This window comes from Strongylocentrotus purpuratus, unplaced genomic scaffold, assembly GCF_000002235.5.
Source record: "Strongylocentrotus purpuratus isolate Spur 01 unplaced genomic scaffold, Spur_5.0 spur5_scaffold_2, whole genome shotgun sequence".
Lineage (NCBI taxonomy): Eukaryota > Metazoa > Echinodermata > Echinoidea > Camarodonta > Strongylocentrotidae > Strongylocentrotus > Strongylocentrotus purpuratus.
The window spans coordinates 1745139-1859968 of NW_022145605.1; the positions used below are offsets into that span (position 1 = coordinate 1745139).

Genomic DNA, 114830 nt, shown 5'->3' on the forward strand with positions numbered 1-114830 from the left:
GGAAACAATAATCTGCCAATATTTACCCCCGTCTGGAGGTCGTTTGTAAGACACAACAGGATTGAACATGAGACAAATACTGTGATGAGAATTCTTTAGATTAAGGTGTGGGTCTTTCACCGAGACATGTGTGAATGCTTGATATACCTGCGCTTACTTGCTCGCTCGCTCACGCACAGTAGAACCGTTGTAGAACCGTTGTAGACGTCACATCTACTTGACCTTTGTAGGAGAGCGAACAAAAGAAAGGTGTGAAAAACATTGAACTTCATACATGTACATGTTTTCTGAGCTAATACAAATAACATCTCAAGCATATTGGAATTCCAAATGCATAATATTTGTATGAAACCGCACATATCGCATATATTGTAGATTTGGGTTTACTAGTTTCCATCATATGTCTGTTGTAGTAGTGATTATGTATTCTTAAATTTCCAGGCATTTGAGAAGTTGAGATTTGCTATTTCATTGAATATTTTTAGGAATTTTGAATCAGTTTCTGCGACAAAAATGACTGTCAATCATTTTCTAATATGATTACCATGAATACACACTCGTTCATGCCTCTACCCTCTTGTTGAATACATTTTTCAAAGCATGTAGTTGTAGTTACAACGTTATACAATCCTCACTTCTGTCAAAATATTGCAATTGTTTGAATTTTAATCTTGCATTTCATACTTGGTGACAGAACATTTCTTTGTGATTGAGATTAGGTCTAGATACATGTATATAGACATGATTCAACATTGCATCTAAAATAGATAATCCCTTTCACTAAGATTGAAAGGAAATGAAATTTAAAAAAAATTTGCTGAACACAACTCTAAACTGGTGAATCCCTAGACCCCTAATCCATCTCTCTTACCATGATTCCTGAATGTCGCGAGAGATATTGATCCCAAATGTCAACAAAGATGATTTGTTTTGATAAAAAACATTTCATTTTTTGAGATGTGTCATTCATTATTTTTAAAAACTGAGCAGTAAACATGTGTAAGTAATCTGTGTTAGGTTCACCGCATATCATTGTTGTATAATATTATGGTGAGGTTTTTATTTACACCAAAGCTAATCCAATTTGAAAGATGATATGCAAGCTGCCAGGTTCATCATGGATCAAATTTTAGTGGTATAGGGTATCCAGAGAAAAGGGGAACAAAACAATAGTGCTGCTAGGCAATTTTGATTTCGGGTTATGTGTATTGTAAATAGAGATTCCCTTTTCAAGTAACCTGCTAATGCCAAATTGATAATCAAGATGTTGGATTCTGATGACAAATTCGTATTCCCTTTGATATTTCTATTATTCTCATAATTGTTGTAACTGAAAAACAAATAAACAATTGTATTCATACTGTTGAATTAATGAAAGAAATTCAAGGGATACTACATGTAGATTCTATGTCGTTATGCCTTCTGACCCCCCCCCCCCCCTCCACAAATAACAATTCATTTTCTTAAACACCCTGTCCTTATGCAAACAAAGCATGTCTAGTTCTATCTTAAAATCCAAAGAAGTGTCAAAATACACAGACACCGATGATCAAGAGATAATGAGAAGTGATTATATTTAATGGAATCAAGATAATAAATGGACATGAGTCAATGGCGTCTCGTTTTACAGACGGAAGTTAATTCCAGAAGTTCTGTTTTCATTTAAAAGTTGCCAAACAAAACCCACATATTGTTTGGCATGGAGTGAAGCTTGTTATGATTTCCAGTTATGAAGGGAAAGAGATACACTTAAAAAGAATACTGATGGAAACTTTAAAAAAAGCATTAATGTTAGAAAAATCCTGTCTCACAAAACAGAAAGACATGATTATGGTTTAAATTATCTCCTATCTTCTTTGAGCTTCTTTCCTTGAGTAAAGCATGTTAAAACATATTTTTGTGAGAGATGAAAACTCATTATACTGACAAGGAATGTTTTTTTAAAATGGAAACATGCCAGTGGAATAGACTTAAGACAAAGAGAATGATTTCAAATCAAGAAACCTTACCACTTACCAATATTCCAGTCTTTTATTTTTGCAGAGTGGACCCAGATATTCTATCCTGAACAAGGACCCATTTAAAAAACCTGCTTCTCTTAATGATACCATATAAGGCAATACATCTCGCTAGGTCCATCAAAATCTTTGAAGCAATCACGGTCTGAAGTGACATAAGTTCGTTAAAACCCCCTACGACAAGACGTGTGAAGAGCGTAGGGGTTGTCATGGTGACAGATTAAGTCTCAAAGCTCATATCCTGATGTGATTGGCTGAATCTCAGGTGTAAATTGACGCTGATTTTCTGATTTTCCTGTTTTTGATGTAATCTGATCTTCATAGTTTTCTTTTACTCCTGCAGGCGTGAGTCCTGTGCCAGTAGCTTTCTTTTGGAGTATAGAAAGGGAAAAAGAGAAGGGTACTAGGCAACCAAATAGGAGATTAGTAGAAAGTGAGGGCTAAATGGTTAAGCATTAACAGAGGATGAATGAGGTAATGTAAATGACAATGACAAACAACTTTTAAAAGTTACAGTTAATTAATGCTCTAGTTTTGAAAAATGGATGGTACAAATTTCCATGCACGGCCTTCTAATCTCTTATACATGTAAATCCTTATTTATTGCAGGCCCCCCTTTAAAAAAAAATAGTTTCTGTTTCTTTTGTCCTGTACATTGTTTTTTAAAACCATTAACCCAAACTGACTGTGCAAAACCATTAACCCAAACTGACTGTGCAAAACCATTAACCCAAACTGACTGTGCAAAACAAGGGTGATATTAAACAAATGTAAAATTTTAGATAATGGAAGTTGGACTAACTTATACTAGTGTAGCAAAGTGAAATAAATTGTTTGCAACAAGATAATAATTTAATCAAATTGAAACATACTGAATGTACATGTACATACGCAAATAAAACACTGTCTATAAACATAAGGATCAGACACGTCTACAAGCTGTAGCCATATATTCTGTGTTGATGCACTGTTGAATGTACATTGAAACAATTTATTGATAGGCAATCTATTTAGACCAGTGGCTGTTATTACAAACCATATGTTGCTTCCTGTATACCTCCATACGTCATAGGTGCAACACGATGTAACACCTTATGCACCTGGCTTTCTAAACGGCTCTAAAAATATGCTTTTCAATAAATATCCTTGCGTACACAGGGCGATGCTATATTGATTAGAAGGGGGCTTGGACCAAATTTTTATATTCAAACAAGTGGAAAAAATGGTATATCAGATTCTTTTTGACAGGAATTATGAAATTATCTGTTTGAAGCAAGAAAGGGGTTACCTCATGTACTTAAGACAGAGTTAATTTCTTTCTTGCTCTGAATAGATTAAACATGTTTGAGCTTGGATCAACAAAAGAGCTGAATTTGCTGATTGAGTTGAACAATTTGATAATAAGAAATTTAGATGGGGGATGTCAGAACCTCATACCTCTTTCTCATAACTCCCTGTTGGGCACAGTTCATTAAATCGGATTGTGTAAGCACAATAGGGTGAACATGATAATAATAAGTCTTACAAGATTAGAGGTGGAACATTTCCTGCCCCTATTTAATCTTACAAAACCAACAAACCACAGTTTTACCTGCCTCTTCCTCTAGTTTTATTGTCAACATGTTTGTTTCTTTGTCTGGTAGCCCCTGTCATTCATTCAATACTCTACATTCAGATTATAAATAAGAGACAGAATCTACATGCTTCACAGTTACATTGTGTGTGCAGGATTATAATAAAGATCTTGTATAGTAACTCAAAATGAAGTTATTACCAAAGCCATCAAAATGCTCTCTGAACATGCAAGATGAAGAATCAATGACAACTTGTAATGAAAGATGAGGAATTGTGGATAGTTTGGACCCTTGTAAAGACCATATACTAGTCCCCTTTCTACAGTGTATGCATTGTCCAATGAAAGTTAGTGCTTTTCTGTGTAGTTATATCATTTTCTGCAAGCTTTCGTTTTTTAATTCAATAGTTGTACATGTTTCTAATCTAAATGAGATATACTGATACTATGCATGGTCAACACTGCAGGTAATATCAATCCTATCAAAGTTTGTTCCTGTACCGGAACTCAAGATTACATTCAAGCATGACACGAACAAACTGAAAACATGATGTGAATGACCAGTCGGGCATTGACCCCATGATAGAGCATGGACATAGACCAAAGTCAGAGAGGCCCTGTAACCTGTATAGGGGATGGTTAATCTACTCTATTTCATTGTGGTTATCCATACTATCACCTTGATTATCCTATGATAGACAGACATGTAGGTGAAGTTGATTCTTGGCAAGGTGATGAATAGCTAGTCTTGTGTCAACCCTGAAAGAGCCGCTGGTTTATAGATGCTGCTATCATAGTCTTCAGCCAAGACCATTCACACCCTTACATCGTATGCCAATGCATGCACAGACTCTAATTATACATTGTATTATACATTGTGTCTTGAGTGAAGCCTAACCCGGTGTTCCTACGACTCTGTAGAATCAGTTTCTTGACATTGATTCAGTAGCAACAGTCTATTATGGGTTGTAGTCTACATCTTGGGCTGTCCAGACCTTGGTACTTGTGTCATGTTTGAATAGGGTTTGTGCCTCTAAACTATTCAACGCTCCATTGAGTCAGTTTTATTTTCCATAGGATGGAGTGGGTGAATGTGGGTTGGGGTGGAGGAATAAAAGATAGGTTCAGTCGGGTCGGGTAGTAGGTGAGAGAAAAGTAGCATTCGTCATCGGGGTCGGTCAGCTTCAAGTTCAGTTTCTTTGTATGTGTGGGATTAATTGTGGTTTATCAATTTAGCACGTGCTTGTTTTGGAAATTTGCAAACATTGCATTTTACAGCCAGGTGAGGTGTTTGGTACCCTACAAGACACCAGTCAGTATGGGGGTAATTATTCTACCATACCTCTGTGGTGTGGCAGTAGACAACCGCATATGATGGAGGGTATGACTGAGAGTCTGTGAAATAATAATGAATACCTACATGTACACCCTGTTGTGATGTGTCATATGTGCAAGCCTTTTATTAACCGGGCGCCAAGCGATTTTTACCCAACGAAAATGGCAGTATAACTTACTTTCCTCTTGCTTTGTATATAAACTTCCACCGCTCTTCCCCATTGGAGATTATGTTGCCTCTCCAAGTGCTTGGACATGTCTTTTGTTGAGGACGTACAAATCTTGCTTTTCTGCTCAATTCTGTTTGACTGGCCTGAATTACTGGGCCATGAGTGTGAGTACAGTAAATGACACAACAGATATTGGTAAAAGTTGAGATATTTTCTTGAAAACAAAATTGGAAATAAAAGCATATATTTCAAAGTTGAAATAAATAAAGAAGGTCATCCCTATAGCTAAAAGGTCTGATAGTGAGAAGGTTTGATAGACCAACACTCAATAGATAGGTCTGATAGACTGAATATACAAGAGTTTCCAATACTAGACAGAAAATTTGATTATTTTGATAGACTAAATCAGCATAAGGATCTGATAGTCCAATGGTTCTTTAGATTGCATTATCATCCGATAGTGACCTGTTACTGCTATAGCTAGAAGGTTTTGCAGACTTACGTAACATAAAATAACCAGATTGTTTTATTGATTATATAAGCTCTTTCTCTCTCTTTCTCTCTCCCTCTCTATCTCTCTCTCTCTCTCTCTCTCTTTCTCTCCCTCCTCTCTCTCTCTCTCTCTCTCTCTCTCTCTCTATATATATATATCTCTTTCTCTCCCTCCTCTCTCTCTCTTTCTCTCCCCCCTCCCCTCTCTCTCTCTCTCTTTCTCTCCCCCCTCCCCTCTCTCTCTCTCTCTCTCTCTCCCTCTCCCTCTCATGTTAAAGATATCAGGAAATGACCGTGCAGTAAACCTTTCCTAATATGGGATCCACTCGGCAAGCTAACACAATCCCATATCTCAACTCGTTTCCTCCCATTTTGTGAGGCTTTTCCCAAAGTTTGGGCCTCGCTACGTTAGTCTCTGCAATCCATGTGTGCCGTTCGGCCAACACCCCTGTAAAACTGTCCTGGCTTTGAGAGAGGAAATCATGAAAACCCAGATATCAACTAGATTCTTAGCTCTCATTAGTCAGATGCTTCAATTCCATGAAATGTTATTGTCTATAGTAATTGGTTATAGCAGTAGTAATTGGTTAATTGAAAGTAATTAATTATCCTTAGAGGAAATCTTCAAAATGCACTAAATCATTAGATTGCTGGTGATTGATTCATATCAGTGGGGTAATCTTGATCGTCCTCTTTGCAATCCAATGATGGATTCTGGAATCACCTAAAATTCAAGATATTTATGAAAGCATCAATTTGCTAGCAAGCGTAATGCCTTTGCCATGGTATTAATTTATTCCAAAGTAATCACTCTGCTATTGCATGCATGCTCAGGAGTTTGATTCTCCTGCCTGCAAGGCCTTTAAAAAATATTAATTTCACATATCATCAACAGAACAACATGTAAGAACCAGAAGCGTGTTTACTAATACAGTCAAACCTGTCTATAGCGACCGCCCAAGGGACACACAAAAAGTGGTCTTTGTAGACAGGTTCCTTTGGTACATGTTTCAATGAGAAAGCATTTTCAAGGGAAACAAAAAATCTGGTCTTTGTAGACAGGTGGTCACTATAAAGCAGGTTTGACTGCCCAAAGATCCTTAAAGTGAACACCTCTTTGGCTCCCATCAGATTATACACATTTCATTTGCAATTTAATTGCACATTACATGTTGTCTGTTTGGAGTAAGAAGGCAGTACACTTGTATACCAGCGCACAGAATTAATGCCCTTATGGCTCTAAACTGAAGACGTACATGTACATGTATGCGCCATACAATATATGTGTCGGGACACTATAAAAACAAATTTGAAAGTACAGAATGCTAAAGCTACATATAAATATATATATACACATGCATACATTCATGAATTTTACATCATTTATTCTATCAGTTGGTTTCATACGCTAGGTACTTATAAAACATTCATACTGCCTCCTCTTAATTACATGAAGTAATGTTAAAAACAAGGGATTATGGGAGATGAACACAATTCCCTTTGCTGTGGTGCATGCATGGCCCCTTTGTGCACATTAAACTAGTAGACACCAAATAAATTTCTACATCTGTGCAGTGGGTTGTGCACCACAGAAATGTGTCGGAAAGTATTTGATTTCAATTTGATAGGAATTTTCAATTCAAGTTTCAATTGAGTATTTGTATTATGTGTGCAGGCGTTATAAATTTTATTTACATATTTCAAAATGTTGTAGAGAATATGTTAAAACATATCATCTTCAATGTATCTTTAGTATTATAAACTTATAAAGTGACATGTATGAACCCTTTGTAGACTAATAAGTAACTTGAAGAATTTATTCTATGCTCATTAAATTTGCTGTAGTCAATTTGGGAGGGGATTTTTTTTTACATGAAGTTGTCAAGTGAAGAAGATATGTATCATATTTTTGATTTTTATTTTGGTTAGAATAAGAAGCAAATATACTTAATCAAAATAAATGACATAATTTTTGTCCCCCAAATTCACAGTTAAGCTTGAAAGAAAAATTATAACTGTACATCAGAGAAATTGTAAATTCAATAGATATTGCTTTTGAAGCATGATATGTTACAGAGTGAGTATTTTAATTATGATATATTTAGGTCATAAAAACATGAAAGCCCTTGATAAAGAATATGTGTGGATTCTCCTCACTTTACCTACCGTCAACCATACATTGGCAATGCCCAAATTATTTCTTATATTTCCTCTGTCAGAAATGATGTCTGCTGCCCTCTGTTGTGGCATACATAACAGCTTCAATGCAGCAGGGTTAGATATCCCCTCTCAATTTGAAATATTTGTTAAGGAGAAAAGAAAACTTATTATAAAGCAACTGCATAATTGTAGTTGTATGTAATGAAGCATAATTTGATACATGTTTTTTGTTGTGTTTACAAACTGAAATTGTCTGTATCATCAATATTATTACTGTATTTTCTTTCATAGCAAGTATGAATCATTGAGGTACACAAACTACATGTAGCTTCTTCGGAAGGGGTTATAAATGATTGATGTTGGTAAATATCCATGTCAACTACATGAATATATTTGGTGTATGTGCACAAATATAGTATTTACAGTAGCTGAAAATGATTGTGACAACTGATAGCTAGCACACATTGTTCAAGCACAAATATTTGACTCTCATTAATGTTTCCCATCCTCGTTTCATTCCATCATTGTAATCTTTGAACATGATGGTGAATTACAGTCCAATGTTTTCACATTCAGAACCTACACAGTATTAATCTCATACTGTAGATTTTTTTTAAAAACAATATTTGTTTCTTTCCCGTGTGTACTCTATTGATGGGTGTTAGTACGAGTATTCCTAAGTAGTTGGGTGCATTAGGACTATCCTTTCAAACCTTCTGGGACCCGTTTCACAAAGCCTTTTTTCAATGACAAATTACAAAAATCAGTGACAAATCTGCTGATAACCAATCAGAAGCAAGGATTTCAGTAGCTTATAACACAAACTATCATTTGTCACTGATGACAAGTTTTGTGAAACGCCCCCCTGGTGAGCACACAATCTCCATCCATCCAATCAGTGTGACTTTTTGATATTCTTCTTTTCCAACATAATTTTCAGTTTATTTTCTAATCGATGAAGATGAAAGCTTTAAAAAAACATGTATTTTACATGAATAATTGCCTTATTTACATGTTAAGTGTATCAATGTTTGACTGGTAGACTGTTTGCATTAATGTTCATGCATCCCCTGTTAATAATATGTTTTAAACAAATCTCTTCCCCGCCTGTGTCTGGATTTTGTTGCACCATTTCTAAAGTGAGTGCAGTGTGTCCTATCTTGAATGAGACCATTTAGCTGAACTTGGGAACTTGTATTGTGATCCGAAAATAATTGTATTATTCTACCCCCTTTCATTCAATATATAGTGTTTAGGACGTTTATGCCTATTTCTATACTGAAAGATTTTAAACAAAGAGACAAATTGGAATTTCTTCTTTAAAACAAAAGTTTTGTGAAATTATAATGTTCCAGTGGACCAAATGGAAATGTAATAATGTATTTCCACAGATTATTTTAGAGTTTCTAATAAGATAATGAAAAAACGGGCATATCGCTTAAATCCCTTGCCTGCTTTTCTCCTTCTGGTCTTGTACTTAAAATAAACACAAAGATGACAAAAGTTTACTGACATTTATATCCTTATTTGTCTTTTTGAAGTAATAGTTTATGTACAACATATTTGATTCAGTTGTGTATGATAATTATAAATGTCACAAGGAAATATATTTTAAGTGGAATTATATTAATGTGATCTTCGAGATTAAAATCTAGAGTTGAGGAACTCAACATACATGTATTAGAGCTAATTGTTTGTACACGTACCAGTGTAATATGTTGTTGGTTCAACATATATGTGAATGGATAAATAACCATATGTTGTAGTACATGTAATACTTTTATTGTAGGGGGAGATGTTTTGTAGTTGTGTATAAATTGAATGTGGAACGATGGAAAGAGCTAGATGATATACATGTAAGAAATGCTTGAAGGCTTATGTGATTGACTTAAGAAACAGGAAAGCAGAAATATATATGAATGGTAAATATCGATGAGCTTATTCTATCAAGCGAGAATGGATTGTGGCTTTTGTTGAGAAAAGTTTAGAGTTTGTGTTTACATGATAACTGTACATGTATTATTTCCATGTACATTGGTGAAAGTGTGTTCTTGTAATTATTACTACACTGGATTGATAATATGAGTGTACATGTGTAATTGAAATCAACATATTTTTTATGTAATCTACTGTTATTTTTGTATATTGTACGCTTGCTTCGTTAGTATATATATATGTGAAGATATATATATCAAAGATTATATTTGCAATATCAGAGTATACTGTAGAAGATTATTATGTTAATGAATATGTTCCCTATTTTTGTCATAGAAATGCACATGTATGTATATTTGTGTTGTAAATAACTTTTACCAGAGAAAAGATTACAAGAGTAGCATGTGAAAGTTATTGCTCTAGCAGAGAGATCATTCTCATTTGAAATAGTTTTACAAAGTCTTTTGGCACTTTCATGTAAAACAGCCACTTTTTGCACTCAGAGGTATTTCAAGGTAATCTATGTTTTGTTTCCTTGTATGTTTTTGTATGTTTTTGTTTGTTTTTGTTTGTTTCGGTTGTGGGAAATAGAAAGATAGATGAAAAGAGTGAGAAGTTCAGAAAGTGATCTGTGAAATAAATGATATAGAAAATATCTGAAATAGTTGGTCTTGTTATAATTGTGTGTATTTAACTTATTCTATATTGTGATGAGCGTAACACGTTAGAAGAGAGAGAGAGAGAGAGAGAGGGTGAAATAAAGAGGAAGGGAGGGATGTTAGTAGAGAGAAAGAAAAATAGAGAGGGGGAGACAGAGGGTGAGAGAGAGGGAGAGAGAGGTAGAGAAATAGTAAACTATGACAAAATATATGGTAAATCTTCATTTGCCCATTCTTCCCTAGTTTTACGGGAAGACGTCCAAGACTCTTTAGGAAACACTGATACAACAATATTATAGGTATATAAAAGACATATCGACTGCCATTAGAGGTCTGACTGTTTCATAGGCTCAAGGGGACGTGCACATCCTGCCATGACCCGAGACGCGCCACCCACATCTCTGGGTCATGGCAGGATGTGCACGTCCCCGAGAGCCAACAGCCAGGCCTCGAATATTAAAGCAGTCGAGATGTCTTTTATATACCGAATTGACACAAACATTTACCAAGAATTCTTACCTTATTCTTTTCTTGAGTAAAGATTGGTTAAAACATCACAGAAAATCTGAGACACAGTCTATTAATCTTTCATGGAAAGATGACTGAATGTTATAAATATATTTGGGAATTGCAGACAAAAAAGCATTGTATGGTATCCGCGCTCGCACAAAGAAAATTTTAAAACGTAAACCAATGGGGATCGCAGCAAAATTTAACTATTTTCCTGGTACGCAATCTTGCGGGAATCCCACTCATGAACTATTGACCATTACTAGCATTGTCCTTTTCTTAAGGGGGATAGCTAAAATCACGACTCCAATTTCAACCAATCAGATGGCTAGATTTCTAAAGAGAGGTATATATAATTGCCTTTTAAACACACTTATTCTAAATGTTAAACAGATATTAAACAGGACTCCATGACCTATTTTCTTTTTGCTTCCTTGCTTTTCTTCCCAAACACATAGGGACATACTTATGTAATGTGTTATGCACTATACAGTGCGTCCCAGAAAAAACGAAACCGAAAAGTATTAATGTTTTATCATAACTTAATCACAACCATAATTAATGAATGATACATATTTGGAAAGCTTAGAGTCTCCTCTTTCAGTTGATGCTACTCACGTGATGCATATTTCACGCATGGGTGATGAAAAGCAATTTGAAGGAAGGAAACCAAAAAGTAATTTGGCGGGCGGTATCTGAATTTCAAAGGAAAATTAATATTTCTAGAAAGTTCATTTTCTGCTCTTTCATATGATACCTCAATCAAGAAAAATGAGCCAGAAATAACAAAGTTCTGTTTGTTTAAAGTAGCCCTTACATTTTCATAATTTTAACAAACGAATTCGTTTTCACTGGGTGCCTGCCGTAGCAAAAAGCAGATTTGACAAAAGACTTAACTCCGTTTCGTTGACAATCAGCCATGCATGAAGACTCTCGTCTACGAATTCGTTTAATAAAATTATGGAAATGCAAGCACTACTTTAAACAAACAGAACTTTGTCATTCCTTGCTCATTTTTCCTGATTGAGGTGTCATATAAAAGGGCAGAAACTCAACTTTCTAGAAATGTGAATTTTTGGTTTCCTTCCTTCAAATTGCTTTTAATCACTCATGCGTGAAATATGCATTATCTGAGTATCATCACATGAAAGAGGAGACTCTAAGCTTTCCAAATATGTATCATTCATTAATTATAGTTGTGATTAAGTTAGGATAGAACATCGATACTTCTCGGTTTCGTTTTTTCTGGGACGCACTGTATAAGAATGGTATTTATTACCGTATTATTATTAAGTAGAGATACCGAAAAAGACATGACATAAAAGATGAAGAATAGGAATACAGAAAGGGGAACAATGAAACTCCGAGGGAGAGTTTCAGAAAAAGAGATTTAAGGAGTAGGATTGAGAGATGAAGAAGAAGAAAGAAGAAGGACGAGAACAAGAAGAAGAAGAAGAATTTTATGATTTGTTACATGTAGGACCATTGCTTTTTTGTTCCATCTGCATTTGGTTAGCTTTTCTTCAATCACCATCATCACCAGCATCTTTAAAATCACATTCACTTTCATCATAACCACCACCATTATCCACATCATCATCACAATCATCACCGTTACAACCACCACCACCACCACCATAATCATCATCATTATCATCACTGCCACCACAAGACAAGTTACCACGACATTGTAGATCTTACACAGGTTTCCATGATTGTGGCATTTTATCACCATTATTATCATCAACATCACCAACACCATCACAATGGCAGTTACCATTATCATCATCGGTATCACAATCACCATCACCATCACCATCACAATCATCATCAGTCTCACGATCATCATCAGTATAACAATCACCACCACCACCACAACACGACAAGTTACCACGACATTGTAGATCTTACACATGTTTCCATGATTGTGGCATTTTATCACCATCCACATCACCATCACCACCATAATCATCGTCATCACCACGACCACCACCATCACCATCACAATTATCATCATCATCATCATCAGTATAACAATCATCACCACCACCACCATAATCATCATCACCACCACCACAAGACAAGTTACCATGACGGTGTAGATCTTACAAAACTTTCCATGACTGTAGCATTTACACATCTACAGAAGCGCTATGATTGCATCACCAGATACCATAAGGTTGACGTCAAAAAGACAATAGATGGGGCCAGAGTATAACCATTATCCACTTTCATTTAATTTCATCTATGTGCTTTTCAGTAATTTCTATACATGGAAATGATATCAGATTTGATGAAGACAGGGTTAGGATGGCAGTAAAACAATCATTGAAAAAAAAAAAGGATTACATAGATTCATGAAGTAAAGTAGCCAGAAAGACGACAAGGCAAAATTACTGGACTAATTCTTACTTGTGAAATAGTTTTGCAAAAGGCTTTCTGATATGGGCAAGAAAACAAAGAAGTACCGGTAACTGTAATTCAACCAAGAATAAACCTATCACACACATCAACCATAGTACCTACACTAATGATGCGGCACATTGTACAAAATAAAACCGTGTGTCATTCAAACGAATAAAATTACATTTCTATAGCGCACAGCAATGCATTAATGAATGAGATAGAACAATGCTGTTCAGAGGAAATTTTAAACTTGATACCGGTAGTTATCGAGGAAATTCCTCTTCTGGAAGGGAAGCTTTGCTCCAACCTGAATAGAAAATATTATTTTAATGGAAGAAGAATGATATAATTCCCTTTCAAACTTTTGAAGAAAAAAAATCAGCAATTAATTTGTAATGAATTCAAACTTAATTCAGTATGATTTGTGATCACAAGGAGAATGTGTGGAACGTCGATAGGATTACAAATAAGAGTTTTAGAATGAAAAATCAAACGGAGAACATACTTCATAATTTTCACAAATACTTTCTCTGTACAAATACTTTGTTTAATAATAGGCACTTAATATTAATACGCCATGTGAGGACTCTCAATTCAAATTATTATTGCAAACAATGTATCTGCAAAATAATTCATATCACAGCACTACAAAAACAATATTTACCCTGGTCGTGCGATTCATGTCACCATATGAAAATCTCTTTACAGTAACGATACCTCTTTTAAAATTCATTTCTCAGTGATTAATTTAATAAAATTCTATAAAATTACCTATTATATTCATAAACTCTTCTGCCGTAAATCATAATACTAATTTTTTTTTTTAAATCTTGAATGAGGAAAATGAATTGTAATGAAGAGAAACGACAGCAAGAAGGTCTACAAATAATGTGGTATTCATAATTTCACAAAAGTTAAATTAAAGCATTTATTGAACAAAATAAAAATTCCTTTAGAAATATTGCTATATTAATAATAAACCTGATGTTTCTGAACTTTGTAATCGAAATCAAAACAAAAAATAATGTTTCCTTAAATAACTGATCATTTGAACACGGGAAACAATAGAATTCTTAAAATTTCATTAGAATACTTTTAGGACTGGATCCGAGGACAATGATTTTTATTCCTTTTCGAGGTGTAAATATTCTAACTTTTGGTCATTTTCTCACCACCTCTCATCTTTACATAGATCTTCATTGGTATCCCCTAAGTCTTTTTCTTTCATTTAATACCATGGTTACAAAATATTAGCATTTTAAAACATATTCTTCTATACATCTGTCGGCTTCTTCAAACCATTATCAATAAAAAATGGGACTTCCCCATATTATAGTTTTTATTTTTTAAATCTTGGAAACAAAAACAAAAAGATTGAAAATCAACTACCTTAGTAATAGTCCTAGCTTATGAATCTTTTGAGAACAACGGAAGCTGTGATAGAAAATAAATATCATATGCAGCATATCTTCGCAAATTAAGTTTTAGAAGTACTTCTTTTTTCTGCTTACACATACTGCGAATTCAATTAATTTTCTACATTTCTCAACATTATTACACCAATAATACTGGCAAGTGGAAAATATGGGTTTCCGTTATACAATGACGCCATCAGCAGTTGACTAAATTATATTCTTATTATGTGCTTTGTAACTAATAACCAGGGGAAGATACAGAAAGGAATACAATTCATGAAAGCAATGTAGTGTGATGATACAAATCATGTTAGCCTTATGACCCCTCTAACCCGATTTTACAGAACCTTGCCTATACTATCTATTATTTCTATTACATAATTTCCTCATTGTTTCAGCTTGTGTTGTCTTCTGTATCACTTACATTATTGTTACTATCAGTTTTTTAAAAACATTTAAATAATTTCTTCTTGGCTTTTCACCTTACTGTCCAATTCCATATAACTTACGAGGCAATTTTGCTAGAGTTTCCCTAGAAAAACATGGCATGATTGTAATATCATGGTGCGATTATATCACGCAGTAGAAATGATTAGTACTCTGCTACGACAATGATGATGATGGTCTAGTCACAAGCTTGCTTCAGCTGAGGTCAGAGATGGCTACACACTGGTTCAGATATTCTGTGTACAGCTTTTCCTGTAGATCAAAGATAAAAATGAAAAGGGTTAGTAAATTGAGATTGAAGCAATTCAAAGGAATAATTTTTTTCAAAAGTTTCTTGCACTAAAACAATTTTATATTCATTTATACCTTATAGTGAAGCGGAAAGTGCCCAAAAGGTTCCAAATTCCAATAAATAATAGTCACCACATAGTAAAACAGGGTCTTAATTCTTTCTCACCAGTAAGATGAAAAGACTGTACTCAGTTGACTGCTTTACTTCATCAGTCAAGGCAGACAGGTTTTAACCAGTCATCATGCATTAAATTAGAATAAAGGTAAAATGAGTTACCTATGGACATCAAATGGATGAGGAATGGAGGAGGAATGGAGGAGGAATGGAGGAGGAATGGAGGAGGAATGGAAGAGGAATGGAGGAGGAATGGAGGAGGAATGGAGGAGGAATGGAGGAGGAATGGAGGAGGAATGGAGGAGGAATGGAGGAGGAATGGACGGACAGAAGGAAGGAATGAATGAATGAATGAATGAAAGAATGAAATAGAACAGTATTTCTAAAACTGAATATTGAAAGTATGTATTTAAATATGTATAGAGTGTTTATCGAACCTATATCATCTAGAACCCTCGACATTGTGCTTAGTTACCTTTGCTGTCTTGACATGATTCTGTACATAATCCCTCTGTTCACTGAAATACCTCTTCTCCTTCCTAGTCAACGTAGGCTTTAATCTGTATTACAAAGAAAAAACAAACATCTTATGTTTAAAGATCAGGCATGGCAAAAAAACTTAGTTTGCTGGCACAAAACCATGCGGCTGATAATAAAACATAACACAGGGGCTAAACCTCGATGGCTTTCATTTTCTCAACTTGGTAACACCAAGCGATCTACCTTTTAATGGAAAGTAAAGTACTAAAAGTCTCTGATATGTTCCTGGTAAGAACAAATGAGCTAATTGACTAGATAGTACAATTCATACAAAGACCTCCCACACCTTGCATAAGAGGAAATGAGAGAAATAAATCCAACTGCTGTTGATCTCTTATGCAAACTTGTCAGGGCTAGACTATTTATAGATGTTATGACTACCACTTGATTCCACCCAAAAACAAATAACATTAGTAGAACACCTGCCACAAGTGTCTGGTATGGAAGACTTAAAGAATGTTCAGATTGGGTAAATGTGAAAAACTATTAAAGCTTTCTTATCCTTTTTTATTTGTTACTGCAAAATATCAATTTACATTCTTTATAATTCAGCTTAAATTTTATCTATTCAAATGGCTTTTTTGTGTAAATTTAGTTGAATATAATATAATCTCTTAAAAGGATGATAGATATATTGCAACTCTTGCAATTTACTCCAATGAGTGCAAGAAGAAAAGTTGTGGTATGTTTGTATAAGTAGCTATTCTTTGAAGTGAAAGAAATGAAACATAATACCTCTCCAGCTCACATTAATGTGAATCTAGTTCTTTCATACATATTTATTAAAAAGTATTGAATTTGTCTCCGCTACATTTCCATTCATCATCTGACTCATCCATTCAAACTCTGAATTCTATTCATCATAATCTTTTTTTTTTTAACCCATTCACCCCCTACCCCCTATTATTCTTGCCTTGAATAAGAATGAGTGTGTAGTGGTATTATTGTACTATCCATGCACCCTCTTATTAAAAGCAGACATGAATGTTACCGCAAACCTCGCTTAAATCTATCCTCATCATAGAAGCCTTCACAGATTAAAAAAATTCTTTGATGTTTTAAGGATTTTTCTTCCCGTAGTGGAATACAACAAAAAGGATTTTCAGGCGTTTTGTTATATGCAGGAACTAATACAATTGCTAACCCAGACAACATGATATTATAGGATAAATCAATTGCATGTGTTCAAGATCCCAGCGGGTTGCATCGCATGAAAGGAACCAAACCACCACCAGTCAAACAGCAGCAGGCCTCTTACAGTGAGGAGGAAGTAATTAACAGGTGAATGGCTGTCTGCAAAACATTGGCTTCTATTCAATCCACAAAGGATTTTCTCTCTCTCTCCCACAAACCCCCATAGTTACTCATCTTGCGTCAGACTTAATCCCAAGATTTATAAATAGATTCACATTCGTGGATTTCAGTTTCCGTTTACAACAGGTTGAACAGACGATGAAAGAAGGACTTCAAAATCACCAGAACATTACAATGCAAAAATTGCTCTTTGTCAAAACAGCAAGAGCAATGTCTCCCCCACCATCAATTTAGATATTTTACATTGATTTTGTGGTCTACGAGCATGTGATCACGTCCCTATCTTTGGATACACCCAACTTCTTAAAGGCTACCAACTTGAAATCCACTGTGAAAATATTTTAAAAGAGTTATAAGATGGAAAAGAAGAAGAAAAGCTGATTTCTTATGAAGCTAGGGGTTGTAAATCCATTTTGCTAGATTTGCTTTGCATCAGGTGGATGGACGTAGGAATGAACCTACAAACATCATAGGTCCAAGCTAAGGCACCACCTTTGAGCAAGGGGCATACACAACACTGCACCTGTTCAGAGCTGTATCTTACCAACTGATACCAAAGCAATCTAATGATCTGATATTCGGGGCTTATCAATACTCCATCAGCTTGTAAAAGTCATGGGATTCCTAACTGACCTAAAGGTTTATATTTATGATGGCAGCATGAGCTAAATCCAGAATTTCGATCAGAATCTAAGGCAAAGATAGCCAATCCATTTGAGGGTTTTACAAGCATGGATCTCTAAATCAACCTTGGGGGTGTTTCACAAAGATCCTAAGTTGAACTTGTCTCTAATTTTGGACTTATGGAAAGCTGCTAGTAGCTTTGAAAACATTTTGTGAAATTTATTTTAAAAAGCATTAAATATTGAATCAAATGATTCATATTTTCTATTATCAAGGAGATTTCATGTCCTTGATGAGGAATTTATGAAAAGTCTAAAATACTTCAATTTTTTATTTTTAAAATATTTTATTTTAAGGCTACAAATGGCTCTCCATAATATTTAAGTCCAACTTAACTTAGAGTTTAGTTAGACTTAGGATCTTCGTGAAACACCCCCTGGTTGTACATAGTTGAATGACTCACCTTGTAGAGAGCTTAGCAAAGAGAAGGAGCAGGAAGCATATAACAGCAATGCCTATCATCGCATGGAGATGGTTTTCAACCGGTATGGTCTGCCAGATACCTCCTATAGGACTCTGGAAAATAGAAGAAGAATTGAGAAGGATAGAGAAATTAATATGATGGTTGGAAAGCTATGTAGAAGTAGTTACTTGTTTACAGCATCAGCATCATCTTACCTTTACCATCACTATTACCATCATTGATGTGATTGGCCAATATTACCACCATCTTCATCATAATCCTCATCACCGCAACCATCATCTTCTTCATCATCATCATCTTTATCACCATTATCCCCATCACCATCACTAATTAGAATCACCACAATCACCATCATCATCACCAATACCAATGTCATCATCATCATCATCGCCACCACAACCATCGCCACCACAACCATCGCCACCACCATCATCTTCTCAATATCATCATCTTCTTCATCATCTTCGTCTTCATAATTACCACCAACACCATTATCCCCGTCACCACCACCATCATCATCACTTATACCAATGTCATCATCATCATCGCCACCACCCTCCTAACCACAATCACCACCCTTATTATCACCAACATCAAAGTCTCATTACCAAGTATGATTTGAGCATGTCAGCTCCCTCCTTTCCTAGCACTCCTGCTGTGAACTCATCAGATACTGTACTGGCCAAGAAGTTGATGAAGAGAAGGAAAGGAAGCAACAATCCCAAAGCGTAGAAGATGAGTGATTTACCCCTGGCCCAAAGGTTGTAGGAATTCGCTTGCCTATCAACAAAAACAAAAGTGAAGAGATTTGGTTTAAAAATGTAGGAGAAATGATTTGAGAAGATGAACGCAATCTGACTTCTATTTTCAATATTGTAAATAATGTATTGACAAGTGTTATACTTCACTCTGTGGTCAGTCACACATAAATTTCTTATGGACAGTTTAAAAAATAAAATTTGGGGTCTATAATCATACCAACAAACAGTTTATGGGATGATAGCTAATGAAGTTTGATTTATTTGTTGTACACAGGAGAGGAAGAGAGAGGAAGAGAGATGAAGAGAGAGGAAGAGAGAGGAAGAGAAAGAGGAACAGAGAGGAAGAGAGGGAAAGAGTGAAACAGAGAAATTGTGCTGGGGCAGTGTAAAGGAGATGGGAGAGAATTCTTCTCCAGGATAACGAAACATCAACATGAGAAAGAATCTTTGTCTCTGAAAACTTTCAAAGAGCAAGAGAGGAAAGAAATGACAAAACGAATGAATGGAGGCATACAGACGGGTTAAAAGACGAGGAGATGGGAAGAACTTTACCTGTCGTCTTCCAACTTGTCATCAATGAGTTTAGCGATGTGTTCACAGTCCTTCTCCAGTGTGTTGAGCGTGTTCTGAACGGTATGTTTGATCGTCTTCTCTACATCCTTACACACCTCCTCTATCTGGTTCACACAACGATTCTGTACAGAGGAAACAAGTCCATGCAAAAAAAGGTCAATAAATAATAAACATGATCAATCAAATCTTCATTTCAACATTCTTCTCAATATCCCTACAAACCTCTCAAATGAGAGAAGGTCAGATGATATGAAACAGATATTTATAACAACTCATTTATAACAACTCATTTATAACAACAAATGTTTAAATACAACATTTATAGAAATTTAAAATGGTCAAATAATGACATTGATGTCTACAGATCATTTTTGCAGAAGCTGCTCAATGAACAGTAGTGTGTACAACCTCAAAATTAAATGGAAAACCTATCGAGGGGTTCAGTGACACAAAGACGTAGCTCCATATTTTGCCAAAATGAGTATTTGATATCAAAATGTTCAGAAAATCTGGGCTTTCCAGGAAACACAAAAACTGAACTCCACCCAACACCCAATTGAATTCAATGGCTAGTGAAACATAGACTTAACTCCATAAGGCCCAAATTCTCAGTGACACAACCACTTTTTCTCAAAATTGCCAAAATGGAGTTACGTCTTTGTGTCACGACCCCTCGATATCAACTCCACCTATCATTAGTTTGATTTGAATCAGTTTTACTTATATTCAATGCATGACAAAGCCCATCAAAGGAATGCATTTCCATTTCTCATAAGATTCTCTTTGTCTTACCTTTCCTGATGACATAGTTGGGATGAAGATGGTGGGCATGTTGAAGCCAGCACGGTTCAAACCTGGTCTCTTACACAGCTCCTGGACAATCTGCATCAGAACACGCTGCGGAAAGCAAACAGTTACAAAACAAGATTTTAACAAATGTTCTTAAAGCCCCACTGCACTGCTTATAGCTACTTGCGCCCTCTATATAGCAAACAATACCTAATCACTGACCATTGGTCCCCCATGATCCTCTAATTGAGAGCTGATTTGATGAGATAACCACCTGTCAGTGAATATGCAGGGAGGTCTAATCCCTCCTGGCCAAACTAGTGCTGTGGGGTTTTAACAAAAGTTTTTACAAATTGGTCCTTAGCGCATTTGCACAATACCTTACTTTTCTAGCTGGTCCAAAGAACCTCTTATTACATACTAAAACAGACTTGGTTATTCAATCTTTTTTTAAATGGTCTATTAAAAAGTCAATTAACCCTTTGCCTCTTGGAACCTGGTGGTCCACTATGGGAACGAGAGAATCCAGTAGTCAACATGTTAAAAGAGCTTGCCTACTTCTCATATATTAGCAGCGAAAGTGCTCTTGTATTGTTCTCTAATTCTCTACATATCTAATCTCTCAAATCCTTCAAAGTATTTCACAATCATATTATACAGGATTCCTTGCTTTGAGCTATGCATACAGTTTAGATTTCCTTATATATCGTCTGTTTGGAGACGGAAGGGTGTTAACTCAAACACAGATAACGTCCTTCAGTCTCTGACCAGATGTCTTGTAGTTGACCATTCTCCTCACTGTGAAAAAGGGGGATGGCAATGTCCACCTTACCTGTCGGTCACTCTCATGTCCAGCCTCATCAGCCTTAGTGAGGTAGAACTTGACCCGGTCAGCATGCTTCTCATTGAGCTTCTCCACCAGGTTCATGGTGCGCTTGCACAAGGCCTGACCGATAGGGTCAAAGAAGACAAAGATCAGGTCAGCGAGGTCACCTAAAGAAGGATACAGAAGATAAAAGAGAAAGATGGTTTAAAGAGAAATTAAATATATTCTGTTTCAGTGAAGCACATACACTGTAATTGTCTGTTTGGAGCCAGAAGGGCATTAACTCTAATCATTTAACATCTTACTGGCTCTGAACAGACATTTTGACATATCATATTATCAGGCCTTCGGTACACACAAACCGTCAGCACATGTTTAATTTGATTGGTTTGAAGCCACCATGTGTTCACTTGGTGTTAATGTAAATGTGTTAAAGCCATTGTGGATCTAATAAATGATACAGTGCCTTGGGAATGATTATCACTGCTTTATCCAAGCTGCCATTATTATATAAATATTGAGAGTTAGATGGGTGTTAACTCCGGGTTAAAGTACATGCACACCTGCCCTGGTATATGCATTAATGATCATCTGACTCTTAACACATTAAATCACATTATGAATGCGGATTGACATTTGACAACTCAAATTGAATAAAGGGTGTATTAAACTAACCCTTATCCCAGCCCTGTTATTATAGGAGAAAGACCAAAGAACAGAAATGGTTTCAATACCCCAATCCTAGATCAACCCTACTCAAGCCCCACCATCTGCTCACTCACGCTAGCAATTACATCCTGGTTTCTCCATCGTCGCCGCGTTACAACACAGCACAGATGTAAATAAATGCATGCATCCCAGACCAAACTCGGCTCCTCTCAGGCTCTCACCTACCAATCCATACACACACGCCCCCTCAAAAATGCTAATAATTGTCAACCGGCATAAACCTCACCCACATAACAGAACTGATGTCGGAACCATGGCTAGGATATATGCAATCGGGTAAACACATTGCTGTCCTATTGGAGTTTGAGGCAATTTGGAATGGATGACAGGCATCGCCTACGTATTAACGGTAATCAAGACGCTAACTTGGTGAGAAAATTGCACAGTAAGAAAAGCTATGAAATTAGTTGTGTCATGATCAGTGCTTGTATGATTGATGACAATCTTAATAACTAAAAAAAATATATTTACATAGCAATTCCTAATTTTGGACCGGTAAGGAAATTAATTTTTTTTAAATTAGATTTTAATGTCCAGCAAACTAATTCATCTCATTGTTTATATTCTGGTATTATTTCATAATTAGACAGGATTATAATTACTACACTACATAGAAAGTGAATACAGTGAAAAAAAAATCTTTCTCTTCACAACTCAAAAAAAAAAAAAAAAAAATTCCTTGGCATATTTCAATAAGAGTAGCTCTCTCTTATAAATAAATCTTTCCTATCTTATTTTATCTACAGTTGTAGCAATTATGACTATACTTCTATCCATTTTGTAATGCTGGTAAGTAATAGATGTGTAGCCGCCCGACAGCTATATGTGGCACTGTCTGGAGGCACCTAATTATGAGAATTATCATCTCATTATATTGCGAAATGTATTTTAAAAACCACAATTATAGCCGCATCCCGATACTCATTTCTATTTTCATTATCGCAGTTACAGAAGCTATCTACTCTATCATGTTGACGATCCATTGTCTTTAAAGAAGATCTTCTTCTAAACAAAAGCTCTCTTTGGTTCTTTCTCTTTTCAATTAGACAGGACGTTTTATTGATAACTCATGTTGAGTCATGTTTGGGATACTAATGGTTAATTAAAGAATGTTTTATTTCAATTAACTTGTTTCTTCAAAATAATAGAGACCGAGTTCTGGGGTGTTGTTAGATAAAGGTATCTCGTGACACCTGCCAGGCCACTCTTTCCTTTTCATTATTCTGTTCTTCTCCTAAGCTTCCCTTATTTCTTATCTTCCTTGCTTTCTGTCAAAAAATGAATGCCTATGAAACTTTCTCTTTATCTCTCCCCCCCCCCCCCCTCTCTCTCTCCCCCTCTCTCTCTCTCTCTCTCTTTCCCTGTCTATCAATAATTAATATCTCCCTTTTTAATACCTATTGTCTTTTTCTCCTTATATCTCAATGTCTTGCTGAATCATTCCCATTCCACCTCCTGTCTTCTATTAGTCTTGCTCTTCCTGAATCTGTCTCTAATTTATCTCTTACATCTTCTCTGTTGCATGCATTTCTCTCTCTCCATCTCTCTCTACCTCTATCTCTTTTTCCACTCTATTCAGACTCAATGTCTCTTTCTCCCCTTTTCTGTCTGTCTACCGTCTGTCTACCAACTCTCTCCCTCCCTCCCTCCCTCTCTCTCTCTCTCTCTCTCTCTCTCTCCAGTATACATCATGTAAAGTCTTCTATCTTTGGCGTCTGCTCTTTGTCTGTGGGTGGTGATCCAAATAATCTGAATTGCGTCACAGTCTGAAGGCTGAAGAAAGCAGACATGACGTTGGTAGGCTCAACAATTAAACAAATCTACCCTACAATTGCGTAAATGTATCTTTATATAGAGAGTGGCAGAAAAGGTGTGAATAGGAGGAAAAGAAATGGAAAGGGAGTGATATCCCATTTTTCTTTGTAAATCAAGGGTTTCCTACACAGAATTCAAAATGATGAAGCCATAAACCCAACATTACTATGCCTAGCCCAAGGTACCCATACACTAGAATAAAGAGAATTTGACATTTTTATTGATATGGGGATCAAATGTGACGCTCATGTGTATTATTTCAGAAAATATCTCTTTCAAGAATAAACAAAGACCCAGGCTAAATCTACAATGGAGGGTTTGCCAAGTCATAATCTACCCAAACAGATGGATGGTAACATCACTGCTCCACCATCACGAATTTGAAAAGCGGAGTGAACTTTATCTATCTAAAATTGTCAGCAATGATTCCAGGCCTTTGTGTAATAAATACCTATGAATGAAATACAGGGACTGTTTCCATTTCCTTCACTTTTTAGGACCATTCTGGGTATTCAACCACAGAAGTGAAATAAAGCAAAAACTTTACAATGTGAACACAGCAATACCCAATATTGACATAATGATAATGCATATGAAAGGCCAACAGGTTCATCCATTGAAACACAATCAATGTCATTATGTGACATAAAGATGATGACTCATAGTTGAAATATAAAAACATGTGTACATGTCACTCATCGATTACCCTACTTTTAGTTGATAAATAGCAATGTAGTCTTTTCCTAACAAAATAATACAGTAAGCTGAAGCAAGGTAAACTATAATTTAGATCCCAAGTAATGATTGAACATTACCGTAATATATTATCCTTCATTCTTTGTACCTCCTAGTCTTTTCATGGAGTATATTATGATAAAAAGGTTTTAAGGAATAATGTCTTTGTTAACTTTGATGTTAATGTATCTATTTTGATTATTACAATGATTAATGGCTCCTCTTCTATCTATTCAACAAAGATTATGCATGATTCATAATAAAGGTCGTAGGGTCAGATATCGATTGTGACAAGAAGTGACTCAAGACAGAAACGTATCCAGGGCTCGACACTAAATGGTGCCCGGTCTACATGGGCTACCCAAATGCCCAGATGCCCCAAATGTTGACATTAAATAGGAGTCCCACGGCCAGAGACCTAATGAATGTCCACCCAAACCCCTGCCCCCCTCCCCCGCCCCGCCCTAACTTCAGGGTGAAAATATGTTAACATTGAGCCCTAAAGCCTGATATATCATTTATTGAGTGCCAGAAGGGTGTTCAACATAGTTTACATCCTCCTGGCTCTCAACAGATGATATTATACATTAAACTCTGCCTTGATTTACCTAGCCACAGGATAGCCTGCTCCACATCGAAGGGGTACTTCATGTCACCGTCCACCAGACCAGGGGTGTCCACAAAGGTCACCAGACTGAACTTCTTCTGCTTGGACGTGATCACCTCGGTGTTCAGGTATTCAACCACTCCTGCAGGATGGAAAAACAGCATGTTAAATACAGAGGAGGCAAATATCTAAAACACACTAGAATACAGTCAAACCTGTCTATAGCGACCACCCAAGGGAACATAAAAAGTGGCCTTTGTAGACACTAGACAGGTGGTCTTTGTAGACAGGTACCTTTAGTACATGATTCAATGAGAAACCACTTTCAAGGGAAACAACATATCTGGTTTTTGTAGACAGGTGGTCACTAAAGCAGGTTTGACTGTACTGTTAAAAGATGAATTGAAGGGTATCGATGCCGGCTGGTTGGAATGGTCTTACTGAGCTACACCACTACATCATGCTGCATTTCCCTGAAACAGACGTCACAATGCAACTAGATGTAGCGGCGTAGAACAGTAGACATCAATGACAGCTTCGTCAATTGCTGTCATCTTCACGTTGAGTGGAAGACACTTCCTCAGAACTCTTATACTTTGTTATTATCATGAAAACAATACGGATGTATTTCTAGCACCACACCATCAACCCTGAAATGCATGAATCAAACTTTAATACAAATGGTCCAAATCTCAGAAATAACTGAACATTACTGTGAAACTGTTATTCACAAATGTTTCTTGCTATATAATTGGCCATTGTTGACATTTGATAATGATTTGTGTTTTTTCAGTAGTTTTCCCCTCCATACTTTTTCAGGTACGAATACTTGTAAATTATATCCCTAAAAGCTTGTTCAGAACTTCAGATATGATGCGGTAAACCACTGCAAAAAAGTCGTCAAGTTTTTTTAAACGTGTAAATGAATGGCAACTGTGTGCAACAAAGCTCCTGCGCGTATGTATATACATGAACTCAGTGAGCTCTGTGTTATATGTTAGAGAAATGTGAGGCGTCTACGTCATTAAAAAACGCAGTGGTTTGGACTTGTCATATATGAACAAGGCTTTAAGGATGGCATATCTCAAATTGTTATGTCTCATCTCAATCAAAATAATGCTCTCTATCTGGTCACGATAATGGAAAGACAAAGACAAGACAGTCGATGATCTGGTGCATCATAGGCTTTCTCATATGACACATTGGACAAATTTAAACCCAGATGGATTGTTGTTTTGGCTTCTTTATTATTCTTACTTTTTAATAAAAATCAATCCTCCTTTCAATATCATCATTTTGTTGAAGATAGTGAAGTTTGTGGGTATTAGTCATATTTGTAATATCCATAATGGCAAACTAGTCATGTGGCCAGCCCAAGAAACTGAGTCTGCACATTCTGTCATGGTGGCTCCAGGTCCAAGCGGCATCATAACTAACGCAACAACACAGGCCGACAATCGTAGCAGACTAGAAGTCTGCCTCCAGTCTGAAGCATTTTACAATCCAACAACCCCTCAACTCCGCAGACCCTATGTAAACAAAGCCACAATGTGAGGGGAAAGTATACCCTAATAGTTGGTGGTTTTCGGCAAAGAGCAGAATAATTTGATTCAGTCAAGTTCAAAAGTGCAACTCGCATGCTTAAATTGTAATTCACCCAACCTTTTCATTGTCTGCAGAAACTTGATTCTGAGTTTTTAATCAAATTGTAGATTCCAGCTGCAATGCATTTGTGATGTCAAGTTTCTATAAGGGGGATATTAATGATCTGAATTATGTTTGATTGTGTGATAATAATTGATTAATACATGTGCCTCACTATTGAAGGCGAGTGACTATAAGAAACAGGAAGCACACACATTAAAGTAATGGATTATTGGACATACAAAGGAAGGGGAAGGGAGAGGGGAGGGAAGAAAAGAGGGAAGAAAATATGAAAGAAAGAAAGGAGGAAAAGAGGAGAGAGGAAGAAAAGGAGAGGCAGAGATGAAGAGGGGGAAGGACAATGAGAGAAAAGAGAGAAAAGAGGAAAGAAAGGAGGAAAAGAGGAGAGATGAAGAGGGGAATGAGAGACAGGGTGAGATGGAGAGCAAAAGAGGAAAAGAGAAAATGATTGATAATGAGAGGAGCAGCAATGTCCGTTTCTTATTTAGAATGGACCAAGGTCAAGGATGTGAAGTACATTGGTGGAGAATACCATTTTAAAACCCAACATGTACCTCCTTCACAGCAACAAAAACTCTACATACACAACTGGCAATTGCAGTAGAATTCCATGAAAACCATATCATAAACATATTTTCAGAGTGATTTGAACACGCCTTCCTACAGATCCAGAGAAGTCTTGATGCATGTTACCAGTTTCTATACACTTCACCGGGCAGCTGATAGTCATTGAATCTCAACATTTACATATCAGCATGCAGATGAAGCGTATATAGACTGGATATTACAGGTCTATCCCACCGCTGACATCGGTTTGTTGACATCCTCCTTTTCATGTTAATTCTGCCATATTTCCTCCAAGCCTTTCATACAACAAACATTATGAATACTATTAAAGGTACTATTTAACTTTTGAAATTCCATGTTTTAAAAAAAATCGCACCTAAAAGTGATAACTTTCAATGTGTCTTTTGTGGTAAGACAAGTTGATAAACAATTTGACTACTTTTATGACAATTTCAAATATGTAATTTAGTACCTTTAATGTATTTTTCAAAAACTACAGTGATTTTTGAAAAAGCCATTTTGTGACAACTTACCTTCGAGTTTGGCCAGCTCTTTGAAGTGGGGGTACAGGTGAAGCGTGGCATTTCCCTGCAGAAAGACAAAACGAGTTCAAGATGTTCAGATTTAAAATGCAGAAATTGTCCCTTGATGTGCATCTGTATCTAAATATATGTTTCTAATAGATGCCATATATCACTATATGAAATATGACAAATGCATCTTTTTTGTAAATGTCGAAAAACAATTCCTGAGCTTAAAATAGAGTACCTGTACGATCAGTGCAAAAAACACATACCAGCCTCTGATGAAGATGGGGTTCCCCCTCTCTACTCCCCCTCCCTCCTTGAGCATTCTTTCCCTACACCATCCTTATCTCCTTTCATCTACAAAACAATAACCCAAGTTATGAAGAACACATCAATCCCTTTTACTCTACCCTACTTCCTTCCACAACTTTTATCACCATAGTGTAAAGTAACATAAAATATATGAACTATGAAGTCAAGTTTTCTGCTTGAGCTCCAGTCATTGTCAAGCTCCTATTGGGAGGCAGCAGAATGGAAAACATGTTTGTCTAGGTGTATTACATTTGCCCTCTGGCAACACAAACCCCTACATGTGCATCACATGAGTGGGCTACGGCTAGGTGTGAGTTACATGGAGGAGGAGGTACATCTTCACAAGCTTCATGCACTTGCTAGAATGTAAATGTTATTAGCGGCACATGTTGTAGCTTGGACATTGGCTCACACAGGCATACACAAGAAGGAGTTTGCCCGCTCTCTAACAAACAGAAAGCAGTACGAAGTTAAAGCATGAATGTGGCTTATCAAAATAAATTATAAGACAAATTATGTCATTCTAATCCTAGTTAAATTTGAGTTAAATCATCACTGTGAGTCCACTGGGAGGACATACAGTAAATCTATAATACATGTTTTGAACACCATTCCAATAAAAACATCTCTTTCCTAAATAAAAATGTTACTGCACAGAAATAGATCCAAGACTGTAGTTGGATTAAAGCAGAAAACAAAATGGATATTACTATTAGACCATCTCCTCTCTAATAAGGTTGTATACTGCATGTCTTTCACACATTGGTGCTTCACACTGTCCAGTCATAACCTCATTCAGTCACAAGGCATTGCACAAATGGCTCTTCAATCGGGGTAGAAGTTATTCTGGGTGATGGATTTTGCTGGCATGTTGAGAGGGGCTCCAAAAACAATTTGCATGATAAACATGAAATAGCTTCATACATGCGTATGATACTCTATTGCAAAATGAAAAGATTGAATATCTAAGTCCATGTCATCATACATGTATGGTTTAAAACATTCTTATCACTGGTTTGTGGGTGTTTCTTTAATGAGATAAATATACTCCCTTAAGAGGAGATCCGATCATCCCCATTTGTACAACAATTTGTTTAAATTAAATTATTTTGCTTTTGATACTTTGGGATACTACATAACTGCAAATAATTTGGATTAAGGTGGTAAAACTGTATCACAAACTACATATAGCCTTTTCTTCTTCATTTGGAATTTTGTTTTTCAAATTTTGCATTCCATTTATTTCCTGCTCAGGATAATGAAAAAATAGCCCCTCCCCCACTCCTTCTAAAGTAAGATAAGGAAATAGGGGCTTGTAATTGGTGCATGAAGGTCTAACCCTGCCTCCTGATTGGCTGTTTGTTGGAATGATTGGCAGGTATGGTTAATCTACTATTCAGTAGAGGGGTGTGGGAGAGATAATTGATCAGAGGGGCATACATAATCACAATTGTCTGGCCTTGAGTGTGATACAATACCTGTCTGGAGGTAACAAATGATTGGTCTGCTGATAGGGAGAAAACATGTCTCTACAGAAGAACATTATCTCCACACTCTTGTATCATGAATGCATACAGAATGAATGGCTCATAAAAATTAGCTCCTTATGTAACATATCTGGAAAAGAATATCATCTCTAGACTCTTGTATTGTGAATGTACATGAGGCAAGACATTTCTCATATCTTAGCTAGCTGGGCAAGTCATGTCTGTAGAACATGATCTATATCCGCTTGAATTGTTAATGAGTAAAATGTAATGAATAATTGTAATTTCATTTCGGCTTGCAATATAGCTCTGTAGACAAAAGTGATTATTTTAATTGTGTAGTGAAAACTTGATTCATTGCCTACAAATATTGTAAAATTTGCTTCCCACCAACATAACAGATAAATTTCAAGAAAATGAAATACATAATGTGTACATACAGAGCACCTCTAGAGAAAAATAGAATATCTGTTTGGTACGCTGAATATTCATGATGTAAAGACTGGGATAAAATATTGCTAATAAACATGTTATGAAAAGAAACTATTACACATCCAAAAGTAGATGGTCTTGCTACCTTCTGTAAAATTACTTTTCTTTTCATATCGGTAAACAAAATTGATGACTCATTGACATCTCTCATTTCCTTGTGTAATGAAATTATAAAACATTATCAAACAAGGGCTTGAATATTGACTCCAAATATTTGTCCTCTTAGCCCTAAGCCCTGTTTACATATGAATCTAAATATATTATATTTTTATAGGCCTACAAGGTGACATTGACAATCTTCTCGTAAGCCTTAAGGCCACTTTATGAAAGACATATGAAATGTATTTTCTATGGAATAAAGATCCATTAATAAATAACTTTATCACTAGTAAAGTTGAGTTTTGGTCATGAAAATTTTGCATTGTGAAAGAAACAGTGTGGAATCGATCAGAAAATGTCGATCATCTTGCTTTTTAAGTATTGGTGTGTACTGCAAGGTTTGGGAATCATCAAAATGATAAAAAATTGGGCCCAGTCTTGGTAAAGTTACAAGCACTGTACACAGAAAGATGTATACGGGGCTACACGGAAATTTGGCATAAAAATCTGTTCCGATTTTTATGTTGTTACATGCCATATTTAGATTTTAGAATATGAAAGCATTTGAAGATCGAGCCATGCTTTTCAGGAGACATTTTTTCTCTAATGTTCTTCCACACTTGCATAATAACAATGATAATGCTCACAAATTATTTTCACCTCTTCCCAGAACTCAACCTTCTTTTTAAACAGATTAAATGCAATAATATACCCTGATCCACTGTAATAAAATTCCTGATAACTGCTTGAAAATTGCCTCCAAATGATGTTAATAATATCAAAAGGCTTATAAAATCATGAAGGATTAAATTTGTTGTTGAAATGATCAATAACAATCAAAAAGTTAAATTAAGGGTTTAAATGGGAAATTAAAGACATATAATAAATAATGTGTTGTTAATTATCCCTACGCTCTCAGAATAACTCTGCCAACCTCCCCTAGCCTTGGATAGTCTTGCTCAAATGGACTCGCCCACTGTAGCTGGACATAACATGCCAGTCATTATGTAATGACCAGCTATATAGAGCAATGTCCAGCCAGTGTCCAGCCAACGTCCAGGCCATGCCAGGGCAGTTCTCTCCCTCGCCAGCCCAGCCAGACAACCTTGGCGCTCAGTTTGCTTTACAATGGGGGGCCGATTGGCCTGCAAACATGGAAAACATGGAAGGTGAATGGTTTCCCTGCTAACCCGCCCGCCACTCAGCCAACTGATACATATATGAAGCGAGGCCATTCGTCTGAGCCAGCCTGATATGAAACCCAAAAGGTTTTAATACTAGATAATCCGAATTCACCTTTATGCAAGTAAAGTGTTTTTTGTGATCGATATTTATCTATTCATATGCCATATATCTACAGACCGTCTAGACAGCGATATATTTGATCCCTTGATTATGATTATAAAAACTTACTATTACCTGAATGGTTTCCTTCTCAAAATATGGTCATTACTTCTTTAACTCTCGAGTACCGGTAAAGAAATGTGTATAGGTGCAGTGATTCTAAGAAATATGATACCCCAAAATATGGGAGGGGGGGGGGGAATAATATAACTACCCTTTTGAGTAATTAATTCTAACTTGATTATTACCATTTTTTTAAATAAAATAAATTTACATTCATTTCCTCTGTGGCTAATTTAAATGTAGAAAAGTATCCAGGATTTTGAAATGGAGGGGGGGGGGGGCACTCTTTATAACTTGGCCTATGAAGTAACCTGAAATCAAGGGGTGCACCAAAACTCCTATAGGTACAGACTGAGGGGGGGGGGGGGTCCCTTTTCTCAACCTGACAATGCAAAAGACTTAATAGACATTGCACCTTTGATACAAACAAACGATGTCAGCAGAAAGCTGATTAAGCTCACATTAATGCTTCTCGTAATCCTCCTCGTAATCCTCATACTGAGTTGCTGTAGAACTGCTTCCCTCTCCCACCCCCCCCCCCCCCCCCATCAAGTCACTTGCATAAAATCTATATCGAGTTGATCTACATATGCCTAATGTAGGAGCTACATGTAAGCAAAATGAGGTGCTTCATTTTTTCTTACTAAAAGAGGAAAACAAAAATACTAATGCCATTTGGAAAATGAGCTAAAAATATCCTATTGGTATCCTAAAAAATATTATGAAACAACTTTCAATCAATGAAAAATATTGAAAGTCCGTTCATACCTTCCAAATCTTGACTTTTGCAATGTTTCTAGGATGGAAAATTAGAAGGTTAGGGTTTTGAAATCATGAAACCCAGCGCAGTTAATGATTGCAAGGCGGTGAGTCCTGGACTTCTGACAAAGTGAAAACAATGAATTTGAAAGTATGAACTGACTTTCAACACTGTTAATGATCAAATCCACCTATTTCAGATCGGAAGTTGTTTCTAAATTTGATTTTTATCTCACTAATCAAAGACTTCAAAGATGCAAAATGTGAAATTCAAAAACGTTTCCTTCACAGGTTTGATTTTCGCAGTCCCATTATCGTTAAGTTAACAATTTCAGTGCAGCACGAGTACAGACAGGTGTTAATGAATTTTTGTTTGGGGGGGGGGGGAGGGTGAAAATGTAGGCCCTACAAAAAATAAACCAAAGGGATGATGACATGAGATGAAGGTAGGAAAGATTATATTCTGATCTTTTACAGATTCTGAAAACTAGTGCCAATAAAGAAACTATCCTTTCGCAAGAAAACTTCACGACATTGAGGCTTTTGATACACCCTAATTTATTTTATACCATATATTTCTAGACTGAGCTTGTGTAAAACCTTCCATATTTAACACTTCCCCTCCATTTAGGGTTTGGGGTAAAGCACCTGTTGTACATCTTTGACAAAGATTAATTCTAAGCATTATTCCTATCAGTATGTGAAAAGCCAATATGGAATGCTGATGATTCAGTAGCAAGAATTCATGAAGATGGAAAAAAAGTGGGAAAAAAGTGAAGAAAAGATTTTAGAATAAGGTTTACAGGGGATAAAAATGATAAATTCAAATAATTACACATCTTTAAAACGATCAACAAAAAGTCTTTTGAAAAATGGATTTAGACAGCTCATTAGGACAATGTTCAACTCCATGAATGCCCTTTGTGTAAGATTTGGAAAAGGGGCTTATATGAGAGCAAAAATGGGGGTACAAATGTGGTCAAAGTTACTGCACTTATTTTTCATCACCTATTGAGAACCTGACCTTCCTGCCTGTTAATTCCTCATTCAACAGAGCGAAGGGGGAGGGGCTTGCTGACCATCAGCGGGCCAAGCCAACGGGCAGCCAACGGGCAGCCAACGTTTGCTTGCTCACTCATTCCTATCGGGCCGGAGGAGGACTCTGGACAATCGCTAATGGAATGGACACAAGTCAGTCTGAGCTCGACTGACCCCACGCCAGAAAGTGACCAATAGGATGACCGCTAGAATGGTCAGAGCGCTGGTTGGTGGCCAACGACAGACATTGTCCATTTCACCATTTCCATATGGTCAGCCACAATTTCCCTGGGCCTGCCAAATTATCATAAGATACCTTGCAAAAGCATGATACAAACTAAACAGAATAATCTGCTCATTTTTGTTTGATTTCTAACCCATTAGTATTACATGGTTTTCACAAATTATTATAAAATTGATAATAGAAAGTAGAGATTGTAATACAAAATTACTTTTCTTGCTGGGCAGCTAAATGTCTGTGAAAGCTTCTACAAAAATTGTTCATGATAAATGTCCATGTTTCCTGACTCTGCTGGTATATACATCTAATAATTACTAATTTCAATACAATTAACAAAATCAATTAGGTGTTGGCTCATTTCCCCCAAACTAGCACACTATGTAATGACATACAGTAATGTTAGAGTAGAGTACGGCATCATTCCATGTGATCATTTAGTGCACTCCAGCTACGCAATTGACTATCCACACCTTTAAACAAACTTCTAGCACAGAAAGTAAGAAGATCTTTAAAGACTGAACCTAAGTTGACTGATTAAAGGACCTCTAGACACCTAGTGTATGAAGAATATGTTGCCTTTGTGAGAGGGTGAGAGGGAGAGAGGGAGAGAGGGGCGTGGATGGTAATTCTTACCGTGAGTGACTCCCGTTTCCGTCCACTGGTAATGAAGGAGAAACCCTGGGTCTCAATAGCCACTCCCGTCCTCTGAACATGTTCTTCAACATACCTACAGAAAGAAAAAGAGAAAATGTTCAAAAACAAAAATCTTGAGAGGGAAAAAGACAAATAAAAGGTAGTAAAGAGAAAAAATGGGAGAAGCGGAATGGATAGGATGCATAAAATACAGGCATAACTGAAAGAACTAGCATAAAACGTACAATTTCATATATCTTTTTAAGCAGTTATATCAAAATAGGATATAACATGGTCATGTAAAATAAAGAACACCCCTAACAAAATTCAAGTAGGAAACAAATCATTGAAAGAAAGGAACCATAAGGGGAGAAATGAGATAGAAAGAGGCATACAATCAAAACAGATTTCACAGACAGTCATTCAGATTACTAATACAATGAAAATATGTCTTGAAAAAAGAAGAAGAAGATTCAGGTTTAACAAAGAAAATGCAGAGCAACATAAACAGATATACGACTAGGGCATATAAATACATTCAATGAAGAAACACGACGTCAGGCAAGGAACGTAAAAACCAACACCAACACTTTCATACCGTTGCAGAATTGGCCTGTAATCTTATATGATTGAAGGTGATTAACAAGTAAGATAATCAAATTTCAAGCATGGTAGTGAACTTGAGAATCTGATGGCCGCAGATCAGTATCTCATTTCCGCAACATCAAATAACAACCCAGCCAGCAAAATATTCCTCTAACAATCGTCAAGCTGCCTCCGATAAATGGGCGTTGTCTCCTCCTTAATTACCCATCCAAGAATCCTATGCAGGCAGAAGACAAAGGCACTTGGAATGAGAAAATGAGATATAATAATTATCACAGCACCTGGGTTAATTTACTTCAGGTCACGTTAATCCAAGCTCTTGCGCTAATGAAGCACCAAGGTTGTGGTAACAGATCTAACTCAGAAGGCACAAAAAATGTTGAAAAAGAAAGAATATGTTGTTCCTCGATCACCGCCACAATGACCAACTGATACGGAGGGACCTTCCCATGCAATACACGCTGCAGCATGAGCATGGAGTGACCAAACTCTTAGCTCTACACAATAAGAAAGACTAAAATAAGCAGAGGTTCCCGCCTATATCTCCACGTAACAAAACGAGAGTCTGTGAGGGGTCCTCCAATCACGTTCATGGCCCTGGTCACATGGTCAGTTTGCATTTTTTGATTAATAATCCTCATCACCTACAAGGCTTTGACCTGAGAAAGCCTTGAGCCAGCTAGCCTCGCTCTACTATGGACACAAGCCTCACATAGCCTTGCTACTCAACTCAAGTCTTGTCCAGGGGACACACAAACTGACCAACTGGACGCATGCAGAGCTCAATGCAGTTGGACAGCGCCCCTCAGCCAAAGGGAGAACTGACCAATGTCTAGTGCTCCTTTGGAATATGCTGCCAGACAAAGTACAACAAAAGAATATTAAATGAGATAGAGGATATGCCATGAAGCGTGTGTACCAGGCAATGTAATACTGACCATCGCAGTCCGGCCAATGGCTGGCTATGAACTAGCCATTGCTAAATATTAGTCTCTTCGCTCAGACCAAAAGTTGTTGAAGCAATCATTCAAAATGTTATCAATCTCTGGAACTGTATCACATAAGTCTTGTGGCTAATCACATGTCAATATGTTTAATGATAGTGCAATCTGCTATTCAAATACCTAGATGTTTCCAGGGATGTCCACATCAAAGACATAGGCTTACCCTCCCGCCATATCTTCCTCCTTCCATCTGTAAATGAAAATAAAGCCTGTCCAATCAAGACTACATCGAAATGGTCAAAGGCAGACCTCGTACAGCCTTGACCATTCAATTCAGGTCAATTCAAGGCTTGTCTGAGTTACCTCAAGCAAACTGTCTGTTTTCTATTACTTGACCTCAGCATTGTCATTGGTCATCTGTCTTCAGCCTTAAAAAGAAAACCAAATAAATATATTTTCAGATAGAAGGAACAGGTCTAGGGCATGCTTGTGTAATGATCTACTTTCATCTTGATGACTGAGGCCATTACAAACATTTGAAGAAAAAAATGCACCACAGACTTGTTGTTTTGGCTGTTAAGCTGTCTTGGAGCTAATCTTAGACAACCTTGGGCCATCACTTGCTTGTACACTAAGAGTGAAAGCAGGTCATTGCCATTCTTGACAAAAGCTCAGGACTGTTCAAAGACAAGGCCTGTAGTCGTCCATTCACCACCATTCATTCACCTAATGGACAGGCTGTAAAGCTGGGATAGATTGAAAGAAGCTATGAAACAAAAGAAAACCCTATAATTTACTTGAAAGAGAATAACTGTATCTGGAACAATGTTCAATCCCTTACAATCTGTCTGCACCCCATCTCTTATATGAGCCATCCTGAAGAAACAAATACCACAACCATCTTTTATGAACAAGTATGCCCTACAATATAGGTCATTGCCATCTTGACCACTGTCCTCAAGATCTTGACCAGACCTGCAATGGCCTTAACCTACGAACGATGTTGACCTGATATACTTTACAATGTTTGTGCTTTACTTTCTGAGAGGTAAATGTCTCTATAGTACTCCATCTCTAAGCTCATGTCAACGAATAATGGCAGAGACAACATGTTTATCATGATGTCCTGTAATATATCTATCTATCTTCTCCCGGTTCAGAGGTTAATTGCAACATCTCTCCATTTCACTCTATCTTCTGCCATTCTGTCGCACTCTTGCAGTTTTAGTCCACTCCAGTTCTTGACATTCTCTTCCCCAGTTGATAAAGTTTTACTTCTGATTTTTTCCTTCATTCTTCCATAATACCTACCACCATGATGGATAAGAAAATTGAATAAGTGACAAAATATTTTTGCTGAAAAATGTCAAAGACCAGTACCAAACAACAATTCAAAGAAAAGTAGAACATCACATAGAAGATACATGTGGCAACCATCAAAATGCCTAGACAGTCAAGTTGAGAGAAAGAGAATTGTTGAAAAGAAACAACAGAACCAGGTTAAAGGTAATACAAAGTTTTGGGAAATTTTGAAAATTGGGTGGATAGTGAATCTTTACAATTTTGATATATTTGGATGCCCCTGTGGATGTATAATAAGCACTAAAAAAATTATCTCCTAAAACACTTCTGTTTTCAAGAAAAATTGAATATAAACATTTACCGGTGCTCCCGATAAATTTTGATAAATTTCAAATAGCGCCTATGGCCGTACAATGGTAGCTTCGACCATGAAAATTTCAGAATATGTAGTTGTGATATATAATTTCCAAACGGGAATAGCTAATTGGTCGATTTTAGTCAAGAAACATTGTTTCATAGCTAAATTAATATCTTGAACTTGAGAGGGAGCTATACAACATAAAGAGTTTATTATTTATAATTTCATAAATTCAGACTCGATTTCAACCGCGACAACGATCAATGAATATTGTAGGAACGCATATGCTTTTAATATTTTAATTTGAACCAAATTCATGACCCCATACCAAAACTTTGTAATACCTTTAAGGGAACAACTTCAAGTAACATTGTTCCATTGGCAGAGCTAATATGAACAGGGAAAAGGAGAGGGTACACATGCAATAGTAAGCCTTTGCCATGATTAAAAGTGAACAGTCTACGAAGAGAGATAAGTATTGCATATGCTGGAAGGAAAAGGCAAGTAATGGCAAGGTTTAACCTATTTGGTTACTAAGTGTGTTGGAATCAGGTGGAGGGTGGGTGTAGAAGCATTACCAGAACAAATTAATATTAAATCCTTAGCCATCAGTCCATATTTAAAGCCAGGGTAAACAGAAATCAAGCAGGAAATTAAAGCTTTGCTTGAATAAATATCACCACTGAACATTGAATGATCTCCTTCTCTATGCCATTACGCTACCACTGTCAAACAGAGATTGATGAAAACAAAACTTCCAAATTTACAGCAAATCTCACTAGTTAATGATGAAATGTCTCCCTACAGCCATCAATACATCGCTAGTGTTTCAGACCAATGAAAGAAGTGAACAAACCAAGATGAAAGGGGATATTCTTCTGAGGGAAAGGAGAGAATCTTACCAGTTGATAAAGGAGCTCTTTCCCGCTGAGTGATTGCCAATCAGGAGAACGTTGATCTTCTTCCGAGGTGCAAGCAGTCGTAGGCCAAGCTTCTTGCTGATCGTATTCAGTCCTGCACAAAGATAAGAAAAATACAGAACGTCAACTTCAATGGGGGCTACAAAGTATATTAACTTGAAAGCTGCATTGTTTCATATCAGTTCTTGTTTGTCATAATTGTTGGTATCATTAGAACCACATTATCCAAGCACTGTCAGAATTGTCATTTTTGTAATATTCATGGTACTCCTACAATTATTGCTCCATGGTGAATCTGTAAAATTGGACACCTAGCTCCTCCAATCCTGGAATGAACACTGTATAGTCCTATCTCCTCATTCCCTGCCGCAAACCTGATCGAAATGCTACAGTGATCACGACCAAAGCCAGTAACCTATAGAATTTACCATCAAAGGGGAAAGATGTTGTTTTGACAATTTTATGGATGATTTATGTCATAAACCAACTATAACCCATATAATCAAATCAAACTGACCCTAAGCATGCTACATATATGGTAAGTAAGAACAGGTTAAGTTGTTGTTTGTCCAAGTAAGTTTGTTCATATACAGGCCCAAGCTGATCAATAAATCTACTTGCCCTTGGCCAGTGTCTATTTCTAGCAGCCATATTCTTTAGACCTGTCAACAACTGAACACCCTGGACAATAGGAACACTCCTCTGACCATGCTCTGACCATCTCAGTCTGGTCAATGTACCAAGGTGAAATGAAGATTGATTGTGGATGAGCAATTGTCTTTGAGGGAATGGCGAAGTAAACAAGAATACATTTCTTCTCCTGTCGTTGACCACAATTGTAGTCCATGGCTACCAAAGCATACATCTGTCTCTTTCCTCATCAATCATCCAACCATGGGCTTCAGTATGATAGTAAGACAGGACGAGGACAAACAAATGTACATACATGTACAAGCCACTATAGTATAGGCCTCTATCAAGTGGTGTGCTAGTATTGCATGGCTAATGAAATATTACCCGTGAAATAGTATCTGCCTCTTGTAATATATGTAGGTGAAGATGAGGGTGCTCTGAAAGGCTGTTGCTCTGAGAGGAACAACCTTTCAAGGCATAATCTCTACACTGAAGGCTCACAACTCTGGACCCTAAACATTTTGAAATCTAAAAGTCCATTCATACAACACAGGAAATTTCAGAACAGAACCCCCCCCCCCCTCCTAACAAAGAGCAAGTGTGAAGCTCTGCTTTAAACAGAGCCTGAAACAAATCTACCACTACTCTAACAAAGTCTCTGAAATGCCAGAATTGTACGAAATGACTAACTTTTCCAACTATCACAAGCTATTTTTTTTGTTGGTACTAGTTAGAAGAAAATGCCCTTTTACTTGCTTTTAACATTGAATAGTCAAGTACTTCAAAATTATTTGAATTATTTCATCACTTGAAACAAAAATTCCTCAGTGATTTACAAACACAAATACTTTGTTTTTTGTTGGTCATTATTTACAATACATTTGAAAATGCATTGTATCCCTTTCTGCACTGTAGCCTCACAGTATCAGTAGCTATCCTCATGCAAATCATATGTTAAAACCACAGTACGGAGGAGCAACACACAGCTACAGCTTTTCCATGAATGCAGGTTTTATCTGTACACCAGCCCCAGCAAAATGGCCTCTGCATAGCTAGCTTCCTATACGTGTACACATACACGCTAGCTAGCTAGCATACACACGTGGAAAGGATCCAATCCAGTTCCACCCAACTCCTGCCGCCTTTCTCCCTAACAATTAGAATTGACCTCATTCAGGTGAACCTCAGGTCAACAAGATGATGACGCAGATTGGGGGGGGGGATGTAGAGAATAGAAGGCCTAAATTGCGCTAACGGAAAGGCACAATTGTGAGTGTACACACTCCATGGGGTCAAGGCCTTTACAGTGAGAACACACGCGCCATTTACTCTACAAAAAGGGAACGAGTAACAAACCAAAGAAATTTCTTCTCTCTTGCCAGTGTTCTATTTTCTTTTTAAGTTACTTATTTTCTCAGCTTTTAATAATGACTCATTAATCTTGTAGGTGGGTCGATCTCTCAATGGGTAGAGTTCTTGGCTTGCCAACAAATTCTTCTGCGAACTTGACCTCATTTCTGAGAAGGTAGTGTTAGCAAACAGATGCCATATTTCATACTATTGACAATAAAACTGGTTTTTGAGGGCAGTTGGTTGGAATAAATAAATTGAAGCACAACTTTGTTTCTGTGGATAGGACTATGTGAAGCCCCAGGCAAATCATTTATCATGGAAAAACTGGTAAGAAGCTTCTAGGTTTGGGTGAATGAGTGTCTAATTATTTAACCTGCTTACATTTTCAAGCAAACATATGTAAGCTAAATTAACAATGCAACCCAAAATCATTGGTTTTCTCAGTCTGGTGTTTTGGCGGAAGTTGCTAAACAACTACTGGTAAACCCAAACCAAAAAATTACCGCTGGAATCGTTTTGGTTTAAAAGCCGACACAAATTTCACTGGTGATTCCCCTTTGCTTCCATGCTAACTCAATGCAGGGCAGCGACAATTCGTAAAAAAAAAAAAAATTATCAAACACAGAGAGTTTCTTATGGGTTTTTCCAGTAGTGTAAATGGCATTACAAACAAAAAACTAATGGTTTTTCAAAATGGCTTTAAAGGGATCCGGTAACTTTGTCTCAGATTCTGAAACAAAATTCTGGATTTAGCTCATGATGCAATGATATTTATAAACCTGTAGGTCAGTCAGGAACCCCATGACTTTTACCAGCCGATCGCCTGTCTAATTATCAAGATATTTATGATTGGAATTACACATTTTGAAAACCGTTCGCCTGACGGTTTTCATAACACTACAGTCTATTGGGGAAAACGAGTATGGTAAAACCGGTCACTCAAAGATTTTTACTTTTTGGAGGCACTTCTTGATCATTTTGAAGCGCGATTTTTGTAGGGCTTCAATATTACACCATATCACAGACACTAATGACATGTAGGGCCGTGTATCTCAGATTTAACAATGTTAAACGATCCCTTTAAGGTTGTGTAAATGGGCCTACAATTGCCTTTACTTCACCTTTATACCCACTTCCTTCCAGCTTTCGGATACAAACAAACGTCCTTTCGTACCCTATAGTGCCCCTACTTACAGTGGAATTGCCGGATCTTCCAATTCTAATTTCCTGTTGATTATATGAAGAAAGTTAGCGGAAGAAATGAATGGTTCGAGGAGAAGGAACCCTTATTAACCTAGATCTGCACAACGAAACACAGCCGAGAGACGTACAACGGCGGAACGGAGCCTAGCGGCCGTTGACATTGCACATGCCTGAACGTAAGTGAAACCGGCGCTGTTGAACTCTAGTGTACGTAAACCCAACGAGACAGACGAGAGCACAATGGGACAATGGAATGGCTTACCGATGAAGAGTTACATTCACCGAGGATCAATGACATCATGTTCCTATTCAAGGGCAATGACTTTCTGAACTTGCATGACATCTGGCATTCAACAACATGATACGCACCCGGTATTTAGAGTAAAGACTTTTTAATTGACTTGAAGAGAAATTTCACGAATCCTTGACTTAGCTCAAAAGGAGGGTTCGGAGATAATGACGCACATATGATGTAGGTATCCATGTGGATAGCTTTGAAAGATCGAGAATAATGACATTTTATCTCTTTGACATTTCCCCACATGCTTGGGGATTTCGCTTGAGTGCTGTGCAGTGAGCATGATTTGAATAACATGCATGCTAGGAGTCATTCAACTCATTCCAAGTTCATAAGAGAATCCTTGCTGGATTGATGTTGGATGGATTAGTGGGTAGGCCGGTCTTCAACCTTTTCCAAGACAAATCTATTCCGGTGTTTGTACTGATAGGAGAGCAACAATATCAACATGCTATTTCGATTGGAAATCTACATGGATGTATAACCAGCACTGTCTTTTTTTTAATACTCCAATGATTATGCATCCCATTGAAATGCACCCATAACCAATCTCAAATATGCATCTTTCAAAATACCAAATCAGTGAAAACCAAGCTATTCAAAATGACTACCGATTCTTTATCCGAGCCATTGAAAGGTCCATATTTCCTGCTGGTATGACCATCAATTACAATCTAAGGATTTTCTCGATGCATTTGATCTCGCGCCACGTCATGTGGACAAAGAACTGACCAGCACAAAGGAATTGGATCTACACTTTTCAAATATTAAAGCCTGTATAGTTTGAGCACAATTTAGATTACTTACTTTGCTACAATACCTATGTATGCAAATAGTCACACATCGTAGAATGCATGATTGCAAATGGAGCCACTATAGCTGACTATATATGGATGTATGTACTGTATGTACCAGTAATCAGAATGGGTTGCAGTAGGTTTCAATATTGGTCATTAAATTTTCTTATCCAAGGGAAAAAATAGTAACAGATCAAATATTTACAATGTTGTCAAGATGAACCATTTCTGGTTGCTAAGAGCCTGTACACTCACCGTGGGGTATATTTGCTATATCATTTCATGAAAATTGATAGGTATTTTTATGAGAACGTGAAATAACAGTAGGAAAAAATCAATCCGAACGGTACATGCACAAAGGGTTCGCTGATTATCACAAACATTTCGGTAGGATTTTCTGAGAATTCGGGGAAACCTCAAAATACTAAATATTTAGGAATTGCAGACTTGGTATAACTGCAATGGTTGAGGCTCACTTATTTAGGCGTAATCTTTAGAAGAATTTCAGTTAACAGAAAAAAATCTGAATGAGTCTTTTAATACAGTAGGTTACCTTTAATGACAAGAGAATCAAAAGACTAGTATTCCAATGCTCTTTCCTTGCCCCCCCCCCCCCAAAAAAAAAAAAAAAAATCATTCTTGTGTACTAAGGAGATTATTGTTTGTTTGTTATACAGAACAAACAGGAAACCATTTCAGAAACCATTACAGAACAAACAGGAAATGCTTGAACAGATAAGTATTATAATGTAAATGTGAACAAATATTGTATAGTTTCCAAATTATTTGTTGAAACATCAAAGTTATAAAATATATGAAAACTAACCAAGAAACACATGTAAAGGAAATAGGAACGGAAGAGAAAGAGAGAAATGAAAGAGCAAAATTAGAAGAAAACAAGGAAATATTACTTCCAAGAAAGGTAAAAAGGGATGGTACCATATTCTCACAGAAACACAAAAACAGAATAAAAAATGAAAGGGTACTCTATGCATACAGTTGTAGATGAAGCATAACCTACCCAAGAACAAAGAAACAATAAATGAGGGTGTATACAACAAAAATTAATAAGACAAAAACAAAGAGCTGGAAGCATAAAGTGGCACAAGAGTAAAAAAGGAAGAAAGAAAAATAAGGAAAGGCTACAAATTTCAAAAGGAGAAAAGAAAACTACAAAATGACATCACTCACACTGTATATACTTGCCTACAGTATATCCTACCCTATCAAGTATGTACAGTCATAAGTTGTGTAACAGGCAATTTGTTGAAAAGGGACCAAAAAATGGTAGCAAATTGAATTTTCTCTGCTCCATCCTCTTTTCTGTCCTGCTCCTCTGTTGTATCCATTTCTTATGTTTCAAAATGACAGGTGTATCCAGATAAGTTTGTGATGAACCAACATTTTGTGGGAGAAATCCTTCACAAGTACAAATGTACATGTATGAATAAAACAGTATGACTGGAACAGCCTATTCAGTGAAGAGCTGTAGCAAGTGCAAAGCAAACTGCACAGACTATGCCTATTGCGAACGGCAAATAAAACTCTCAAGCAGCCAACGACCCGGCTTACGAAAGCTACATTATGGAAAAGATAACACAATAATGCATACAATTTGTGCATATGCCATTAAATCTATACATACCAACACTCCATACAATGGAAGATACACCAATCACAGTATCACGCCATCACAGAAATGTGAAAAGTCAAGTTCACTGGAAACAAATTCAAGGTTTATTCCACGGAACGGAACGGCGTACGCCCGCAATGTCAATCCATCAACCCCCATGTGCCTCTAATGGCGAGAGTTGGGCCTCTGCCAAAAAACCTTTGGTCAGTCAGTCAGCCAGCGTTGGCCTGTACTATCCTCCCTCCATCCACATGTCACGCCATTCATCAGGATAGAAAGAGAGAGGGTACGCAACGGGTGACAGTGCGGGCCAAGGGTGGTATGTACACATCACTACACGTACAACTAAAAATATTGATGGTGCATAAAGCCTACGGACATCTCTACTCTACACCTCTCCGTTGCTCGAACCATCTCTCAATGCCATTGGCAGTTATGAGAGCGGATAACCTTTCCATATGCCCTTTTCTCTGCCAGCTTCTCTGTATATCGTGCTCTAGCATTGCTCCGTATTATACATAGGACACTGCAGCAGGCCTATGTAACACGCTGCACGGTGAATACCAACATCATATAGGCCTATCTGCATGCTAGTAATGGAGGATATCAGCAGTACAAAGTAACTTTCTCACCGAAGAGGATCCTGTTTGACAATGATTTTTTTTCTTCAATCCCACAGGAAATTAACTTCATGAAATCGACATTATCCTTTCTGAGAATTGGCAGGGGTCTTTGATAATAAGAGCAAATCAATTTTTAGAAGATGATTCAATTTGGTTTGGAGCGGTGGAAGGACTCATCCTGCTAAGTTATTATTGCCCAAGAGGCAAGAGCCTTGTACATGTAAGGTGGTTGTAAGGTTGCCACAAAGTGATGTACCATAATAAAATTACCTAATGTCACTCCCTTCAATGTAACTATTTCATTGCCACAAAACCCATACAATGTCCAAATGATCAGATATTGGTATATTATGAAGAAAACTAGTCTTTCATAGAATTTTTATTTCATTCTTTAACCCCCCCCCCCCCCCACCTCAAAAACACAAACAAACCTACGCTTCAGATTCAGATTTACAATATATCTCCTTGTTGAACTATATTTTAGTTTGCTCACAAACACTACACAGAAAAAATATAAACAAATAATTGTGCTTAGTGAAAAATAAATAGAAAAGGAAAGACGCAAAAAGAAAATAGAATGATGAAAAACTCATACTAGTAGATTATTAACCCTCCAAGGAATAAGAATAGCTGGAAAATCTAAGGCAGGTGGCTTACTGTAATAACTTGATTTATCATCATTGGCAGAAAATATTGTCCTTTTCACCCCTGACATATATTATGGCAATGCTGTTCTAAAAGGGCTTGCTAAACTAAAGGCAGCTTAATGTATAAATGTTCCTCCTCTACAGCCAAGGTGTTATCATTTACATGTATATGGTTACAAAGTGAAAACAAATAATTAAAAAAACACTTATCATACACATGAGAGCAGTTTTAGTGGAAGGAAATAGAAATCTAAAATTGATACTTACCGGTACTTCAAATCTTGACTGGGAACAAATATATTAAACTGTATCTCCAAAGTGTATTCAAATAAAGCTAAATATATCTCCCTAGTAGTGAGACTGTGCGTGGGTAATACAAGCACAACTGCTCACTTTCCTTCTACACTTCTACATGCAGTGTATTACAGAGTACTGTTAGAATCGACTGTTCCGCAACAAGGATGAATTCATGAACCCACCATTTGACGTCATAGGATTGTTCTAAAAAGTGTGCCCACTCATTCAATCTCGTACCTCTTCTGCTGAGGCCTCCACAGCAAAAGGGTCCACTGCAAAAGGGTAACTCAGAAATATAGTACTAAATGTGCCTGGCCTGCAAATTATTCATTCCTCTACCATGTAGTGCTCTGCTCGATAGTGTTTCTCACTCACAAGCATCCAATCCAACAAACATTTTATAAAGAAGACTGCTGGCTGTAAAACCAAAGAGTCTGCTCAACTTAACTATTCCTGTTAATCAATGCAATCCATGTTCCTTGAAAATGGCTTCCCTGAATGAATTTCCTTTTTCTTACTTCTCACTTGAGTGACATTTCTCAAAGCACTTCAGACACACAAACATGACAAATATTCAGCTCACCTAGACTACTCTGACAGACTTTGTTTTTCACTGTCTTCCTCCTCATATTTTAATCTACTATTATCTGCAACAACACCCAATAGAAAGGAGTGAAAAGGGGAGTTGAGGACCTTACAGGCTGTAGATGGTATGCTTTGATCAATATTATTCTAGTGAAACTAAAAAATAACTTTTGCTTGCACAATTATTAATTTATTCATTGTGGAATGAGATACTCTTCTTTGCTTTATTTCATGATACAACTGTTAAAAGTCTGAAATGATAGACTAAGTGCATGTTACACACCCTGAGCATTGGCTAAGTATGATGTCATACTTCGATCCAAGTGGTCTGAGCTTGGAACAATACGTCTGGACCTCTCACTGACCCTACCCCTCTCTCCGTCAACAGACAAACAAAGGATGGTCCTTTTCAGTTCCTTCTTCTTGATTCTTATCTCTTAACCGGTTTGGGCTTTTCTAGGAACCAAGAGCTTTTAGAAGATAAATCAATAAGTAAAAGCATACTTTATCTCCAGTAATATACTCTTCTTTTGCTCATGTGGGGCAAGGTTTATTGAATGTCTCTTCTTTGATCTTTTTATAAAAATCAATGATTCTATAAGCATGAGCAAATGAGCAAGTGAGCATATGACTCCTGCCATCATCCGCTCATATTGAATTAAAACCGATACATAATGATCCACTGCATCCACACAGAATGCTAAATTTTGAAAGATTCTTCAAATCATTTCCCCCCTCCAGCCAATCTAAAATCAAAACTCATTCAGCCGACTTACTGCATGAAGTATTTTTTCACTATTTAAATTATTCTTTTGTTAAGCATATTGAACATTAAACACATTATGAAGTATCATAAGCTTTACCTTTCTTCTCGACTACCCCTTAAGAAAATAAGTTATGTGGAGTTGGAGCTTTATGAATATTCTATATCATTATGAACTTTTTGTAAATATTATGTTAGAACACTTCCCGTAGGCTACATGAATGGAGGAAGCTACCCCCACATCTCACTGTATCTACTATCAAGCTCCATTTCCTAAGCCCCCACACTAATTATAATAGATGAACATATAGATTGCAGCAATAATGGATGTCATCACACAGACCTTCATGATAGGATAACCTCTCAGTGGTTCAGGCATGCTATTTTGATTACAATCAACATTGTTTAGTCTAAAAGGCCCCCTGGCTGATAAGGAAATCTTCCACTATGCTGATGTATGAAAAGTCCAATGCAGAATTGTGTATTCTTGCATGTATCAAATTGATTAATTGCGAACAGAAAGTTTATTTCGCACCAATGCTACAAATTCTTTAGAGTTTATGATCACTATGCTAGCATTCAGTCATAGGCTTACATCCGTGCAACGACACAAGAAGAGGACTTCTCAGAAAAAAGCCTTTCAATTCTAGAACTAGTATCTCACTTGAAATTTGAAATCTACCACTATATCAATATAATCAGTCCCACTTGTACATATCTGTGTTTGCTTTCAAGTAGGATATCATAACTGAAAAGAGAGATGCATGCATTCTAAATGCTCCTTTGCATTTCATAAGGTAAGAAAAGTGCCACATCTGGGCGTTGAATCAAATAAAAAAATCAAATTCATTAAAATGACATGCATGAAGAATGAACCATGTCCAATATCTTGACATTTCTTTTCCAGACAAAGAAAATCAAAGAAAGTCATATTTTTTTTCTCACTTAAATATGTTTCTCTTTTGCCTGACTAAGATTAACATGTCAAGACATATTATGGCATTGTGGTATAGTTCATGGGAGAGATTCAAAAAGTTTAATTGTGAATCTTTTCTTGGAATGATTGTCTAAACCGCAGCTCTGCAGAATGAGCCAACCTCAGAGTTTCAAGCCTGACATACCAAATGAAAGCAGCAGCATGTAGGTTGTGTAAATCTCTCTCTCAACTTTTCACCCCTTGTTTGGTTTTTTTCTCCCTGTATGCAACCAAATCACTTTTATTATATACCGAGTCTGGGCCACAATCCCACAGAGAATTTCAGGTTGAAGTGTTGCATGCAGTGTTACAGACAAGGAAATAAATCGACCCCAATTTGAATTAAACAACTCGCACCCTAAAAAAGGATCAGACACAGACACATGTGCCCTAAAGCTTCAAAAGTATATGATCTACCCAACACAATTTTTATATGCTTTGGTATGTACACATTTAAGCCCCATTCTATAAACTAAGTCTGCAAAAAGGTTAGCCTGATAAAAGGGAATTTCTTATCAACTTAGTTTAATGTAGTAGCAGAGCCCACAAAAATGCACAGCCTGGCTCTCGAGATTATGCAGATCTTTGATAATGATGACGGTGGTAACAATGATGATGGTGATAATGATAACAAAGAGGAGGCATGACAAAAACAAAGAAATATTGAATACAAAGAGTTTACATCTTCACCTCAATCTCCACTTCATGCCGTGACCCAATATTGATTGTATGCAGCCTCACTCTTGAATCAAATACTTGTTTTGCCTCAAAGCATACAGCATGAGGCTGATGACATCACGGTGTGGTTTGGTGCTAATGCCATAAAGCAGGTATATTCAGAAACCTTCTACGGAGCTTCATCTCATCCGGAATTCTGAGAAACGTCAGTCAGTGACCCACTCACTGCACAAGCCTAGTGCTGCAGTAAGGTTAGGATATTATAAACAGCTTCTGAAGACACTGCCTATGACCCAATGAAATAATGTAAAGTGGGGCAGCCAGCCACAGGTCTCTTTGTTCACTTTGGCTGTGCCATGCTACTAGGGAGATTATTCTACGAATTTGAAGGTTAAAAACAAATGACTCAGGAGGCATTGAACTTGAAAATCTATATCAATAATGTTATATAGCCAAATAAAGAGATGGATCTATCTATCAATTATGCAAAACTAACTTAAAGGCATTTCCTTTTCCTACAACAAAGGATTAGTTGTCAATGTTAGAACAAAATATTACTACAATCCATTAGGTCTAATGATTTAGTTACAGGTATGGATTTAAAGTCAAATATACATGTAGGTAGGTGAGAAAATTACATAAACCACAGAAAATAATATAATAGCTTATTTTGACATCCGCCAGACAGAAAGTAAATTATGTTCAACTAGAATGATTTGATGATTCACACCCTTCTCACAGTGTGACTTCCAAAATAAATTGCAAACAAATCAATGTTTCCATGATTATCACAAAGTACATTTCAAGATGATAATACTAAAGCTAATTTTCATCTCCTCAATATTCCAATGAAAGGGTAAAATGCAAAAAGAATCTAAGAAAATAATCTCTACAACTGTAGATATAGCATGTGTAACTTATGGCCTGAAGAGTAGATAGGCCTACACATGTAGCTCCCTCTATAAACAGACCTTTATCTGACCCTCTCTGTCCTTATCAAGTAGTGGACATGGCTTAGGGGGGTTGGTTCCCATGAGAGAGGGAGGCTCAGGTCATCTGATTTGGAGCAGAAGGAATCATATTACCCCCCAGCCCAAACACACTTGTCCTCATCAGGTCACAAGGCTAGTCTGTGCTCCAGACAGAACTCTCAAGCTCAATATCACTTCCAATACACTCTCTTATCAAGGCACTCCAAATTATTTTTATAATTTATACAGTCTAAAGATGAGGCTATATATCAAGAGGCAAACTGAATTTTGGTGGGAGGGGAGGGCAGGGGGATTATGTGGGAGCAGAGAGGAACTCTGCCTTAGAAAGCTCACAAGAGCTCTTGTTTGACTAAGTTTTTTTATTAATAATTATTAAGAGGAAATTGTACATTTTCACTAGAAATTTGAAAAGGTCTCTTGTGAATGTACCAGGAAAATATTAATAGCCCTGCAGTTGACGAAAAACAAAATCATAATTTCCACTTATAAATCTAATGTGATATGCTGATTGGCAGCCCATTTCAAAATTCATAACCATGTACAAATAGGCACGAGGCATGGCATTTTTAGTCAAGTCTTTATTTCAGTTTCATTTCTATTTTAAAACGGCCACATAAAGCAGGTCTTGATCCTAGACAATTCACAAAATGTCCAGTCACTTCCTTCAATGCTCCACAACAAAGCGGGGGTTACAGTTATATGGATTGCATGACTGACTGACTATAGCTTGCTTGACCAGACAGCTTAAGAGCTTCCTAGAGCAAACACTCCTATCAGTTATATGCAAATGAGTTTTGTTTTATTGGGTGTGAATGGGCTGGGAGAGATGTGTGGAGACTCCTATTGAAATCTGGGTAGTCATGTACACAAAGGTCTTTCTATTTCGATTGTCCCTATGTCACTCAGCTAACAGACAGTAACCATTGTTCTGTAGGACATCAAAGGATGCACAAAAGGGAACTCATGATCAATGGGAAATATCCAATAAGTTATAACGAAAAGCTTAATGCAAAACATCCAAACTTGAAGGTATATACATGTACATAGTCATAGATGACACCAAGATAGAGGATGAGGAGGATATGGTAGAAGATAAAAGAAATAATTAGAAGATAGGACAGATAGATAAAAAGCAAAAAAAAAAAAAAAGGAGTGAGGACTACAATTGTGTGCCTCCAAGATATGTGTACACAAGTGACACATGAATTAAAAAAAAGAAGATTGATATCCATAATCTGCCTTGGATAGATAAACTAGCATTCAGTTTTTTAATCAATAGACCAAGATGTTTGATTCGCCTGTATTCAATATTAACACTGCAAACATTAAACCATTGCAACTGGTAATTTAGCTGCTAAATGCAAGACCTTTCCGAGTTTTCCATTGAAATTAGATTATTTAACACCCAACACCACGTTTCTTGTCACCATGTAAAGTATCTGCTATAGCTAACAAAATAGCACTACCCCTCTAGAAGGTACTGTCGCCTGGAGTAACCACCAGATTATGTATTACCTATTATCATGCAAATGAGGATAGAACCTAGATGTCCTTCAAGAGCCAGACACAGTCAATACGAGTCTGGGGAGGGAGGGAGAGGTCCCTGGCTCCTCACATTCATGTTGTGTGAGAATGAGGAGGCTTATCCAACCCAGACACAATAGGAGAGAGAGAGGGGGCCTACAGGTTGCTAACAACCCCTCTCACTTACATCTATACATGACCAGTTGAGATCAGTGACGAAAGGAGAGAGAGGGGGGTGGGGTTGTTGGGAACTATGTAGCAGATTGAGAGACAAGAGTCGCAAGACCTCTTTTTAACTGGGTTTACAGGCTTGTTTGCTTAAGAAAATGCATAAGGAAATAGGTGCTACATGTAGAAGTAAAGAAAATGGGGGCAAAACGCTCTCCTCAATCAATTATTCATCAACACTAACCTGGATTTTCTCTGTGAGTCACAAGCAAGAAATGAAACAACTGCTCAGAAAAATTAGAGCACAGATCATGACTAGTAACATTAGAAATATGAATATTTCATGTGTCAAATTAACCTCATTACATCCCAATTCTAGGCCGAATCTTTGTGAATTTATGATGGTGTTGAAGCCAGGTGCTAAGCGCAAAAAAATTGTTAAGAGCTACATAGTCACTGGATGAAATAGTTTACTTTTACCATTACATATCTACTTTATTCAATCTCTTGTTCCATTTATCATTTTTCAAATCATGCAAAAGTGAAGTATGAATAGATGGGTCTTTCTAATTTTAACCAATCATCTCTCAAACTAATCATTGTAAATTGATTTCCTCTTGATCATATAACACAATGGAGAATATGAGTTCCTGAAATGATGATACTCCTGTATCAGAAAAATCTGAATAAACAGGCTCAAGAAAGAAAGATTTATTTTTTATTTTTAGGGGGGGGGGGTAGAATTTGATTTAAGTCAAAGAGGGAGGAAGAAGGAAATTGCGATAAAAATCACAGACTGCAAATTACCATACTAAAAAGATTCTAAAGGTATGAAATATAATTCCAATAATTCTCCAATGAGGATGATTTCATGTCTCTGAAATATATATTTTTAGTGAGGGAGGAGTGATTGATCCTTTTTCAAACAACAACATCTGGATTCTGAAGGAATAAAAGATCACATCCCAACGTTCAGAAGATCAACAACTGGCAAACCGTCTTCATTTTTCAATTATTGATCCACTCAAATGCCACACCCATGTCTTCCCCACAACCAACGGAAAGAAAGAGAAAGGGAAAAGGAAAAACAAAAGGAGGGAAAGCAAAAGAAGAGAAGAAACAAGAGAAGGAGAACAGGAAAAAGAGAAGAGAAGCAACAGAAGAAGGGTAGAATGAACACAAGGAGAGAAGAAGAGAAGAGAAGAGTGGACAGGAGAATGAGAGAAGGAACAAGAAAAGGGTAGAAGTAACAAAAGAGAAGGAGAAATGGAATAGGAGAGGAAAGAAGAAACAGGAGAGGAGGAGAAATGGAATAGGAGAGGAAAGAAGAAACAGGAGAGGAGAAATGGAATAGGAGAGGAAAGAAGAATCAAGAGAGAAGGAGGAAAGGAACAATAGAAGGAAATCAGGGGAGATAAATTGAACGCAATTAAACCAGAAATCTGTAGCATTGAATGCGAGGCTATCTATGTACTATTTTAGAAACATAAAGAGAAGAGACAAGAGAAAGAACAGGAGGAATGGAATGAGGGGACATAAATCAAACTAAATTAAACTCTATAGCATTGAATGCAAGGATGTTTCTCAATCATTTTATCTCTCCTGCAATGCTCAATGATATGTACAAGGGTACGGTGATCTAGTTCCTAACTTGTCCATTGCTTCCATGATGTCCTGCAGTGAGACCTTGCTGTCATTATAAAGATTTCACATTTCTGACATGTTTTCTCTCTCAGGTGGAAGGGGTGTGGTAATCCAAAAGAGTGCATGCAACTGAATATTTCACATCTGCCTCTGAAAAATTGATTGTTTCATCACAAATATTCAAACTTCCTTTTGACAGTTATTTGCGCATTGGTTACAAAATTAAGAGAAAAAAGGTTTGCAACACACGAACAGAAAAAGTAGGAAATAATATACCGCATCGGTACATCCAATTGCAGTCAAACTATTTTCTTGAAAACAAAAGTCCGTTTCAAGCTGACAAGAATTGTGCACAACACAGTTATTTTTCATTATTGTGAAACAAGAGGCAAGTAAGAAATAGGCAGCAAGAAATAAAGGCTAACCATCTTTTTACAGGTGCACTCCCACTCCCAGTCAAATCATTTACATAGTCCACAAACATTTGTTTCATTCCCAAACACACCACACCTATGAAACCATTCTAGAAATAATTAACATTTGAATGACAACATTGTTCTTCTTCCAAAGAATGATATGTATGATATTGATGATCATGAACTCGGGAAGTGCAAATCCAAGGTATTCTAATTCAATGGTCAATACATTACTTTAACAAAAATATATATCAGTAACTCAATTTACCTGCTTGAATTGGATTGCCAGAGGTCTAAATCTCTCCAAAGCTCGACATTCTACAGCCTATATCTGGTGTAAATCACACATCGAAGCATTCTTCCTTTCAGAAGCAGGCAAACCTCCTGTATAAGCAACTCATTTCCTCATATTTGTGAACAAGCCCCTTCTTTTCAGCCATGTCCTCCCACAGTGCACCATTCAGTCCAAATTTGTCCCATATCCTCACTGTGCTTAGTACTACCTAGCTGCATAATTGAGAATGGCGCGAAAGCAACGGTTGGGCTGGTGATATCGGAAGATACGTCCGCCCTCGTCTGCATAGCTCTACCTATCTTCCTGGATCTGAATACGCTCTGCCACGCAATATGTGTGCAGACTCAGGGTTCTAAGGGAACATGAAATGCATTATGTGGTATGAATGTTACATAACAATGCATTGTATGTGTATTTTTCACACACACGCATTCAATAGTGCATGTTACATTCATGCATGCATACACAGCATGTCTGGTTTGAAAAGATAGTCTGACCCTGTGTAGCCTTGTCTTGTCTAGCCAGCCCAAGTAGAATGATCAGTTTGCATGGTCAGTTTGCCTGGTCAGTCTCATTGCTTGACCATTCCCTCAATGCTTACTGAGCCAGCCATGCTTGCTGCCAGCGCCATTTTAGATAGCTGATGGTGGCAAGGCGCGAAGCCGAAGTGGGGGCAGGAACGTGAGTGGTCAGTTGGTCAGATATGAATATTCATGAATAATTGATGGATCTAAATCCAGCCTTGCTCTCCACCGCAATCGTTTCTTACTCTGACATCTTCGCAATGTCTGGGGCTATCTGAAGAAAGTTAGTTCATTATCTTCTTTTTTTCCAGTATTTATCCACTGTTTTATGGCCTGGGAATTTTACCACATCAATGGTATTATCAGCATTAGATCTTACAGGTATAATGGGATCCCTAGAGAATTGTGGTAGAGGAATTCAAATGAATCTTAGTGTCATCTTGTGTATTCAGGTCAATCTAATGTCTTTTAATAGGCATCAAAAGTAGTGAGTCATTTTCAACCCATAACAGACATGAAACAAAGTCATTTACGGATGAACATTTAACATGAAAAATGTGTAAGGGTATCTAATTCTTACTGCCAAACAAAATCAACTTAAACAGCACCTGACTAATAACAGTGTAGTGCTTAGAAACTTTGTATTAAGCACTATATAAATGTTGCTATTACTTATATCATATTTAATTACCCTGGTATTTAATCCATCAGACATGTTCAGACATGTCTAGCCATGACACATCAAACTAAACAAAAATGTTAAAAATAACAATCGAAACTTAACCAATTTTTTGATGGTTAAAAAAAAAAGAGGGGGAAGCTCCTGAGCCGAGCATAGTATTATATCTGTTTATAAATACAAGTGCAGCAAACTATATGCTTATCACATTTCATTTTGCTATGTGCAGCAATTTAATGATTAATCTGCCATGTCTGAATGGTCCCGACAGGTTAGTACAAAACTTGTAATATTCCTGATGCATCAAATATATTACACAGGTGAAACATCCATGTTTAGGCCTTGTTTCTGACACCCGAGAAAAAGTGTGAACCCTTTTACAACCCATTAGGGAGGACAGATATCCAGGTGAGAGAGACATCCAAGATGCCAGGGGCTTCTGGATTAATATAGTAAATCTTGCTTGAAGATAGGAGTATGGATCTTGGAGGTTATCATACATACAATTACAAAGCAGCAAGACAAAAGTGGAACCTTGCTAAAAATTTAGATCACGTAATGTCTGCATTTTGAAGGCTAAGCATGTATAGTCTATTCTCATGAATACCCCTCCCAGTGATATAAATATAATTTGCCACAATTTATAATACGAAAGGTTGCAAAATACAAATACACATAATGCCTAATCATTTATTCAACAAATTCATGGACTTTTGTATGACTGCTATTTCTTCTTCATATATCTGCACAGCTAGCCACAGTATAATTGCAAATTGAATACTTTATATTTCATCCCAAACTACTCAAACTATGTCAAAATGTGAAAAGGGAGTTGGTGCAAAGGACCCATATTACTTTACTCTGAGGAAAGCAAAATAAATGTGAAGCTTAGCTGAATATCCCGAGATTCTGAAATATGGGGCAAAGCATTGGCTTGCCAGTATTGAATGAAAAGCCCTTATTCTATCTGTCCAGACCAAACTGGGAATAATATGTGGAACTAAAATGATTTTGTTCAATATGAAATTAAACAAGTGCTGTTTTTTCTTGGACGGGGAATAGATGAAGGGAGGTGTTTGGTGTTCCTGAAGAAAAGAAAAGAAAAAAAAAATCATAATTTCAATTGCTTTCATATATCTTGGTTTCTATGCATGAGTAATATCCATAAATTGACTGGAAAATCTTATGGAAACAGGCCTTCAAGATCAAGCAGCCTGGCATGTTTTGATGCCTTGCACGACTGATCTAGCATTAAAAATAACTGATCAAAAGAAATGGGAGAAAGCAAAATAACCATGTCATACTGATGTCATTCCTATTTATAGAATGGTATGCCGGTCTGGATTAGTACTGTCTCCTGTATCAGCCTCATTTGCATCTACCTATTACCACACCTACATAACCACTCATGGTTGCAATCATACTTTGGTAAATGGCAAGTGCTATTCCCACTGTCCCACAGAGTTATGTCACAATGCTGTAGACATAATATTTCCCACACATTATGTATGCTGTCTCTATCAGTATCACATATCACTACAGATACGGTTAACAAGAATTATCCACACATTGTTTATATCAAGAAAAACATGCATGAGGGAATCAAACGGGCTCCACAATACTTTTGTTCTACTTTTGTTCAAATTAAAATTTGTAAGGGCTGTTTGCAAGTAATTTTGAATATAGGATTTCAGTGTTAAAATTGAGGCATTGGAAATATACCAATGCTCTCTCCCTTTACCAAGCCTCACGTACCAGACAGCACACTGCATATTTCTGGCACTCCCAGGCTACGGTAGTCATGGGAACAGTCTCATTCTCTTTCCCTTTGCTTAGCCTCAACAGACAGACTAAAAGCAGTATATATATATGGTACCTCCCTCCCATGGCACTACCAAACCTTTAAAAAAAAAGTACACTACCGGTATATTCATGGCAATGATGAGAAGGTGGGAGGGGGCTATGGAAACGGACCTATTATCTCTCCCTTTACATAGCCCCACCAGCCAGACAGTACTGTATGCATGTATGACCATGGTTTGGTATGGCACTCTTTGGCCAGCCAGGCTTAGGTCAGTTGATAACCGGTCAGCCAGCCTTGAGGTGTCTGGAGTGCTGGCCTGGACACTAGACATTTATAGTCTGCATCATCAGACTCCCAATAACTGTTTCCATAATCAATAACCCCAAAGATCAATGCTAAGATATTGAAAATGCTGACCTACGTGCATAAACTGGTTACAAAATATATTCAGCAGCAACTTTTTTGTGCTTGAATAGTGACATAACAGAGGCCACAGCAGAGCGTGCCTACATGTACATTATATTGATATATAAACTACACAATATGATTGAAAACGGCTTATCATAAGCTAGCGTTTGCTCTACATAGCGAAAAGTAGATCACTGCAGAATTATAACCCCCTCGCCTACCTCCTTCGGGAGAAAAATATTGTCTAACCAAAGTCATTTCAATTTGTAGCCCACCATTCAGTTTTGAGTTGCTCCACCAACACAATCAATGTAAAACTCAATAATAAATTGAAGTCTAGAAGTTATAAAGAGCCTTAGTTTTGCTAAGAAATCTTGACTTTTCTGTCTGTTAACCAAGGCGGGGTTTCATAAAACTGTCGTAAGTACAAGTTCACCTACAACCCATTGAAGTGTGTGTATTGAATGTAACAAATTTTAAATGGGATGCCAGGGAAGTTGTACTTATGACGGTTCCGTGAAGCGAAGCCCTGAAATGTAACAATCCAACACTCATCATTCCAATCATTCTAGTGTTGCCCTTGAAGAAAGAACTTGTCCAGACACAAGATTTTAAATTCATGAAAGACGATGCCTTGTTGCAGGTAGAAATGACATATTGGAACTGGAATGTAGGCACTTATCCAATGAACAAGGTTATAATATAAACAGATAAGGTCTTGATAAACACCTAATGTTGTGAAGCCCAAATAGACTGGAGCAATTTTGTATGCAAAATCTTATGAATCTTTCAAAAAGCCATGTTAACGTATGTATAAACAGCAAATATTTATGGTACTAGGTCAAAATTAATGCCTATTTCCCATAATCTGTCTCTGTATATGGAACAGTAACATATTTTTCAAGTATCTGAATACGAACACACTCCACCCTCCCAATCCTACAAGCATTTCATTTTTGTTCTTTATGTAACTTTCTTACCTCCAGCAATCGTCACATTGCAGCTCTGCACATGAAGCTCAATGAATTTTCTTCAAGTGTGTAACTCTATCAGTCTTCTGCATGGTGAATATTGATTGAGGAGAGAATAGCTGTAGTAGTAGGCAACTGCTAATAAACTTTGCTGGAGAGCTAGGAGCTTCCAAAAGCCATGCTTCACACCTGCTCTTACTAGTGCTGGCTCACAGTATCACTGATGAGCACAGGCAGGCGGGTGACACAGGTCTACTTTGCAGAGTGAGTGATGCAACTGAATGGACAGAGACCGGTGTGTGAAATGGGATGATGGGGGTGGTGTGAAGTGGTATGGAAGGGAGCATTCACAAGTCAACATTCTTAGATCCACATGTATGTAACACATTCATGTTGGCTGTAGGGAATCATTATACATTCAGGCCTCCTCACATTCTCATTGTATTGTGGGGGTGTGTAATGTATGCCTACCCATCTTCAACCTGTCTGTGAATAATTGAATACCTAATTACTTTGAAACTTATTCAACTGTTTAAATCATCACTGCACACCACATTCTCATCTGTCTCTCTGTGTCTGTCTCTGTCTTTCTCTCATTTTAACCGACTCACTCCATCCATTGATATTCTAATTAACAAAAACCTAATTACTGTTTGTACAAGCTAAACTTTTTATATTATCGTTGGATTCTAGCTATTTCTATTTACCTTAATTCAGTTCTTATCTACTTTCTTCCTAGTTATCTACAACAAAACTATCATAACATAATCTGTTTACAGAACCATCTCAATGAAAAAAATTTGAGAGAAAATATTTTTTTTCCTAGTATCATTTTTCTGAATGTGTTCCTTCTCAACACGCAATTTAATAGATGTTCATCATCTAAATTCGATCCGTCTCATTAATGGCAAAAACATATTAGAGTGTTCCTCAAGTTGTACAATGCATGCTAACAGACAATAGACCCGAATTCATGACGGCTGTTAGAAATGGCAACGGCCCCATTTCTGTAACATCAAAGAGTGATTCCTCTTACAGAACATATTTATCTGGAACAATATTATCTTGAACTTCAATTTCTCAAACCCTGCTATCGATCTGATCTGAATCAGGAAGAGATCGAGGCACACTGTGGCAGTCATCTCATAATATATAGTTCATAATGTCAAGGCCATGTGCACAGCATGCTCCAATCAGCATGACAATAAAACAATGTTTATATTGGGTGTTATTCCAGATTTCTGTTTTGTTCAATGCCAAGATCGCAAACACCAGGGGGTGGTTGAGCTCTGTGATATGTTATCTTACACATGTTAAGCCCACGAGGACTCACTTTCTATTTTCATGTTAATGATGGACATATGCCAAACAGCCCCTGTAATGCGAGTTCATCAAAATAATAAGTGTACATGACAGTATCTGAGATTCCATATTGTCTTGAAGTCTCATCTTGTACATTGAAACAAGGAAACAATTTTTAGGAACTTCAATGAATTCCATCTCAATCGCCATGGTAATGATCGTCTAAGATGGATGAAACAGATTGAAATGTTTATCATAGAAGGGGGTCATAGGTATCTATGGAAGCAGTAAAACTCATATCACCGGGACAGCAATTTCCAAATTTTCAGAGGCTCCCATATATGTAGTCAAACTGCTGTCTCTTTACTCCAAATACACTGCTATCAATTCATCTCTTTAGAACGATAGCCGGTCTATGGATAGAAGTCATCTTGCTTACATGGGTGTAGGCTATTTCTGTCAAGCCTCATGCAAGCTGTTATGCAGCTTCAAAAGAAACTTTGGTTTGAAGGTAAATGTATATCATAAAATTTGAATAAATGTGATTCATTACAAGTTTTGCTGTTTCTCATTGTCATTATCATTTATTAATCTTGGTTACAAAAGTTGCTTCGGAATAATGGCAGTTGCGATGAAGAATGATACCCTTGAGTTTTGATTTAATTAGAGATACACAAAGATTTTAAAAGCCTTGGTTTATTAAAACCAGCCAAACATGATATCAATTTCAAATCCTGATTTTGACAAGACTGTTTAAAAATAATATAAAATTTAGTCTAAATAATTATGAATTTCTTTCCTGATTAAAATGACATGAACAAAAATGTTTCTCAACATTATCCTAATAATGTATCATTCTCAATTATCAATCATATTCCTCTTTTCACAGGCTGTACTAAATGCTTGATGTAACCTCATTCATTAGATGCATGCACTCTTTCTTCCCATTGAAACCTTTCAACCCTTTGAAACCTTTCAACGTGACCTTTTTTACACATGTGAAAGTCATTTTAGAAAGTGCAAATGGATTCTGAAGTGTTGATGGAAGCGATACTGCACTTGTACATCATGCCCGGCTCCAAATGTGGAAAATAAGGACTGTGTATTGCACAAAATGCAAAGGTTTACACTCAAGGATAATATTTTAGTTCTAGGAAGACATTGTAAAAAAGCTGCTTCTTTGGTATATATGTCACAAAAACTCTCTCCTTCAAAAACTAAAATAGACATCCAACACGACCTTCCATGCTTCTTTTGAATATTCCCACACAATATTGTTCGACTGGAATGTTAATGAGATGCTTCAAGAAGCAAGGCCTGCCTTCCTGCACCTTTCATGTTAATACAGATGCAGAAAACCAAAGACCGAAACAGAACAAATACAATCAAACTAGGATCACAAATCAATCAAATAAGCTGACAATATACAATGATGAAATAATCAATAGATTCCACACATACCTCAAAATGAGATGTAACATATGTAGGGCAAACATTACCGCTCCTTGCTTCTTCACCAATGCATACATGTGTATAGCAGTCTCCGAGCTAGCTTTCCATGTGATAATGTACATGTATGTGTAGTGCACATGTACATGTGTACAGTGCATGCAATTGTCGCCACAAAGTTAGAGCCATCTCATTTGAGCACATACATTTTGCACAGTATGTAGAGAACAGCATTTGAGGTGGACAAGTAACTGCGCCATCACGAACGAAGACCCTCTGGTGAGATACACAAGCAATACGTTGAAATGTTTTCTTCATCTGACTCACTGAATACACTGTATGTCAATAAAAAATTGAGCAAGCTGACAAAAAAATACTTGTGCTATGCACTCGGTGAACTTTGTTCCCTTTCTATTATCCTCCACAAACTATCCACACAAATGAAAAAGAAATAAAGATGCACGAACAATCCGGCTTCCATCATCGTTGCTCCGTCATCGTGTAGAGGTCACTTGAAGGTCATCTTGGACCGTTATCTACGAGCTGGAGAGGGAGCACATGAACCATGCATACGGAAGACTGATCGACCACAGATCCTGTATTCATATAACCAATCGCATTGCGCACTTTGCTTCTGTTAGCGTTGGAACTGCGTCACTAGCGGTTGACTCACGATCATTCCACAGAATCTACTCTTTTACGATTCTCGGAACCAGTGGGCGAGAAGCACCCCTAGCCCTCTCTCATTCTTAATAAATACAAAAAGGGTGGAAATAACAACTTGTACACGGCGTGCCACTGGGGTTAAACCCAAGCACTCTCTACGCTCTCAGAATTCATTTCCTTTCTAAAATGAAACATAATGAAAGCTGCTTTCGAAATTGCCTCCCGACCTTTTGACCCCGGGTGATATGATAAGTATTTCTCTCTACCGGCCTGACAATGGGATATCACTCATTTAATTTGGTATCGTGCAGACACTGGTTTTGTGGTATAAACATTATCAGTTTGACAAATTCAAAGAAGACATGAAGAGGACAGACGGGAAGAGCCCCCATAGAGGGTGAACAGTACGATGTTAATGGGCGGGGTGGCGTACTTTAGATTGAACTTGTTGCTACATGAGGGAATTTTTTTGTGGTGGTTTGGATAACGGTATAAACCGGTCTTGTCTAGACACATTGAATAAATTCTTCACTGTTCCATTTCTATTCTTACTTTCTTCAAATATATTTCTCAAAAAGTGTTAAAATTACTAAAAATAAATATACATGCAGCCTTTATATGTAGATACTATTATCATTATTATTAAGCAGCTGCCCTCAAGGCTCAAAGATGGTTTAGAATGGAGAAACAAAACAAAAAGAAAATTGATGAACATATCATTTGGCACTTTTCAAGGTTTGTCCATGTTAGAACAATAGACCAAAAGTATACATGATGCATGTGTCCAATATACTTACTGTCTTAAAATGATGATATAAACCATAATAAAACAATAAGTTAAGACCAAACATCTTTACTTCTCAAAGTTGAAAATGAAATTCCCTCACCAAACTGAACATGTCAGAGACACCTAGATAATGTAATATGATGAGGGTTGAAGAGATCATGCAGTGTCTAAATGAAGATGACCTCAAGTGGCACTTAACAAGATAATCTAGCCGTGGTGACTACAGCTATTCTAATGCTACAAATATGTAGGAAATTTTATCAAGGAGTGAATTACAATGATCAATTTGACTTCCCTGGGGGTGGTTTCACAAAGATCAAAATAGACTCAAGTTGGACTTGAACTATGGCAGGCCATTCATGCCACTGGTTGCTCTCACCATTGGTCTCTGAATTATGATATTTAGATACTATTTTTTCCTTCAATAATGAACTATCAAAAAATGTAAGTTCTAAAGGTTTGTGACCACGATTTGTACGCCCCTTGAGAAACCAATGCCAGGAATGGTTAGAGGAACTAGTGGCATGAACGACCTGCCATAATTCAAGTCCAACTAAAGTTGATCTTAGTCTTTGTGAAACACTGCCCAGGGAAGTCAAATTGATCATTGTAATTCACTCCTTGATGAAATTTCCAGGTCATAATCTGATAAATAGTCAGGTTCACATAACAGTCCGTCCGTTAACTTTTTTAGGTTGTGGTTTTAAACTGAAGTTATCTTGTAGTTAGGGACCATGGGGTTGATTTCGTGCTTTTTAATCTCAAATTTACAAACCACGACAGATCTTAAGGTTAGCGCTTAATAAATACGAGCAGCAAGGGGGTATCTCACACGAAGTATGCCATGCAGATGTAACTATATTTGAGGTTACGCCAGCTTCCAGTTAAAATGAGTGCTTTCCCCGGCATGTGGTTAACTGCAGATACTTATTGTTTCGGTCCCGTGCGAACCATTTACGTAGTGAGTGGATCATTGTTTTGCAAAAATTTAAAATTTAAAAATACAATGATTGTAGCGTGTCAACTTAGCTGATGTGGTATAGGTTAATGATTGGATAGAGGTTGACGGATCTGACCCATTTCACCAAGGATAGTATTCAGTTTCCTCTCACAAGGTGCTGTTCACACATACACGATGTGACTAATCACCTTTAAAACAACCCTGCCATAGCAGAGTTAAACGTGTAGGACTAGTATGAATGGCAACACAGAGCTGTGTCCACCAATAGACCTGTTTACTAACATATTCTTATTGTGGATGTTTCTTTCCTGGGGACCTAGTGATGAGGTATCATTTAACCTGTTATTGATGAATGCACTACAATACTTGGAATTCAGTCTGCATACATTATTGTTGCTATTTTGGGCTAGCCTCAGGTATGTCGTCAGGTTGTCGAGAAAAACAACCTTAGTTTTAAAAAAAAGGCATAAAATAAACTCAAATTGTATGTATATTTCTTAACCAAGGTAGTTGACAACCTGAAGGCTTGCACAACATAGCGACAAGTAAGAAAACATCAATAAATATGAATATGTTAGTAAACCGGTCTACTACTTCAACATACCGTAATTAACGGTGTATAAACCGCACCTTTTTGCCGCCAAAAAAAATTCAAAGTCGGGGGTGCGATTTATACACAGTACACACAAAAAAACAAAAAAAAATTAAAGTTTTGATTTATTCCCCTCCACCTGGCGCTATGCCTGGCACTGTCTCCCAGCTCAGTAATCGGTGTGTTGAATCACCACTCGGAAACTAGAACAACACTCAAATTTGTCTGTCATCTTGGTTTGAAAGTAATCTTTTTGATAGATCTCAATATGTAGTTTATAATAATAATTCCTCCAATTTTTCTTCTATTACCCGGCGTACCACAAGGTTCTATCCTAGGTCCTCTACTGTTTTTTAAATTTACATTAATGATCTTACACATTCAGCTGCACCTCGCAGTTAAATGAAAGGCCTTCCCGCGTGGGTCTTTCAACACGGACCTGGCTTGCTGCCGACAGAGTCGGCAAAAAAAAAATTTTTTTAAAATAATAATTTAAGGGCGAAAAAGAGGGGTGCGGTTAATACACGAGGGTGGTTCCAAGGAACTATAATTTCTCCTGCCATTCCTTCAAAATGGCAAAGAAGAAGTACAAGGCCTATACAGTTAAATCTCTTTTGTGTTTCTGCCATTATGACCAACCCTTCAATTTCTCATTTACTGATATGTTTCATTTTGTTGTTGTTGATGGTTTGATATCAATTACATCTACATACCATATGAGAATTGTTCTCATACTGAAATAGAAATACTAACATATTGTTTGAAAATAAAGGAATGAAATTTTCTAGACAAGAAAGTAGAGACAATATGGTCTTATGAAAAGAAATACTTTATTTCCTTCTATACAAGTTGAAAATAAAGATTGATTACACATACATATAGAATATGTGCGCACTGTAGGCCTACATTATCCATTGTACATACGCTCCTTAAAAGTAGCCTTTACTGTAATACTGGTTGGACTTGAGGAGAATCGTCACAATCTGGTAACTTTGTAAGTGCTATGGTACTTTTTGTTTTAAGCGCACCTTAATAATAAATCATCATTATCATCATCATTAGTAGAATAATCAAGTTTGGCCAATGGTAATAAAATTCATGAGATATGATTGATTCTTCAGAATTTTAGAGAAAAATTAATAATCATACAGATATACATGCTGAAATGTTTTCAATTAGCTGAAGTATGTAAATTTGTAGTTTGATATGCTGCTGTAATCTATCCGGACAAACAAAAAATAATTTTCTGTTCATGAATCATGGAAGTTCTTTTAGGATTTGGTGTACGGTAGTAAATGTGAATTTTTTTTTCTCACAATGACTGATATTTTAGAGCTCTTCTTACGTTATCCATCATTATTTTTGAGCTTTCCAGTGCTGCATCGCTCACTGCTCCGGTGTACTTTTTCTGCTGAATTTACTACTACATATTTTTATAAAACATAACTCCGGACTACACTCCTACAGCTTGCTATGGCATAGAATTGTAAGAGGAAATCCTACATTATAATCTCTAGTAGATCATTTGGGTTTTTTAAACCTGAAAGTCTTCTACATGAAGATTATCACTACCGGTACTTGAAAATTCAATGTATTCAGTGCAATAAATGATAAATTTTGCTTTCGTTTTTTGGTACAGAGTATTAAAACCAAATTTCTTTAACCCCCCCAATACAATCCACTATACATGTATGCCTTTGAGATGGACGCAATGGCCTTTGAAAGCTATTAACATAGCAAGTGAGTGAGTGAATCTAATCACTAATGCCCTGGCCTGATCTCTCTCTCTCATCCAGGCCAGCTAGTATCTACCAGGCCAGGCCAGGCCAGGCCAGGCAAGGTAAGGCCTGCCCACTGGAATATTCATGAGTCTCCATGCCACCTCTCCCTCACTAATCAATGGCGATGGAACACAGCAGAGGGAAAAAGGAAAATTATGCGGCAGGTCAAGGCAATTTTTTTTTGTCCTACAGTTCTAAGGGACACCAGACAATGTACGAGTTAAGAATGAATATATTCAGAGGCTAGAGATGGGCAGTGTACAGAAGAGGATGGGACATGTGTGGCATGCCTGTTGGTCAATTACTTGCATGATACTTATAGCAACTGGCAAACCATATGTTGATTTCATTCTTGATCATATTAGGTAGGGTCATTTCTATGGTCAATATCTGGTTTATTAATTTACACCTACCCTGGAACCAGCATAGAATGCATTTACCTCACAAAATTTTCTTTATTTTCCATGGTTGTACTAATTGTTCAAGCATCTTCAAGTTTCTTTTAGAACAAAGTATGATCCCTTGTACACATGTGGTAATTAATCACCACCATGCAGGTTTTATCCTGGACTGGAGTGAGGGTTTGAGTGAGGTAGATATATGGTTCATAGGAGGTGAGTCGGAACCTTGCCTGGACATAAAAGAAACATCTGTCTATGAGTCATCCACTTGCAATTATTTATCCATTACTGCAGGAGAAAGTAGGAAAATTGAGACAAATTAACATATCCCATTTTTGAATAACTAACTTGCATATATTCTGTAGGATGAATAACCAAAAGAGACAAGTTGAAGAGTAAAACACCTCCCCCCCCCCCCCAAAAAAAAAACATACACACATGCGCACACACACACACACACAAACAAACCAAACTCACATTGAAATAACACTGCAAGGCATCTAGGATCACAACTTGTACTATTAGGTCATGTATTAATTTAAACCCTAATTGACCTACTGGATGTATGGACTATGCATTCACTAGTATGGGCCAGAGTATCTAGAGCTAGCCAAAGGCAAAAGTACGCTGCATGATTCACTAATATTACATAATAATAATAAACTCTGTTCATATTCAATGATCATCCCTTGTTACATCATAGTATAGTCTTACTTCAAAGTTCATTACATCTATGTCAAAAAAGGCATGTGTAGGGGAATTTTAGGGATGATGTACCGGTATACTGGCCCAATTGGTGACAAGTAGTGACCCCCCCCCCCCCCCTACCGAGGACCATGTTGTATTTGAACTAGATCTTTCTGCCCCTTGAGACATCTTGCATATAGTATTCCGCTCCCCTGTCCAAGCAAGCTCTCTCTCTCTCTCTCTCTACTGGTCAGTACTGGTCAGTCTGGCTTTGTCCACTACACATCTGCAGCTTCACAAACAAGCAGTGCCTGGCAAGTTCACTCTCGGTTACTGTGCAGCAATATAAGCGCCAGGTCAAGGCTGTGCTTTATATAGATTCTGGTTACGAAACGGATGAGAATCCACGTATAGCACTCAGAAACAATATTGGGCGGCCTCTCCCCAGAAAGAGAATACATATATTTTATATGGATGAAATTGGATTGGCGAGTTATGAAATATAATTCCTCCCTCCTGTAAAGATTGTGTAATTCAACAGACACTCCCTGCTGGGCAGATTTTCATGATGAAAACCTGACATGAAAAAAAAAAGACATCTAGAATCCCAGATGCCTCATGGTAGAACTTGAGATTGACCACAGGTCACTCTTTACTGACCATTCCTCGTATGTCCATGGTACAATAAACCAACACTTGAAGAGTCTCTCCACTCAACATGTTTCTACACACAGCCGTATAAACCGTGAACGCGTACATGAATATTTTCATCCTGGATCCGGCTCTATTCACCAAAATGATATGCTTAATAATGCATGAACTTGTTTTTATATCTTCTGCGATTCTGTACTGTGCAATTTAATGATATTTGTATTTTTTAAGAATATGATACAAAATGCTTTAAAATATCACAACAAAAATTACAATCTATTAAGCTTAGACTACTGCCTCTAAGTCGATTTCCACAGCCATCATGATTGAAATCCTAAAATTTTAGCTGTTGTCAGAAAGCAGTTTTTTTCTCTTTTCTCCCAGGCCAGCAGACACTCGTAATCAATGAATAATGAATAGCCAATAACACCTGGCTGCCTGCCTGCAGGATCACTAAAACATCTATACAATCAAAGATAGATAGCCACGTTTCACAGAAGAAGAAGAGTTTTCATTGGGTGGCCTGAGAGCCAAATGGGTTGCTATTACACTCCTGATATGATGGCTAACCCGTTGCCTAACCCGTTGCCTACTAAATTGTATAGGTCCCATAGGCTTAACACAGGGACCACCAGGTTCCTGTAAGCAAAGGGTTAATAGAAGCTCATGGTAAGCCCAGACTCACAGGTAGGATGATATCCAGGCATCTATAAAGCTTATAATACATGTAGAGGTAAACTGATTGCTATATCATAAAATGCTCAGTGGTAGGTTTATATGAATATTGCCCGAGAGCTGATTGGGAAGGGAGAGTCAAACGACAGAGTGAGATACTAGTAATGCAAGTGGAAGAAATGTAAGCAAGGGAGGTACAATATGGAATGAAAACTTTGAGAGCCATTTTATGGCAGAATCATGTTTTTTTTAAAAACATGTACATCCAAGCCTTTTTCAATTTCATAATGATTTCTGGATAAACGATACAATATAGTACTAAAACCTGAACACACTCTGACAAAGCAGAGTTGTAATTGATCTGAATTAAAGAATAAAGAACTTCAATCAAGCAAGTAATGCCATTTCCTCCAATTGATTTGATTTGTGGCATGGTATGGGGAGAGGGGGGAGGGGGCACATGGCTCAGACATCTATTATTTTATTATATTATTTACACAAGTGGAATTCTTACTTAATTAACCCTAACCCTAACCATACATCTTGGAAGACTGAAAGCCAAGACCAAATGTTGCCAGAGCCAGATAGAGCCCCAAGCTCAGGTATCAAACATTGATAGAATCATTTTTTTTTTCCAGGATGAAGTATGGGTCTGGTCAAATACAGGTCAAGCTGAAAGTCAAGGGAACTATTCTTTACCTTGTCTGAGGAGTGATGATAATCAGTCTAAATGCTGGGTCAAGGATACCTCTCCGGCCCTGATAGCCATTGGTCAAACTCTCACATTAGCAATCTATCTCCCTTCCTTTGGAATTTTTCTCTTCTCTCTTCCAATCCAAATCATAATTGACCATGACCGAAATAATCTAACTTTAAGTAGGCTGTATCCATAAATGGGATAAGAGAAGGTGATAATTAGAAAAGTGTGCAGAAAAAGGAGAGTCACCTTAATCTAGCCATGAAATGTGAAGTCAAATAAAGTTTGGAACAAAAAAATTAACATGACAGGTACATGCATATTGATTAATGAAGTGTTATATTATAACTTTTACATCACACTTCAAAACTATTTTACACAAAAATAAAATATGATGCATGTATCTCAACTTATTATCTTTCCAAAAAAATACACTCTTAATTTCTAGCAAGAAGATAGTCAATGTGAACTCTTACAACAAAACTGATGTAACAAACAGTTACAGGTGATATAAAATATCACGTTTCCAGGCACCATCTAAACTTTTACAATTAACGTTTCCTTCAAAACTATAGAATTTGAGAGTCTTTACCAGCATATGCTGGATTATTTGTTCCCATTTTATTCAAACTGGTAAAAATTGGGTCATACTTTGTTATTCCAGGTCGTACATGTAGTAAGGGAGGCAGTACAAATATTTACTCTGATTCATATTTCACTAGCAAATTTGGGGGGGGGGGGCTAGTCCAACAAGACCAACATGCATGCAGCATTCTTACTGTTCTACATAAAGAGTGTTTTTCAATTAAAAAATTACATTGGAAGATTTTACAAAGTGGTTGACAACTTCCACATATAAATGCTAGGTATAACATTCAAAGCAATCCATGACTTATATGTACATGGATCGAGAGTTAGAATGTCATCAGTAATCATATCAACTCATCTATGTATTTAACAAATATTTCAAGTATGTTCTGACGAGATATGTCTCTTTATATAATGTCAAGGATATGTTTGCAGAGCTATTATGGATAGACAAATGTCAAGGGTCTATTTGTTGGAATTATGTGTCATCTAAAATTGATAGCAACTAGCAAATATAGTTAATCCTAGATCATTCCAAAGAATACATTAATTTAATATGTTGTGGGGCAATATCTAAAATACAAGGAATGACAGCTTACACTTGTAAGCTAAATATAAGTTGCAGCCTTTCACAACATTTAAGCTTTAACATGAACAGCAGTATTTAATGGGTCTTATTCTCAAGTATCCTTGAACAATTCTCTAGCCATTCAAATAGCTTAAATGAAAATTATATATCTATTTTTATGACCGATAAAAAAATAATTCGGATCATTTGGCATTGATTGTATAAGTACTGGTACATGAACAAAACGAATTACGGTGAGCATATGTAGAGTGCACATGTACTTTATAATGCTATGAAATTAACATTGAAGTCTTTAACTTTTGAATAACTTTGGGTCCTTTTTTAATTATTTGGATAGACTATAAATATACAAAGTTGTTTGGAATGTGAATGTAAATGTTCTTTGTCCTAACTTTAGCATTAAGAACCATACAAATCTAGAAGGATATTTTACAAAACAGTAATTTCAAACAACTACCATATAAACCATTTTTATCCACTTATCCCAAAGCATTGCTAGTACTGAGCATACAAACCTTTTAGTTTTACACAAAAAATTTCTATCGCTAAAACATTGGATTTTATGTCTTTAACTTAAGTCCATTAAAGGAAAATCAAGCAGTGTCCAGATAGAAAAAACAGACCACTTTAATCATAGAATAAGGTAAAGATAAAACAAAACTGATGACAAAATTATGAAATTATTGTGAAAAACAGCACATTGCTCTGATCCATGCAATGCATGAATTCGCCTCTTAATAACCCCCTTGAAAAACAAAATATGGAATGAAATGATAATAATTCTTATACAAAGAGGGCCATGTGGGTTCTCTGTTGGGGAGCCTCACCCACCCCATATGGGGGCAAACCAACAATGAAATTCAAACCACACCACCACCGTCAGGGATACAGAGCATGGCCAGAGACCGGCCCACTGGGTGACCTTTTTGTTTCCCTCTTTAAACTCCATTTTGGCGGGAAGTTCCAAACAAAGGAGAGACTCCCTCCATTGCCACACCCCTCACTCACGCTGGCTAGCTACCTACCTAGCACACACTGCATGGAGGGATGAGGTCAGTGGTCCATTGCTTTACGAACCTTGCTGCCCAGTAAACAAGGATACAAGTCTCTTTGTGGACTTACATGTACATGTGTAGTCTGGCAAATAAGACCTTTTTTCTTGATGGTGAAGTGGCTCAAACATGGAGCAAACATGGAGCACACATGTAGTTCGAAGCATTTTGTCCCTTTGTCAAGGTTCTGGTACCCAACTGAATATAATATGAAGAGCGTGCTGCTCATATTACACAACTACATGTACCATCGCTCCCTCGTATGGTTCAATATGCTCAAGTTTACATGTATCAAAAAGTACATCAAAATTATCAGTAGCTAATAGTAATGTATCATGTAGTATGAGCACATTATAAGTGGACCCAAAAGCCCCTTAACCCTTATGATCGACAGAAAAAATTAATGGTGCATGCCCTGAAACATTAAACTTAAATTAAGTCCCAAGAGACAAGTGTTTTTCTGCAGAACATGAGGCAAAATCAAAGATAATCATTCAAAACAATCGCTTGAAGAGTTAGTCTCCCTAAATAAAACCATAAGCAGAAATCAGTAGGCCTATATATTTTATATGCAATATCACTTGTATAGTGTATTCACATCTCTTACGCGGGATCATAATAAATAATCCCCTTTAATTTGGATCAGGTCTTTTAACAAAGACTATTTTTGTGTGTGGGTGAGGCTATCAACAACTGTCATTTACATATTTTTCATCAGATATGGGTCACTGATTATTATTTTTTACCAAAAAGACATAAAAGAGAATTAAAATAAATTTGGTGAATGGATATATATATATGGTCAAATGCATTTCATGCACTGTTACTCAATTGAAAAATACTTTAAAAAAAATGATATTTATCAATATATCCTTTAAAAGGAAGGTCAATCTATTGTGCATGTATATTTGTATAGTAAAGAGTAATTTTCAAAGGTTATTTAAAGCAGAACTGGGCTTGGCTTTCATGTTGAGGGATTAGAACAAACTATAAAATTGGAATTATGAATTATGGGAGTTTTTCCCTTCTCCACTTGAAGGGGCTTTATTGCTAAGTTGGGGGGGGGGGGGGGTTGGTAATGCCCCTTCCAACATTACAGCAGTCATAAATAAGATGCACAAAATTAACACTTAACAGAACACGTATTTCATCATTAACATGATCTCACACCTGCTTTAGATAGCAAAATTGTCTCATCACAGAAATAAAAGAGCAAGGATTTAAACTGCAAACTTAGAGAAAAAAAGGGGAGTGAATCATCATCAAAGAAACTGATGAAAACCAGAAAATGATTCCTCAAGTCTTGATGAACTATTCATCTTGTACATTGAAGTCTGCTGTATCACTGAAGACATTTCCATGCTCTGACCTGTGAATGAACCTTTGGATGATGCATGTAATATCTCCGAGGCCTATCTATAGGGATTAGATACAGAGATCTCTAATACCCCAAAATTCATAGTCACTGCTCTTACGATAAATGCAAGTGACATCTACATGAACTTACTCATCAAAATGAGGAGTCTTATATCATTCTCAGTACAAAAAACATTGCAAGGATAGCTTTGGGTATAAAAGAAGACTTCTGAAACAAATACAAGTATGACTATGAGGGTAGAAACATTTCTTGCAAATATTTTGAACATTCATGGTTTCAAAGCTATTTAATGCTCCTGTGTAATCAAGTAAAGACTTTACTTTTCTTGATAAGACAATAACATAAAGAAACTGGTGGTGACAAAATTATAAGAGAGTGAGACACATGTAGGGGCTCATACGGATTAAGATTCATACATGTACACACTACAAAATAGTTAAAAACATGCGGTTAAGAATAAGCCTACATACAAGGATATGCACATTTTATTAATTTATTTGTTTTTTCATGTAATGTTTAATTTTGTACAGGGTAGACTTTTTAGCTGAATAAATGCCTACACACAGGAGACCTATCTATGCATATTGTTATCTCCATCCATTCTTTCTTTCCTTTAGAGAGGGGAGTGGTTTATATAAAAAGCTAAGAACACAAGAAGAACAAATCAAGAATTATTAGCCTTTTTTATTTTCCTCATCCTGCATCAATTACAGTATTTTAATCATCAGAGCTTTCAAATTGGTGCTATGGTATGGATTGGACAAACAGCATGCTCAATCAATCTACTTCCCAAAAGGTCACTGCATAGGGAATGAGGCTCTCTCTCTCTCTCACTCCATCTCTCTCTGTCTCTCTCTCTTTCTTTCTCACAAGCATGGTATGTACAACTGAACTTGGATAGGAACACGCACCACGCATGCATGCAGGATATAGCCATGAACGCTATACACGTACATGTACATTTAACATGTTTTTTTTCTCCCTGTAAATACATGTGCATGCTAAAGGCTAATATCCACACACTTTTGCAAAAGTTGATGCAGATATATACGGTATGTATTAAGTATTTCAATTAACTGTCCCTTCCCCCCATATGGCATACACAGGTCTACTCATTTCAATTTCAGTAAGTTAATAACAAAACCTAAATATAGACCGCAAAATTGCTAAGAGATTGACATTAATTCAATATATTTACTATACACATACACACCTACTCCTAGTCATGAAGCGACAATGATATTGAATTTAATTATGCATAATGTGTTTAAAGATACATAAATAGGTACATATGCCTAGGGAAGCATTACTGAAACTGAGACTAACATCAGAAAGTGAAAGAGGAATTGGTCATGAGCAAGTAAAACAACAACTGTATGATTTAAGATAAATAGAAGTTCTCAATTTATGCAACTACATGAACCTAAAATAGAATGTTTCACAGCTACACATCATGTACATGTACATGAAAGTCAGGAACATACACAAATTATATGGGTAACAAAAAATCTCTCATTCCTACTATTAAAAAAATGATTCAAGTCTACACATACAATTACAATATCTTTAATAATATTAGCCTACATGTACTGTAGCTCTTAGTTGGTCCTATCAAATAAAGGCCCTTCATGGATGCACATGAAGCCATAATATGACAGAAAACAGTTTTAAAATTTCCTACACGTATCTACTAGATCTGAATTTATTACCCATTTATACCTTTGAAAAGGATGGAAATAATATGGTTTTAATTATAAAAGGAGCTTCCTCTAACCGCTCTCGATATCATCATTTCAATTATTTCCAAAACCCCCTTACCTCTTACTAAAACCACATAATTTTTTTGTTTGACCAGGCAGTATTTGAAGAATAATAAAAGGGTCATTAAATCCTGCTGTAGTAGTCCAGTACATTTGTATTTTAAAAAAAAAATCCAAATCATAACGAACAAAGAATATACGATAAAGACTAGAAAAGAAATGTAGTGTTACTATTTCAAGATATTTCAAAATAATGCAAAACATTTACAGGAAAGCAGGAGATTGAAAACAGCTTGAACGCACATTTAAGATATTCAGCTATAGATAATTAACATTTTGGATACAGTATTCTAGCCATATGTGATTTTGTTTTTCATCCCCATATTTTTTCCCCAATCCAGAATATTCTTCACAGTATGGAACCATTATCACAGAGGTTAGCATGTTTTGCTCAATAGAGGGCGCTACACCCAAAGCTGCAATCAATGCCATTGACTATTTCATTTCAGATGCTGTTTCATGCTCACAGATACATGTAGTTCTCCAATATGCTTGGTGTTTATAATCAGGCATGTACAATGGTCAGTACACAATACACAATAGTTCCGCTTGTACATGATATTTATTTTGTAGTGTAATATAGCTGTAGGGCTATGGTGTATAATGTAAAACCAATTTATAGTGTTGAGATAAACCATTAAAAACATACCAGTAAATAGTACACATGTATTACGAAAGTATAATATATTTGATAGTACGCTTGCAATAATCTTGGTTTTCTACGTGTTTTGGGGAAAATGTCATTATTTTACTGAATTTTGATTAGTTGAGAGCTCTTCACGTGACCAGAAATATTTCAATCATTTTTAAGGTTGCTCTATAAAGTACTATGTGGGAGCAGTGAACTTTTTTAATTTTTTTATTTCTGGAGCTATACATGTATATATCCAATTTTTTAGGGGCCACTTTTTCAACTTTCGGAGGCTCCTTTTACCATTTCGGGGGCTTCTCTTTTCAGGGGCTACTTTTTTCATTTATTTGTTGAGTTTATTTACTAGTCTTACTGGCTAATATCTTTGATTATATCCTGCATTAAAAATGTATTGGTTTTTGATTGGTTGAGAGCTCTTCACATGACCAAAAATATTTCAACCACTTCAAGGTTCCTCTGAAAGAGTAGTATTTGGGAGTTGGAAAACAAAATTGATAATTTTTTTTAAAGTTTAAAATTAAAATTGAAAAATTTTAAAACATTTTGACAATTTGTTTCAATTTTAATAAATTCAATAATTTTCATTAACATTTAATGTTTCACTTTTTTCTTTTTAATTTATAAAAAATAGTACAATTGGATTTACCTCTTGCAAATAGTTTCCACGAGAACCTCTCTTGACAGTGTATATTTGTTTATAAAGGTTCCGGGCATCCTACTTCATATTTACCCATTCAAAAAGAAAGCAATTTGATTTATCTAGTCAAATAAAGAAGTTTTAATGCATTGATTTGATGCAAGAACTGTATTATAGTCATACTATGTACTGTTTTTTAAATGACTGTCTGATTTTCTTGTGAAAACTCTACTTTAAACAAGGGAAACGCTCTCTGCGGTCTCGCCTGCATTACGCAATTTGAATGATGACAAATTGAGGTTGGGACATAATTTATCGGCAGAGTGGCCCATTAGTAGGTCCCTCCCCCCCCCCCAAAAAAAAATGAAATCCTCTGAATATAATCAGCTTTTGAAGTGAATATTGGCTAAGAATCATAAGCAGAATTATTTACTATTATAATTTGTACCAAAATTGATGAATTTATTGGAATATGAACAAATAATAAAAACTGATTTACCGGTATTAAGTTGTGAAAACATAATCCAAGTCTACTGACCTAAAATGACCTTTGACCTACACTTTGTGACCTAGAATTTGCGTCATATGATTTCTGATACTTGATAACCATTGTGTACAAGTTTCATGGAATTTGAACACACGCTTTTGAAATTATGCTAAAAATTCAAAATCTTGATGTTGATACCACAACAAAGTCTTAGTTTGCAGACCTTAAATTACATTTGATCTTGACTTTGTCACCTAAAAGACTAATCACAAGATTGATGATACTTCATAACCCCTATGTTCAAGTTTCATGGAATAGGAATGTGTACTTTTAACCATATAAATATAAAAAACATTCATTGACATGGTACTGTGAAAGAAGTCTAAGTTTGTTGACCTGAAATGACCTTTGACTAACCCTGTAAGTTGGGGCTCCGATCGGATCGGAAGATCGGAGCGACACCCTCACACGTTTGATCGGTATCGGATCGGCAGATCGACCAAAAAATTGGCTGTTTTTTTTTTTTTTAATGACAAAAATTTTCAAGTTTTTGGCTATCAAATGCTCAAAAAAAATTCATGGCTGGGATTATTTTGTCATTTGGAGTTGTTGGAGACCATGTTTGTTAATATTTAGTGCCTTTTCATGACTTTGAAATTAATAATATTGGTCTAAGAGCAGAGGCAAAACATGCGGGCCGCCATCTTGGATTATAATGTTGGTATTTTTTAAATTTTTTTTAAATGACAAAAGTTTTAAAGTTTTTGGCTGTCAAATGCTCAAAAAAAAATTCATGGCTGGGATTATTTTGTCATTTGGAGTTGTTGTAGACCATGTTTGTTGATATTTAGTGCCTTTTCACGACTTTGAAATTAATAATATTGGTCTAAGAGCAGAGGTAAAACATGCGAGCCGCCATCTTGGATTATAATGTAGGTATGCAAAATAAATTTAAAAAAATAAAAAATCTGCTGATTTTTTTCCGGTCAATTTAATTGATCGGCGATCGGAAATTATTATCCGATCACCCCTGATCGGATCGGTATCGGCATCCGATCCGATGATTGTTTACAGGGTTACCTTTGACCTTAAAGGTAAAGACCAGTTTTGGAAACGCCCCAATTTCAAAAAATGAAATGGAAGCTCTTATTTACCAATCATGTGAAAGAATAGGAGGATTAAACGAGAACTTACAGTTTGAAGTTTGATCCTTATTTTATGAGTATTAGGAGGTTAGAGAATACATGAGAGCCCGCCCGCAACGCTACAATCAATCTTCAAAGCAACTGTGACTACTGATGAACAAATAAAATAAATAAAATAGGACTGATGAGAACATACTAATGATCCTGAGCAAGGGAGGGAGAGGTAGGGCATGTATTCTCTAACCTCCTAATACTCATAAAATAAGGATCAAACTTCAAACTGTAAGTTCTCGTTTAATCCTCCTATTTTATTTCATATTTCTCGGTAACGAGAATACATGAGACTTCAAAGCTCAGTAGTCACATATGCGACAATACTTTGTCAACAAATATCAGGAATAGCTAACCTGGTCCTGGTAGAAATCAGAATCAGTGATGTAGGACTGCTTGAGTGAAAGTAGAATGTCCCGTATTCACTGGTTTGTTGTAGTATTTTTCAAAAGTTTTCTCATTGGCCCAACCGGCATGCTTGAGAATCACATCCATTGGGATGTGCATCTTCTTGGCTATTGAAGTAGATGCTGCCCTTGTAGAGTGAGACTTATACTGGTCCGTATCGATGCCAGAAATTTTCATCACAACTCTGATCCATCTCGAAATTGTTTGCGAGGATGCCCTTTTGTGTGGCTTCCGAAACGAGATGAACAGGTGTCTCTCTGACTTCCTTATTTCTTTTGTCAGTTTTATATATTGTTCAATGCAATGTACGGCACAAAGCCGTTCATCCTCTGGGAATGCTGATATCTTCACCATTATACCAACATTTCCTGGTTTACTCTGCTTAAGCAGGCTATCAACGTGGAATTCCACCGAGTCCGTCTTCAAACACATCTTGTCCAAATTAAGGTTCCAAAGAGTTTGTACTCTTTGTGCTGAAGTAAGCGCAAGTAACATGCTCAATTTTTGAGTCAATTTACACAAAGGAAGCTTATCATTAGCTGGTTGAAGACGAAGGTAATCCAATACAATACTGACGTCCCAAACCTGAGCATAGCGTGGGGTTGGAGTTCTTAGCTGGAAAACACCTTTCATGTACTTGCTTATGATAGGATGTGAACCAATCGTATAGTTGCTATCATCCAAACTCATGACTGATGCCAGGGCACTCCTTGCTGTATTGATAGCACTATAGCTAGCATTATGTCTGTAAAAAAGGTCACTGAAAAACTCTAAAATATCCTTAGCTTTAGCCTGCATCCATGGAAGTTTGTGCTGTTCGCAGAAAATTTTCCACTTGGAGATGTAAATGTTGTATTGTTTCTTTGTTGATTCTCTCCATGATGCACCAATAATGTCTGTAGTTCTCTCTGTTAATCCATGTAGGTCACAGTGTGCACGCCAAGCCTGCAACAAAGGAGATCAAGATTAGTGAGAGGGTGAGGACTGCCAGACACTGGCTGAGTGAGAAGTGAAATGTTCCATGGCAAAAGCATGGGCTCTTCAAGCAACATTTCTTCAAGAATGGGGAACCAGGCTTGTGTAGGCCAGTTTGGTACCACCAATAAGCCTCGTGCATTGTCTACTTTAATCTTCTGTAGGCACCTTGGAATTATGTTGAAAGGTGGGAAGGCATAAAAATTGAGAGTACCCCAGTCTACGGTGAATGCATCCACTGCCCAAGCATTAGGGTCTGGCATCCACGAAATATACTTTGGTAGCTGAGCGTTGAGTCTAGTTGCAAACAAATCTACCTCTGGCAGACCATATCTACCCACTATTGACTTGAACATAGCCCTATCGAGCATCCATTCAATGTTGTCATTAAATTTCCTAGACATGCGGTCTGCTTCGACGTTTAGAGTACCTGGGAGATGAGCAGCCGTTAACCAAATATTTCTATCCTTACACCACTCCCAAATTTGACTGGCAATTTCATTGCAGGAGTGTGATCTAATACCTCCCATATTATTGAGGTACGCAGTTGCTGTCATATTGTCAAGCCTAATCAGAACATGTGTATTTCTCATGTTAGAACAGTAAGCTTTCAACCCGAGGCCTGCTGCAAGGGTCTCAAGATAATTTATTTCATTATTGTGAGCCCTAGCTAATTCTTGGCTGTTCCATCTGCCCCCTGTTTGTGATTTTAGATCTGTAGCACCCCAGCCTTTTCCACTGGCATCGGTGCGCAATTCCATCATGAATTTCCCATGATGCATAGGGCACTTAACTGAAGTAACATTTGAAACCCACCAGTTTATTTCATCTTTAGATTTAGGTGAAAGTACCATGGGCCTGTCAAAGTGCCCTTTATTGCACCTTAATGCTGCTATTTTCTTTTTCTCTAGTGCCCTGTAATGCAGTGGCCCATACTGAGAAGCTGGAAATGTTGCTACTATTTTCCCAATTATCTTCGCAACTTCCCTTATGGAGGGGGCTTTCTTCTCTAGCAACCCAATGCATGCCTCTCTTACGTCTTTGCCTTTGTTAACAGGCAGTGTAATTTCCATTCTAATTGTATTAAGTCTGAATCCAAGAAATTCAATTTCTTGAGTCGGTTCAAGCACCGACTTTATTGGATGAATTATGAATCCCAGTCTACTCAGTAACATTGTAGTAGCTGTCACGGATTCTAGTGTTCTAGACTTGGTTTTACCAATAATTATAGTGTCATCCAAATATCCAACAACTTTGTGTTTGGATTGTCTAAGACAGGCAAACACAGGTTTGAGAAGCTTAGTAAATAGCCTGGGGGCAGAGCTAAGCCCATTTGGCAGGGTTTTAAATTGCCATAATTGTCCCTGCCACACAAAGCGAAGGTACTTTCTAGATTCTGTATGAATGGGTACCGTGTAGTATGCATCGCGAAGGTCGACTGAAGCCATGAAGTCTCCCTCAGACAAGAGGGAGACAGCAGTGAAAATGTTGTCCATTTTGAAATGGTAATAAGTAATGTATTTATTAAGTTTGGACAAATCCAGAATTAGTCTAACTCCTCCATTCTTTTTTGGTCTTGTGAAAATGTGTGAAATGAATTCACCATTGACGTGTGAGCAACGCTCAATGACGTTTTTATTTTCTAGAGTATTCAACTCCTCATGGATCTTAGCCATCTCCATAGCATTTCGCTTGTAAGTGTGGAGGGGCTTGTCTTGTATGGGGGGGAATTTGTCTGGATCAAATTCCAGTTTGTAGCCTTGAATAGCTTGAAGTAAGAATGGATCTGAAGTAATTTTGCACCAATTTTCATAAAATGGCTTCAGTCGACCTCCGACCATATCAGACACGGCTTCATTACAAACACTAACCTCTTGAGTGCTTGAGCCTGAAGGGGAATTTCCCTCGACTACTTCTTGCGATGGTACGATTGTTTGCCCCTGTTGGCTGCTGTTGGGGTGTAGGTGTGTGATGCCTGTTGTTTTGAATTCCCTTTCTTGAAGTTGGAATTCTGGCGCTGCCCTAAAAAAGGGCGCTCTGAGTTCCCATACATACGGGATGACGAATTGCCTTGATCTCGATTGGGGAACCAGCCAGCTCGTTTCATGGTGTGCTTGGCATAGTCTGTAACCTTGCGATAAGGATGATATGAGCGTTGATGCCTGTCTTGAGGCTGGTTTCTCGTGTTCATAACACCTGCCGTGGCTTTTTGCTGTTCTTGCAGTTCTTTAACCTGGCGCCCCAGATCCTCGCCAAACAAGTGTTTGGTAACTGGGTAAGTTGGCCGGCACAGATGATGAAAAAGAGGGTTGAGATCCGGTTTGATCAAATTCTTCCTCATGGAATTTAGGCCGTAATTGGCATTACATAGCAGCGCCAATGCATCATGCTGCTCCTCGGTCATCGTAGCCGGGTTCAGAGATCGTGCGAAAGCACACAAGCCTTTGGTTAATGACTTCTGGATGTACTGAATTTTCAGATCTTTATTTCTAGTTGCTGAACGCAAGTTTTCCCAAATAATTGTGTTCACTCTTGGAGTGTCAAGCAATTCACAGTTTTCGGGGGAAAGATATTTCTCAGCCGCCTCATCCAGAGATTTTTCTTCCAGTTTGTTGCTCATCAAATAAGTCATAGATTGAGCTATGTCGTCATGTAAGGGGGCACCAATCCCCGAGGGCATGGCAAATTTTGCGGCGATCATGGGAATTGAATCTTGTCCCTTGCCGGCAGTAGTAGGCACACTACCAACAGCTCTGCCCATGCTTCCGACATCGTCGGTATCATAAAGAAGTTCGCTACCTGGCGATTCACTTCCATCATAAAAACCATCGGCCAAAAGGCCTTCCCCCGAGGTCAATCTTCCTACCGAGAGGGGCTCCGTGTTTTTATCAACCGGAGAGGAGAATGTCTGTGGGGCCAGAGCCGGCTGTGCCGGGGCAGGGATTCTCTCCATTAACACAGAAAGCATGTCTTCCAGCTTATCAATGCGTGAATCCACAGACTTCGATTTTGAGTCCGAGCGCGGCTTAGCCTTGCTCGTGTTGTCAAACTCGCGGTTCGGCTTAGCCTTACCAACATATTTATTGTCAGAGGATTTGACTTTCGTCTTAGACGATTTAGTATTTTCTTGCTCGCTCGGCTATGCCTTGCTACTAATTTTGCATTTGGGAGTACCCACAGCGATGCCCGAGCTCGGCTTTGCCTTACTCGTCGGGGGAGAAGCACCGGGTAAGGTAGGCATTATAGTCCCGGCTGCCTGCGGGTTAGTACCCGTCCCCGTGATTGCAGGTTCCGATGGTGACTTGCTCGTGCCCGGCAGGCACCGAGCAGAAGATGGGATTTCAAAATTGTTTTTAGAGTCCCAAGATTTGTCCATTTTAGAACAAAACCCGTTTCAAAAGTGTCAGAAACTTTTCTACGAGTGGATTTCGGCAAAAAACTCTGCCGGAAACGAAGGATTGCAAAAATATAAACAGATTTTTGCAGCTCGAAGATTTCGTATATCATACGATGTAAGCGCGACGAACGTATTGATTGTAGCGTTGCGGGCGGGCTCTCATGTATTCTCGTTACCGAGAAATATGAAATAAAATATGTTTTGACTAATACATGACGATAAAACTTTTGCAGGGAAACCACCTACTAATCGATATATTTGGTAAATTAGTTTATCTATTGGTATGTGAGAGAAAAACGCATGTGTCGTGCACATGTGCGTATAGTCCCATATACATCTTTCTGTGTACAGTGCTTGTAACTTTACGAAGACTGGGCCAAATTTCTTATCATTTTGATGATTCCAGAACCTTGCAGTACACACCAATACTTATATGCTAGATGATCAACCTTTTCTGATCGATTTCACAACCATAACTGGTCTTTATCTTTAACTTAGTGACCTGAAATTCTACTCACATGATTGGGGATACTTGATAACCCTTTAGTCTAAGTTTTATTGAATTAGCTTATACTTTCAAAATTATACTAAAAATTCAAAAACTTAACCCGAGTTTAAGTTTTTGATGTTGACGCCGCCGCAGTTGCCGCACCACCGTCACCAGAAAAGCGGCGCCTATGTCTCGCTTTTTGCTACACCTTCATTGAAAATTCGAACAAAATTCCTTGAGAAATATGGCCTATAGAGCACACACAAACCAACCACGAAATATTAGCCTTTTACCCTAAAGAAGACGTAACACTGGGGGCAATATAGGTGTGTAGATTATACCAAGATACACCTTCATACAAAATTTGAAAGAAGTCCGTCAAGGAATGTGGCAGTTAGAGCGCACACAAGAATATGACGCAGCATATGACGTGGCGTACAGTAGGGGCGCTGGTCCGAGAATGAGGATCGTCCTCATAAACAAGGATATCCTCATAAACGAGGACAATATGCGTCCTCAAAAATAAGGGTCGTCTGCATTTTCGAGGACGTTTTTTTTCATCGGCGCTCTGGGGGTTTCATGTTACAGAGCGGCCCGCTGGCGATGCCAAAAATGGATTCCCCGGGGAAATATAACCCTAATTCACCGTCTACTTTTATGGGTTGTCCGTCTTCCCAAGGATTTATTGCTCATAATGTGAAGGTCTCTGTACAAAGTCAATGTAAAATGCATCAAGAAAATCATTGCAGAATCCGTTTTTGGCATCGCCAATGCGCCGATCAAAAATATGAAACGTCTGCGAAAATGCAGACGGTCCTTATTTTTGAGGACGCATCTGTCTGTGTTAAAGAAGACGATCCTCGTTTATGAAGACGATCCTTATTCTCGGACCAGCGCCCCTACTGGCGTACGCATGTTGCTTTGCTGAATGCGCAACTTGAGCGCGATAGGCAAGCCTTACCTCCATTGTCTACAACGTGCATCCACATGCGAGGACCGAATGCAAAATGCATGTGCAGATTTTACACGTTGTCACCATGGTTTGGACTGAGCGGAGCTCACGCCTCCCTATTTACATTTGTAGCTGATCCCCAAAATGGGGGGGAAGGGTAGTTTCAAATTGATGTCGCTTGTGATCACTTGGGACTAGCAAAAAATAAGCACATGGATATTATCCTTACGTCTAGCCCTGCATAAGCCTGGGGGGCTCACTTCAGGAAAGTGGCAAAGATCGGAGGGGGGACCTTGGTGTTAGCAAGGGAATGCGTATAGACTCTAGTCGGCTTCCGTCTCTAAAGAGAGAGCCGACCCTACCCAAATAAGAGGCTTAACAAACGAAAGAAACAGCACATTGAAGTCACAAAATGGAATCAATTGACCTAATTCTGAAACCAAACTTCCAACTTCTAAGATTCAAACAAGTTTTTTTTTGATGTCTTCATGTCTAGACTCTAGCTCTAGACTATGGTCAGTCTAGACTTTGGAAGATTAGTCATGCCTCATTAGACATGGTCATTTTTTAATTTTAGTTTTCAATTTAATGTGGACTCAATTTATAGGCCTAGGTCTAGATCTATCATCTAGACTAGATATCTAGCCTTAATTTGAAGGGATCAATCAGTGAATCACAGGGTCAAACGCAAGGTAGGCCCCTCTAGATCTATTCCTTTTTCGCATTCCTAAAAAATATTGATAGGCCTACAAACCTCTTTCCTCATCCGTGTACAGCGTGTTGCACTCTTTCAGGATTTTTTCGTTCAGGGAAATGGTGGCAGAATCCGTGGGATTTGCCGACTCTCGCCTTCTCACTCTTCCTGACATATTGACAGTTGTTGCGGTAAAATCGATCAGCCTCAAGAGTTTTGACTTTTATACGATATATCTGTCTGTTACTTCGAATAACTCTGGACTTGTGATTGATGAAAGTTATTTAAAATTAGTTAACATCGGAGATTTTCTGACGGGATCGTCTGTTCAGCAGTGGTTCTGCTTCAGGCACCGGCACAGATATATGAAGGCGGCGATTGGTTCACAAAATGTGCAAGTTGGCATGTACTTGTACGTGTGGCGGAAGTACTAATCATTTAGTGATCTGTATGAAAATAAAGCACGTTGGGCGACAATATTGTGTCAGTAGCGAGTTTCTCTTCCGGACTTTTTTGCTATTTTTTCCAAGATTACCAGGGTATATTTATACACAGATCAGGCGCGTACGTACGCAGGGGGGGGGGGGGGGGGGGGTCGAACGACCCCCCCTTCTCAAATTTTGTTTGTGTGTGTGTGTGTTTTTAATAAAATTATTAAAAAAATTATTAAAAAAATTATGCTAATGGGTGACCTAAAAGTTGATCTTAACCCCCCCCCCCCCCCCCCCCCCCCACGGAACAAAATGTCGATCGGTCAAATTGTCAAATTTCGGGACAAAAAAAAATGTGCTTGATCCCTCGATCATAATCAAAATATTCCATTACAAATCCAAAGCATATTGTGGTGTGCCGCTTCACGAAAATTTATCCCCTCAACGACAACAATTGGGCCGCTTGGGCGCCTCAAAATATAACAATACTATTACCCATACTTTCTAACAAGGCAAGACGGGTCTTCAAAAAGCTTTTACTAAACTGGTCCACACGTACTGTGCTGTGATCTGTCCAGCAAAACGTGACCCCCCCCCCCCCCCCCAACAACAACCGCCCACCCTTCTTCCCCTGATCGACCTACCCGACTACGATTCAATTTGGAAAGAATACCGGTATGCAACAGCATTTAATGACTGGAACAATCAAATTAAAATCAAGTAGGCTATACGGAAGCCAACTATAGTGCCACCGTGTGAATTATGCTTGGGGATAATAATTGTCCCGCTGGGTAATCCTAAACTTCGGGCTATATCTGTACCGCTCCTGTACTATGTTTCATCTGGCGGCCGCCAGATAATTCCCGTTATTATTTAGAGGCTAAATCACGATTACAATGCTTGTTCAGATTTCCAATAGTCACTGTAAGGGGTGTGCTATATAGTACTGTTGTGGGCTTAATTAAAGATGATCACGACCAATTTCTCATACATCATTATCTTTGACTTTGACTGTCAGTATTAACCGTGGTTGCACTCACTAAATAACTTGATAAATATTGGTCTTTATCATCTGCAAAATTTTTGTTTTTAAGAATTAATGTTTACTGCCTATAAATCCTTGAACTCGATCAAGATGGATGAGGCTCCGTTGGTAGTGTACGGCCCGCCCCAAACCCTGCATTAGGCCTAAAATAAAAACTTGTTGTATTGCCCTTTGGGTGCCAAAACATGGGCCGGTCGGTCAGAAAAGTTTGTTTTTTTTGTCGCCCTCTTTGGGCCGATATTTTTCAAATTTGAATGTTTTTGTTGTTTTTTGGGGTTTGTTTTCCCGCCCTCTTTTGGCTGATATTTCTCAGTTTTTAATACTTTAATACGGTAACCCTTTAATACATGTGTTTCAGCGTTATCATTCAAAAAAATAAAAACAAAACAACATAGAGAAACTAATGTAGACAAATGCGATTTCATCTTTAGTTTGTGACAAGTTGCTAAATTGGCCATTCACCAGTTGACGGAAGTGTGTGCTTGTTTTCTCCAGATATCTTGCATGTGAAGATGTACGATCAACCGCGTACAATTTTGTATACGTGTAGGCTCTATAATTGTTTAGACCCGGTACCATTTTGTGAGAAAATACTTCACCATCATTGAAAAAGAAAGGTCTTGTTGATTAGTTTTATATCTATATTTCTATTGAAGACAATACCATTTACATTTTTCGTATTATCATTATATATTATTAGCAATGAATGTTATATCGAGCTCCACCCCCAAAATTCCTGTTTCCAAATAATTCTGAAAATTAAGACTACGTGTATTAAGAGTTGTGCAACTTCAAGAATCATAATTGTCCCGAAAAATATACCAAATTATTCTCTATTGCCCGTACATACGTTACAAACTTCAACAAAAACATGCAAACTGTGCTGAGATTTGGAATATAGGACAAGATGAACGGTTTCTGCCGTTTCTGAATAAGATTCTAAATGCGGGGGGGGGGGGGGGGGGGGGGGGGTACTCAGATTTGGTTTGGACGGGGGTGTGTCGCTCAAGCCTCCAAACCCCTAACCATTTTAATGGGTAATTTTTCTCCAAATACGTAAAGCCCATTTTTCACAATTTTCAGGTGTTCGCCATGCAAACACGAAATTTTGGAAAATTTTGAACAAGTGGACCCTGTTTAGGGATTTTGTGTGTAAAAAAGTGACCCATTATATATGTGAATACCCCCCCTCCCCCAGGTCTAAAAGATGATGATGCCAGAAGAAGAAGAATACAAAAAAGAAGAAGAAGAAGAGATATCTTTCTCTCCCCCCCCCCTCTCTCTCTATGGGCTTTTTCTAGATTTTTTTTCAGATTCCTCAATTTGTTGACGGTTATTGATTTTATAGACTTCATTGAGTTGGATCCCATGCTTATTATTGTCATTAAATATTATATATCCAGGAATGGCTGTGCAATTTTACAATCGGATGATTTCCTCCGAATAAAAGGATTCATGGCCTTGTTGATTTCAAATTCAAATTTGATTCACTAAGTAGTGGGGGTAGTGAGCAATTTTATTTTTTTTGGCCCTCGAAAATTTAAAAATTTGCACCCCCCCCCCCCCCATGGGCGCCAAAAAGGTAAAAATCATGTGTTTATACACATTTTTTTCCAGGGGGGCCGGGCCCCCTAGGCCCCCTCCCTGGATCCGCTACTGGGTGTCCCTATTCAATTCCTGACTAATGCCCTCTTTCTCGGTAATGAGTGCCCATTCAAGCCCCCTTCAGATAAGTGCCCAGACTCTTCGCCTCTAACAAACTCAATTTCAAGCGAATTATTGTCCTTCTTCAAATGTGATAAATGCATATGCCTCCAATCAAATCTATCGAGATCTTTAAAATGTCAAGCACCTGCAAAGCACATTACCCAAATTATATTTCAGTCATGTTGAAAAAAGGGTATTTTATTACAGCCTCACCATTTATAATAAACAAATGTTTTGCAACGCTCTCCCCTTCCCAAGAGCGTTTAATATTCGCCCCCAATGAGAGCAATATTTTGTTTTCTCAAAAGCTTGCTCTACACTTGCTAGTATTTATGATTTATGCGAAAGCAGGTAGGCCTATCAAGTTCCAGGTAAGGAAAGAAACATATGACCCTTGTTAACAAATTAATCAGAATGTAGTGATACATTTTTCAATGACTTAGAATTGTATTTTCCCGCTGTGTGGTTATACCGTTATAGCGCCTATCCTTTTTAGCTGTCCCTTTTTGTTGGTCTCCCCTCCCCGCTTTGGAAGACGCTCCTCCGCCTATAGTGTGTCCTAACGCGACAGGTTGGTTACCTGGGCAGATAAATTTCAAACAAAAAGTCCAACACATACGGTCGGGATTTCAGAAATCTTTCATAATAGTAAGTTTTACGGTAATGCACTGCTCTTTGCCCCTAACCCCCCCCCCCTCTCCCTCCCCTCCCACCCCATCCAGCTAGAAGGGGATGTGACTTTTAGGTCATACCCTCACCTTGTAGGCTAGTACGTACGTAATTCGGGCTCATGGGCCTTCTTATTCTAAATGCCATTAATTCCCAAATGAATCACCAACAGTTTTGGTTTGAAACCTCATTAGGGAAATTCCCTTGAACGCGCGGACGTATGCACTGGTAATCACAACATCTCACTTGCGATCTTGTACCGGTCGATAGGTGTTTCGGCTGGTAGTTCACCGTACGTGTGATGTCAACGCTGTGAAAATTACCGGGAAAAGTATAGAAAATTCAGCATCATTTTAGTGTTATGTATTTAGTATGTTTGTTGACAAACTTTGCTTTTTAACTATTTGGATTGAACACAACAAGAATGTTGATGAGTCGCCCACTTTTTTTATTCAGTCCCACATGTTGGAAAATGTGTATGGATCCTATCGAGTTGTGTCTCTAGATTTCATTTTCAATGGAGCTTATGTCATCCATTTCTGTACAGAGGCTGTACAGGGCCTGTTCATTGCACTGAGGGGGAGGGGGATGCTGGAGAGGAGGACTACTAATCTATTTTTTTTTTTTCAGGGGGCGGGGGGAAGTGAAGCGCCGTTTTAGCATGACTTTCTTTTTAACTCTTACTTTCACCTATCTCAGATAATCCTAAGTTTTTGGTTGCTGCTTTATATGTAGTTGATAATGGATGATTAAAATAAAGAGAGAGAGAGAGAGAGAGAGAACCACCATCATTTTGCAATGGTTCAGGGTTCGTGTAATGTACATTTGAAACCATTTCTTAGCGTCTCAACCCTAAAAAAATAGCAAAACTATTTTTGAGGAAAAGCATTATACTGAATTAAATAAAGAATAATAGCTTTATATTGGATCATACTAATACTGATACGGGCTAAAGACAATGTGGTATTTGTATAGAGGTATTCCAAAATGACATTCTGATAATCAACATTTGTTCTGGTATCATAATGTATATACGCATAATACAACTGATCTTTATGATTTCTTAACGTGACATAGCTTCTTCTCCCTCTGCAAACAAAACAGAAAACAAGGTTATTTAATAAAAGGACCATGCGACAAATAATCATTGTGATTCAAATTGATGCAAGGATTTTTTTGAATAAGCAATGCTTTTCACCAGAATCTTCTTTGTAAAAATGACTTTTACAAATCTCAGCCATGCAATTCTGCCACTGTGCTGTAAGATCACTTTGAGATTAGGAGAAGTGTATTATGTAATGGGTATTTCAAATTGAATGGAACGTCTCAACTCAGTAAGCATGGCTGAGATTTGTAAAAGTTGTTTTTACAAAGAAGATTCGGGTGAATAGCAGTGCTTATTCAAACAAATATTCGCATCAATTTGAATCACAATCATTATTTGTCGCTTAATCCCTTTTAATGACCTTGTTTTCTTTTTCGTTTGCAAGGGGAGAAGAAGATATGTCACGTTAAAGACATCATAAAGATCAGTGTTGTATGCGTACATATATTATATACATAGGCCAGTAACAGCTATGTAGCTTGTAAATTTGTAAGAGGGAAAATGCTGATTGAAATGATAATGAAAAAATAGCAAATAATTGAGGAGTATCATAGGTACCAATTCAATGGATATTTGTATAAAAAAGAGCCCCCGTCAGTAATAAAAGAGCCCCCGTGAGCCTTCTCACGGGGGCTCTTTGTTCTGGCGATCTCTTAGTATTACGTAATGAATTGGCATCCCCAAGTTAGTTGGAAATGACACCTTAAACGTTTTTCTAGATTATTTGGTTCAAGTTCACGTTTATACATTAGACCATGCGGACTGGCTGCCATTTTGGATTTGACCTCTCAGGGTCATCAGAGGTCACATCAAACTGTGAAATAAACTAACTGAAAAGGATTAAGGTGGAGGACTCGGCAGGTGAACCATTCCTAAATAAATTTGAGAACAAATGACAAATAAATGAGATTTAACCTTTTGTAACTATTCAAAACTTGCTATTTTTAGTCAATTTTGACCTTGACCTTGACCTAAATGCAAAACCCTGAGTTCAGGTGATCTTAAAAGTATTACCAAATGAATTGGCATCCCCAAGTTAGTTGGAAATGACACCTTAAACGTTTTTCTGGTGTATTTGGTTCAAAAGTTAAGCGTGTTTGTACATTAGACCATGCGGACAAGTGGCCATTTTGGATTTGACCTCTCAGGGTCATCAGAGGTCAAATCTGACTTCCCTCCACATCTGAAAATAAATCTTATGGTGAAAGCAAACTATGCTGGAAGTTTCATGCTTTTCTCAAAAAGTGCACAATTTTCTTGCTAAGCCGCTGCACTACAGGTGTCCTCAGTAAATGTAATGCCGATTTTTTTTGTGTGTAATTCGTACAGTGATGTTTGAACATTTTGAGAATCGATAGAGGTCGTCTGAACAGTTTTTCCTACCCAAAAAGTATACTAATGCCTCCTTGAGTAGAATATCACAGACCATTTGAATTTTGTTTAATTTAGTAACAATCCTCAGGACAGCCGATGCCCGATGGAGAAGATACTAAAGGATGTTCTTGGGGCTACGAGGGTCAAATCATTCGGTACAACTTCCGGAGGCTGCATCAGCGATGGACAGAGCTACGACACCGACAAGGGCAAGTTCTTTGTCAAAGTCAATGGAAAGAGTGGGGTAATTTGATTGAAATCTCATAAATTTTCATGTTTGTAACCAATAAAGTCATATCAGACTTCATTGGTCTGCTACTGCAAACGATTAACATCTATATGTATCAATTTTCAATCTCATTAATAGTTATTGTATGTACGTAGTACAGATTCTATATTTTGTATTTTAGCTCATTAAATTTTGGTTCAAAATATCTGAGCCAATTTTTTTACATTTGAGCCTATTCCATTTTCATTGCATTTATACTTCATGACATTAAAACATGAAAAGTCAATCACAACTGATTTTTTTTTAATATAATGATAAATACAAACAATTCCATTAGATTGTCACCATCTATACAATATTAGCATCCATAACATAAGTAACTTGATATCCTTTATGAAGGCAAGGCAGATGTTTGATGGTGAGAAGGCAAGCCTTGAAGCTATACAGGCCACAGAGACCATCAGGGTTCCCAAACCTGGACCAGTCTTGGACAATCCTTCAGGAACGGGAACCATATTCATCATGGAACATCTTGATCTTCAAGGTCTAAGCAAACATTCTGCAGCTCTAGGTGAACACTTAGCAAGGTATGATCCTGAGGCCATGTTCTATGTTCTTGAGAAGTATGCTAATTGTCATAAAAATTTTAAACTGCTTAGAATAAACACTTATTAAAGGACGTGCGTAGCTGTCTCTTTTAACTATTATCTTAAGTATCCAGCTTTGTATAGATGTTAACCAATGGCAGCCATGCTAAAGCTAGGGTAATATTAATGGAGCACCAGGTGTGGCAATTTGCCAGACATAAATGCTGTAAAAGAAGCCACTATCATTATTTATTATTAATTTGGTTTAGCAAGCACTTAGAGCTGTAGGACCCTTGTTTTCTTATCAAGATGTTTCGTATGTACTGCTTTCAGCTGTCGGGTTAAACGGACATTGATAATTCGATATCACAATTTTCATATTATTTTTTTATCCTGCTGCATTGTGACTCTATCCCATACAGATTGCACCTTCACAACCTAGACGAGGGTAAGAGAGCCAGGCAAGAAGAAGGGCGTGTAGGGGCAGATACCTCCCAAGGATTCGTCAGTCAGTTTGGATTTCATACCACCACCTGCTGTGGCTACCTTCCTCTTGACAATACATGGTGCGACGATTGGGTGGTAAGAGAGGGGCAAAGGTTGTGAGGGTAGAGGGAGCGGGGGGGGGGGGGGGGGGGGGGGGGGGGGGGGGGGGGGGGGGGGGGGGGGGAGGGGGGAAGGGGGAGCTTCATACAACCACCTGCTGTGGCTACCTTCCTCTTGACAATACATGGTGTGACGATTGGGTGGTAAGAGAAGGGCAAAGGTTGTGAGGATAGGGGAAGCGGGAGGGGGGAGGGGGGAGGGAGAGAAGGGGAGGGGGATTTCATACAACCACCTGCTGTTGTTACCTTCTTCTTGATAATACATGGTGTGACGATTGGGTGGTAAGAGAAGGGCAAAGGTTGTGAGGATAGGGGAAGCGGGAGGGGGGAGGGGGGAGGGAGAGAAGGGGAGGGGGATTTCATACAACCACCTGCTGTTGTTACCTTCCTCTTGATAATACATGGTGTGACAATTAGGTGGTAAGAGAAGGGCAAAGGTTGTGAGGGTAGGGGGAGCGTGAGGGGGAGAGGGATGGGGAGGGGGAGGGGGAGAGGGATGGGGAGGGGAAGGGAGCTTCAAGCCACAATGGCAGGAGTTTTGGCCTAGACTCTTTAAGCAGCTTAGCGAAACATAGTGCCACGAAAAGAAGCGTCTGGAACCCAAAATTGCATATTTGTTGAAAATCATAGTTTTGTCACATAGAGGTAGAAACACATCATTCGTATATGGAGCTAGTAAATGCACATACCATCTTGATGAGGCTTAATGTTAGGTTAACTTTCATTTAGATAAGTCACAACATTTTACATTCCAGACAAGTTTTTTTATGCCACCACATTTTGCTATAAAAGTCACGTTAACGGTTCTTATTTGAGGGCATTGAGACCAATGAGAAGGGGAAAGAAAGACTGTGGGAGGAGTGTGGTTGTGTTTTTATGCTTTGTGGAGTAAAAGAAGTAGCCTTCCTCAGCAAATGTCCCTTCATTTATCTTAGTAGTAAAATACAGAAATATGAAATACTTTCTGCTTAAGTCATTTTATTTTGCTGCAGCATTTTCTTTTAAAGGTGGTTACTATGTATATGTTTCAGTGAAGTTTTCTACAGCACTAATCCATTTAAAGAGCCATGAATCTATTAGTTGTGTTCTCCCAACATCCTATGTCTTTCAGTACCGTTGTTTATGTAAAGGCTTAAGATGAATGATATACCGGTACAGAGGCATAAGCTCTTGCATAGATCTGGCGTAATATTTTAAATAAAGATGTCCTTTGCCCAGCATCACCAAAAGAAGCGGCTAAGAACTTTTAAAGATGTCATTATTATTTGACTTTGTTTGTTTTGTTTTGTTTGTTTCTTTCTGTTTGTGTATTTGACAAAAGTTTGTTTATTTGTGTTTAAAAAATATATTGATCTCATACAAAATACTTGTACAAATTCCAATGCAGCGCTTCTATACTGAGTACCGCCTGAAGAAGCAGCTAGACCAGATACAGGAGAAGAGCAGTGACAAAGAGTTAAGAGAACTGTGGCCACTCCTGGAGAGAAAGATACCCAAGTTGTTTGAAGGTTTGGAGATCACTCCTGCACTGCAGCATGGTGATCTATGGGGTGGTAACGCAGGCCAGCTTGAATCTTGCCCAGGTAAGGAAAATTGGATGTATGGGCGGTTGTATGACATTTGCTTCCATGACATTTCCTCTGTGTCAATTTCCTACACTAACCAAAAACCTAACATCAATCCTGGATTCAACACTCTACCTAGCCCTAAAGCAAACCCAACCCTAATCTAAAACCCAAACCCAACCATAACAGCCCCAAGCAATTGTCGCAGATGTAAATAGCGGGTGGCTACATGGGCATCTCTGTGGTGATCTGATATTTGCTCCAAGCTTTATTTTGTTAAAGTATGTATGGTTGAAATGCTGAAACAGATGGCTAAAGACCGAAGTACTTGGAGAGACACTTGAAGTAGAACTCTATTGGGTCATTGAACCTGTCATAAACTGACAGATCACTATTGATGATGTATGGTTAGGATATATATGGTCCTACAACCATGTCTCTGTCTGTGTGCATCCTCCTGGTCCTATCTCCTGTTTGAGGCATAACAAGTGGTTTTTACATATTTGCAAATGTGCTTTGTGATGAACATGATTTCCAGATAGATTTCGCTCTCTGTATACATTTTGCTGATCAAAAAGACATTTCTCTTGCATTTTCAATCAGTTTATCTCCAAACATGATTCCAAACATCAGAACTCTAGACTAGCTATATGCCCACATATTTCAAATATTCAATCAAGCAAATTTGTATACTATATTTCATTCAATCTTTGCAAAGATATGAAGAAAATATAATAAATTTTGAATGATCATATTAGTTACTGGCATAAGACGCATCCTTTTTCTGTACTCTAGCGGCAAACGTGACAGCTTTACTTTCTAGCATGCTGATACACCTTTTCCCATCTCCTTCCTACTTCATGTCATTTTTCTCTGTTATATTTGCAGTTATTTTTGATCCAGCCAGTTTTTATGGCCACCATGAGTTTGACTTGTCTATAGGAGCCATGTTTCACTCTTTCAACCAAGACTTCCATAAGGCCTACCACAAACTCATCCCCAAGGCTCCTGGCTTCGAGGAGAGAGAGAAACTATACTTACTCTTCCACCACTTGAACCACTGGTTAGTCACCCTCTGATGGAAGACAAGGATGATTTATAAAGATAATTATTTGATGATGATGATGATGATGATGATGATAGTGATGATGATTTATAAAGTTAATTATTTGATGATAGTGATGATGATGACGGTGATGGTGATGATGACCATGATGATGATGATGGTGATGATGATGATGGTGATGATGACCATGATGATGATGATAGTGATGATGATGATGATGATGATGGTGATAATGATAATGACTATGATTATGGTGATGATGATGATGAAGATGGTGATGGTGATGATGATGATGGTGATGATGGTGATGGTGATGATGATGATGATGGTGATGATTATGATGATGATGATGATGGTGATGGTGACGATGATGATGATGACGGTGATGGTGATGATGATGGTGATGGGGATAGTGATGATGATGATGATGATGGTGATGGTGATGGTGATGGTGATGGTGATGGTGATGATGATGATGATAATGATAATGTCTATGATGATGATCATCATCATCATGATCATGGTGATGATGATGATGATAATGTCTTTTTGGATGATGATTATGATGATGATAATGACTATGATGACGATGATGATGGTGATGGTGATAGTGATGAGGATAATATATTTGAGGATGATGATGATGGTGATAATGATAATGTCTATGAGGATGATAATGACTATGATGATGATGATAATGTATATTAGGATGTTGATGACTATGATGATGATAATGGATTACCTCTGATGTAACATTGAACGTGCCTTATTATGTGAGCATTGTATTTTTTCATTCTCTCTTCAGGAATCATTTTGGAGCAAGCTACAGAAGTTCTTCATTATCTATCATAAGAAGTCTTATCAAAGACTGAATCCAGAGTTTGTAACCAATCATAAGAACTCTCAAGCTGCCATCCCAAAGAACGAACATACCTGCATTCTATCTATCATCAACAAATGTGAGGAACTCAAGAGGAACCTTGTTTACCCTAAATCTCTTACTGCTGTCAATCGTTTTGGATCAAGTTACGAGGCTGTTTATACTGACCAAACTAAGAACAGTTGGACCCACTGATGATAGATCTTAAGAACTCTCAAGGTGCTATCCCAAAGAACTACTGTCACCATCAAGTATGAGGAACTCAACTCAAACCTTGTTTACTCAAAATGTCTTGCCGTTAACCGTTTTTAAACAGGTTACTTTGCTTACATATCATGGGGTGTGTTTATTGACCAATTTTTGCCTAGAATCAGTGTTTTCAAACGTCTTTTAGGCAAATTTTTAAGGTGATAAATGCAAAGCCTTTTTCTAACGTCTTTAGATATGGGCATATTGTAACGCCGAAAAAGGTGCGTTTCGAATGTGACATACAGCCAGAATCACGTTTCTGAGAGATGATAAACGCAAAGCTGTTTTGAACTCCACATACAAATCGGACCTTCCCAGGCTAATTTCCGGTTCGAACGCTATATGTGTAGCCATGAAATATATTTGAAGCTGATTGTTCAATTGTACATTTTATTTTAAGTCATGTACGTTATGTGGGTTTAATCAAGTGATAATGTTGTTTCAAAGATAACGACTATAATAAATAATAAATGCCTAAATCTCATTTGTGGAGGAATCACTGTTTATCAACTTTGCTCTGATTTTATATAATTGCTTAGAGGAAAAGTTAGTGGTTGTGAGGGTTATGGTGATTGATAACTTATATTACATATACACTTTTTAAACCTGAAATATTTGTTAATTACTGATTTATATGCACATGAAGTTATGAAAATTGCATTTATGATTGTAATATTGGTACATGCCTAAGTTTAAGTTTCTCCTTGGTTCATTTTCCTATGCATGAAATGCCACATACGCACACACACATGCACAAGCACACACTCTCTATCTCTATCTCTCCTTTCTCCCTCTCTCTCTCTCTCGCTCTCTTCATTATATTCAATCACAGAAACAGAAATAACTATTTTATGAAATATTTTGTTTCATATATTAATTTTTAATTAGGGTAGTTTTTTTATCACAACATCAGAAAACTTCTGTTCATCTGAAGAAATTGTCTGAACTATTCTTACTTTTCTTTCTGAAAGATATATCTTTTTGAGTTTATGTGCTTGTATATCATGTATTTGTCATTTATTAGACTTTCTATGTAATACACAAGGCCAGTGGTGAATTATTAACAATGAGTATTTATCAACATATACATGTAATGTATATGTATATTAAAGTCATATTCAACAAATAAAGAATCTTGAATCAAAGTTATTTTGTACTATATTTTGATATTCTTTTTTTTACATTTGACATACCGGTATGTACATTTTCAAATTACAACTTCTTTTTGTACATCCTTTTTATGGGGGGGGGGGGGGGGGGTCGGGGGATAGTGAGCACTAAAAAAAATTATATATTTGCTCCCCCGAAATTTGAAAATCGTGCAGACCAATATATATATATTTTTTGTTGTTGTTGGGGGGGGGGGCAGAAGAAAGCACTACAAAAAAAAAATAATAATTTCCCCCCGACAAAGGGGGGGGGGGGGTTAAACCCCTTTGTAGATCCGCCTCTGGTTAGGTATACAGACTGCTCCAACAAGGAAATGGCGTTCACCTTAATAAAGATGCCACGTCACCGACTGGTTTTTCACAAGTCCCCAAATTTTATGTTTCAATCCCTACTAAGGCCGGGGCCACAAATCCCTCCCCCCTTTCGAATGTTTGCCCCTGCATCAAAACCCCTGAACCTTTGGCGCTAAAATTTCATGAGTTTTTTCCCTCGTGTCTCCCGCACAGTTTGATACCAAATTTGTTATGTATGTGTGTATGTATATTTGTAAGCGTGAATGTGTGTTTGTATAATGTTATTTAAAGTTTTTAAACTGTATAATTTATGGGTAGTTTGTTTTTCTTTTTAAGGCCCCACCACAAGCAATTTGCTTCTAAGGGTGTCCTTTACCGTATTATGTTTACTATGTTACTCATTTGTATGTAGATATTTCATTTTTATGGTTAAAATAAAATAAACTGAAACTGAATATTGCCCCCCCCCCCCCCCCCCCCCCCCCCCCATTAAGACCTCAGATAGCCCAGCCTTTTTAGGGTTATGGGCCCACCAGTGTTTTTATGCATTTCAGAACACATATTTTGGCTGAGAATATTCGTTTGGTGTAGAAAACCCACTATAAACAATACAGTGAAATATACAGAGTGAGTCAGAAAAAATGTATGTAACATAAATAATTATGTGGGCATTAAATGAAACATAGTATACAAACTTGCTTGATTGAATATTTGAAATATGTGGGCATATAGCTAGTCTAGAGTTCTGATTTTGGAATCATATTTGGAGATTAAAAAACTTACTGGCTGAAAAAGCAAAATGTATACAGAGAATTACGCAATACGTGAAAACCATTTCCCTGTTGGAGCCGTATGTGTACCATATAAGGATAACATGAACCACAATATCAGTAAGGTTATCTGTCCATAAAGCCGACGCCGAAAAGGTATGATTATATAGGAAATAACAACTGAACAATGCCTCAAGAGAGCAATATAACACGATGGCTCATAAGAAACTAAAACTTACATGAAATAATTACTTCTAATTTTATACCGTGCTTTTATTGTTATGTAGCCCCTTTTTTGTGATTCAGGAACCCCTCGCTTCACTACAGTATAACTCACTACAGGGTTACTTGTGTGGTGGAGATTCTGCAGATGTTCTGAACCCTCCTGTAGACAACCATGTGCCAGTTAATATAGGTCGGTAAGGTTTGACTTTGATAGTGAAAACAAACGGCTTTGAAAAAATTGGCGCATCATCCCTCCAGCAGATCTAGATGATGCCAATGCTGCAGTGATGGGACTACAAGCTAGGAGAAACATGTCGCAGAGAAAACAAAGATCGATCTGATAGGACCTTACAGATCCAAGCACCCTGCAACATGCCAAAGTTCATTTGAAAGAAAAGTTTGATGACGCCTTTTCTCGTCATTTACTGATTCGAAGGCGTTATTTTTTTTTTCTCTTTGCCTCTTAGAGGTGTTTATTCAATATTCAAACAGTAACATAATTTTGCTTACAATTTAGCAAATCAATGGAACATCAATGATACACAAGTTATTTACTCAAATATAACTAAGCAAGTTCGCAGGAAATTTCATATTTTGTACTTTCAAATGTTCGTTTATTTCTATTCTGTCAGTCATTTCTCTCTTAAATAAGTAAATCAAACTCAAATCTCTATTATCATATCCATACTTATTACGAAAAATAATCATTTTATAAATCGACCAAAAAGCAATAGTCATTATCAAATCGATTTCGGTTTGCGAATTCATTTTGAGTAATAAAACAATATCTATCTCTATTCTAAGATTGAAAGCACGTAAAACTAAGTCCTTTAAATACTTAAAGAACCTTTCATTTGCCTTACATGAAATGAAAGCATGAAGCACATCTTCAGTTTTTTTTGCATTTTAAACAAAGGTTATCGTATGCGAGACCCCACTTGAACAGATTGTTACGGACTGGTAACATATTATATAAAAGCTTGAAATTAAATTCACGTAGACGAAAATCTTTTATCCCAATCAAATTCCTATCAAAAACAGAAGACCATTTAACGTCCTTCTGCAAGACATCTTCCCAATACAAACAACATTTATTTATTTTAATTTGTTCAAAACTGATCATATTATACCACTGTTTACTACTCAAAAGACTAACAGGCTTAACTGATTTTCCAAATACAAAGTGGGGGATAGAGAGATTATGGTCTTTGAAAACCAAAGGTACCCTATGTTTATCATTTATCCAAATTTTTGGAATTGATTTTTGTAGCTTTGTATAGTCAAAAATCAAAATTGTTTACTTCTTCTAGTATTAAGGCGGATAAATAATTCATTTACTGAAACAAAAGTACCATCTTTAAAGATATCATTTAAGTATATAATACCACTTTTATACCAGTCTTCATAAAATAACATTTTCTTTTCAAAAACAATATCTTGATTATACCATAAAATATTTTCGTCGATATGCTTCTGTGTCTGACATTCAGCGGATGTGTATTTGTTTATGAGGTACCATGCATGTAATATTTCTATGTAAAAATGTGGGACGTTTCTAAGTTTTAAGAGATTTAAAGTATAATCAGTATAATTGCAATTGAGGAGTAGATGCAGCCCTCCCAAACAGTCAAACCAATGTTTACACATATCTTTCCAATTTCCTGTTGTATTATCTAAAAACATCCCAAGCCACTTCAACCTAAAACTAAACATTTGCCTTTTAACATCAATCATTCGTATTCCTCCTTCACAATAATCCTCAGTAACAATACATCGTTTTACCTTTTCAATTTTACTTTTCCAAAGAAATTTAAATATCAGGCTATTAAGTTTTATCAAAAAAGTAGACGGTATTGTATCAACAATCATTAAATGTATAACTTGACTAATTGCAAGAGATTTAATAATAGTCAGTCTTCCAAACAAAGTCAGGTTTCTTTTTCTCCAGTTATCTAGCAGTTTTTGCATTTTTTCTAATTTATTTTCCAATCAATCTTTAAAGCACACTGCAGATCAGGTGCGATATGATGTCCTAAGTATTTTACTGGCCCATCTGTCCAATGTAAACCAAAACAAGTTAGCGACCATCGTTGACAGGCTGTTCCAATCCAAATCAAGACAGTCTTTTCTCTATTTAACTTCGGTCCTGCAACTTTGCCAAAAACCTCTAATTCGATTAAAATATTTTCAAAAGAATTTATATCAGATACATAAAATAAGGTGTCATCTGCATATTGCAGCAATTTCAGATCAATACCTTTATCATCAATATCTAGACCTTTGATTTCCTTATTTTCTCTCACTTTATTTGCCATTAATTCTGCGGCCATTACAAACAATAAGGCCGAGAGGGGACACCCTTGGCGTATTCCTCTCAGAACACTAAAAGTTTCAGATAACCAACCATTTACAATTACAGAACTTGAAATATTTGTGTATAAAATTGTTACCCACTTCTGGAAAACAGGTCCAAAATTAAATTTACTCAGACATTTTTTGATAAAAGTTACATCAATTACATCAAAGGCTTTAGAAAAATCTACCATCATAAGAGCACCGTTTTTACCGTTCCTTGTCATGTATTCGATGATATCTTTAGTAAGTCTTACATTACAAGCCGCCAGACGACCTCTTATGTAACCCGACTGGTTTTCATGAATAATTTTACCAATTACTTTTTGAAAACGTTTTGCAAGCACTGTTGCAATTATTTTATAATCACTATTCAGCAATGTGATCGGTCTCCAATTCTTCAGCTCCCGATGATCCCCTTTCTTGTATATCAAAGTAATTATTCCTTTCCTTTGAGTATCCGACATTTTCTCATTAGCATAACACTCGTTAAGAGCGGCAACTAAAATATCACAGATCTCATTCCAGAACACCTGATAGAATTCGAAGGCGTTATGATATTAACAGTTTTGTCAATGTTATAACAAGTATTTTTTTAATGACAACTGATGGTAATTTAATTGTGGTTATATTTTCTACTCGTCATTTCTATGAATTCTTATTAATTTACCTCAAGACCCAAACAGCGCAGAAATCTCTTGCGTTCTTGTTTAGCAGCACATCGATATTGCTTGTTCGTCGTCAGAAAAATGAAGAACTTCCACCAGGTATTGATAAACGAGGTAAAATTGACGAATTGGAACGCTATAATGGAGACGTATCCACGGTCAGACATATCTCGGACAACTCGCACGGTAACGGCTGGTAGGGCCACGATGTAGGTAGAGAGAATTAGGATAAGAACAGTGCGGATGCCTTTGAGGTACCGCATACGAAACTGACCATGATCACCAACTCCTTGGGAAATGTCCCCGCCAATATGTGGCTGTAGTTTGGTCTCGGCGCGAATCTTGGTGAAAGTGATGACCAGAGTGCCCACCTGTGTAGACATGCAAGCGATCATGAATAGAACCGGTAGAGAAAATGTAAAGATCACCCAGACCTTGTCTCCAGTCATGCCCATTTCCCTGGGGAAACATTCGTTAATCACTGTAGGATTGTGTCTCCATGAGACAAGTTGACCAATGCTTACAGCCAAGCAAACAATGGTTGCAAGGGTGAAACTAATGGTTGCCACCGACTTGGTGACGATTCGTTGGTAAAGGAATGGCTTCCATATCAGTAAAAAGCGATCCCCGCTCCATGCAGTCATGTAGCAAAGGGAAAATGTGCTGAAAGCATGCTGCAAAATATAGACATAGACGCAAGTATGAGTGTCCTGGCCCCGGATGGTGATCAGAAAGTTGTGGCAGACGGCTGCAAGAGCACAGAGTTGATCTGTAACAGCCATGGTCATGGCGTATTGTCTAGCTCTGTATTCAAACCCGCAATCTCCTCGACGAAGGACTTGGATGTTGAAATTGTTCAACCCGACAGAGAGAAAGAGATGAATCGTCATGGCGACCAGCATACTTACTTGAAAGCCGTATGATAGAAAGAACGCATCATCACCGATGACTAATTGAGAGGAGTCATTATCTGTTTTGTGTGATGTATTTACAGCTTCAGCCATATTAGGTGACCTTGATTAAATAAAAGATGGCTATTAAAAAGAGTATGCTTATGATGCAAAGTCGACACAAATCACAGAAATCGTCCAGTGTTCATGCAATTTGTGTTCTTTAATGTGCCTTCGCTGGAGTATTAACCTTCACTGACATATATAGCGGTTTAAAACTACTCTGGCACTTCTGGTTTGCTATCCGTAAACACTGATAACAACATAATCACTTTTTCATTTGAAACAGAATCCCGTGACGGAGTTGATTCGGTATGAAAAGACCATAGAATATCATTGCCAATTAAACAAGAATCATGTAAATAATGAGAAAAGTCTGCAATCGATGGGGAAAAAACGAGTATTACAACTGACAGATTGATTAATATATCTCATATTTTGACATAGTCGAGGGTTGTGTAAATTGAAAGACAAGATTTTCTTCATCGTTGCTTTGTTCGAATGTCGGCAGAAATAGACCGTGGGCCTTTGACAAACTTCCTACCAGAACTCTCAGCAAATTTGTTTGACTTGATGGCGATGTACTTGTCACAATCCTGCTGGTATATTCTCTTTCTTTAATTCGACTTTTTTTTTTCTGATTTGAAAATAAAAACCCGAGTCATTGATATCGGTTGTGTGTTGAGTGATAATCTGTTTTTTATTAATTTTGACTCCACTATACTCAGCTTGTCATATTGAAAAGGATTATGAGTTATTATAAACCATATCATTCAAGAAGAATCTTTTTGTTTACTTGGGGGTGGGGTGCTTGAAGGCTGGGTTTGTGGGTTATTCTAATCACTTTCTTCATGTGCCTCGAATAAACTAATTTATTTCCAAAGTTTTTTTAAATAAATTTCCAATATTTGTAGATGTATCTATTTATATATTTATTTGTATTATTATTGCAATCATTTTCTGCTTGTGCCTCGATTAAACTAATTTATTTTCGAAGTTTTTTAAAAATAAATATTGTTATCTATTTATATTTTTAGTTATCATTATTATGGTTGTTACAATTTTTTAGGAAGGGGTGGGGTCTTAAGCCACTCTTGAACCGCTATTGATGTGGTGAATAATTTCAAAAATGAAACTAAATGCTTTCATAAAGGATGAGTACACTATAATTATGTTAGTTTTTGCCAAAGCAAAAAACTAGGAATTATACAGGTTAGTAAAACTCCAAAAAGTATTCTTATCATACTTCTTGGTAGACGTAGTTACTGTCATCGATAAATGATACATACTAAACTCGGGTTATAAAACTGAATTCCATTCGTTCATTCCCAACCACGGTTCTCATCAGAAGTTTAACATTCATCTTGATTCTCCGCCCTTCCAAGCTAAATCTACATTTGTTCTCAGTTTTCTCTCGTTGAAATTCAACAGTTTTAGGAAATAAATCAAGTCCGAAGCGAGAACGAAATAAATGTCGTTGACAAAATATTTATTAAATATACGAAGAAATTATAACAAGGGCTAAAGGAAAATAAAGCTGAGCTGGACTGTTATATCTGTCTTGCTGAAAAAAAAGTAATGAAAAAGTACTTAATGACCACTACGCCAGGCGCCTCGGCCTATATCCATCCGCCGACGCCCCCCCCCCCCCCAAAAAAAAGAGTGCTTAGAAAATGTCAAGATAGTTTTCCAGTGCATAGATTTTTAAAAAGGTGAAATAATTTCTTTAAAGAAGGAATCGGCAGCAGCTTTGAAGGCTTTGTAAGAATCAGTTGAATGATTCATACAAACACAAAATGTATAATGACAACAATAATTTATTTGTTATTTGTTTCCACAAGGTTCTGTCATCGGACCCTTGTTTTTCACCCTTTACATTCGTCCTATTGGTGATAATTATTCTTCGGGCTCATGGAGTATTGTTTCATATGTATGCAGATGAAATTCAGATCTAGGTGATGTTTGACCCAACTGATCCAGTTGCAATTGATGCTGCGCTTGGCAGACGCAGTAGTTATAACACTGAAATTCAGCGTTGGATGAATGCGAACAAGCTCAAACTCAATGATGGCAAGACTGAATTCTTTGTCTCTGCTTCACCGCATCATCGGTCATCCCATCTAATGAACGATCTCAAACTGATGATTGGTGAGAAATCCTTCCAACCATGTAAGTCCATCCGCAATCAAGGAGTAACTCTTGAACCATTTGTGAAATTAGGTCTTCATGTCAACCTTCTCAGCAGAAGCATCAAGTACCACCTACGTAACCTGTGGAGGGTGAGGCGGTAAATTGATAAGTCAACTTGCCACGCTGCGGCAAGGGTTCTTGTCCTTTCCAGACTAAACTACTGCAACAGTCTCTTCAGTGTTCTCAGCCAGAGGTACCTTGATATCCTTCAGAGACTTAAAAACTCAACGGCAAGGCTTGTCTTTTCTGCTCCTCTTCGGACTCACAAACAACCTCTTCGACTTGAACTCCATTGGCTGCCTGTACGACAGAGAATAGCTTTTAAGATCATACTACTGGTCTACAAGTCTCTCAACTACCAATGTCTCCCGTACATAGCTGACTGCTTGGTTCGTCGTCCTCGAGTCCGAAATACCCGCTCATCATCATCCATCTGGCTCACTCAGTGTCTCTCTAAGAAACGTGCTGGTGAATTGTCTTTTCCATCGGTTGCTGCAAAACTGTGGAACCAACTACCTACTGCTGTGCAGACGGCCTCATCTGTTGACCAGTTCAAGAAACTACTTAAGTCACATCTATTCTGCTAGAAATTACTTTATTACCAGCCTACATAATATACTTAACTGATCTCTGAGAAGTGTCTAACCTTTGTTATTAAGTGGCCCAAACCATTGTGGAGCGTGTGTGCAGCGCTTTGTAACTGCAAGGAAAAGGCGCTATATCAAATATCTTTTGGATTGGATTGGATTGGATTATGATACACTCATTCTCATGTTCAATGTTGCAAAAAGGTTTTGATCCTGTCAATTTCACTCCGAGCTGCATCGCGGAACTGCCTATTGGTCAAGACGAAGATGATTCCCTTCCACCAGGTACTGCACGCTATGGCCAAATCCACTGCAACGTTCGGCGCAAAAAATCGGCTGTTCGAGGCAACGATAAGACGGGGGATTGTCGCCACGTTACTACCCACGATAACGACAAGAACCGTCCTGATGCATTTGAAGAGCCGATAGTTCATCTGGTCATTTGCAGGGGCTTGAGGGGGAGAGGGCGCTTCATCTTCAGGCGTCTGTTGATCATTTCGTGTTGCAATTGCTGCTGGAATTACAGCTGGGTGTAGCTTCCGTTCTGCCTTCAGCTTTTTCAGAGCAATGATAAGCAAAAAGATATTTGCTTTCACCACCATATCCACAACACCTATTTCCACTATTGAATAGAATACAGCATCGGTTGGCTTCAGTCCATAACCCACGAAACAGTAATCAAGTCTACCGATTGGATTCATGCGATTCAAGGCTGCAACCTGTACAGCGAAATAAATAAGCCTCAACGTGGTCGTAACTAGTAAAGCTAGCGTGACGACTTTTACGGTTACGTATCGTATATAGAGGAAGGGTTTCCATACCTTTAACAGACGATCAAAACTCCAGAGGGACATGTAGAGGTTGGAGAGTACTAATGTTGTGCCCAGCAGTATTGTACCATAGGTGCAGGCTGATCGCACCTTTACATCCGAAAAGATTCGCAAAATTGATATGACGGTTAGAATAATGATTGCGAATGTATCTGAGAGCAAGAGTGCGCGACAAAGTAGTTTGGAATGCTCTTCAAAACCACAGTTGTCTCGGAGTAACACGACAAAGGTGAAAGAATTACACAAGATAGCACAAATCAGTTGAGGCGAAATAAAGTATACCCCGTATTCCGACCAAAATATCTCAAGGAAACCATGTACTTCGCTTGAATTCGACATGATCACAATGGTTGATGTGGGCACGATTGTGATTCTGCTCTGATTGACGTTGATAACGAGAATTGAACCCACGGCAGCTGCACGAGATGATGTTCATGGAGAGCTGAGTTTGAGTATGTGCTTAGCTCGAACCAATCACATCTACCTTGTAATTAACTGGAGCTGATCGCGATTCTATTAAATAAGTTCCAATCAAGTTGAAACATTAATTTTATGACCGGAAATATATATGTCCCGCCTTAATCTACCTGTCAAAATAAAGTGGGAATTCATTCCCTCAATAAAAGCATGACTGTCAGCTCAATCTCGAGTATCAGATGACGTAATGGTAATATTACTTTGGTGGCTCTATTTTCCCATATCTATTACGTGAAGTTTGGTAAATGCATTAAAATCTAAGCCCATAAAACAGAAGTAATAAAAAGTATGATGATGACAATGATGATGATGATGATGATGATGATGATGATGAAAAGATGATGATAATGTTGATAATGACGACGGTAATGTTGATATTGATATTGATGATGTTGATGATGATGATAATGGTGTTGATGCTGATAATCATGATGGTGATGATAATGATGAGAATGTTGATGTTGATTTTGACGATGATAACGATGATGATGAGGGTAATGATGATGATAATGATGATGGTGATGATGTTCATACTGATGATGTTGATAATCATGATGGTGATGATAATGATGAGAATGTTGATGTTGATCTTGATGATAACGATGATGATGGGGATAATGATGATGATGATGATAATGATGATGATGTTGATACTGTTGATGCTGATAATCATGATGGTGATGATAATGATGAGAATGTTGATGTTGATTTTGACGATGATAACGATGATGGGGATATAATGATGATGATGATGATGATAATGATGATGGTGATGATGGTGATGATGTTGTTGATACTGATGATGTTGATAATCATGATGGTGATGATAATGATGAGAATGTTGATGTTGATCTTGATGATGATAACGATAATGATGAGGATAATGATGATGATGATAATGATGATGATGATGGTGCTGATGTTGTTGATACTGATGATGGTGATGATGATGGTGATGATGTTGATGATGATGATGATGATGATAATGATAATGATGATGATAATAATGAAGATGATAATGATGATGATGGTGATGATGATGATGATGATGCAGATGATGGTTTCCCATGGAAACCCAAACCAGGGGACTTACACAATGTGGGAGGACTGGACAACCCCGACTTTAGCAGGTGGACTCCATTATCTGCATATAGTTTGCTCACTTAAAGCACTCCAACCAGAGGTTGCTAGACTATTTTAATGAGGGCAGTTCAGATCATACTTGTGAAGCTAGCCCAGCATTTTCAGCATGCAAAACATCGATTTTTCACATCTCTTTCAAAATTGCAGAAATGCCTAAAAATTAAAAAAGGGGAGAAATGAAGAACGGCAATAGCGAATTTTCAGACTTTACACTTTGTATGTGTTGGAAAATGCGCTATATTCTTTTTGCGACTATTAGTTAATGGGAGCTATAAGAGAGGGGTTGATAAATACCCACACCTCCTCATAATGGCGACGCCCCTGATCCTCGTGACCCTTGAAAAATCGACCAACAAGGTCTGTTCACACGTTGGAAAACGTGTTTTGGTAAGCCATTTGGAAACAAAATTAAAATTTTATATAGATGGGAAACACTCTTCCGCAAATCCTTTCAATGTGAACATATGAAAATGACACTTGAAATGAAAATGTTGACAACTCAGATAATGGATGGCAATACTGGATCTTAATTGAGTGACAGGGTATCGTGTTTAATAACTTCGCTCATCTATCAAATATAAAAAAAAATCCTCCCATTAATACCCCATTCACATACACGGACTTTTCTTACGAGTCCTTACGGATCGCCAACTCGTAGTCAATCACAAGCATCCGTAAATAACTCGCTGGTATCCGTAAATAACTTGTCACAACTCGCAACAACTCGTAGACACTCTTAAGAATCCGTGATCCACGGATTGATTTTTCAGCTCGTAAATAGCTCGTAACAATCCGTAACCATCCGTAAACTGCTCACAAGAATCAGTAAATGACTTGTAACAGATTTTTGTAACGATTCGTTACGGTTAGTTTACGATTTGTTTACGGATTATTTACGGATTATTGCGAGCCGTTTGCGGATGGTTACGTTTGCTTACGTGTTGCCTACGATTTTATTTGGGTCATTTTATGATGGCTTTACGGATTGATACAGGTTATTACGAACACTTAACGTGTAGTACGAGTACTATACGAATAGATACGTATACGTTGCGTATGCTTACGAACTGTTTACGATTTGGGGAAAGGTATAAAAGCTGTGAATTCGAACACTTCATTTTCAGTTGTTATTTTTTGGCTGAAAATGGTAAGGACTCGTAAATACTCGTAACTTACTCGTAACTATTCGTAACAACACGTTAACAGGTCGTAACTAATAACACCTTGGTTGCTCGTAGTTATCCGTGACAACTCGTAACAAATCGTGGACTGTTGCCGTAAATACATCGTAACAACTCGTAATAATCCGTAATAATCCGCAAACAGCTCGTAATAACTCTTAAACCTGTCGTAAAAGTGGCCATATCGTAAGGATCCGTGAAAGATCCGTGAATTTGTGCGATCCGTAGGACTCGTAAGAAAAATCCGTGTATGTAAAGGGGGTATAAGGCAAATATAGCAGCTATTTTACCCTCGACAATCGTAGCGGAGACAAATGAGATGTCATCAATGCTGTTATGCTAACTCACTCGATTCATTAAATCCTAATTAAGGATGCGCGACAGTTCCAGAGCAGTGGTCTTGTAACAGGGAGGTCCCGGGTTCGAAACCAAATCCTTGCGCGAGTGCCCTTTGGTAGGGCATTAATTCTAATAACCAATTCTCTCGGAGAGGACTTAAAGCCGTCGGTCCCCTGGTTGAGTACTTACAAGCATACACATGCTTTCATAGCAGTCAGGTAAAACCAACCAACCGAGTAAGTCTGAAATCAGTGGCATATCCTTTTGGAGAGAGAATGGGGGATTGGGGCACATCCCCATGTTATGAAAACAGTGGGGAAAAAAAAAAATCTGCAACCACCATCATAAACTTTGTGGTTTTAACCTATCCAGTATACTGATTTAAATTTTAATGTGGAAAGTACTATTACGATCATGATTACTCAAATTGACTATTAAGGCATTAAAACATACGAACATTATGTAAATTAGTTTGTATTTTGCCTGTTTTTAATAGAATGTGAAAAATATATCAAATGAAATGTAATAAACTTATAATAGGGTACATTTAGTTATCAGTATATATTGTTTGGACAGGAATTTTGCAAGCACCCATCAGGTGTCCTCGAAAGAATTGTTGGATTTTCTTAGAATCGGTCCTACTTTAATTCCAATCAAACCTGATTGAGCACAGAGCAGTACAGCATGCCACTCTGTCCATATCTACCGTAGATTGATAGAATACAATCAATTTTCATGTTGTTCATGCTGTGATTTCTGCTCGTAATTGTTTTCAAAAGTATCAAGTGTGGGCTATTAGGATAGTTCCCATGATGTAATGAAAGGGGCTTCCCCTTAACATTCACCCTGTGCCCTCGTACACATATTCAGTAAATCATACCAACACATATTCTCTTAGAAACGTGAGAATAATTGGTTTCTTCATCCCCCCTTTTCTGAATTTAAACCTTCGATTTTTTTTGTTAATGAATTTTACTGGGATGTGGGGGGGGGGGCGAGATACTGGGGAACGAGAGAATACCCCCAAAACCCGGACCGCACACCGTTATCTTCAAAATTAGAAGATTTAAACTAAAATAGAGGTGACCCCTTTAATTTGCCCCTTCCTCATCCGCTCGAATACTGTTTTCCTGCTCCTCTCCCCCTCCCATACCCATTAGATGATATAGGATGACGGATATTCGCGTCATTTCTTTATTGATATCCCAATAAACAAAATCACGTGAAAATCACGTCACTGTATCGACTTGAGGAGAGTTACGTTCTTCAAACACCTGACATTTACGTAAATGTGTTAATACGTTTATTGGCCTAGGTCACTTAAAACACACGTACACTAAATCACGCAACTGTCACTGCAATATCACCATTATAATAACGTGATTATTCTTACCTTGGAGACCATGGTTTGTAAACCTAATACTCCCGTTTTGGTTTGGTTATGAAATTACATCTTCATAAACGAAATTATCACATTCTTTACAAGTTTTAGAATCGCGTCACAGAAACACGTGAAGCGTTAGTGATAGTTTTAGTCAAAATATCTGCGTGAAATTCAAGTGAATATTACGAGGCTGACTTGAGATGAATCATGTTCTTCATTCACGTGAAATTTACGTCGAAGAGGAAATATGTTACTGTAACCCGCGTTCAACCTAATAATTACGCAAATGTTACACAATAAATGAACCCAAATAATGACGTTCTCATCCCGTCTGAACATCGTGTTTTGGATCTTCCATAACTACTTCCAGGCACGCCGGAAGCAGTTGAGATTAGAGGGGGGGGGGGGTGCAAACATCCCAGGAGAGAATGCTAGTTGCAACTGGTCTAGTTGATGAACCAGTTAATGCCAGCTGGTAACCCTGGAAATTGAAATGGGCTAAATGATCCAGTTGATCCAGGCCAGTTAGAATTCAACTGGTCTAGCTGAGCCTTTGGAACCATTTGGTAAAACTTCCAACCAGTTGAACTTCAATACTGGTACGTCTGTATTTCCAATGTAAAGGCATTGGTAATAAGTAGACTTACATAATTTAATTAATCGATTTTTTTTCTTCATATACTTGTATTTTATTGAAATTATCTTAGTTCATAGTAAATGTTTCCCTTATTCATGTTTAATTAAATGTAATTTATACAAAGTAGCGAAATGTCCTAATAACGGGTAATTTATATTTTTAGTATTTTCGAAATGAATTGCATATAACTAAATCATCAGTATTTAAGAAATGTGCTGTAAATTCAGATAAATTGTTAAAAAACATAGATCTGCACGTACCCCATATTCAATATTCAAATTAATTGGTGTCAGCTGGTTCAACTGGAAATATGCCAACAGTCGGTCATCAACTGGTGCAAATGGAAATATGCACACAGACCAGTTATCAACTGGTGCAATAAAAATATGCCAATTAACAGTCAGTTACCAACTGTTGCAAATAGAATTATGCCAACAGTCACGGGGTTATCACCACGGAACTTAAACGGTAACTGTGAAACCGTCAAGACACCCAAGAATAACTCATTGTTCACACCTGGAAATCACGAATGCCCAGCTTATATTAATAATCCGTTTGATTCACGAGATCATCACCGCAGAACCTATGGCAACTTTGACTACCATTTAAAAGGTGTTTTGAGACACCTAATAATAACTAATTTTACACACCTAAATATCACGGATTCACAGCTTAGATTAGTAATCAGTTTTAACTACGTGATCATCACCAAGAAAGTTATGGTAGCTTTGAAACCATTTAAAAAGGTGTTTTAAGACACCTAATAAAGACTTATTTTTCACACCTAAAAATCACGGATGCCCAGCTTAGATTAAACATCCGTTTGAGTCACGAGATCATTACCGCGGAACTTATGGCAACCTTGACAACCATTTAAAAAGGTGTTTTAAGACACCTAATAATAATTTATTTTGCACACCTAAATATCACGGATTCACAGCTTAGATTAGTAAACAGTTTTAGCCACGTGATCATCACCAAGAAAGTTATGGTAACTTTGAAACCATTTAAAATGGTGTTCTAAGACACCTAATAATTAATAAATTTTCACACCCAAATATTACGGATTCACAGCTTAGATTAGTAATCAGCTTGAGCTACGTGATCATCACCAAGAAAGTTATGGTAACTTTGAAACCATTCAAAAGAGGTGTGTAAGACACCTCAAAATTACTAATTTAATACAACCAGAGCTTCACGGACAGAACAATAAGACGATTAGCCGGTGTAAGTAACGTGATTATTACCATCAACCTTGGATAACCTGTGAAACCAATCGATAAAGGTGCTTAACAGACCAAATAATTACTTATATATCACCAAGATTCAAGATTCAAGATTATTTTATTGGTCCATGCATGCAAACATTACATAGAAATTTTGCTTCCAATGGCTTTTTTGACAGTGAAAATACAAATGATAGAAAATACAATAAAACATTTAACAATAGAAAACTATGTACATACATATGGATAATTATTTATAGTGTGCATGTGCCCCTCAATTTCATATTGCCTACATTAAACATGCGTCATAAATTAAAATGTCTCATAATATAATATAGTATTTCCCATCAGCTCCCCCCCCCCATCCGTTAGCTTCCGATCCACAGATGGTTTTGGATTTTGCAGAAAATAACAGGAATAAATACATTTACATTCACATTTCATAATTATAATGCGAGATAAAATTACGGCAACACTTCTACAGTAAAATGAACTCTTAACGATTGAAGAGATCAAGTTAACAATTTACCGGCACAATCGTATAAATAACATGCGTCATAAATTAAAGTGTCCCATGAAACGATATTTCATTTCCCGTCAGCTCCCCCTCCCCCCCCCCCCCCCCCATCCGCTAGCTCCCAATCCACAGATGGTTTTGGATTTAACAGGAATAAATACATTTACATTCATATTTCATAATTATAATGCGAGATAAAATTTCGGCAACACTTCTACAGTAAAATGAACTCTTAACGATTAAAGAAATCAAGTTAACAATTTACCGGCACAATCGTATGAATAACATGCGTCATAAATTAAAGTGTCTCATAAAATGATATTTCATTTCCCATCAGCTCCCCCCCCCCCCCCCCCCCCCCCCATCCGCTAGCTCCCGATCCACAGTCTCCAGCTATCCGCTTAATTGCACTTCAATAGCAGCTATTGAAGTGCAATTAAACAGACAGCTTTCGAAATCAATAATAACAATTTCAAATCCAGTATGAAATATATGATTATGAGGATAGGTAGATAGCCTTATATGTATACAGTTATCGCGTCACAGTTGAATTATATCGAATAAGTATGGAATTAGGGATGAATGAACTACGAGAACGTGAAAGGCGAGTACGGGGAGGGCAGTCTTATTCCAGAACGGTTGAACCTGAAACAATCATTGAGAAGATGAGTATTGTCTGTCATTATAACTTTAACTTTTGCAAGTAAGCGTTTTTCATAAAGTGCTGGAACAGGGGGCAGATCTGTTCATATAACCCTCTGTGCGACTCTTCGAGTTCGATCTACTCTTCCCTTTTGCTCGTTTGACATGTTACCAAAAGTGCAGATCAGATTGAATGTCATTACGCTTTGGATGATCGATTGGTAGAAGAGCTTCAGGATGGTTCTATCGATATGAAAGCTCTTTAGTTTCCGTAAGAAAAACATCCTTGTGTTCGTTTTCTTTTGCACAGACAGACAGACCACCATCGGTTAACGGATAAAAAACTCGTTGCTTGGTCAAGTGGTTATTTCTTATTTGGTCATAAACACTTGATTTACAGAGGTAAGTGGAATCACGTTACTCAAGTCGCATGATAAATTAGTGGTTTTTAAGTTAGATAACAACGTGAACAGGAGTACCTTTTTTGTTTAAATGAAGGCACGTATCGATAACGTTTAAATCTAGTTCGAAAGGCACCATATTATAAAATCACTTAAAATACACTCCCAAAAGAGGTTTTTTTTAGTGTTCTGTTTATTTGGATGGCCTTGTTAATCTGATAACATTGATGTATCGTGACAAGCTTACAGCGCACTGATAAGTGCATTAAAGGTAAGTGTAATTACTCCATTATTGCTCCGTTTTGTTGTTCTGCACGCCAAATACAAGTCTAGATTAATTATGTCAAGGCTTATAATGAGAAGTGTTTGCGGTGATCGACATTTCGTCGAGGCCTACGTTTTATCGAAGGCGATTTTAGAGTGCTCTGTCGTAAAGTCATAGATGTTGAAGTTGAAGTTCATGGTTGTTCTCATGATTGAGCTAATCACAATGATCGAACCTAGATTTCTAGTTTATTCCGCAGATCATCTTGTGCTACATTTTGGAATGGAGCCATCTTCACATCTTCATCAACATGCAGCAATAGCAAAGATTGTTCGTCAACTATTTGATTGTTGCAACTTGAATTCTTAGGCGCTGGTAACATTCCAAAATCAGTAAAGTAGGTTTGTTTCGTATATGGTCTGATGTGTAACATGCATTTGAACAAGACTTATTGTGATGCCTAACGAGCTTCTGCAGATTCTCAAAGTGATCATCGATGCTTTCTTTAAGTTATTT

The 114830-nt window shown here is 37.4% G+C and overlaps 3 protein-coding genes and 1 non-coding gene across 4 annotated transcripts; 1 reads left to right on the top strand and 3 right to left on the bottom strand.

Moving 5' to 3' along the window:
• Window positions 1–14485: 14485 nt before the first annotated feature.
• Window positions 14486–80698, bottom strand: LOC587455 (EH domain-containing protein 1). The gene is made up of 12 exons (XM_030992514.1): window positions 80626–80698; window positions 38663–38774; window positions 34551–34644; window positions 28089–28143; window positions 25325–25465; window positions 21444–21604; window positions 20615–20719; window positions 19802–19944; window positions 19097–19268; window positions 18468–18580; window positions 16002–16086; window positions 14486–15372 (listed from the first exon to the last, which is right to left on the bottom strand). The coding sequence occupies exons 1-12, from the start codon at window positions 80696–80698 to the stop codon at window positions 15316–15318; spliced, it is 1311 nt and encodes a 436-aa protein (XP_030848374.1). The 3' UTR covers window positions 14486–15315.
• Mir2013 (microRNA mir-2013) lies at window positions 25751–25851 on the bottom strand. Its single transcript, NR_036418.1, has one exon. It is a non-coding gene; the product is annotated as a microRNA mir-2013 (primary transcript).
• LOC105436879 lies at window positions 78339–82611 on the bottom strand. The gene is made up of 2 exons (XM_030991403.1): window positions 80894–82611; window positions 78339–78992 (listed from the first exon to the last, which is right to left on the bottom strand). The coding sequence occupies exon 1, from the start codon at window positions 81988–81990 to the stop codon at window positions 80932–80934; it is 1059 nt and encodes a 352-aa protein (XP_030847263.1). The 5' UTR covers window positions 81991–82611; the 3' UTR covers window positions 78339–78992; window positions 80894–80931.
• A 6067-nt stretch (window positions 82612–88678) lies between these two features.
• On the top strand, window positions 88679–95835 carry LOC581319 (ketosamine-3-kinase). Its single transcript, XM_030991404.1, has 7 exons — window positions 88679–88738; window positions 90962–91130; window positions 91515–91702; window positions 92125–92284; window positions 93695–93890; window positions 94761–94935; window positions 95744–95835. Exons 2-7 carry the CDS (start codon window positions 90990–90992, stop codon window positions 95808–95810), a joined length of 927 nt encoding a protein of 308 aa, XP_030847264.1. The 5' UTR covers window positions 88679–88738; window positions 90962–90989; the 3' UTR covers window positions 95811–95835.
• Window positions 95836–114830: the final 18995 nt, after the last annotated feature.

Excerpts from the sequence above, each read along its gene's own strand:
- LOC587455 (XM_030992514.1), bottom strand. The coding sequence starts at position 80,698 with ATGGCTAAGATCCATGAGGAGTTGAATACTCTAGAAAATAAAAACGTC. Across the intron at positions 38,775-80,625 it reads GCGTTGCTCACACGTCAATG|GACTGAATACGATCAGCAAG; the intron begins GTGAATTCATTT and ends ATCTTTGTGCAG. Across the intron at positions 19,269-19,801 it reads GACAAGTTGGAAGACGACAG|GCAAGCGAATTCCTACAACC; the intron begins GTAAAGTTCTTC and ends TTTTGTTGATAG.
- LOC105436879 (XM_030991403.1), bottom strand. The coding sequence starts at position 81,990 with ATGCTTTCTGTGTTAATGGAGAGAATCCCTGCCCCGGCACAGCCGGCT.
- LOC581319 (XM_030991404.1), top strand. The coding sequence starts at position 90,990 with ATGGAGAAGATACTAAAGGATGTTCTTGGGGCTACGAGGGTCAAATCA. Across the intron at positions 92,285-93,694 it reads CATGGTGCGACGATTGGGTG|CGCTTCTATACTGAGTACCG; the intron begins GTAAGAGAGGGG and ends ATTCCAATGCAG. Across the intron at positions 93,891-94,760 it reads CCAGCTTGAATCTTGCCCAG|TTATTTTTGATCCAGCCAGT; the intron begins GTAAGGAAAATT and ends TTATATTTGCAG.